At 37.8% G+C, this 103379-nt stretch overlaps 2 protein-coding genes and 1 long non-coding RNA gene across 3 annotated transcripts; 1 reads left to right on the top strand and 2 right to left on the bottom strand.

The window, feature by feature from the left end:
* Positions 1–7333: 7333 nt before the first annotated feature.
* cpxm2 (carboxypeptidase X (M14 family), member 2) lies at positions 7334–45121 on the bottom strand. Its single transcript, XM_028029683.1, has 14 exons — positions 44658–45121; positions 41344–41445; positions 36814–36923; positions 33563–33702; positions 26536–26620; positions 25473–25623; positions 24379–24467; positions 21648–21771; positions 21286–21482; positions 20093–20272; positions 18358–18655; positions 17923–18062; positions 9701–9800; positions 7334–8300 (listed from the first exon to the last, which is right to left on the bottom strand). Exons 1-14 carry the CDS (start codon positions 44935–44937, stop codon positions 8044–8046), a joined length of 2253 nt encoding a protein of 750 aa, XP_027885484.1. The 5' UTR covers positions 44938–45121; the 3' UTR covers positions 7334–8043.
* A 13123-nt stretch (positions 45122–58244) lies between these two features.
* On the bottom strand, positions 58245–99673 carry chst15 (carbohydrate sulfotransferase 15). The gene is made up of 8 exons (XM_028030031.1): positions 99400–99673; positions 76888–77466; positions 73459–73798; positions 67267–67410; positions 62459–62615; positions 61095–61251; positions 59191–59338; positions 58245–58734 (listed from the first exon to the last, which is right to left on the bottom strand). The coding sequence occupies exons 2-8, from the start codon at positions 77320–77322 to the stop codon at positions 58535–58537; spliced, it is 1581 nt and encodes a 526-aa protein (XP_027885832.1). The 5' UTR covers positions 77323–77466; positions 99400–99673; the 3' UTR covers positions 58245–58534.
* LOC114152215 (uncharacterized) lies at positions 87357–87689 on the top strand. Its single transcript, XR_003597079.1, has 2 exons — positions 87357–87542; positions 87618–87689. It is a non-coding gene; the product is annotated as an uncharacterized LOC114152215 (long non-coding RNA).
* Positions 99674–103379: the final 3706 nt, after the last annotated feature.

The following is a 103379-nucleotide window of genomic DNA, read 5'->3' as shown; positions in this document are numbered from 1 at the left end:
TGGGAAAATGTGGAAAAGCTTAAGGGATATCAATGGTTTTGCAGGACATGTAATTATTTAGTAACATTGCTTTTAGACCACTCTTGTATTTGGGATACATTTTTGTGAAAAAATACATTGGTAAAATAATGATGAACTAGTGCCAAAGTGACTGCTGTAAACTAGGGATTTAAGCACCACACATGCATTTAAGTTTCTAAATGCAGAAATTGTTTTAAGCCTAATATTGTAATTTATCACTGAAGCTCTTCATTACATTGCAAGACAGGTGATGCCTTAACTTCGGTAATGTGGTGATTTTTCCATTTATGTTAGAATATGTGTATTTTTCTTGTACTATATACATAGAGAGTGAATAACTGCCTTATTTATTTCAATCTATTTTGTTACATCTGCATCTATATTTCTCTGTACAAACATGCATTACTACTATCTTTATTGTAAAGGAGATAAATATAAAAAATTGTGGAAAGACTGAAATTTAGAACAGTATTTTTTGGCTCTTTTGATATACGTACTTGTAATTTATGTTGCCGTTTTACAGAATGTGCTTCTTCAATGGTAAATGAGAGTTTAGGTCTTGCACATTGGTGTAACATATTTCGTTTTGTTTGTTGGTGACTGACTTGACTACTTTGAGTGTTTAATTTATTTATTAAACATCAGTTGGAAGCTGCTAAATAGGATAAACGGAAAGCTATGTGATTTTACTTGGAAATAAGGGATTTTGATATTGTGTTTGTTATTCTGATAAAAAGAGAACACTGACTTATAGATTTTGGCCAAATTGTAGTAGATATTTTTTTTATTATGCTGCTCAGACTATATGCTTTTTATTGATCTTGATGAGAAACAATAAAAATTGAAAGATAATTTATGAAGCACACCAAATAAAACAAACAGTGTTTTTGTGTATTTTCTTTAAATCTACATTTATTAAAAGATAACCAAAAAAAAAAACAAACAACAAAAAACTATTTCACTGTTTTTTTCCCTGCATTTAGCTTTTCTTAGAACAGAGTTTAATACCTGAAGGAGGATGGAGGATGTAAACGCAAAGCAGTCATTCAGAGAAGTAACCCAACCCCTATAATTGTCTTACAGCTTAACATTCTTAACATTTTCTAAAGTCCTACATGACCAGAAAATAATGTGTGAGATCAGAAAAGCTTTGCTAAACCACTTGTTGACTCTAAAAGTACACTATGTCCGAAAAAGTGAAAAAAGTTCTATCTTGGTTGGCAAGTCATGATTTTACCTTTTTTTTATTATTATTTTCATTAATGGCTTCTGTGTTTGTTGATGAGAGTGTCGTTTGTTTAAACATCTTGCTAAGAGTATGCCTTACTGTTTTACTCAGTTTACCATTTAAAGTAAAGGCATTTTGAATCCTTCCACCTTCACTGTAGCCTGTCTTTGATCATTTTTATGACCTTTTTTTTAGTGAAACCAGAAAGACCTAAAGCATCAACAGTAAGAACTCTTATTGTACTATGACAAGGACTCAGCAAAGATTCCAGTCCTTATTTTCGTATGACAAAATCAAAACAGAAATAATTCACCAGACACAAAATCAACCTTCCATGACCTTAATTCCAAAATCCAAGCCTTGTGGAAAGGCAGCATATTAAGATGGAGAGAGCATAAAGAATCCCAAGAGTTTGAGCAAACAAAGCTTCAAGTTTGTGAGACGACTAACAGACAGATGTGTTTTTATCAAAACAAAATAAAGTTTGATGTAGTTGTTGTTTTCACTTGTAAAGGTTGAACTTGGATCATACATGTAATTTTGTACTACTGCAGGAAGATGCATTTCAGACTTCTTCACAAGTGGCAATGGTGAAGGACTCTGTAGCACATGTGGCATACATTTCTCTGGCAATCTAACTTTCTGGAAGGCGTTAGAATCAGCACTTCCAAATATATCTGCAGCCATCATTGTAAATCAGGCTTGGCGCCTTTTTCTTTTTCTGACCTTTTAACTTTCTGTACTTCTGAAAGGGTCACTGAGGTCGGATGAGCAGATGCTTTTCGTGAAACAGAGGAGATCAGGCTTTCTCTGACTATGCCAAAAAATTGATGCTTTCTCTTTACATGATTACTGACTCGTAACACCTTCAAAGCATTCTTATAAATTAATTAGTAATCAGGAGATAGTTTTGTGCTTTTAGTCAGGTCAGTTGGAAAATGGACACATCTAATACATTGTGTTTTTTGTAAAGTGTTTGTGTATGTAGAATTGGTTTGTCTTAATCTTAAAATTGCTCTAAGTATGAGGTTATTATACAGAAACATAATAAATAAAATATATCTGATTCTGATGTCTTTCGAAATACACCAGAATCGGGTCGGAAGAGCACAAATTGAAAGATTTGATAAGACTTATGTAACTTTTCTACACCTGCAGAGATTCCAGCTGCAATCAGTCCCAGTCACCGGGAGGCCACTTTTCTGTTCACACCGCAGCCTAGGTAGTAATGAAACAACATCAGCAGCTCGCTGAGAAAGCCCCGGCTTGAAATGGCTGAGGTTCTGTACACCGATTACCTCCCCAGATATCAATGATTATCCTCAGATGGGTGGTGCTGACCCTGACATATAGCTTAATCATGGTTGGCTTCAACACGCTTGGACAACTGACCCCCCTGGGAGACAAATAAACTACAATGCGAATTGAAAAGTGGACACCTCTTACTGTGAAAGGAAGCAATAGATTCACAGAAGCACTTAATGCATTGAAACAATCCTCACGAGCACCATTAACAGTCTAAAATAATTTACCGCTATGATGCAGGCACTATTTTTTGTAGTTTTTTTTATTCATTCTGATGTGTCATGTCATGAGATATATGCTAATTAAGTAAGTATATTTTCAACAATGCAATGTGAGCCAAAAATGGCAGTAACTGTACACCTTATCCCTTCCCCCAAGTAGAATCTTTTTTTCATTTTTTAGTTTATTTCAGGTACAGATACAGTTATTCACAAATTTAAAACATCTAAACTCCCAGGACTTACCCTGACCTACATAAAGAAGAACTCTGCAGGTGTTGCTTACTCTTACACTTTTCTCTCTTTCTCTCATTTTGCTTTTTGTTCCACGATGAGAAAAACAATATGGTTTCTAAATTCTTATCACTTAAAGCCAAATCCAGATACTCAAAAGAACTACATAAAAAGATATGAACATTCGATTATTTTATGCTGATATTAAAACAATTTTCTTAAGAAGTCTTACATGACTTTAGTATTTTTGTTTGGTTTGTGTTCAACAGTTTGGCTTTCCTTCCTCAAGCTTCTCATAGTACTCAAAGTATTGCTTCCAGTAAGAGAAGAACCATAAAAATGCAGCAAGATCTACAGTACAAGGGTTTATACCAATGAATATTGTTTTGTGTTTGTATTTTTTAACAGCTTTTTGACAATGTTTGACATTTTTATGCAACCAAAAGCCTAACTATTGACATGCATATTACCTTAGACCATATAAATATACAATATTTACTTTTAGTTTACACTGTCCTCATAGAAAAACTCACTCTTAGACAGTAGCCAGTAGAGAATGGAGCCAATAAAAATATATTAGAATGTCAAACATCCTTTCCACCATTTTCACATTTAACATAAAATTTGCTGAGATTTAATTGATGTGTCACTTTTTGAAATGAATATTTCTTTTTAGGTATTAATTAACCTTTGTGCACAATTATGAAAGTTACCATTAAAAACCATATAACAAGTGCTGGACTTTAGAAAATCTGAAACCTGATCTGATTTTTTTTTTCTAAAAGAATAAAAAACAAACAAAAAAACTAAATAAAACAAAACAAAGTAAAAACAAAAAACCATTATGATTACAATAGGCCTTCGCAGCGCTCTCGCTGCTCGGGCATAATTATCTCAATCTTTGTTAAAGCAGCTGTCCACTCTGACCCTGACATTTAAAAAGAGGAAGGTCAAGATGTATCTCAGCAGCTCTCCATGGCAACTCACCTTCCTGGTATCCAGGTCAGTGCTGGAAAATATCAAAGACTTGACCAACATCTAAAGAAACCCTTACTTCTCTGCACATCTGCCTAATATCAGAGCTGCAGACCACATTAGCTACACTGCACATTGTGCAAACTCTACAACCCCACCTCCCCCCGTCCCACCTCTACTGACACCAGCTTTACTCACAGCAATTGTCTGCAGCCCATATGGAAAAAGTCTGGACAGCAATTTGCCTAACAAGCTCTTATTACAGATGAGAATAGCTACTGTTTCAGCATATGTCTTGTTTTACACACATTCAGCACTGTAGCTTGCTTTTTTGGTGGATCTGTTATCACAGCAGGTTACTGTGAAATCTAAGGTGTTCAAGTTTTCCAAAATAAAAGCAGTCCAAATTTGACTATACAGAACATTCAATGTTTTTGAGAGACATTATATATTTACAAGGCAAATAATTCAGTTGCAGGTTTAGGAGGGTATTAGAAAACTAATAGAGCCAACCGCAACAGTATGCATACTGCTGATGTTGTGTAACTGAATTATTATTGAAAGGAGGAAGTTCACAATAACACCAGTGAATAGTTCCATCAGTCATTCTGTCAGACAAGTGGTACTTGTTTAAGGATGAAGTTAGCAGATGTTGTGCATAATGGAAAACTGAGCATTCCTTTCTGAATAAAGTTGGTAATCTAGGCAACGTTCAGAAGACCAGAGTACTTGGATTAAAAACCTACAAGAAAAAAGTAGAGAAAAATAGTAGTCTGTTCAGCTGAAATGAACATAAAAAGGCAAATACACAGATGATTATAAGGTCATGACTGATCAAAGAAGCTCAATTACTTTTGAGAAATGTAGCATATAAAACTGAGACCCCACAAAGTCCCACTATTATATAAAACAATGTCCTGAAGAAGTTACAAACAACCTAACCAGTTTGTAGGCAATTGGTGCAACACGGTTTGTTAGACAACATTCAAACATGAATTTCATGCTGGTCAACACTGAAAAGCTGGGATGTGCCTGTCACAGATTTTGTGACCGATTTTCCATCAACAACTGTGTTAAGTTCTGATCTATTGATTGTGGTTGTAGAACCAATAGATTCTACAACCAGAAGCAAGAACTAAAAAGAACAATATTTAAATTCTACTGTACTAATAAAATATTTATGAAGAAATGATTTTCTGAAATGATTTTCTGAAAAACAACCTAAAGTTGGGGAACTGTTTCTTTCTGTCACTGAAAATCTAGCTACAAACAGTAGTGAAATGCTCCAGGTCATTGGATAGAGCTATCGAAAAAAGAAAAAAAAAAATTAATAAATAAATATATATATATATATATATATATAGATATATATATATATATCACACATCTACTTTGCCCCTTTAGTACACATATTATAGCTGCTTCATTAAGGTAGATGTTAGTTAAACCTAAGATTACATTTTTGTCAGTTTTGTAATGAATAACATCAAAACCCTGGATGTTCTAAGGATGTTCCACTACTAGATGAATGTTTAATGGCTTAAAGTAGCAGGGACTGCTCTATCTCTCTGACTTACAAATGTTTCACACCCAGTCTTTGATGTTGAGCTGCAGAGAGCATTGTAATATTAACACTTTCTGACAAGTCTCACACAGTCCAGTGCTTTGAGATGATGACAGGTGTGTGAGACTTCGTTCAATAACTTTGGAGGAGATAAGAGAGACTGGAGTCTTCCTCTAATTACATGGTGGCCAAAGAGAAGGAAGCCAGAGTTGTCAGAATAAGCCAGTGATCCGTAAAAGCCCCGGCAGAGCTCTGATAATTAGAGTCCTTCCAGCCTGACGCTCCCAAGATGCAATCTCACTTCTGCAGAAATCATAAATGATCTTTAAAATTACCCACAGTCATTATAGCCGAGCTATAGACATGTAGCTGAGATTCTTTCCCATCAGAGATGTTCAGTCAAACAGGATATTTAAATAAAGTTTTAATTAATGCCAACTGTACAAATTATCTGCAGTGATAATGTCTTTTACGACAAATGTATTTACCTTAATTCAGTTGGTGGCCTTCTTTGTAATGAGGGCTGCTCAAATCCTACCCAGTGATTTGGGCATTTTAGTCATGAATGTCTTCTTTAAGCTATCGGTTGTTAGTTTAATCCAGCAACCTTTTCAATTCTCAATTCAGCTTACAGTGTAAGGAACTTAATGCTTAATGAACTTAATGCTTTCATACAGAATCTACCAATCTTAGTTTCTTTCTCATTCAATGGGTGTCTAAAAAATATTTTTTTATTCTTAACATTACATTTTCATATTTTACACTTAAAGTGAACAAAAACCGTAGGTATTTTGAAACAAACAAACAATACAATATTGACATATTCAATAAGTTAGAATTTGAGTTTTGATGAGGCTCAGTAGTCAAACTAAAATACTTTTAGAAAGCAACTTACTGGTAAGTCCAGAGTGTTTCACCATTTAACAACATGTTGAGTCAGACCAACATTTTACGTGTATCATGTTGTACTTTTGCTCCTGTCTTGGGAGTTGTCAACATGGATGAAGATGTCTGCCACAATGATTATTTACAAATATGTAATTTTCTTTATTGTAGCTCCCTTCAGCTGGATTCAGTGCTGATTTTAAAATAAAATTCAGTGTCCCAATTCTTCTTCAGTACAACTATTAGATGTATTTTTAAGGAATGCATTTTGGAAAAAAGCTATAATGAGAATAGCAACACCTCTTTATGTATAAATGAAGAAATGTATGAGGCATAAAGAACAATGAGTCATTAACTAGAGCTTCTTGTATTATCACTCTTTTTGTGTGATTTTAACGCAATTAAAAAACCCTGAAAATTAGTCATGTACTAAAGGTTCCAAGGCTTTGTTTGGAATATATATGCATTGAATATCTTAACATTTTCACTTGGCAAGCTACATTAGGGATATAAAAGATTTATTTATTTTCAATTTCATTTAATAAAGTGCAAGTCTACCAAAAAACATGCGCCTAAAAATAAAATGTGATACAATTATGGATAAAATAAATGATTTCCAGAGTAATTTCCAGTGCTAAAATCCACACAAAAGATCAGCAATTTTCAGTTATGCAAAGGTTTATTTAAAAAAAAAAACAACTAAAAAACAAAAAGTATTTTAGAAAAATACCAAAGTGCAGATGATAAAGCTTTTATGATGACTTACTACGGTGTTATATAAGTTAAGTAGTGGTGCATCGTAATAAATTAGAATTTTACTGATATCAACAAAAAATGTATTTGAGCTATTTCATTAAAAATATTTCGCTCATATTTTATATGGGTTCAATTCACACAAAGTGGTATATTCCAAATGTTTATTTTTGTTATTGTTGACTGTTGTGGCATACAGCCAAAGATACTTCCACATTACACAAAATAATAAAAGTATTTTTTGTATTATAAAAGGAAAAGATGTGGTAAAGAAAAAGTGCACAAGCAACTGACAAATTTTTTTGTAGTTAGCTGTAGGCAATAAATGTCAAAATCAACACAAAGTACAGCTTGAAATATAACTGCGTGTATTGGAGCTGCGCAATCCGGGTTTCAATTTGAAACTGAATCATGAGAGTAAACAAACTTTCTGATGATATTCTAATTTATTACACTGGACCTGCATGTACACAATGGCAATTTCAAACAGGCTTTGCATTGATCATTCATATTTCACTTTCACTTAAAAAAATAAGATCTGACACGACTTTAGCTTAACTTTTTAGTGTTTGTCATAATAAAGAGAATAAAAACGTTTAAACTGCTTCAAAACACAAAAAAATGACAGTACAGTGTGGATGTTAACCATAACTATAAAAATGATTTGTCTATTAAAAACACAAGGATCAAATTCTGCACACAATTAGATTCATTCATAATTTGAGCGACCAAATACAAATTCTTCTGACAACACTCTGAAAGAACCTAACAAATGTCCAAAACTGGGCATGGACTCCAATTCGGACTCATCAGAGCAGATGCTTTCTTTGAATTCCTCCCCAGGCTTCCTCATGTTGTCTTTATGTTCCCACGCGTCTCTCTCTGGGTCTTTGGGCCTGAAGCTGCCTCGCAGGCAACCTGATTGGCTGCTTGTTGTATTTTTCCATTATTTCTCTGATTCGGAACAAGTTACTCCGGCCAATGGTGAAGTCGCACCTGCTGGCCCCTATAGCGTAGCCAACCTCACACTTTTTAGTGGTGAGGCTGTAGCCCTCAGCTCTGGCTGTTACTCTGTACTCTCCAGGGTTCAACAGGCGCCAGTAATCACCATCAGCAGCTGTGAAGAAACCCAAACAAAAAGCAGATTCAACTTTTGTATTTTAGGTTTCACAAGTCAGTCTACAAGTTTAAATTTACTTCCTTCTTGGGTTTAAAGCCTTCTCAGAGAGAGAGAGGGCTATACAGAGGATTGAATAATATGGTGCTACCTTTTCTTACAAGCTACTGCAAACAGCTGGTGTTACACTTTTCCCTCACTTATACAAAAAAAAAAAATGTTTGGAAATATTTCATGTTGCAAAACAACATGGACATAGAAACTAGGAGTGAAGGCCATCACACTTATTGGAGAAATGTTACAAAACAACATAAATCACAAACAGTTTGTCAGTAAGCAACCAACAGAAGGCTGGTTTCCAGGACTGATTAATTAACCAATTGTTAGACACCCAGTATTACTCTAAAAACAGTATTACAAATGTTATAGGCACTCAGAAACTGCTTCTAATTACAGAAGGTGTTAATCATGTATATCTGCAAGCCCATGTGTCAATAACATGTTATTTTATCACTGTAATAATCCAGAACAACATTTTAGTTAAGTAAAACCTCCATCTTCAAAGCCAAACAGCCAAACATCTACATGAGTTGCTGAAGATCATAGCATTTCAGTGTGATGTCTGAAATGTGCAAAATCAAAGTCTGTATTGAATCAGTTGTAGCAAATTTATTCTACATGCCCATGGATCTAACATGGAAACATCTTTTACTGTCCATTGTTCAGATATAAAGCACATTCTGTAGGTCCAAAAAACATTGAATAAACAGGCACTAAACACAGTTTCATAAAACAAATGTGGAATTTGTAAAATGATTGATTATGATTTAAAGAAAAAAATGTCAACAGGAAAGATTCCCTTTCCTATTACAAAAATGGATTTTAATGTGATCGATAAAAAAAAAAAAACAGCACCAGGATTGATAGCAATGCAGATGAAAAAGCAGAGGCTTCACAATATAAACTCTAAAATCCTTGTGCATTTTGTTAGAGGACAGTAAAGTTTTCCTACAGGAAGCTGTGACCTACTCTGATTTGCTGGAATAATGATGCTTAATGTCCTTTTGAAAATTTGATTTCACGCTCGAGGTACGAAACCACTTTAGCTTTAAAGGGGGGATTTTTCCAGGCATCAGAAGAAATCACCATAAGGACGCCTAATCAATAGTTAAACTGAGAGTTGGAGGCCTTCACAACCTTGGCAAAGACCATAAGTTGAGTCAGACTCCAACCCACAATTCTGATTAAGAACATCATCTGCTTTCATTTATGGTATTTTATTCCTCTGCACACTAAAATATAATCAAGCAGGAGTAACCCCTTTCTGAGGATTTTTTTATGTTGATGTCAAGTAACAGAGAACATAGTTTTTTTTCCAAAAATATCCCAAAACAACAAACCTGTGCGAACATCGTGACCAATGCCTTCTACAGAGATGATGGCATTGGCTATTCCTCGTCCTTGTAGGTCCCTCACTACACCTTTGATCCCACGATGCACCTGTTTATGGAAAGCATCCTTATTATATTCTTTATATTTTATGATTCTGTGATCTTTAGTAAAAGAAGAACACAGCACTGTGCAGGGCTCAAAATGTACTTCCTCTGCTCGCAGCATCAATATTTAAACACAAACTGTGTCATGGCAGGATTGCAGATCCTCTGAAGATTGTGTTTCCAGAGAGAATAATACATAATGAGTAAGTTTCTTTACAACGTTCTTTGGGGTTTCTTTGGCTTCTAATGGAAATGTAATGCCTTTATGCCTAACTCACATCTTTAAAACTTCTATTTGATATAAAGCCTCTCCCTCTGCTTAGAGCTGAGTGAGGGGCTCCCCTCTCTCCGCCTAGCTTGAGTGAGTGACCCTGGGGCCTCTCCCTCTGCTTAGAGCTGAGTGAGGGGCTCCCCTCTCTCCGCCTAGCTTGAGTGAGTGACCCTGGGGCCTCTCCCTCTGCTTAGAGCTGAGTGAGGGGCTCCCCTCTCTCCGCCTAGCTTGAGTGAGTGACCCTGGGGCCTCTCCCTCTGCTTAGAGCTGAGTGAGGGGCTCCCCTCTCTCCGCCTAGCTTGAGTGAGTGACCCTGGGGCCTCTCCCTCTGCTTAGAGCTGAGTGAGGGGCTCCCCTCTCTCCGCCTAGCTTGAGTGAGTGACCCTGGGGCCTCTCCCTCTGCTTAGAGCTGAGTGAGGGGCTCCCCTCTCTCCGCCTAGCTTGAGTGAGTGACCCTGGGGCCTCTCCCTCTGCTTAGAGCTGAGTGAGGGGCTCCCCTCTCTCCGCCTAGCTTGAGTGAGTGACCCTGGGGCCTCTCCCTCTGCTTAGAGCTGAGTGAGGGGCTCCCCTCTCTCCGCCTAGCTTGAGTGAGTGACCCTGGGGCCTCTCCCTCTGCTTAGAGCTGAGTGAGGGGCTCCCCTCTCTCCGCCTAGCTTGAGTGAGTGACCCTGGGGCCTCTCCCTCTGCTTAGAGCTGAGTGAGGGGCTCCCCTCTCTCCGCCTAGCTTGAGTGAGTGACCCTGGGGCCTCTCCCTCTGCTTAGAGCTGAGTGAGGGGCTCCCCTCTCTCCGCCTAGCTTGAGTGAGTGACCCTGGGGCCTCTCCCTCTGCTTAGAGCTGAGTGAGGGGCTCCCCTCTCTCCGCCTAGCTTGAGTGAGTGACCCTGGGGCCTCTCCCTCTGCTTAGAGCTGAGTGAGGGGCTCCCCTCTCTCCGCCTAGCTTGAGTGAGTGACCCTGGGGCCTCTCCCTCTGCTTAGAGCTGAGTGAGGGGCTCCCCTCTCTCCGCCTAGCTTGAGTGAGTGACCCTGGGGCCTCTCCCTCTGCTTAGAGCTGAGTGAGGGGCTCCCCTCTCTCCGCCTAGCTTGAGTGAGTGACCCTGGGGCCTCTCCCTCTGCTTAGAGCTGAGTGAGGGGCTCCCCTCTCTCCGCCTAGCTTGAGTGAGTGACCCTGGGGCCTCTCCCTCTGCTTGGAGCTGAGTGAGGGGCTCCCCTCTCTCTGCCCGGCTTGAGTGAGTGACCCTGGGGCCTCTCCCTCTGCTTGGAGCTGAGTGAGGGGCTCCCCTCTCTCTGCCCGGCTTGAGTGAGTGACCCTGGGGCCTCTCCCTCTGCTTGGAGCTGAGTGAGGGGCTCCCCTCTCTCTGCCCGGCTTGAGTGAGTGACCCTGGGGCCTCTCCCTCTGCTTGGAGCTGAGTGAGGGGCTCCCCTCTCTCTGCCCGGCTTGAGTGAGTGACCCTGGGGCCTCTCCCTCTGCTTGGAGCTGAGTGAGGGGCTCCCCTCTCTCTGCCCGGCTTGAGTGAGTGACCCTGGGGCCTCTCCCTCTGCTTGGAGCTGAGTGAGGGGCTCCCCTCTCTCCGCCCAGCTTGAGTGAGTGACCCTGGGGCCTCTCCCTCTGCTTAGAGCTGAGTGAGGGGCTCCCCTCTCTCCGCCCAGCTTGAGTGAGTGACCCTGGGCACTTGTACAAGTTCGAATCGATCAGTTTTCAGTCGCTTGGTTGGCACAATGGATAGTGTCTGTGCTTTGGACACATGAATCCTGTGTTCGAGTCCAGCTTGTTACATTTTATAATAATTTTGTTAACAAAGTCTGCTTAGTGGTAGTTGTACAAATTTGTATCGATCAGTTTTCAGTTGCTTGGTTGGCACAATGGATAGTGTCTGTGCTTTGGACACATGAATCCTGTGTTCGATTCCAGCTTGTGACCTGTTATCATAATTTTGTAAGCAAAATCTACTTAGTGGTACTTGTAAAAGTTTGAATCGACACATGAATCCTGTGTTCGAGTCCAGCTTGTTACCTGTTATCATAATTTTGTTAACAAAGTCTGCTTAGTGGTACTTGTACAAGTTTGAATCTATCAGTTTTCAGTTGATTGGTTGGCACAATGGATAGTGTCTGTGCTTTGGACACATGAATCCTGTGTTTGATTCCAGCTTGTGACCTGTTATCATAATTTTGTAAGCAAAATCTACTTAGTGGTACTTGTACAAGTTTGAATCTATCAGTTTTCAGTTGATTGGTTGGCACAATGGATAGTTTCTGTGCTTTGGACACATGAATCCTGTGTTCGAGTCCAGCTTGTGACATTTTATCATAATTTTGTAAGCAAAATCTACTTAGTGGTAGTTGTACAAGTGTGAATCGATCAGTTTTCAGTTGCTTGGTTGGCACAATGGACAGTGACTGTGCTTTGGACACATGAATCCTGTGTTCGATTCCAGCTTGTGACCTGTTATCATAATTTTGTAAGCAAAATCTACTTAGTGGTACTTGTACAAGTTTGAATCGACCCATGAATCCTGTGTTCGAGTCCAGCTTGTTACCTGTTATCATAATTTTGTAAGCAAAATCCGCTTAGTGGCACTTGTACAAGTTCGAATCGATCAGTTTTCAGTCGCTTGGTTGGCACAATGGATGGTGTCTGTGCTTTGGACACATGAATCCTGTGTTCGAGTCCAGCTTGTGACATTTTATCATAATTTTGTAAGCAAAATCTGCTTAGTGGTACTTGTACAAGTTTGAATCGATCAGTTTTCAGTTGCTTGGTTGGCACAATGGATAGTGACTGTGCTTTGGACACATGAATCCTGTGTTCGATTCCAGCTTGTGACCTGTTATAATAATTTTGTAAGCAAAATCTACTTAGTGGTACTTGTACAAGTTTGAATCGATCAGTTTTCAGTTGCTTGGTTGGCACAATGGATAGTGTCTGTGCTTTGGACACATGAATCCTGTGTTCGATTCCAGCTTGTGACCTGTTATCATAATTTTGTAAGCAAAATCTACTTAGTGGTACTTGTACAAGTTTGAATCGACACATGAATCCTGTGTTCGAGTCCAGCTTGTTACCTGTTATCATAATTTTGTTAACAAAGTCTGCTTAGTGGTAGTTGTACAAATTTGAATCGATCAGTTTTCAGTTGCTTGGTTGGCACAATGGATAGTGTCTGTGCTTTGGACACATGAATCCTGTGTTCGAGTCCAGCTTGTGACATATTATCATAATTCTGTAAGCAAATTCTGCTTAGTGGTACTTGTACAAGTTTGAATCGATCAGTTTTCAGTTGCTTGGTTGGCACAATGGATAGTGACTGTGCTTTGGACACATGAATCCTGTGTTCGATTCCAGCTTGTGACCTGTTATCATAATTTTGTAAGCAAAATCTACTTAGTGGTACTTGTACAAGTTTGAATCTATCAGTTTTCAGTTGATTGGTTGGCACAATGGATAGTTTCTGTGCTTTGGACACATGAATCCTGTGTTCGAGTCCAGCTTGTGACATTTTATCATAATTTTGTAAGCAAAATCTGCTTAGTGGTACTTGCACAAGTTTGAATCGATCAGTTTTCAGTTGCTTGGTTGGCACAAGGGACAGTGACTGTGCTTTGGACACATGAATCCTGTGTTCGATTCCAGCTTGTGACCTGTTATAATAATTTTGTAAGCAAAATCTACTTAGTGGTACTTGTACAAGTTTGAATCGATCAGTTTTCAGTTGCTTGGTTGGCACAATGGATAGTTTCTGCGCTTTGGACACATGAATCCTGTGTTCGAGTCCAGCATGTGACCTGTTATCATCCTTTTGTAAGCAAAATCTGCTTACTGTATACTTGTACAAGTTTGAATGGATCAATTTTCAGTTTCTTGGTTGGCACAATGGATAGTGTCTGTGCTTTGGACACATGAATCCTGTGTTCGAGTCCAGCTCGTGACCTGTTATAATAATTTTGTAAGCAAAGTCTGCTTAGTGGTACTTGTACAAGTTTGAATCTATCAGTTTTCAGTTGATTGGTTGGCACAATGGACAGTGACTGTGCTTTGGACACATGAATCCTGTGTTCGATTCCAGCTCGTGACCTGTTATAATAATTTTGTAAGCAAAATCTACTTAGTGGTACTTGTACAAGTTTGAATCGACCCATGAATCCTGTGTTCGAGTCCAGCTTGTTACCTGTTATCATAATTTTGTAAGCAAAATCCGCTTAGTGGCACTTGTACAAGTTCGAATCGATCAGTTTTCAGTCGCTTGGTTGGCACAATGGATGGTGTCTGTGCTTTGGACACATGAATCCTGTGTTCGATTCCAGCTTGTGACCTGTTATCATAATTTTGTAAGCAAAATCTACTTAATGGTACTTGTACAAGTTTGAATCGACACATGAATCCTGTGTTCGAGTCCAGCTTGTTACCTGTTATCATAATTTTGTTAACAAAGTCTGCTTAGTGGTAGTTGTACAAATTTGAATCGATCAGTTTTCAGTTGCTTGGTTGGCACAATGGATAGTGTCTGTGCTTTGGACACATGAATCCTGTGTTCGAGTCCAGCTTGTGACATATTATCATAATTCTGTAAGCAAATTCTGCTTAGTGGTACTTGTACAAGTTTGAATCGATCAGTTTTCAGTTGCTTGGTTGGCACAATGGATAGTGACTGTGCTTTGGACACATGAATCCTGTGTTCGATTCCAGCTTGTGACCTGTTATCATAATTTTGTAAGCAAAATCTACTTAGTGGTACTTGTACAAGTTTGAATCGATCAGTTTTCAGTTGCTTGGTTGGCACAATGGATAGTTTCTGCGCTTTGGACACATGAATCCTGTGTTCGAGTCCAGCATGTGACCTGTTATCATCCTTTTGTAAGCAAAATCTGCTTACTGTATACTTGTACAAGTTTGAATGGATCAATTTTCAGTTTCTTGGTTGGCACAATGGATAGTGTCTGTGCTTTGGACACATGAATCCTGTGTTCGAGTCCAGCTCGTGACCTGTTATAATAATTTTGTAAGCAAAGTCTGCTTAGTGGTACTTGTACAAGTTTGAATCTATCAGTTTTCAGTTGATTGGTTGGCACAATGGACAGTGACTGTGCTTTGGACACATGAATCCTGTGTTCGATTCCAGCTCGTGACCTGTTATAATACTTTTGTAAGCAAAATCTACTTAGTGGTACTTGTACAAGTTTGAATCGACCCATGAATCCTGTGTTCGAGTCCAGCTTGTTACCTGTTATCATAATTTTGTAAGCAAAATCCGCTTAGTGGCACTTGTACAAGTTCGAATCGATCAGTTTTCAGTCGCTTGGTTGGCACAATGGATGGTGTCTGTGCTTTGGACACATGAATCCTGTGTTCGATTCCAGCTTGTGACCTGTTATCATAATTTTGTAAGCAAAATCTACTTAATGGTACTTGTACAAGTTTGAATCGACACATGAATCCTGTGTTCGAGTCCAGCTTGTTACCTGTTATCATAATTTTGTTAACAAAGTCTGCTTAGTGGTAGTTGTACAAATTTGAATCGATCAGTTTTCAGTTGCTTGGTTGGCACAATGGATAGTGTCTGTGCTTTGGACACATGAATCCTGTGTTCGAGTCCAGCTTGTGACATATTATCATAATTCTGTAAGCAAAATCTACTTAGTGGTACTTGTACAAGTTTGAATCGATCAGTTTTCAGTTGCTTGGTTGGCACAATGGATAGTGACTGTGCTTTGGACACATGAATCCTGTGTTCGATTCCAGCTTGTGACCTGTTATCATAATTTTGTAAGCAAAATCTACTTAGTGGTACTTGTACAAGTTTGAATCGACCCATGAATCCTGTGTTCGAGTCCAGCTTGTTACCTGTTATCATAATTTTGTAAGCAAAATCCGCTTAGTGGCACTTGTACAAGTTCGAATCGATCAGTTTTCAGTCGCTTGTTTGGCACAATGGATGGTGTCTGTGCTTTGGACACATGAATCCTGTGTTCGAGTCCAGCTTGTGACCTGCTATAATAATTTTGTAAGCAAAATCTACTTAGTGGTACTTGTACAAGTTTGAATCGATCAGTTTTCAGTTGCTTGGTTGGCACAATGGATAGTTTCTGCGCTTTGGACACATGAATCCTGTGTTCGAGTCCAGCATGTGACCTGTTATCATCCTTTTGTAAGCAAAATCTGCTTACTGTATACTTGTACAAGTTTGAATGGATCAATTTTCAGTTTCTTGGTTGGCACAATGGATAGTGTCTGTGCTTTGGACACATGAATCCTGTGTTCGAGTCCAGCTCGTGACCTGTTATAATACTTTTGTAAGCAAAGTCTGCTTAGCGGTAGTTGTACAAATTTGAACCGATCAGTTTTCAGTCGCTTGGTCGGCACAACGGATAGCGTCTGTGCCTTGGACACATGCACCATGGGTTCGAGACCAGGTCATGCCTTTTAGATCTTATGTGAAAAATGCTGTAGTATTTGTATACGTTTGAGCGACTCATTTGTTGGGTGCTCTGGTGGCACAGCGGTTTGAGACTGTGCATGTGGCCCCGGGTTCAAGCCCCGCGCCTGCAGAGAGAGAGAGAGAGAGAGAGAGAGAGAGAGAGAGAGAGAGAGAGAGAGAGAGAGAGAGAGAGAGAGAGAGAGAGAGAGAGAGAGAGAGAGAGGAGGAGAGAGAGAGAGAGAGAGAGAGAGAGAGAGAGGAGAGAGAGAGAGAGAGAGAGAGAGAGAGAGAGAGAGAGAGAGAGAGAGAGAGAGAGAGAGAGAGAGAGAGAGAGAGAGAGAGAGAGAGAGAGAGAGAGAGAGAGACTCTGTTTTGCCACCAGTGAGTGACCCTGGGGCCTCTCCCTCTGCTTGGAGCTGAGCGAGGGGCTCCCCTCTCTCCGCCCAGCTTGAGTGAGTGACTCTTTGAAAGAGAAACAACCTCATGTTTCTGTGCTTTTTGGAGAGTAAGGAACTTTCAAGGCAAAGTAAGTCAGTTTTGTTTAGTAAAACTTTCAGAAGACAATAGGATAAGGATTCAAGTGTTTGACAACAAGAACTTTTAGAGCCCCTTTACAAAAGTACTTTTCTCCTTAAACCTTTATTTGACTTTTGTGCATTTTTCTTGTTGTCGTTAAAAGGAAATCTAAAACTTTGAAAATAAAACAAAGCACTGTTCAGTTCATCATCTGAAAAGAGTAAAAGAAGTGTGGTGTTATTGTGAGGAGAAGTGAATATGCCTGTCCACATTAACTGACAATATGGCCAATGAGCGCTTTATTGAGACGTAGCCAAAAGTCCCATCGCATCTCTGGAAGGGCTGCAGAGATTTACGATTCAGGTGGGGCAATCTGTCAACAAGACAAGCATTAGTTGTGAGGTTGATGGTGGCAGTATCATGCTGTAGGGATGCTTTTCTTTAGTAGAGCTGATAGGAGAATGACTAAAGCTTTATGTAGGACAATACCGAAAAAGAGTATAGGCTGTTATAGGCTGCAAAGACTGGGGTAGATATTCAACTTCCAACTGGAAAATTATCCTAAACCATTGAATGCAATGGTTTACCATCACAGCAAGTCATGCTTTTGAATGGCCCAGTCAAAGTCCAAACCTAAATCTACTTGAGAAATGTTTAAATACTTAACTGTTGATAGATGCTCTCCAACCAATTTGACTGAGCTTGAGATATTTTACAGAGGAAGAAGCAAACTTTTCAGTTTTGTACAGTGAAGAAAGGAGGTTCAGTGAACACAAATGACAAAGTATTGCCACGGGAGGTTGAATAAAAGAATAAAAGCTTTTCAAATTGTATGAACACATTAGCAAGGCATTGTAATTAAGTAGTTCAATAAGAGGAATATGAGGAACAAACTGAATGTCAGAGAGGCTGAACTGACTCTGTACCTGCTCCATGAAAACAAGAAGAGACTCCCGATTGTTCTCCCACTCTTCAGGCAGCTCGCTTTCATGGGGGAATTTGTCACAACCCACATACATCGACAGCTCAAAGCAGTTGGTGTGCAGGTAGCTGAAATCATTCATACCTGCCAGCAAAGACAAACATACTGTATATCATACATCCGAATGTATCTGAATGCTCAGATACAGGGCGAAACTGTGAGGATAATTAATCAAGAAAAAAGAATTTGAGATGCTTTTCTGAGGGCTAGATGACACTTGAGGCTAAAATCTAAAAATAGGGTTACAGTACTGCAGATGCTCTCATGTGTGCTCCGCAAGAAATGGCTCAGAGGCTGCATGTGGAGCTGAAAAAAAAAAGACCCTTCACAGCACTGTTAGGATTAGTGACAAAACCCGCCGCTGGATATGGACACTAACTGCCGGCCGCAGTGTGCCAGGACGCCCCGTTGATGGTTCCATCCTCCTTGGCGAAGTCTTCTGTGTGACAGACCCGTCGGCTGGCATCAGTCATGAGGCGGTGGGTGGAAGCGTAAGAGAAGGCCAACCAGCGGAAGACGTGGTCATCAGGGGTGGGGGTCTGCTCTCTAGTCACCCCCTGGGAGCGAGTTCTGTCATATGGGAAGGTCACCACCAGCTCGCCTCCCTGGAGATTCCCACCCAGCACAAAGGGCATTTTCTCCATCCATGCTATCAGGGCTCGTGTCTCCAAGGCAACCTACAACGGGCGCACACAAGAGGCATGGATAATGTAATTAGCACAATCATCTAAGCAGTGTGAGTGCTAATTTAACTCCCTCATGCTAAAATAATCTGTGATCTCAATGGGGAGTGATGAAGCCATCAGAAAGGCTGTTTACACAATTCACACTGCATAAGCATGTCAAGAGTAATCATTCTAATAGGTAAATGTTTACACCGAACAAGCATTTGCATTCAACTCGGAGGAATTTCCCATGTTGTTGGGGCTCAAGTAATGAAACCAGCATTCCTATCTGCGGGCGCTGCCAGTCAGGGGGGGCAAACAAGGATAGGATTCACAGCTCTGTGTGCACAGATGGGAATCCCAGCACTGCAGCTGCAGCAGCTATTCTGGAGGCTCAGTGTGACTCATCCATGGCTCCCGCTAACGTCAAAACACTCGTGAGGGTGAGCTTTTAATAGCCCACTCGGTATATTTCAGCTCACGGCCTCTTCGTCATACACAGCAAACTCATCATCCGCTTCTCCCAAAATAGACAAGTGCTGATGGGCCCTCGTGACTGCTTTACCCTTTTCAAATGGCTGATAATCTCCACTGTGAGATGTGTTTGTTTTTCTGGAAGAAAAAAGTAGCAGGAAAAGAGCACAATAGCACCCTAGGGTGAACCCACCCTTTTGCCACCCATGTATACGTATGTGTGTTACATGCATACATTGTTTCAGATTATGTGGGTTGGAGAACAGGTTCTGATGGCTAAATTGCTAGTCGTAAGATGGCAGAGAAAGTACCAGAGTGAACTGCTCATTCCCCACCTGTTGCTGTGTCACTCAACACAAAACATTCATTCATTCTTTGTCCTTGCATACTTGTCTATGCAGGGGGGCATTGTGTTGCCTGGCTCCAGTGGTCACTGGCCGAGAGGCAGGGTATATACAGAGAGGTCATCAGTCCAACACACACATACACCTGATGACCGTGCACGCACTCACACTAATGCCTAGTTTAGAGAAACCAGTTAACCTCTTTGGACAGTTGCAGGAAACTGGAGTAACTGGAGAGAACCCACACATGCCCAGGGAGGACATGCAAACTCCAGAGACCATGCAAGGATTCAAACTCAGGACATTCTTGCTGCATGGCAACAGTACTTCTAACTTCAACACTGTGCAGCTCCAGAACACCAAACAGATGTACTAAATAAAACTCTTACCCCTTCTCCTCTTGTACTGAAAGACGAATTTGACTGTTTGGAAATATGTCTTATTTCAAAAATCACATGGAAACCAAAGAAACATCACTTATTATTCTTACTAAGGTCATTTTAAACATGCTGTTGATAAGCTACAAGTTGTATGCCAAGTACGTTTAGATAAAAGCAATTTTATGATTAGGTTTGCTTAAATTTTTTATTTAATATACAATACAGCACAACAGATGATCAGTACGACTTACCGAGGCATTGTTAGACAGGTACCACTCTGGGGTGGGGATGTGGTGGTTGAACATTTTGCGAGGAATCCACTTCTTTGCCTCAGCCTCCCAGAGAACTGAGTTGAGATCAGGAAAGTTGTGGTGGATATCTATGCCATCATTGGTCCATCGACCAAGAGACCAACCACTGAGCTCTGAACCCTGAGTCAAAGAGTAAACATGAAGAAGATGGTGACTGAAATGTGTGGCATAAGGGTCATGCAAAACAGGTGAAGCAGGAGTATATTAGTGAAAAATACAAGAACTGTACAGATCACAGTGGGGAAGGTATATTTTAGTTCCGCAGGGGTTGCTGTGATTATCTCAATAGGTTTTTACATAAAAGGTGTTGTCAGGGCAACATCCCCTGTTTTGGCAATGAAACAAGTTTATCATAAGGTTCTGAAAAGTCTTATGAATATGAAAAGTCTCAACCAATTTCACAGCTTTTTTTCCACATAAAGCAACAGAACAGCATCTTTAACAAAAGCTCAGTGTGGTTTTGCAATTTTTTAATAAGTGCATTGAACTGGAAAACATTTACAAAAACAAGTCACAACTCCTAATTTAAAACATCCTTAAATTCCTTTGACGAGAAATGCTAAGAAGTGACAAGCATCTAAAATAATATGCTTCGTTAGAGAAACCCCTCTTTGCAAGGTACTGTTTTATGCTTTAAATGAATACATTACACTCTGATCAGAAAATTGTACTATGTGATTTCCAAATATAGTATTATGTGTTATATATAGAAACTGTTCTGGATGAAACTGACATACACAAGAGAAAACACCAAAGACACAAAATAAGCTATGAGTACAAATTAGTTGAGTACAAGCTGTTAGCTTACTGCTTCCTCACATACTTCACTGAATGAAATTCACATCACCAAATCAACAAAAAACAATCTCTCTGCAGCTTTGACTTGTCCTTATTTAGTATTGTTGTTATGGTCTTTAACCTTGCCTTTCCACTAATATTACTAAAACATGTTTCTGTTTTAAATTATAGCAGAAACACAGGCCTGATAAAGTTCTTGTTCACTTCACATATTCCATTGCATCATTTAAACTTCTTCTCATGTACCAAACGTTTACTCACAACAGACCCAAACATGTTCTCACTACAGACCATTTAACGAAATGAGGTCACTAATTTGTGTTTTGCAGACGTACCGCTTCAAAGGCTTTCTCGTACCCATCAGGGTTGACGGATGGCAGCAGGTGGATTCTGGTCTCCTCCACCAGGTGACGTATCCGCTGGTTGCCTGATAGATACTCCAGACACATGAACTGCATGAGCAGGAGGAGGAGCTCTCGTCCAAGCACCTCATTTCCGTGCGCACCTGCCGTATAGCGAAACTCTGGTTCACCTGGCCATCAGGTGGAAAGGAAAAAAAGAGAAAAAAAGCAGTTGGACGTTGCCCACGACACATAATACGTGTACGCAAAATGATTTGTGATGTCTGTTATCTTTTTCTAGTTTTCTCTAAACACATTATTAATTTCAATCATATTTTAGCATTAAAAGCACTCACCAACTTTATGTTCACCAGGGTTGTCGGAGATCTCTATGGCATACAGTTTGAGGCCGTTTTGAGACTTTCCTATGTTATAGATCCGTGTGATGTTGGGGCACATCTCATTAACCACCTTCATTAGCTGTGAAGGGCAAATCATTAAGCATTAGACCCTGACAAAATATGAAAAAAAATCTATCCAAGGGCCTGACACTAATGAGAAAAACCATTCTGCTTGAACTTAGACAGTGCACTGGCAAAGAGCAGTTAATAAATCCAAGTTATTTATTTTTTTTATTGGAAATGACAAAAAACATAATGTGACAACAGTGCTTTACAAAGACTAAAAATAAAAGGTAAGGTAATAAAAATGCAATAAGTTATTACAGAAATAACTAAATAAAAGTTCCAATGTCCTGCAGAAATAAAAAAAGTATTTGAAAAAAACAAAGCAGATGTGTTGGGTTAGCAGTGCTTGCCAACAACTGATGGGGTCATCTAGGATATTTTGCTGTGGAATATCATCACTGTGTTCTGGATATTGAGCAGTTGTCATTTTATGACAGTCACAAGACTGTCCTACCGTCTGAGGCCTTTTCTGATTTGTTGCAAGACTTACTGCTACTGGAGGTCTTTCCTGCCCACAGCATCACCATTCACAAGAACTTAATAAAAATACTTACCGTACATAAAAGAATCACAAAAACATTTAATTTCACCTTGGGATAAATAAAGAATTTGAAAATAAATCAATTCTGAATAAACTGAGCAGCTCAAACTGACAAAGGTAGACTCTGACACACATTTGAGACCACCACCACCATTAAAAAGGCTTTTTCCAACTCTAAGATTTTGCGTGGGAATAGGGTGCAACAGTAATAACCCGGCAGGAATCAGACATCCGCCTGTTTCTGTTTAAGTACAAGCTACAGTTATCAGTGCAGCTCAGCCACCTGCTACAGGAAGTTAGAAAAATATCAGCTTAAAACTACTATTATCCAAAAAACCTATTGTGATGTTTGAAGGCATATCATTTATACAGAGACTACCTTTAGTTTTCAGAAAAGTGGTTCCTCTAAACCTGTGATTTTTGAGTCTGCAAGGAAAATACATAACAAATACAATGTTAACTGTACTATGGATGGTAAAATGATAGAAAAAACACAGTTAACTCTTATGTAATGCTTTAAAACATATTTATCTTGTGCGTTTTGGTCTTTCCATTTTTTTTAATACCAGCTTAAATAGTTGTACGTAAGCAAGACAAGCACCCCATTATCAAAATCTTCAAAGACAATATTTCCTAAGCTGTGTCACAGAGCTTATTTAGTTTCCTTGCAGCCAGCTCTGAAGATGCAGCCAAAGCAATTATAAAGACAGGCTCATACAGGCACAGATTAAAATAGCAACAATTATCATTTACCCACATGGATGTCAGTGGTCACACAAAGTACTGCTGCAGTAAAAAAGACCAACCAGTTGTTAGATGAAGCTGCTGCATCCATGGGCTCAGCTGCTGCTGTAGTGGTTAACCAGTCAGGTGTGACTGGGTTTTAATTAAGTGCAGGTAAAATCTTGACTTCACGGAGCAAGTAAATCGCTAAACAAATGTCAGGTTTTTCAATGGGATGAAGGATTACAAGACAAGAGTGAAAGTCTCATTCTAATAAAGCAGAGAATCCCCTGGATAAATATAAATGGACAGTATTATTTACCAGAATCAATACAAAGCATTCTTGCTTTATTAAACAGGAGTGTTTGTGTTTTTCTCCTCATACAGAAGTATAAAAACTGAGCATAATATTTTTTTTTAACTCTGCTTGTATATGCCACAGACCCCAATAGAAAACTAAGCTTCTTTTATGCACTGTGTGGATAATATGAATTGATAGAATATCTTCCACTTTGAAGAATATTAAGGAATTTATTTTTCCTTCTGCGTTATTCCCGCTGTTAGTGTGGTTGTGGACTAAGAAAATAACAACCATTAAGCAGTATAAGAAATAGATTTTATACTCTGTTACTCTCATGGTGTTTGTACATTATGTGAGACTTCAAAAATTCTATTACAAAACTATTAAGACTATAGTGGGGAGAGTCATGCTACTTGATTCCTGGGCAAAGAAAGAAAATGTCAAGGGTAAAAAAAGGACTTTCAAAAATAGTCCTTTCTTTTCTTTTTAAAGCCCAGCTTAGCCTGGACACAGAGAGGAACACATTAGCCGTAAAGGATAAAAACCAACAAAGCATAGAAACACAGTTCATTAATTCACTTAGATATTTCTGAAGCAGCATTTAGGGAGTTGAATCAGAAGAAAACATCACCTAATATCTAACAAATATTTCCTACAAGAAAGAAAAAAAGCAGCCCAGGATGTTTCTTCTCTCAACTGCATTACAGGAGATTATCATTCACAGCGCTTGTACTATCACAGCCACTCAGGCGTACCGTGCACACTGACAAATACAGCTGTCCTCCTTCTTGGTACAAACAGGCGTCTGCTTGTGACAACTATATGAATAAGTAATGACACAACCCTGAAGATGCTTTATGCATTTTTATGCAGCTCCAAGTGCTTAGTTCATTTGTTCTGCTGCATTCTTTGCTCTCGTGAAGGACACAGCTTGGCTTGCTTCGACTCATAGTTTCCATGAGGTGTTTTATTGCTCCGTGCTCTTGATCTCTGTTCTGAATGGGAAATAAGGTCTTGGCTCTTTTAACAAGGTAATGCCTGTTTACATGGCTTACCTGCCTCATCTCTTTGTAGCTGTGGTGCCTGAAGTCCAAATCGTCAGTCGTTATGACTTCATTGCGTCTATGATAGTAATTGTTAGGATCTGGAACAAGATTAAAAAAGTTAAAGGCATTCAGAGATCTAAAGAAGTCGATTCATTCTTCTTATTAGGGATGCTACATCAGCACAGGAGATGGAGAAACGTTAGGCTGCAGTAAAAGATTTGTGCGTTTTTGGTGTTTTTTCTGAGTGTTGGTATGATGGAGGCAGGTAGGGATTAGATGAACTGAGGTCTGATCTCTCATGGTGGCTTTGCCCTAGTCGGCACAAAAAGACAAAACACTCAGTTTACAAGTCTGTCTATATTTGGCCCCTCCACTATTAGATCACAATAAGTACAAGATCCTATAAACAAATAATATGATATTCTTCTTTAAGAAGACTGGACTCAGACTTGGAAATAAGTTGAGGAATGTCATCATCTGGGGGCAGCTTGAAGCAGCTTCTTCCTCTGCAATGAAAGGCGTCAGATAGCATTTGATCAGGATACCTCTTGGATCTCTCTCTTTGTAGATTTCCTGGCCACTAGAGGAGAACCCAGGGTAGCCCCAGAAAATCATGGAGGAACTATATTTTTCTATGGATGGATCATTTGAGCAGCTGTTAATATCAGTTTAACTCATGCCACTGCCTCAATAATGTTAGGATTTAAGATAAATCTCCAACCAGCATCTAGTCATATACTCAACTGAATTAACCTTTATATAGCACAATGTGTCACCTCTGTGTTATCATTGATACCATTAAAAAGACAGATATAGTCCATTTTGATTTTTCAAACTGAACGACCAACAAATTAGTCACCTTTATATTCTATAGAGATGTTTCCACACAGTCCTGACTCTGAAAGACCAAAATTAACCAGGGAAATTCTCTCCCATCATTTAAGAGTTATATATTAATAATTAATTATTTTCCAGAAATGGCATCCCAGTTTACAACAACACCAAACCTTCATCCAGACCAAACCCCAAATAAAAACACTTAATCATTCATTGATGGTGGCCGACTGTTTGAATTGTGCGTCTCCTTCATACAAACCCGTCACCTGGCAAAGGACAGCCAAGGATCTCTGCTCTCATACAGATGCTGCCACCGTAAAACCACGAGCGGGGGTTGACTCGAATGTACCGGGCGACCACAGGTAATGGAAAGATGTTCCGGACGGGGATTTCTTTTTCTCTGTTGGCGCTGAATATCTACTAAGGCAAACACAAGGTGAATAAACAGTCAAGCCGTGAAGGACACAGGATAATGCTCTTCATTCAACAACTTTAAATGAGCAAGATTAGCTCAACATGGGTCAGGGCTATTTATTTTCCTCATTACCTTTTTAACCAATTAAAAGAGCTTGGAATTAAAAGAGCTTTTCCAATTAAAAGAGCTTGGAAAAAGAATGAAACTTACAAAAGATTCCCTCCCTAGTTTTGGGTTGAATTCTTGAGCACACAATTATTGAACTTTAATACCCTGAGGACACGCACAGATGGAGCTCTTCTTGGTACATATAGTATTTTGAAAGGCCAATATAGTAGACTGGCATTTGGCACAAAGGAAATGTGGGTGGGCAAGGAAATGTGGGTGGGCAACGCTTGTAGTAGAGACGAAATTACTATTGGGGGTTTAATCACTGACACTGATTAAATCACGAACCACAGGAGTGCACAAAAAGAATCTAGTGACTAAGAGCTGTGATTATATTCAAAAAGCCCTGATTTGGTTAATCAGCAACAGAATTGGCGGAAAAGGTCTAAGTAAATCTCTGCAGGCAAGGTGATATTCCAGTCCATTCAATTATATCAAGTCTCTCATTACAGAGTGAACAAAACAAGGATGAGTTCCCATCTGCTGGAGAAACATTACTATTTACTATCACCTCACAGCTCATTAAGCTTGGAAATAAGCAGGCATTTACATCTTCCCCTGTAATTAGTTTCCAGCAAGAATTCATTTTTCTATTTGGGTCCAATCAGCCGGAGACATACAAAGCAAGACTCAATATTTAGCTGGTTAACAGGGAAAAACTACAGCATTAATGCAAAGGTTTGCAGTGTCCTTCAGTTTGTGGACATACAGAGGAATCATTCTTTTATGCTTTTATTGTTACTCACCAAGTCTGCTGAGTCGTTCTTAAGGGTTATCCAGGTGTGACTGTCATTGCTAATCATGACCTTGTAGGAAGTCACCCAATCGCTTCTGTTAATATTGTAGGAAAATGAGAGTATTAGAGAAAAATTGTTTCCAATTTGAATTCAATGCATTCAGAAAGTGGAGCTAACTGGAAAGTTGACACTCACAATGAAAGCTCACAATCATGTGTATGAATTATGCTGTGAAAATCGGTTTTCTTTTGAGATCTTTAAGAAAATAAAAATAAGCTGAACTCTCTTACCAAGTCTATAGTTTTGAATTCAAGAGAAAATAAAGAAATTACAACTTTATTTCTGAATCTAAGCACATGGTTTGGATATGGATGGATTGAAAATGATTGACAATACAATACTCAGAGCAAAGTCCTGCTTTTCAGTTGTGCAGATGTTTAATTCTACAGTCTGATTTATTATGAAGACAATCCCACCTGCTGTTTTTAATTTTGAATTGATTAGTTCAACGTAAAGAGTTCCCTTTTGGATAATATCAAAATACAAAGCTTTATTACCTGTCCTCATCGTTATCTCTGTCCTGTCTGCTGAGTTTCTTGGTCTTAATGATGCAGTTTGCTCCAAATGTTATATGATAAGCCTCTGAGGCCTTTACAGGACAGTAGTGTTTATGCAGTGGTTGGACTACAATCAGGTGGATTCTATTTACTCAGTGACTTTAATTCACTGCAAATTTCCTATTAGTAAAAAATAGACCATGGTATTGTAATTATTCTGGTCTGTGTCAAGATTTCTTTCTTAAAAATGACAGAGGAGAAAATAGATAACTTACTGTTAAAGATAATAAACGGAAGCATAAATCAGACAAACACCATAAGTATGCTCTTATGAATCATCTTATCCAAGGCGGTGCTCTTTCCAGAGTGTACAGTATGTAGGTTGACAGCTATTCTCATGCTTCTGGGAGAGCACATCCTCACTGAGCTCGTCCAGTAGGAATTCCCTTTTCTGTTAATTAAAGCGTTCGTACAGACAGAAAGCCCCTTAGCTGTCACCATAGACAGCTACATGCCCTAAAGAGCTAATTGCAGAAAAATTCAGTCCAAGGCTTTGATGTTTTGTCCACCTTAAGAAAAGTCTTCCCCTTCAAGGGAAATCCCAAATATAGCTTATTAAACAATACTCCTTTAGTCTCAAACTTCGCTAGAGTTTCAGGCTCCCTCGCAACTACAGAGCTTGAAATCAAGGGCGTCCAAAGTCAGTCCTCACATTTAGTTCTCTTCTTGTGTCACCACTTCCAGATCAAATGATAGCTAATGTGAAAAAGTCTCTAAAAAGTGATACTTTCAATGATACAAGTAAAACAACCTCTAATTCTACAAATTAGTTAAAAATCTATTAAACATTTAATTAAATGAAAAAGCATAAAATCTGGTATTAATAGCTTGCGTTATTAATACCAGATTTGTTCAAATAATATAAAAATATATATACTTGCTGTGCTACTTTCCAACATTAAATATTTTAACCAACACAGATCTCACTGATCAACCTGCTGCAAACCAATCACCTTGTGTAGCAGTGTTTGTTCCATCCCTGTCTAATGTTTAAGGCTAACAAATGAAATAAAATTATTATATGCCGCATCTGAGGGCAATGAAACAATCAAATTAAATGGAAAAAAAGTATACTTAGTTAAATTTACAAAATGTCAATTCTATTTAGATAATGTGTAAATCTATATTTAAAGGTTGTCTCATTACTGTGCCCCACATTTACTATGATATTTTATTGAGTTAATATGAAAAACTTGAGCAAAAATATAGCTTTACCAAACAATGTTAATATCTTAAGATGTCCCAAAGCTTATTAACCCCTTAACTGTCACCGTCCTTAAAACGCTTACATGTTATTCAACGGGTCCATGAGGACACCAGGGTCATCATGACAGTAAAAGGGTTAAAGAAAAATGTTGAATGTCTGATTAAATCTGATTTCTGATTTAAATGCTAAAACCTATTGATACCATGCTTTTTTTTACATTTGCTGGGTAAAAATCTACTTTTTATATAGTTTAAACTGTTTAGATAGCCCTCCATCAATACTGGTAATCTTGAGGATGATGTGCAAAATGCTTTAAAATACATGAATCTTCTATTCCAACCACATAGGAGAGCTCTGAAAAATTAATTTAAATTGTGCACATTGAATTGAGTCCATTCATTCAAAGGCATATATTGTAACTATTCTTAACACAGCTATGACCAGTATAAAATAAATGTAATTTAAGAGGAATGGAGCAACATGGCGGTTGTCATGAAATATTAGTCTTCAGTAAAAAGATTAAAGCTTCACTGTATTAAAAAAAAAGATAAAATAAAATAAATGTTAACAAAGCAGTAATTATTCCTATGTCTACAAAATTAGGGTCAGAACATGGCACTAACAATATCATCTTGTTTAAACTTGGCAAAAACATTCAAATAAAAACTGGTAAACTCTCCCAGGAAACATAGTAAATTTTTACTGGTTGTTTCAATAGGATAACAATAGTAAGCAAAAGAACTAAAAATATTGCAGAGACCACAAAATCTGCCTTTTTCCATGAGCATCTCGGTTCCCAGAGCAAAGACTAGATAGACCACTGGGTGATCATGAAAGATTGTTCAAAGAGAAATGATCAAAGCTTCTTCTCTTTGTATACTCCAACTCCTTTCTGTACTAAAAACAAAAGTTTTTAGTAGAAAACTTTTGTTTTCTACTACAATACTTCTGTTTTAGTAGAAAAGGAGATTGTAAAAAATATTACTATGAGAGATGCCAACAATTATGGTACACATCACTTCACAAAATTATTCATTTCCTAGCAAATATAACTTAAACTACATTGCCAGTAAGTGTGGAGGGTGCTTTGTGTTAGAGAAGTTTAACTACAGAAATGTTTTTTTTTCAAAGCTTTATAAAATAAATTATTAATTGAGTGAACTATGGAGTAATTTTCTTTGGAATTATTGCTAAGTATTAATGTATATATTTTTTGTTTTTAAGTAATTTATTCCTGTTGTACAATAAATCTAGCCTATGTCGCTTTCAGTGGTTCGCTCTTTCAACATGTGTAACTGCATGTTTTAATTTGAGAGTTAAATTTATTAAAAAAAATTATATGTGGCTTATTAAAACCTCACATGCAAGTGAAAGAATTATAAATTCACACTTCTCAAATTACTTGGTATGATCTCACCTATAAATAGTTCTCTTTAATGGATAATCAGTGATTTGTGAAGCAAAACCTAATGGCGTTATGAAGGTAGAAAGGATCGATTAATCAAATCTTGAAACTCATGAATCATTTATAAAGTAATCCTACTTTAAAATGACATCCAACTATATTGTGAGAGACACTGCTAAGGCAAGCAGAAGTTTTCCAACACTGTTTCTTTTAACAAGAAGGTCTTTCAGTCTGGTCCAAGAACAGTCCACGTTTTTTATTACTGAGTGAACAAATAAAAGTATACTACTTTTCTGGTTTGGAGGGCTTTAAAGGTCACCTCAGTAAGTCACTATATTCACAAGAAACTAATTTTATTTTTATTTCAAAAGTGAGACTCATATAAATTAATTTCACAAAGTGATGTACTTCAAATATTTATTTGTGTTCATTGTGAGGATTATGACTCAAATTAGAATTTTACACAAAACTAATAAGACAAACAAACAAATTAAAAAAAAAACAAAACAGAAATATTATATGGTATTCGACACAATCATGATGGAGACTTCTGACAAGATAGGAGTCCAGCAGACAGTGACTGACATCTTCCACAAGGAGTGTAAGACACAGAAGGTCAGTGCTTGCTTTTCCCATAGCTTATTATGGTAAACCATAATAACTGAAACTTGAGTGGAAGATAAAAAAGTATGGTGGAGTAAATTCGACCCTATAGAGATATCTTATCTGAGCTAAGGATAAAATTGTAAGTAATTTTCTTTAGCTCTAATACAAGTTTGTTTTCAGATAAATGTAAATGATCATTTTCATTGGGAAATCAAGGAGTAATAGTCTGGAGAGGAGGTGGAGAGACACAGGATACAAACTGCATAAGGTCCAATGTGAAGTTTTCAAAGTCAGTGTTGATTTGGGTTGCCATGCCATCTGCTGGTGTTGGTCTACTGTGTTTTCTGACGTCCACAGTCACAACAAAGCCATTTAACAGGGAATTCTAGAGATCCCTGTTAAATGGGTTTATAACCTTTCTAGAAATGTTGATTTCATTTTACTGCAGAACTTGGTGAAGGCTGACACTGCCAAACGTACCACTGTTTACTTTAACCACATTGGTTTTACGGAGCTTAATTGGCCAGTAAACTGGCCTGATAGAACGCCTACAGAGAATCTACAAAGAACTGTCCTGAATAAGATTAGAGACAACAGTGCCACCATTGGAGAAGAACTAAAGGCCACTATTAAAGCAACCTGGGCTTCCTTTAGGACCACTAGAGCTACAACCTGATTGCATTCATGCTACCAAAGCAGTGATACATGCAAAAAGATGCCTCAGCCAAGTTGTGAGTATGCACCGTACATTACATGGCATACTTTTAGTAGGCTTTGTAGGTAGACAAACATTGCATGTAACATTCTCATTTCTGAAAAAACAGGTTTTGGTGTTTTTCTAAGCCATAAATAAAATCTTAAAATATCTCCCGCTGCCTGTTATTAATTTATATAACTTTCACTTAGATTGAGTAAAATATATATTAACTTATGAATAATTATTCTTTTTCATGTAGGACATCTGTAGGTGTGTGTGAATTGAGAATGCTTGAAATTCCACACCTTTCCAGACAGAAAAGGAGCCCTGCTATCTGTAAAAGCGTATAATGCACAACATGCTGAGAAAAAAACTTAAGTTCAAAGACAAAAACCATCATAAGACCTAGAAAACCCCTCATCTGGACTACTTTAAAAGCTCACAAGAAAGTCTGACTTTTAAAGCAAATTAAAAATTATTATCTAGTATTTTTTTAATATTAAAGATGTTGTGTGAAACTTTAAAAAACCAGCAGGTGTCACTCTAGAAGAGAGCCCTTCACAGTGTTGTGTGATGTGCACCAGGTGCTGTCTCTGGCACCAGAAGGAAGTCTTGGACTGCAGCCTCAGTGACTTTAATAATGAATTTCCTGCAGTATTAGACAGCATTGAACACAGGCATTTTTATTAGTAAAAGAATTTTTATGTGAATATATTATTGTAAGAAGAGGAAGGGAAAACTGCCCGTACTTGGGTTTCTATAAATCCACAGGTTTATGATCTATAAACAGTGCCTATAAATAGAATTCACCCTCTAGGATTTCTTTTGCCTTTTTACTGCCTTTGCAAATGATGATCAAGAAAATGTGGCTTTTCAAACAAAAATTTACCACAAAACAATGTTGCTGTCAAGGTGCAAACTGACTCCCACAAAAATAATGACAATTGAATAAAACATTAAACATAAAATGAGTGCATCCTGCGATGGACTGGTGACCTGTCCAGCGTGGACTCCACCAACTGAATGCAACAAAAGTAAAGAAATCCTGGAGAACAATTTGTTTCCATCTGCAAGAGAATTACAGCTTCATGTTCCAACAAGTCAACAACACAAAGCATCCAGTTAAAACTACAAAGAAATTGTATGAAGGCAACAAGGTGGATGTTTTGGAGTGAAAAGAGACATTCACAGCCAATCCTCCTGCAATCTGACAGAGCTTGAACAGTTTTGCCAGGAGGAATGGAGTGAAACTGCAGTGTCCAGATGTGTAAGCATGACTGAGGCCTGTCCACACAGACTCTATGTTGTGATTGCTATCAATGGTGCATCTACTAAATATTGATTTGAATGTCTTAAATATCTATTCAATCACCTATTTTATGTTAAACATTTTAATTTAATTACTATTGGAGGAAATCAGTTTTTGCTTTGACAAGAAAGTTTTGTAAAAGCAATAAAAAAATGGGAATATTTATAGGCACGGTACAACGCAATATAGAAATAGTTAGCAACATACCCACAATTTGTAAATATAGCTAAATTATTTTAAAAAAATGTACAGAACAAAAAACTTCTATTGTCCCTCTAACTCTCGTGAAACTCTGAATGCTTCAGAATCTATTTTTTCAGCACTATTTTAATAATGTAATGACCTTTTGAGATTTATGAAAGAGCGAGTCTGCACCCAAATCAATCAAATCCGTAACTCCTTAATCCTACAGCGAGAAGATCAGAAATGGCTTGTGAAAAGGGCACACACAAGCGAAGGTTCCGCACCATGTGGGCAGGATTGAAACCCTTTGCCTTATTTATTTATGCTGTCAATTTTTCCACTAGGTTTAAAAGGAAACACAGTCATTTAGAGTTCTGCAGCAATAATTGCCAATTGTCTCCACCACTGGTGTTCATGCCTCAGTCACTGGGAAATTATGCTATGTAATTAGATATTTGGCGGCTCACCGTGTTTGGGTTTGTGTTAGACTTGTTATTGGCAAGCAGTAATTGCGATGACATTTGCTTGATTTGCCTTAGAGGGGTGGATAAACAAGTGAATAATCCTTTGTCTGTATTTAATGCAGGAAACTATGTTTTAGTTTATGTCTACTTAACAAATATGTATCACACTGCGTTGGTCTATCAGAAACAATGAGATTCATACAATCATTGAAATTACTATTGTATAACAAAATGTGAAAATGTTAAAGGGGTTTGAATACTTTTGAAAGGCACTGTCTCTATTTTTGAGACAATAAGCAAACATTTTTATTCATATTGCATTTTTTAGCCTGTTTCTGTGTCTTACTGTTTATTGTCACTTATAAAAAAAACAATCATTAAAATTCATTGCATTACATGTGCTGATTATTAAAATAAACCTAACACAGATAAACATCACCTTGCTCATAATTAATAAGCTTGTATCGTGATCTAACCACTAACAGTAACAACAAAGTTCATATTCTGACTGTGCAACAATTTGCAAATCTTTTTGCATGCCTACTCACGACCAGAGGGAGCTCCTGCCCTGCGTGACGACCCCCGTGAACCTTGTCAGTCTCCTAGCATCCACTTCTAACCACTGAAGTGGGTCATCTCTCCCTGCACACCAGGCCCCATCATACAAGTCATCTTCATAAAGGCCAGCCTGCAGATCATACAATCATACAAAAGCCATAACAATCAACATATCACTGTTAAATCAAATATACCATTTAGCTATGGTGCAACCTGAAGTTATGATATTTGCAAAACTCCAAGTCATTCTAGCTCATGATTGTCTAATTTTATGCACATTCTTTTCCTTCACAGGAGCACAAATTTTGATTATGAATTTAAAAAAATGAGTAGCATATAAAAAGTATTCAGTCTTATTGAGTTTCCCACAACCAATCAATCAAGTTTATTTATATAGCACATTTCACCAGCAAGGCAGTTGAAAGTGATTTACGTTGTGGATACAAATTAAAAAAAAACATAATAAAAGCATCATATAGTCAACAGTTATGAAAACTAATAACATACATCACATTTTGTCAAGAGCCATTGTCAAAATCCTCAATAGACATCAAATATGTTGGTCAGTGTTCCATTTATTATGGCTCAAAAGCAAATAGGTTGGTTTTTAGTATTGATATAAAGGAACTCAGTGTTCAGAAACAGAACAGAATGTCTGTACTGTCTCTGGTTCCTACTTATTTCTAAGTGGATTCAACGTTTTCCTCATGTATATGAAATCGATTCCAAACACTGACAAAGCAAAACCAGTCTTTCAAAAAAATGAAAATCTCTTATTTCACAATGGTGAATGCTTTCATTTAGGACTAATGCTCATTTGGCAATGATAGCAGCCTCAAAATGGTGGGTATCAGTGCCAAGTGTCATAAAACTCTATACTTTGGAAGTTTTTCCAATTTTTCTGGATGAAAACTCTTCAACTCTGGTCAGTAGACAACTGTCTTCAGGACACAACAGACACTTTCTGGGTTCATGTTTAGAAACTACCAAATGCTCCTTTTTACTTTCTAAAGCCATTTCTGTATTCTTCATTGTAAATTCCTGTTACTCTTGACACTATCACTATCATGAAAGACCAAATTGATTGAAGTAACTGAGGGACTCTTAGAGCTTGATTTTATCTAGTTATAATACCCTTTCACACTATTGTGTATCAGCTTTGCATTTTATATGGCTGATGCTCCAGGATCATCTCCCTGCTTTTCATCTTCAGTCACACTCATTCCTTCCTGTAAACATTCTATTAGCACACTTGATACAACACTCTGTGAACAGTTAGAGTCTTTCTCAATTACTTTTTTTAATATCATAACTTTGTGGAGGGTGTCGAGGACATGTCAATATGGCATTTTCACCATGATTGTGTGGACCCTTTTACACTATTGAAAAGCCAAGTTTTGTTTTGAAAAAAAAAAAAAAAAAAAAAGAGTTTTCTTTTGTGAAATTATGTAATAATTTTTCTGGGAAACTCAATTTTTGGTAATTACAAAAATTACCAGAAATATTACACTATGTGCTATGTTGTAATACATAAAGATCCATCTTTAGATGTGATAAGAAAGAAATACAAAGCACAGATTAAAATTGGACGCAGCACATGGCACAATGGATGAAAGCCTGGGGTTATTCTGTTTTTGACTTTGTTTTCATTCTTATATTCTGGCTGTGGATTCTGTTTGTTGGGATTGCCACAACATCAAGATGGATTCGTCCCTTCTATTCATCCATTCTGTAAAGGTTTATTAACAGTTTCCAAACTTTATTTTTCTTAGTCATATCTTGATATGAAAATATTTATTACCGCCCTGTTGGTGTCTGGAATCCAAACAAACTGTTGTAGCTACATAAGTGCAAATAAACCAAACAGACTGGAAACTGGCCAAACTCAAACTAATCCTTTCAACATCTGCTCAATATGTGTTTCTTCTGGCACAATCTCTGTCCTCCTTTAAACTGTTCACTTCAGCACACAAATGTTCACATCCAACAGACAACAAGTCCATTGTTTTTCTGAATTAAGACCATGTGTTTGTGTATTTCATCACTTGTGGAGCTGGATTTGGAGCGGTTCAACTTGGGAACCAAGAAGACTTCCTTTAAACAGCATCTCCTTGGTAGGTCTTGGGATATGCAGTATTATTTTGAGGGCAATAATATCATCTATTGTTAGCTTTTATAGCAGAAGTTATAAACTTTATGCTCAAAGATTCGACCCAATTAAAAAAACAAGATGTCTTTTTTCAATAGATTTTCTATTTTTCCATTCAGACTTCTGGAATTCTATATTTTAAATAGGAAATACTTTGTTATATAGTGTATATATATATATATATATATATATATATATATATATATATATATATATATATATATATATATATATCCAGCACATCCAGCCATGGACACAAAGACCCAGGGGTACACCATCCCCAGCAGAGGTCCCACAAAGCAGCCACCAGGAGGAGTGAGACGTCATTTACTCGGGCTCGGGCACCGACACCGATAACCATCTTTGTACTGGCAGACAGAGGCACAGGCCACTAACAGGGAGTGTAATGGCGAAAAATAGGCCCGTCAATAAAACCACACATGCACCTTAATTAAGCAAATTTACACACAGACTAGAATCATCACAGAATCCTTTAAAATCTCTCTGCCAGGTCCCTGTTTGATAGTATTTCTGCACGGACAACAGTTCTCCTGACTACCTGTCTCTGATTGGATGAATCCCTGATAAGTCTTTCTGACCTCAGATTCCAGCTGCGAACTTTGCTGTCACTACTTTTGTTATTGGATGACATATCATATAGACATATCAAAAGACTTCATTTACTGAAGTCTGATTTTGGTGTCTCAGATTTGAGGGTCGTAACTTAAGCAACATTTGACTGCCTTCTCCAATGCCTTGTGTTCACAAGTTGTTTCTGCAAGTTGTTTCTCAATTTCGGGCAGGTAACTTAATAAAACAAATGTGAGCTACACAGTTCAACAGTTGCAATATGATGATTTATCCCCTTCAAGAGTTTTACAAACTGAAATGAGATGGCATTTATGAGATATGTCTTTCCAAGACGATTAAACATGATGTTGAACTGAAGCCTTTCCTCAGCCATGTATACCTTTGAATTGCTGAAAGTTAAAAACATCAAGGAAATGTGAGACATCCTAGGTTGTCATGCAAGCCCCAACATATCCATTAAGCTTGGCTAAGATATAGCAGCACTTTACATTCTCATTTTACCTGAATGTTAAGACGACCTCTGTGTGCACCAAGACCGTAGCGTTTCGTAGACGAAGCGTGAAGCTGGAAGTCATCAATCTTCAGAGTCTCCAGTCCTATGGGAGGGCATTCTAGGCAAAGAGAAAAGACAAATTGGCCTGTGATGTTAATGCTATGTGTAATAATATGCATTACTCTATACACTTCATATCTGCATGTAGAGTGTACGACAGCCCCTGTCACCAGGAACCATGAAAGCTTATTTCAGCAGTAATGACTATTTTGCTCTTTTGCACTGTGAGCTGGAGATGTGGGGGGGAAAGCAGCAAGCAGCTGCACTCAGCACTCTGTCATCAGGAGGCTTCCCTCTAATGCTAATTTAGTGAAGGTTTCAGGCCAGTAGAAGAGTATTATTCACTCATTGCAGTGCTTTTTCGGATGCCAAAAATATCCAACCTTATACCACAAAAAAATGGGGTCTGCAGAAAGTGAAGCTTGTGATGGTAATTTGACAATTAAACTCTTGCATACTCCAAAACATATCAAGCATTCATGATGATTATCAATTTAACACTATGAATATTTGAGAACTTAATAATTTTGGATTGCACATTTATTAAAGTTCAACAAGCCACAACCTGAATTAAATTGTTGAGCTGACTAAATCCGCATTTTATGAGCATTTGCTTTTGGAGCTTTAGTTTGTGCTGAAACAGAATCAGTAATGCAGGCAACACTCATAGAAGAAAAACAGAGTTGAGTCGAAACATGCAAAAGCAAAAACTTTGATACATTTTAAAACAATTTTGAGACAGACCAACACAAAGTTGTGCATAATTACAAAATGAAAGAAAAATGATACATAATGACAAATGTTTTTCCTAAAGAAAATCTGAAAAGTGCGACATGTACATGATTAGTCTCTGTGACTCTGTGAACCCTAAAGTGCAGTGTAATCAATTGACAATGGAGCTAATTCATAATCAGAGTCCTCAGAGACCACCTCATATTTTAGATGCGTCTCTATTCCAGAACACCAAATTCAAATGATCGCATACTATCAAAAACCGAAAAGCCTATCAATCATCACTTATTCAAGTCAGGTGTGTGGCAGAATGGAAATATCTTAAACATGCAGGGAAGTGATACCTGAGGACTCAAATTGAGAAACAGTGGTTTAGATCAAAATATATTCATGTGTTAAAATAGCTCAGTAAAAGTCCAAGACTTTCAAACACTTGGGAAAAACTGCTGTTTACGATTGCTCTTTATCTAGTCTGTGTTTTAGCTACCATTTATGAAAGTAAGAGGAAAAGATTTGGTGTCCTATACACCAAATCAAAACTAGTAGAGACATGCCCCCAAAAACTGCAATTACTTTAAAGATGGGCTGGATACAAATTCAAGCCACACTTCTCAGATTTTTATTTGTAAAAAGTTTGCAAATTGTGCGTCATTATCCTCAAACTTCACAATTTTGCTTTACTTTGTGTAGGAATATCACATAATATCTACCAAAAATCCTTTATGTCTGTCGTCAATGACAATTCTTAAAATAAATTCATGGGAGTATGAATACTTTTGCAAGGCTCTATAACTTCCCTCAGCCCTGAAAATGCCATGGGGTACCCTCCACAAAAATTACATAATGCTGCCAAGGAGAGAGATATCTGGACCTCAGAAAAGAGGTAGACAAGTCATGCCCAGATCATCAGAGGATGGACATTGTTGTAATGTAACTCTGCTACATTACAACAATGCAATAAAACTCTATACAATCACACTCCATCATGCAGCCATCTTTAAAGATATCCTAGCTAAGGTCAGCATGAATGAGTAGCAGACACCGATATAGTTTGTTTCCAAAATTTGTCTGGCAAGTTTTTATTATGGAAAAACGTCTGCAAAACATATTTTCTGAAGAAATTAAAATTGCCCATGCCTGAAAAGGTTTTCCTTTCATGCCGGAGGGAGTTGCAGTTTGTTTGAGCAAACTCCAGCATTTAAGTGACTGCAGAAACTGAGATGGTGCTGACTAAATGCAGCTCTTTGTGTAGGAATCTCTCATCTCTTTACACTACAGTGGATGTTAACCAATAGGGCCAAATGGGCAAATCAAAGCTGACGTGTGAAATCTCTGCGGGTCGGCAGCTCTTTTGCGTTAGATCAAGCCAGAGCACAGAAATGGAACATCAGAGGAAGAATTTCCGATTCAACGCTGGTCTGTTTGTACATGCAGCACATGCCGCACATGTCGCTGTCACACGGCCAGGACTCCCTTCACAAATGAGCTCCCTGTGGTAAGACATGAGGAGGATTTGGACTTGCTTTTTTACAGATTTTATTCATTCAAGTTTGGAATAAACTACTGGAATGATTTATATTAGAAAAAGGAAACAGCTGTGCAAGGACAAGCTATGAAAATTCTATGAGGAAGAGACAGCATGTAATGTAAAAGAAAAACAAACAAAAAAAAAAAACACCACAATTATTTAGGGAAAGGTTAGTTCCTCGTTTAAAACTGGAGTAAAGTTTAACTAATAAACCAAAAGAATAAGTAGGGAAACTTATACAACCTAATTTTTAAATTTTTGTCCATGAACACTATAGAATTGCCAATCAACATGTTTCACAAAGCCTTAGCCCTGATGGAAGGCCAAAGCAACAAAGGTAGCTCTACAGATACACTCACACAAAGCAGATGTGTTTCTGCTATGCTGCAAAGCCGTAAATCATTATCAACATCTGTGCACAATTCAGGGAGACCCACACAGGAATAAAGCATCTGGCTTCAACAATAACGTGTAATATGAATCATATTTTAGAAAAACTGACATTTATCTCTTCCTATAAGGCTCTTGGGATGTCACTCCACTTGGAGGTTATTCGGGCTATTGAGATCAAGTTATTTTCTCAACATCTGGAGGCTTTTTTATGTTTTGTGTGTATTGATTATGTATTGTATGTTGTTTATTAAGTGGAAGCTTTAAGCTACCTCTAAACAAAGAGTTCTTGACAGATTTGAAAGTTGTGGATTTCTGAGAACAGTAGAAGACACCAGAAAAAAAGCCTTACATGCAAAATGTATTATATTTTTATATAGTTTTATATATACAAAATGTATTATATGAAACTAATTGGAAAGCTACTTGGAGTCATAGAACCAATGTTCCGATCCTGAAAGCAAGGCTATTCACACCCCTTAAACGTTTTCACATTTTATTCTGCCACCACCAAAGATTTTACATATTTTAAGGGATTTTATGTAGCACAAAGATTAGAAATGGAAATGGAAGAAAAAGTATCCATTGTTTTTGAAATGTTATACAAATGAAAATCTAAAAAGTGTGGTGTGTCATTTCTGATAATTCTTTGCAACATAGATCTAATTAAGATTATAAGAATATACATATATTTTAAAATATTGCCTCATATTTTCAACTGGATTTAGCTCTGAACTTTGGCTAGGTAATCTTAACACATGTATATGTCTTGAATGCTTTAAACTAAACCAGTATGTTAAATTGTTTAGCTTAAACCATTGAAATTAATTATTTAGTTTAAATGGTTTCATGATTGTTGACTTGCTGGAAAGTGAACCAGTGCCACATCTTTTCAAGCCAATAAAAGGTTTTCCTCCAGGATTGTCTTTTATTTAGAATATCCCATAGCCCTATAAACTGAGAATATGTTCAGCATGATGCTACCACCATCACACCTCAGCCGTACGTAGCATTTTGAATGTAGACTAAAAAGTTCAGTGAGTTTTCTTTCGCAAGGTCTTAATTCTTGTAATGGAAGCATAAGTCAAGACAGTCAGATGCCAAGTCAAGATGTCCTGTCATCAGAATAAGAACATCAAGTTGTCTCCTGTTAGGAGGTTCATCTTGTATATATAACATTTAATAGTTACATATTAAGTGTACTTACTTTTAATATGTAACTATATATTGAATGTAGTAACATATAACTATAACTAGTTAAATGTAATTAGTTATAATTTACAAAGTGATATTTAACATAGTCACTTTGTAATTATATTAAATGTAGTTACAAAGTGGAAGGTGCATTTAGAATTTTACATGAACCTCATAAAAGGATAGGAATTAATCCTATTACATAGTCCTTAATCCTATTAATCCTCATACTAGGAAAGCTATAAGTATTTAGCACCTGTGCTTTTCACTCTTAGTAAAGAAAGTTCAATTAACATCCAAGAAAAGCTACCGAGGTATCTGGTCTCAGTGTAGCAAATTTATTGCAACTACATACAACACCTTACAGCCAAAGAGGACATTAGTGCCTCTGTGGTTGAAATTCATGTTGTAGAGCATCATTTACATAACCAGAACCTTCCTCAAAGTAAAAGTAGTTTTTCCCAGAACATTACAGCTTTCCAAAATATTTGTAATCTCTGAGAGAAGTACTGTTATCCCATCCTAACAGTTCCTGTGGAGATGGAAATAGATTTCTGGCTCTTTGGAGGAAAGATAGATTTTATGAGATCGATAAATTCCCTCAACAAGCAAGTAGCTCTGGTTTTTCACTCACCCTCTGTCATCGAGTTGAACTCTGCGACTCCTTCTGAGATGATGTTTGATTCTTTCAGGGTGCTCTTCTTATTCTTCATTATCTTTCTGTTGGGTGTTTTCACTGAGAAAATGACACAAAAAAATTAAAATAGTACACTTGCCAACTTTTTCTATCTTTTATTATATCACACAAACTTGTATGAATCATCTTCTAGGGTTTTGTGAGAAGTGTGAGACTCTTTTCTTCGTCACCCCGTGTGAATTGCATGTGATAAACAAGTCAGCTTCCGTGTTCGGGGATAAGCAGCTCGGTCGTTTCCGGTCTATTGAAAATGGCATTTTACACCAGGTGCTTGCAGGGCTTGCCCAAAGTAACAATTAATGATCGATTTGAAACCCCAACAAGTATGCTAGAGAAAGGTTTTAAGATGTACGCCTCGTTATACATTTACATATACGAAGGTGAGTTTTACTCTCTTTAAACTTTGTGGCTAACATTAACTTTAGCTTATGCTAGTAGCCACTATTCTCGGACGTTTTTCTTATAAAAAATGTGCATTTAACTTATTCTAATGGACAATGTTTTTACCTTATTTTGCATTTATTTTTGAGTACATTATGTGTGTTTTTTTTTTCGTTAGTGTCAAACGGAGACCAAGTAACGGGGGAGATTACGGATCGGGCTTTTTGCTTCCGAAGCATGAGGAAACACAACAAGCCCCAACAGTAGGGCAGCTCTGGTGTCAAGAGTTTTAGTTCAGCTGACTGTTCAGGTTCAAAGTTGTTGCTTTTAGAAAAATATGGCCGTGTTTCTTAAGGTGTATTATTTCGTTTTATTACTTTTGCATGCTTCTTGTTAAGAACTCAAATAGTGTTTACAGCAGTGTGTACAGGCGGATCAGTTGCTCGGTTGTCTGACTGTAGTCCAGTCACTCGTTTCCATACACTGGCTATTTCAGGCTGAATGCAGAAGTGATTGCATGGAAATAACACAGGGACAGCTCCTTTATTTACCATCTGCCTTCCCCCTGTAGTTTTAGGCTGAAGAAGTTGATCCGGAGTGAAGTGAAGGCTGCAAACTTTGCTGTGCGGCGAATGACTGGTAGCGACCAATATTTACAAGTCACCGTCTTCTTAATTCAGGTTCGCTTGAAAATCCATGAAAACTTAAAAGCCCATTATATTTGGAAGACAACAATGTTCACAGTATTGCTTTATTTGCGTCTGAAATACGACCTTGTCTTTTCTAGCTGTCATGGTAACTCAAAGCGGAAACAAGAAAACCCCATTTCGCTCTTGCGGATTTGACGTCTGCGCCGTCAGAGCCCATTGTGATAAAAGAATGCAAAATCTTATGGGTAAATCAATATAAACCTCATACATTTAGATTGACAGAAAATTTACATTTGTCCACAGAAATATTCATAACGTATGCCAACATTGTTGCACTTTTGATAGATTTTGTCACATTAAAACCACTAACTGTATTCCATTTTATCAAAATTTTGTGTGATGGTCCAAACATAAAAGTAAGCATAACTTTGGTGCAAAAATACAACTATGCATGATTTTTAAAATGTTGTACCCATAAAAATCTGGAAACTATGGAAAGCCTTTGTATTGAGTTCCTCAATTGGAACCATAAACAAAAACAATGACGCAACACTGCAGGATGGAGTGACCGTAGCTTAAATACTCATATTTTTAAACTCAGAAAATCAAGTTCTAGTTGAACCAAAATCGTCAGAAGCAAAATCACATAATCTACAAAGTTACTTTGTAAGTTCTGCCATTACTTTAAGCACTTCAATGCCTACCAGTGACACAGGAGTAGTAAATTTCACTCCTAGATTCCGTTCAACTTAACCCTCTCATGCATGAATTATGATCCTTTGTGTCAGAATTTTTTTCCATTTTTTAAAATTCTTTTCTTAAGGCATATAAAAGGTAGGAAAATTTTTTTGTAAAAATAATTTATTTTGTATTTTTTATTTTTATGTGATCAATTGTAATTTTGTCCAAATACAAAGTTGTTATTTGAAAAATACATCAGTAGTATTGTTCCTTAAGGGTTATCTGATGTCACAATATTTATTTTACTTGCAAGAGTCGTCTACAGTAGAAGGAGGGACCGGGTCGGTTCTCATGCTTTTTTGTCTGTCTGCCATATTGTATTTAACAAAAATAATTTCTTGCATTTGCAGCTGATGGCCAGTAGTTGATGGTATATTTTATGATGCATTAGTGTCCACTTCAGTGGTCTGTGTGCATTTATAACATAAAAATCCACAGGAAGCACAAGAAAATGGCTTTTAGATAGCTGTCCACTGTAGTGACCACTATGCATGAAAGGGTTAAGAGCTAATTTTCTGATCAAATAAACACTCACTAGTTTGAGATAGTAGACATTGCATTGTTCAAGTGAATCTAGTAGTAAAGACTAGAATTATATTTACAAAACAGTTTGAACATTAAAAATATGTTAGTCTAATCTAATTTGATGCAGAGCTTTTAATTTAGAGGTAATGAAAACACTTCATCTTTAATTGATGAAAGGTACATCAATCCAACAAGTGGACTATTGACAACCTCTGAGATTAGCCAACTTACACATATAGAGGTTATTTTATGTTGCTGACAGTTAATAGAGTAGCATGTCAACACTATAGTTATTTGTTGTAATAACACCAAAGGAAACATTGTTTTGTCAAAAAAGAGGGGAGCAGCAAGTTTTGCTTTCATCCTCAGTCCCACCTGCAGACAGTTTCCCTGCTGAAACATGTAAAGTCACATGCCTGCTACATGAGGTCAGCATGACTTCATTCAAACACTATATGCTTGTAAACAACAGATACCATCACACCCCTCACTGTCCGCCAATCACCTGGCAGTTATTTTTTTTTCTTATGCTGACATTTGTGGAGCACATTTCTGCTGTGTGAATATTACTTCTGCTTCAGCACCTTCTGCCTAGCATATAATTTATGACCCTGCTGGAAACAGAAACATTACTTGAACCTACACACATTTAGAGTGACAGGATTATAAAGGAGGTCATTGATTTCTAAAGATAATGTAAATTCACATGTCACTCTGACTTTATTATCTGTAGTTAATTTCACAGGAATATATCTAAGTTTTCATTTGTTTATTTTGTTCTTTTTGCTTTTAAACTACCAATAGAAAACATTGGATTTTTTTACAGGAATTTGGAATATGAAATGGTAATCCACTGTCATCTAGTGGCAACACTGTCTCATAGAAGTTTGCTGAGAAAGTTTCACCAGAACCTAAGTTTTCCATGTAGCACTATTTGAAGTTGTGTGCTTTTACCTGGTTTTGTAGAATCAGGGATTTTATCTGTCTTCTTGTCATTTCCCATCTCTCCCTTAGGCATTTTCCGTGCTGGCTTCTGTTTTGGTTCTCCTTGTGCGTTGGCTGTCGAGGAAATTGACTTCTCCGGCATTCTAACCTGATTGTACCGTTCCCTTGTGAGCATCTCCTGCATGTAGTTATCCTCATCCTCTTCAACAGAGGCAAGGCTGAGGTCTGCAAACCCTACAAAGAGCAGCAGAGCCAGAGGGGTCAGAAGGCTGAGGAGTTGCCCTGTCATTGCCCGAGGAGGGGGATTATCTCCGTTTGAAAGTCAAGATCTAGTCTCCAGCTGAGCCTCCTGGTGCTGCCGGTTCTGCGTCCCATCAAGTGCTCGTCTTTCGCTACCCCTCCCCTCCAAAGCAAAGAGTTCAGAAAGTTGTCAGAGCGCTCCAAGTCTGTAATGAAGGCAGCGGAGCCAGAGGGTCCATGGACGCCTCAGTCTGGGAAAAATACAGTGAGGGAGGGAGAGACAAAGACAGCAGCTGATGAGGGAGCAGGCAGGAAGGAGGCAGTGAGACAGGTGATTCACACAGAAACATTGTTTTTTTTTTTCTCCATTTCAAACCCACCCAGCTTGTAGACACATAACATTAGTAATGTAATTGTATTAGTCTGGGTAAAAGTGAAATGGGGACAGAAACATGGCACTATCTTCTTCTCCTCCCAGCTTTTTTTGCACATGAGCTGCTTTAACAAAAAGAAAAGCTTATTTTTTACACCAGGACAAATAATTCAGTCTTTTGAGTACCTCACTTTGTTTTTATTCTAACAAACAGTAGCGACCAAAAGTCATGCTTTGAGGTTAGTATCAATTCAAAAGCTCATATTCACCACAAGGCATCTTATAAGAAAAACAGGTCAAATTGATATCAAACTATACTGAATTTCATTAAGTCCAATATATTCCAAACATACAGTTCTATTCAGATCCAATTCACTCCAAATTAAGATGCAGTTTCAGTTTATATTTTTACGCCACAATGTAAAAATGTATTTATTTACAAAGCCCATCCGACTTCATCACTTTGCAGGAATCCTTGAGCATGATCAAGCAAGTAGCAACTACAGACAGGAACCACTCCCTTTTCATCAGATGAAACTTATGACACAACCATATTAGTGGCAACCTGCCATGACCTGCTGGAGTGCAGAGAACAGGAAGGAGACAGGTCCTCACAGAACTACTAAGCCAGGGCTGATTTATATGGAAATGAAAAACAGAGAGCTCACAATGTAAATGAGACCAAAGAGAGACACAGCTAAACATCCAAACACTGAGGCAGGGTGACTTTCTGTGAGAAAGAAACTCAAGAAGAATATGGAATCTTAATGGCAGCAACGGCTCCATCCAGGAGAAAAACACAACCACAGCTTTTATTTTCCAGTCAGAAGTGCTCTTGTAAAGTTACAGTTAGCTTAATTTTGAGAAGAGATCTTAATGAAGTATGCATTTATTTTATTCTGAAATGATATATGTCATTTAATACAGCATTCCTCTGGAAAAAGACTCATTTGGACATTATCACAAAGCTGCAGATAAACAGATTATTGTGAATCAACAGAATCCATCAATTCTGTTGGCAAATAAACACATTCACATACATACAGGCTTCCTTTTAATCTTCACACATGTTAAGATTAACATGACAACAGACAAAGAATTCAAGTCAAGTCTCAACTATTTGGAGGACAAATCTAAGTTAAGTCTGAAGTTTTATAATTTTTGCAACTTAAGTGAGGCCTGAGTTACTATATTTGGAAGAGTCATGACAATGTAAAAAAACATTAATAACAGAAACATCACTATCAAGGACTCCAATGAGGAGAAAAGCAACTAAGCACTGAGACAGTGTTGCCCGCTAGAGAAAAACAAAGTAAAGCCAGCAATACGTCTATGAATGACTGTCTGTGAAAGAGACACAGTTAAACTAAGACGCACTAAGCCAATGATACTTTGCAGAAGAATAAATATAGAGTACACACAGTTGTTGACAATAGTAGTTCATCATACACCCCTCCCTCGCAGCCCCCCCCCCCCCCCCACACACACACACACTCACACTAAATAAAGACGCTATTATAGAAGCAATGAACACTCAGCACATTTTATAGGAAAGGTCAGGAATTACAGAAAGTTAATGGCAGCAAGCGCTCCATCAATGACTGTCTAGGAAAGAGACACAGCTGGACACAAAATCACTGAGTTAGGAGTATCTGTCATGGTAAAAAAAAAGAGTGAGGAGTAGCAGGATTGGTATCCATTGCAATACAACAACTAAACTTCTGAAAAACACTAATGAAGAACTTGTTGCTTTCGAGCACGCTGCTCTGCTTTTTGCAGTGCTTTGCCTGTTTCAGTCAACACATCTGAGGGCTGAGCAACACTTTGCACATTAACAAGCACTTGAAATTTTCCCAAACAAACTGTCTGTGGAGCCAGACATGTTTTTACACAGGGATGGCGCTCAGCCTCGTGTGTCACTGATCATTACATCAGCATTGTGTATTGCTCAGGAAGCTTTTACCTCCCAATTAATTATTCTCTACCTCAGTCTGACTCAAATAGAGCAGCTGGTGAAGCTTTGCTTTCATTGGAATAAAACCCGTAAAGTAAGCCTTAAGCTGTCACATGACCAAAGCAAGATTTCATTGACTTTTATTTATTTAGTAACATTATAAAGACACAAATCTTGTTTATTACTAAACTCAATGTTTGTTATTCATCTTATTCTAGTGCCTTTTTGACAATACTGTGCAAAAGCATATAAGATCTTAATTTAAAGCTTTTGAAATTTTGCCAGGCAAACATGAAAATCCCTTAAGCAAATTGGTTGCATGAATACCACTTTAGATGATAACTGAAAAAAAGATGCTCAGAAAGGCCTGGAAAGATGGATGGAAACCCAACTTATACCTGAAACTGAGAGCGCGTCTGAACAGAAGCAAAAAGGGGGGCTTAGTCGGCAGTCGAGTTACAGAGGAACAGGATCAGGAGTGGGTGGAAAGCTCAAGGCTGCCAGCCTCTGTGTACTGCTGGCACAATGCTTTGCCAGCCACGCAGGCGCTCAGCATTCGCCCACTTCACATTGAGGCTACACCCATCCTCAGCTGTCTGACGTGGGGAGGGAACGGAAGGAGGGATGAGAAAAAGGCTGCCAGGAGGACTATAAGACTTTACAGCATGAAGAGGCCTGGGAGACATACAAAATCCTTCTTCTCTGCACAGCTTCAACTCAGCCATTTGACATGCTAAATGATGTGGCACATGGCAGCAAATACAAGTTTGCAGAAAAATCCACAAGCCATTGATGTATAGCTGTGCAATTGTAGGGCAGAAAATGTGCATGATTGTTTGTCTTTGTCTCTGTGGTTTTATTAAAGTTAAGTAAATCATCTTTCCATGATTTTGAACCAAGTCAACAACTTTACAAACAGAGCCACTGAAAATTAATAGAGAAGTTGAAAGTTGTCCGCTTAGTACGTTCTGGTCTAAAAGTTACCATCCATCTTGATTTATGTTTTGTCTCTGAGCCTCATTGAATAAAAGCCTCCTCAGTTGTTTTTATTTGGGTGGGGGGGATTGCACAGCCTCTTGGATTTCCATTTGCAGTCCATGTTTTCCTGGCTGCTATAAATATTATTGCCTTGAGTCTGTCTTCTCATCTGCCATGAAATCTACTGATAAATGTTTTTTTCCTCTCTTTTACTTCTTAAAAGTATTTAAACTTTGAATTTGTGTGTGATACATTTAATTCAGCAACACATCTTGAAAGTATTTTCTTGCTGTTCTTATTATGCATCAACTATTTGGTGTCAAGACACAAAAAAGATTTCAAAAAGACCTGGATTTAGAAATTGTTCATCAGATTGGTTATACACAGATTAAAATTCTTTTTAAGATGCCACAGAAAATGTCAGTTACCAAAGTTTTCTCTATGGAACTCGGTTTAACACAGCATTACTCCCTTTCAAACCTGTTGTTGCACTCTATAAGTAAGCTGGCTAACGGAAGGCTACAATGCTTTGCTTACAGGGGCAAATATGGCTGTTTACAAATGTCTATGCTTATCAAGTAACTAAAAAGATATGGTGTAACAACTGACAGAGCACCGCTCATCACTTCTATTTAGGTAACATTGCTTTAAAACTTCAGTTAGCAAGCTACAAGTGGCATGCATTTTTAGCTAGGCGAAGGCTAGCAAACCAGATAGCCTCACTATTTACTAACAGAGCTAACATCAATTTGTTAAATTTGGGTCACTTCATAAAAAGCATGGACTTCAAAAAGGCTAAATATTTTGTTCAATGAGTGCTTAAAAACTACTGTTAAGTTTAGCAGATGTTTCTGTTAACCTTGTAACTTATCCTGTTCCTATTTTAATTTGGTCATCTGATTTATATTGTTTATTTACTTGCTGTTTTACCTGTAACACCTTTTCCTGTTTTTATGTTGTCTCATCAGTTTAGTCATGTTTGGTTTACATATTAGTTACCATCTTCTTTTGTTCACAGGTGTTTTGTCATTTCCCAGCGCAGTTCGTGCGCTCCCACAGCTGTTCAGGTAATCAACCTCACCTGTTCCTTAGTAAACACCATCCCTATGTAATCTATAGTCCTCTTTTTTCTTTCTTCTTCCTGTTCTCTGCTGTGTTCATACTGCTTTGCTACCTGCAAGTTAATTTTGAGTTATACATGATGTGACCCATGTTACTTTTTTAAATCAAAGTAATTTGATTATCCATTTATCCATTTTGGCTTAAAATGTGTGTGTTATCACTCTAACACTGTGAATAATTTTACTCATACCATAGAATAGCAATTTTATACCATTCTCTGCTGGGATGGCACTGTATTGCAACACCTGATTCAGGTGACACATAAATAATGATAATATGCCAACAAATAAATTAGTCATTAGTTTAAGGGGTTCTCATGTAACAGAGGGTTGTTGGTAAAATAGATGACATTTTGCAGCACTTTTGTAGACAAACTAAACTAAAAGCTCTTTACACTTGAATGACACTGATGCACTGATCAATAAGAAACTTGCCCAAAGGCACATGTGGCAGAAGGAACCTGAAAAAATGAACCCACAACTTTTGCAAGGATCCAGGCTTTCTTTCAAGTTTGTAAAGTGAACTTGATGAATATTTCTCAGAGGAGTAGTAAAGTTTTATTTTTATGTAGACTTTGCATGCCTTTTCACATATTTTATTTCCACTTGGAAGCAAAGTGTAAAGAAAATAGCTTTGGAAGTCCATCATAGGACATAATATTTCAGCGTAGGACCAATGGAGCGTAACTAACGCGATGGATCACAGTCCCCCAAGCCAACAATAATCTTAAACTTCATCCAAAACTTGAAAGGGTGCTGCTTTCAACTGGTACCAGAGATATACTGGTAAACCTGACGACTACATACTATACCCCCTCTTGGAAACCTAAGGAACCGTAAGTCAATCCGGAAACAATGTTCTTTTGGAACTATAAAATAAGATTGAGTTATGCATCATTCTTGAAATTAGAGTAACTCAGTTTTGGACAAGTATACATTTTGCAACCATCAAAAGCAGGTTTTTCTGAAAAGGTTAGAGGACAGAATGTCCCCAGTCATTTAACCAAGTGATATGGATTATGTCATGGTCCTGCTTTACTTGTTTTAAGCTAGAATTCGTGCTGCACATTAACAGGAAATCATAAGCTCCTAAATTATATCCATAAATTCCATCACTCTTCTCTAACAATCCCGTGTGATTTGTTAGGTTATAAAATACTACTCCTGGCACTGCTCAGTTCATCATTCAATTATTAAAATAATATGGAACTACAAAACTATCAAAACAACATACTCAGAGGCTGGCCAGAGACAGTTACTCAGAGGAGCATCCATGAGACATCCTAAAGAGTTAAAGTTTTTTGGCGTAGATGAAATACATTAACTCGGGTGGAAAAACTACAAACATGAACACACCATCTCATCTGTGAGCCATTATGGTGGCAATACTATGCTACGGAATGCCCTTCTCTACCAAAGACAGGCAAACTGGTCTGAGTTACTAGAAAGGTGGATACAGAGTAATCCTAGAAGAAAAACTATTGGAGGTTGTGAAATGCATGAAACTAGCATTCATGCAATAACCATCACTGATTTATTCTTTATGTTTGTTTTTGTCTGATTTATGGTGATTCTCAGCTTTGTGCTAGTTCTACTTACAAAAAATATTTTAAATTGTGGATGCTTTCATTAATATTGGTGAAAACCTGCTTTTCTTTCATGTCAGTATTACTGGAAATATGGCTTTCACAGAATATATTAAAGAAACATAAGACATGACCAACATCTTTAAAAGCAGAGCAGGATTTCACAAACATATTCTTTGAACCAAGCAGAATGTCATCATTAAAATACCTTGTCTAGTCTCAGAGAGTCAGACCAACCAGCTCCTTATCAGGCTGTGAAGCAGAGCAGCCCAAGGCATGACTGTGTTGACAATACCCATCTCTCTAAGCAGAGAACGCCGAAGGTAGAAGAGTGACGGCTCCTGCCTCCACACATAATCTCTCCTAGGAAGAAATCCCTGGCTGTATTCCCATTAATTGGATGCTAGTACTTACAATGACAGTGTTGTGGCAAGCTGCAAATGCCTCCCTGCTGCTACTTTGTCACCTTGTAATTGATGAAAAGGCAAGGGTGACTAAAAGAATCTGAGAAGGGAAAAGATTAATGTACAGTAATACATTGCTGGTAAGGATCACACTGGATCCTTTAAAAGACTATTTTTTTAGCAACACTGTATTACTTATCCCATCGGAAGGTAAGCAAAAGTAAGCGACCGTGCTTTACGAAGGTTTTCTTGCAGCAAACGTCTCAGATTTTCTCGTATTACAACCAGATGCATAACGTTTTGCAAGACAATATTACACATCATGTAGAAATATGAAGTATATAACTAAAACTTAATTCTGTATCCACTTAATCAGACAAAATGCATACTTCACTTCTCTGTGATCCAAAACTAAGCACACATAATGATTGTAGGACTCTGAAGTCTCTCTCTTTAAAAATATCTGTTTCTCATGCTATTGACACCAGGAAGAATATAACAATCTGTATTTGCAGGTTTAATCTCTGCAAATAATTTGTATTTTTTTAAAAAAGTACAAACTGTTGTATGGACTTTGAAAAACTGACTGAATTGAGCTGTGAACATGTTTGATTGCTGTATGATCACGGAAGATTATAACTAGTGGTGGACTTCTCGTGTCCATGGAAACTGTGTGAAAGACGATAATGGTCAATTTAAAACACCACCACACATGACGAACGGAAAGCTTTGAGATATGAATCCTGAGTCTGTTTATGTGTTTGTAGTGACTTAAGAGTTATATCAATATTCACTTGTCATATGTTTTTATAATAGAAGAGCTAGATCGGACATTTGTCTAAGGCATTAGAAGACAGGTAATTTTCATGATTGTTTTTTCTTTCTTGATTTGAAAAAGCTCAGTTGATTTTCTGTGAAATCATAGTGTTTTTGATATCTACAATGAGATATTAGAACAAAAAATAATATCAGTATAACAAAATGCACTCTTTATTTTGCATTGTGAATCAAAAATAGCAAATAACATTTCAAAGAAATGTTTCTTTGAGCTTATTTCAAAGTCTGGTTTGGAAAACTATGAATTTTTTTATTTCTAACTTCAAAATAATTTTGCTGGTAGTGGGAGTTCTAAGTTTTTTCCACTGTTCTTCTCTTTTGAGTAGTTTCTGTTTTAATCAAACGTCAAATTGATGGAACAGCTCATTTCTTTGTGCTTTTAGTGCTACTTAATTCATTTTTCATATGAATTAAGATATATTAAATTATTTCTGAGTACTAACGGCAGCTAAAGTACAGCCAGTTGTAATAGTTTCAAAACTGTTTTCGAACCACGGGTTTAAGTTATACCTTTCCATCAGATGGTTTCCTGTAAGTCTCAGAGAATCTGTGTTCATGAACTGGCCTGTCTGAAGTGTCCCAAGGTTCTGTTCTGTCTTGTTCTGTGGCAGCTCTTTTGACAAAAATGTATCAACAGTTGACGGCGGTGAAATGGTTGGGAGGATGACGATTTTCCTGGCACAGTTTGTTGCCCCAAATAGACACTCTGAACAACATTCAGTTCTTTAAACACTCAGATGTTTAAATCAGCAAATCAGCTGATGACCATGTCTATTTATTTATGATTGTGGTGTACCCTTCTTCAGATAGCTACATTCAGCAGGATAATGCATGATGCCACAGAGGTCGTATCATCTCAAGCTGGTTTCTTGAACCACAATTACAGTTCACTGTAATCAAGTGGAAAAAAACTCTTGGGACATGCATGGATGTAGGATATGCATCATTGATTTGGAGCTGACAAATCTATGGGATGCTATGAATAAGAACCAATATCTCTGAAAATTGTCTAGGACACCTTGGTAAATCTAAACAACAAGAAGCAATCAAAATGGTTCTGCAGGCAAAAGGGGATCCACTTGCAAGGTGTACCCAACAAAATGGCCAGTGAGTGCAGTAGTGCAAGACGAACCTGCTTTCTGATCTTCTGCTGCCGATTATGTCCTTCAGATCACTCACAAGGTCTTGGACTGAACACAAATTGTAGAAATTGTGAATCTATTATGGTGGGAGGGGCTCCAGCTGCAAACACCAAAACACAGCAATATTCAAAAGTGAAAGAGAGCAGGATTCTGATTGAAGACGACCGTGAGCACAGTGTCAAAATGTTAGGCAAGGTAAGAAAAAAATCAAAATAAACTTTTCTCTTGTCTCAAGGAATGCAGTTGTAGATGTAGGACCTTATTAAATTATAAAGGGAAACAAAATATTTTTTGTTCCTGAAAGGACATCTGTCAATTTAAGTGCTTCGAGGAGAAGGTCCGCCTAGGCGGAGTTGTAACCACATTAGAATTCTGTTCTTGTTCTGAAATGCTTGGTTCAACTCTGATGGGGGAGCAATGACCCTGGGTGCATTCAACTCAGCTAGACCAAGACACAGCAGCACTCAAAAGAGACTACTGAGAAGAAAATAAAGAAAAAAAAGACATCTGGTTTAAATAATGATCACTAGTCATTTTCAGAAACCTCCAGACACCTAAAAAAAAGCTAAATTACCCAAAAGGACAAATAAACAAACATCTGAACGAGGATAAAGCTTTGTAAACTATAGCTTTGTAAGCCTTTTAAAGAAACGCACAAGAAATCTTAGCCTCTGCCAGAGACCATTTCTGTTCCTACTGCACGTGTCCAAAACAGATAAAACAGCACAGCACTGTATATCACAAACAGATGTTTAGGCCCCAGCCTCTCCAACAAATATTTGGGAAAAGAACAGAAAAGGACATGCCTGGCTCTTCTGCTTTATATCTGCAGCTTATTCTGCCATTCAAGAAAAGAATATAATGCAATTGCTTACATGATGTTTTTTTTTATTACTGCAAAATCATGCAAGCAGAGAGATTTTTATTTATTTATTTTTTTGTTGTCTTTTTCATTCTTGGATTCCTCGTCGTCTCCATCATCAGTGATCATTACTGGGCGTCACTGAGCCTTTTTAAATACAACTGGCAGACCATCAGAGCATGCAGTGAGCATGATGGATGCACGACCTTGTTTATTCAGAACTTTTCTTTTTATTGCAAGACATTCTCCATAAACAGAACTGGGTAAAGATGGGAGTCAAATCAGGACTTTCTCCTTTTTTCTTGTTTATGTTGGTATAAGTGTTTTGTTTTCTTTCAGTTTTCACTTTAAGGTGACCGTAACAGTTTTTTTAAGTACTAAAAAGCAAAAATATGTGGGACATGAATCATCAGAACAACATTATGAAAATTTCTAATTAGACAGAGTACTAAATGATGAGGGCAGAGGTGATGGAGGGAAAGGAATATGGAGCCGCCTCAGCTTAAAGAGTTGTTTGGATGTTTGTCCCAGCTGATATGAAATGGCCCTTGAAACATTTTTTTCTCCAGTAATATCCAACATCCTGTTATAAATCCCACAAATATGACCTGAAATGGCCTGCCTCCGTGTTGGAGGGTCAGGGGATCCATCGTCATGCCTTTGGCATCTAGATTACTTCGTTTTCAAGTCAACGGAACCTAAAGGATAATGGAACTGGAAGCATACAGTAAAGGCTTCTTTTTTCCATTTTGTCAGTAAATCCAGTTTAAAGGCAAAGCCTAAATCCCATTTCATGCTGCCAGTAGCACCAAGACTCTCGACCTGGAAGTTATGACTTTGTATGTGGATTAACTGAATGAACAATATTTATTGTGTATGGCAGAATATTAGGACTGTGCTAAGAAAATGTTAAAAATAAAATTATGAGAGCAAAGTCTTTTTATTCTCGTAATACTATGACTGTTCTCGTAATATTATGATTTTATTATTGTACACATTTATTCTGATAATATTATAAATTTTATCTTGTAATTTTATGTTTTTGGCCCTAATACTCTCATAACTGTACCTTACAAATGAACAAATAAGATATGAACATGGCCTAATTTACCTAAAGTGACATGTCGAGCAAGCAGTGCATTAATTGGTCAAGCAATCAAGAGGTCCATGAGTTACAGACAACTACTAATCACATTTTCATGAAATCTGGTCTTTATGGAGTGGGAATGTATTTTCCATAATCTTGCTCTAAGCTGTGTAGTGAACCCTGAGAACACGTGCTTAGGTGCACTAAAAGGAATGTTAGATTTTTTAGCTAAAAGACTATATGCCTTTTTAACACCATGCAGTCATGCACTCACAAATCTGGATTTTGTGGACAAGTGGTAAAAATAAGGTAACTTTGAGAGAATTTAAAAAATGCAATGAGCCCATAATGTATAATTGTCTTTTGAAATGCATACGTTATCAGATGCCCCATTGCTTATGCAGTGGGGCAGAGATAAAATTAAATTTGCCCCCAGAAAGGATTAGCTAAGATGATATTCAATGTATTTTTTTGCTGATCTTTTCCTAGCTATAAAACACTATTGTTGCTACATTTAAATGATTTCCGGTGTTTGCCTTAACTAGTTGTGTTAATGGTTATCTGCTGTCACAGTTGTGCATACTGAACTCCTTTGCTCTTCTTTTCCACTTGGCCTGTGTTGGACTGAATTTTAGTTATCCTTTTGTGGAGGTAAGGCCAAATATTAAGTATTTGTTACCATAATAAATTAGTTCCACATGAGATGGTTGATTGAGAGAACATTCAGAATCTGAAAAGACAATCATTTTCTATGGTAACATGTTATATTTTTATTGTGCTGTGTCCAAAATTCAGCACAGAAGTTATAAAAAGCATTGGAAAAGCCAGATGTAAAACTAAATGTGCATTTGAAAGGAGCTCTCCAACATTTTCTTTGGATTGTAATCATCCAGGTCCCCATCAGTCACTGTAGACTGATACAGCACAGACCAAACTGCAGAAAGTTTTACTAATAATGGTAAATTCCAAGGAAATTAAAGTTGGTTGGAGGCATTCATTGGCACTGAACCTATGAACCAGATCTTTGAAAAGTAAAATATTCAAATGTCATTCAATCAGTTCTTTTCTCCTCAGATGGCTTTGATTTAAGAGAGAAAGAATATCTCCCTGGGATGTATAACTATTCAACAGGAGTACTGCATTACCTGTTTTATTGCAGCATGGACATTAAACTGATCTCATGACGTTCAAAAGCTTCAAGTTAATTTTTTACAGTTGAAACAGGGAGAATCTGAAAAGTGCCAAACGAACAGATTACTGACATCTGACTTTCTTTCAAGGGATTAAAAATGAGGTATTTTGGATATGTTTTTAGTTTCTTAAAGGAAATGTCTGCCCTCTGGTGGATAGAGTCATACTTCAAGTACTATTTAATGTTTTTAATTTAGAGTATAATACATATTCATGTTGAAGTCATGCTAAATATTTATATGTAATCACAATAATAATACATTTTATTTATAATGGCCTTTTATGTCAAATTGAGATTGCCATAATCTTGCCATAAGTGGTCAGCTTCTTGCCTGCTGACCACCACCAGCAGGCAAGAAGTGTCTTGGCTAAAGACACAAATGATAAGGATGGACAGAGGGGGAATTGAACCGGCCAGTTCCACTCTTCTTCATAGGGAGGAGTTTTATGTTATTTTTTGTTCTTTTATGATTATTTGAACTATAGATTGATTATGCAACAAACAACTTTGAGTTTTAAAAACTGGAATTTAATTCATAATTTGAATCTAGCCCTGCACCTATTACAGTTTTTATGACAGCTAATCTGACAAAAAGTTTGACTTTCAGACGCTATGTTTAACATCTGAATAGACACGAAATATAGCAATATAGCCACTAGTGTTGCCACTGGCAATAGTGTTAACCGCTCTTGCGCAGATGTAATTTGGTGTGCAGATATGTCAGTCACCTTGTCACGTATATACATTAATAGAACTGTTTAATATATTTTTAAAAGATTTTGTTGGCTCTAGTGCCTTTAGCATTTGTCAGACATAAAAGTGAGTAATGAGAGTGGGGGAAGACATGTGGCAAAGAACATTGGGCTGGGACTCGAACCCGCGACAACTGCAACATGGACTCAGTCCTACAGCTATAGGTTGCACTTTGTCCCTGCGCCACCGCCATGCCCCTTTATCAGGTCTTTAAACAAGTTGCAAATGCTTTTGTGCATGAAAACACTGTTTTCTACATTTTCATTTGCTTTTTTCATGTTGATCAAAATGTGTTACATCAATCTCTTGAATAGTCTGAACCTCCACAACATTTAAGCACAAGTTTGTCTCACAAGTCTTTATGTGAAAAATGGTTGAACAAGTTGTCAAAATATGTTTCTAAACGTTTCCATTGGACATTTTTCTAAATCTGTCCTGATTTGGTAAATCGCTCCCAGGAGAATCCATTGTAAGTACCGTAAATGTCTGAAGCATTAAATCAACCAATGGTCAACCAGTTTTCTGAAATAACTTAAACCATCAACTGGCAAGTTTATAGTGTATATAGCCACAGCACAGCATGATGTTACACTTTTCTTGATTTTTAGTTTCTGTTTAAGAAACAGAAACTTGTGTTTTCAGATGAGTTCTGTTTAAGTTTTTTTAAGTTAAGATTCTTGATTCAGCAGGTTTGCTGTGGTAGCTAGTGTACTTAAACCGAACAATCAAAATGTTGAATATATGTTTTATTTTGTTTAAATTGCCCTTAGGTATGTCAAGGGCTAGCAACCTCTCCAAGATGCACTCTGGCTTAGATAAGTCGAAATAGAGAGTGAATATAAGTATTTATTAGAAGTCTCAGACTCTGAGCTGTTCTTTTATTGTAGTGGCATGTAGGTTACAGAAGAGGGTGCTGTTGTCTTAGTAATCAGCTGTGCTTGGCTGTTCTCATCAGTGTTCACACAAAACAAAGACAGGAATACCAAACTGAGACTTGTATAGATTTTTAGTTGTGTCTTAATGTTGTTTGTATTGATCAAACCAATAAAGACAAAAAAGATGAGACCTTATGTTCCATACTTGAAATTCACAATTTAATTTTATATGTCTGGACATAAAACACAGAAGCAAAGATCTCCCAGCATCACTTACAGTCTATCATTCTTCCTCTCTCGCACACAATCACACAAAAACGCCACAGTTGCTTGTGCTGTTATTTTCTATCTTTGATTCATCTCTGCTCTTATAACTTAAAAATAATTTACATTAAAATACTTTGATTTTTCTATGGGCACTTAAAAGAGATAAAGCCAAAAATGGGGTTCTGCATTCTTCCTTCTTGTTGAAAGAAGTTCGTTCAGAGTTCGGAATTATTTTCCCAGCGGAAGGACTCTTTTTGCAGCACTTTTGCCAGTTTCTCATTAAATGGTTTGTAGAAGTCCTGCAGAATTTCTTTAGTTATAGGCAGCATGGGTCCCAGGTTCTTGTCAGCTGGTCTCCTGGTGTTTGATGCTGGACTTTTTGTGATTTGTGATTCTATTTCTTTTGACAGTGGCCCTGTAAAACACACAAATAACTCTGTCACTTCACTTCTTCCTGCACCCAGTAATAAAGGAATGACACTTGACAGTAAGAAATGATCTCTCATAGAAAAAATCTAATTGAACACACAATGCTCCTTGCAAAAGTATTAAAACCTTTTAATGTTGGTACCATTTTGTAAGGTTACAACCCAATATTTCATTTGAATTTAATATAATAGACAAACACAGAATAACTCATAAAAAATTTCAATTAGGCAAAAAAGGAAACATTGTTTTAAATTATTAACCAAATAAGTCAATACCACCTTTCACTATAACTACCAGTTTTTGAGGGTATGTCTCTCCCATGATGGTTTTACCCCTTTTTTTCTTTTTCCTTTTTTTGCAAGGCAGTAAGTACTTCCGGACAGTGAGTGCCTGTGAACATAAATTTTAAGAAGACTGTCCAAAATCATTAAGTCCTACTTACCAAGATTAAGAAAATCAAAGACTTTATGCATTGTGTCTTTCCTGTCGAAGGCATGGTCTTCCAGTCTCAGGACCAGAATCTGTTGTCTGCTGAAGACAGTCAGCCAGTCAATTAGGTATACAACGTAAAGGCCAACTTGCAGTCTCACCTGTTGGGAACAAAACAAGAGAAGCAACCTTAGATCATCTAGTTCTGTTTAAGATATTGCTTTCTTTGAAGAGGAACATAGAAACAGGAACATAAAAATATTTTCAAAGCTTTCTTTGCTCCTCCATGTGAATCCAGTGTATGATCATGGGAGTAAGTGCACATATTTATTTTGGGGAGTTGTGAGAAATAATGTTTTATATGGGTTGTAATTTTACAAACAGAAACAAAACATTGGCAAAAAACTCAAAAATCCACTCCCACAGGTTGCCTGTTATTATTATTGCTTGATCAGTAGTAACTAATAAATGTTAGAATATTTTTTAAAAATAATGATATTTTGAATGTTTGTTCTCACATAATGATATAGTCCTTTAAAAATTATTTTAGGATAATTTTGTTCCTGTGTTTTTTTAACTTACTAAGCAATTTAAAGTAGATTTTAGTGATTCGATGAATAAAATTATTTATTATGGAACATACAGTATCTACAACTCCTAATAATTTTATTCACAGCTTTTAGGTAAAGTGTTGGATAATTTTTTACCATTGATTCAAGATATAATACTCTAATGTTTTTTGTAGCCTATTCCTTGCTGAAACATGTCTACAATTTAATAATATTGCTTTTTCTTTTCTGCAAACTATGGCTTGAAAGATGGTACTATGAATAAGGGCCTATTCAGGTCTCCTATAATTGATGTAGGGTATGCTACAAAGGAAACTAAATGTTAACATCCAATCAAAAGGTGATTCAAAAATTGTAGTCAAAGGGTGCACACAATTGTGCAATCTGGTTGTTTTGTTTATAGCATTATTTTGTTTTATTTTTGATCCTCACACAAATTTGTTTACTAGTCTTTATATGAGAAATGTTGAGCAATATGTGAAAAAATGTCAGGTTGATTACAACATTTTACCAGGCTGTTTACATTTTTGGAGTCACTGGACACAGAAATCACATTGTGGTTCTTTTACAGAGCTAAAACTTTTACAAAGGAAAGTTAAAGAATTTATCTTCAGATTGATTTTGAAGAGACCAACTTACTTTTTCATATAGTCTGTGAGAATGCTTGATGTATGAACCCCATTTTAGATTAGCATGACCAAGTCACTGATTATGTCTAAAACCAGTAATTTGATTTCCTAAAACTTCCTACTCACTTTAGTTTTAGGCTACTTTAGGTGTCTTGCTGACATTTATCCTTTTATTAATCTGACACTACAGTGCAAATAGCTGTAGTTCTTTTCAACATGCATTAATAACTCTGAAATCAATGGACAGACTTTGAGAACAGCTGCAGAGAGCAGGCATTGCCCTCACAGGGTCACCAAGCTTGTTGGAGGCAGCTGGAGAGCAGGACCTCTAAATACCAGACAGTTTCTGTATGGAGCCAAAAAAAGGACTGACGAGACTCCTTCTCCTCCTCCTCTAACTCAGTCAGCTCCAGAGTACTGTGGGAAAAGCTGGCCAGGATCCTAATACAAGGGCTCTGAACTGACTGACTCTAAAGATTTAGTCTGATGGTCTTAAGGAGGTTCATAGCTTTGCCGAACTAAGTTTTGTTGCAGCCAGAGAGGCTGCGCTTTCTTTTATGAAAGTCCTTTAACATGTGCTAATGAAGTGTGGATTGCCCTCCTTCTTTCCTTCTTCAAGCCTTTGCTACTTGTCTTTTCCCACCATCTTATTAACTGGTGACTAAATTTCACTTTAAAGGAGGCCTGCCAGACAAAAGGAGGAAGGAGGGACCACTCACTGGCATTGCATTGTTGACAGTGGTGTTGTACACACAGGAGCGCATTGTGTATTCCATAAGGCACCCCTCGAATAGCTGCAGGGACTCTGACACCTTCTCATGGAAATCCTCCGCAGACTTATTGGCAATTCCAAAGTACAGGTAGTCAGAGTAAAGCCTAGAAGAAAACAGAGAAGCACTGTTAACATTTCCTTTTCAGGTTTGTAAAATTCCCAGCTAAAGGCAAATGGATTTCGATTGAATGTATTTTATTTATATGCATTAAAGAGTACTCTTTCTTTTTGCTCCACATTCTTAGAAGGCTGCAGACAATGCAAAAGTGTGAGGATCCTAGCAAGAAAAGCCTCCAGAGTATCTTTCTATAATAAAAAGCTATTTTGTTAAAAACTGAACTGGTGACCAGAATCAAGTATTTTTCAAAAACTCAAAAATCATGTTCTTCCCAGTTAGTGAACTCACCATGATAAACACCCAATTTATTCTAGCATGTTGTTCACTTAGGTGTTTTGTTTAAAACTGGAGGCTGCATATAGCAACATAAAAACATTGATATGTGAAACATTCCAAGACAGGCATGCTGAGATTCATTAAAACTTTATAGGTTTTGTCAATACATTCTGACACAACCGGCCCTTCGAGGACATTCATGATCTTCATAAGACCCAAAGTAAAAATGAGTTTGACACGACATCCCTGCTTGAAACAGGTAATTTTTAAGTAGCAACAGAAATCCTAATTTAATGTCACTTGTTCATTGATTTACTTTTTCATTTATTTTATTATGTATGTATTGTAATGCTACTACAAACATTTTAAAAGGTAAAGTGAATACTGCTTTTTTTTTTTGCAGGGTCATGGGGAATAGTGCCTTTATGCAGCGGCCATTAGGAGAGAGGCGGGGCACACCCAGGACAGGTCATAATGACAATAATCATACTGATCATTATTGTTTTTAGTAGTAATAGCAATCGTGTTTCTCTTCTTTACTTCATAATGAACACAAACAGTATTATTAATCTAATCAACGATATGCAATTATTTAACACAAGTGTGGACAACAAACATGATCTTCTTTAGTGTGAAGAAATAAGTCAAGAAGACCAAGTTTAAAATGAGTGTCAGGCACTCAGGAGGAAGCTCTGCACAGGTTTAATAAACGTGTCACAAAACAACTTATATGACAGGCAGCCTCAGTAAAAGCCCAACACATCCTTCATAACAGCCAGAGCTCTTGTTTCCCATAAAGTGGTGAAGCGTCTCTGTGTCAGCAGGGTAAACAGCTGTGATAGGGACTTGTTTTAGAGCTGCATCATTACAGGCATTTCAGAGCCAATTGAGGGCAGTGTGATAGAAATTCTTCCAACCTTTCCACTGGATCCCTGAGCATAATGATGAACCGAGCCTCTGGCTGTAGGGCATGGATAAAGTCCTGGATGAGAAACGGTGGCTCTCCCTCTGTGGTGTTGTCATAGAAATACACCCAGGCGTTGTTATCCCACATGGTGGAGGCACTCGCTTCTCCTGCAAGAATACACCAAATGTGGTCGAAATGAAGAACGAGCGTAATCAGAGTATTAAAAATCGGTGCTGCGCTTTAAAGCAAAACACATATGGAAACACGTTTCTGCTACTTTTATTATAGTTTCAGAGACTCACAGCTCATGTTTACGTTTCTGGGGATTTTCTTTTAAGAAATAATTCCAAACTTGCTGTGGCTTGCTCCACCCTTTAGGTCTCTGTGCTGCATATGGTTGTTTTTGTCATGAAACTAAACCAACCACATGTTTTAAAGGGGTTCAAGCAGGCCATATTAAATGCAGATGTCAGTTAGGTTACAGTGAATATAGCCTTTATGTTCCTTCATTTCTGCTTCAAAGGTTATTTGGATGTAAAGCTGAGGATACATGAAACATAAATATCACTAATTAGGTTTCTCTACTTCACAATTTTAAATTGGAAGAAAAGAAAAATATTTGTAACATATCTGTTTAGATCAGAGCTCAGCCTCAGCAGAAAATATGTAACAGTTACATACTACATGTCCATGTTTTCAAAGAGTCTTGTGCATGAATGCATTCAGATGAGTATGCTAATCACTGATGGAAGTTTTCTTTTCTTTATTGTTTTGATGGTTGAGGAGTTATAATTCATGTAAATTAAGAGACATTCACAACAAGCCTTGCATTTCAAAGCCAATTGAAGGCAGTGTGACAGGTACTCTCATTTACAACCAGAGATGTGCTGAGAATTTGAATTGGGAGCAGAACTGGACCGTTTTCAACATAATCTGGCCTGTTTGGTGATCAGAAACTAAGAAATTCAAACGTTTCCAATCAGTGAAAGGACCATATTAAGCAGTATGTATCTGTTGTGAATGTGTTTGTGTCCTTTTCAGATTTTTACTGTGAAAAAAAAAAATCAGAACCATGACTCCTTGCCCTTATAGTTCACAGTACTTTGTCTGTAACAAAAGATCCAAATTAAATACATTGAACTTTGTGGTCATGTGACAGAACATAAAATAGTTCAAGGCATGTCAATGCTTTTTTTCCCTCAGAAATCAAGGACTGTATGTAAAACACTAACGTTGATCAAGTTCCATATACTGTACAGTGAGTAAAATAAGTATGGGTAATTGCAAACAAAGGCTACTGTACCAAATATTAACATTTATTTTCACAAGTGTTCAAATACTTATTTGCAGCAGTAACACACAAATGAGTTATTTAAAAAAACCATACATTGTGATTTCCGGATTTTTCCTTTTTTTTAAGAGTATGTCTCTCACAGTGGACATGGACCTAAGATGAAAATTTCAGACCCCTCCATGACTTCTAAGTGGGAGAACTTGCAAAGTCGCAGGGTGTTCAAATACTTGTTTTCCTCACTGTACTCATTTAAATTAAACCTGCAAATAGCAAACACTAAAAATTCTCTTTGCTCTAGCATTATGTTCGTATGAGCACACAAGCAAGCATGTAGGCATCATAATTGCATCTTTGGTGGTAAAGAGAAACTGCAGCGTGACTGCTGTCAACACAATGACACTTGTGGTACTCATATCAAGTCAAACGACATCCTTTCTCAAACAATTTGAGCCTAGCAACTTTATCAGGCGAGAAATATATTCAGTATTCATTAGGCTGTCTGTGCCTTCATTATGCCGTTATCTGCTAAGTGAAGCCTTATCTCTCTCTCTCCTTCAGAAAAGAGACTTATTTTCTATGCTGACAACGGTGAATGTGAAACTGGATCGGTTCTAATGCCGTTATGTCTGAAATGATACAAACTGTAATCTTGTCTATTTAAAGGACCCCGTGTCAGCTAAAGAGGATTTATTTTGCTCTGGGTAAACAAGTGAAGGAGCCAGACCGTCGTTCCTGTGGTTCCCCAACCTGACCATCGGCGGAGGAGAATCGAAGAGCAAAGATCCTGGCCGGAGGCCTGCACCTTGCTGGGCTCTCCCGGAGCATTGAGTGAATACCGAGTGGGCTTTTGGCACACTCCCCCACCACGTTACAAGGATTACTTATTTAAAGAGGGAAACAAAACAGCACAGCACGCTAGGCTCAACTCAGTGCAGTGTGAAAAGGCTATTGTCGAAACGTTAAATCAGTTTTCCTTTCCAGCTGAGTCGTTTCTTTGACACAGTGTTTGGACGATGGGTAAAGGCAGGAACAGATAGGAGCAGTGAAGCTGGTAACAGGATATGCTGATAGAGGAAGGCGGTTTGTAGGCTTCTCCACCCTGCTGTGGATATTAAAAAAAAAAGATTTCTTTATAAAGCACTCCAGTGAAGTGGCTAACTGAGGCAGAAGGACGTCTAGCATTAGAAAGATGTTAGAGGGTCTCTTTAGAGCTGAGTCACCGGCTCTCTTTTAAAAAGAAAAAAAAAATTACACTCCTTTGCTGAAGTGGCTCCCGCAGAGCAGCCTCACTACCTGCAGCCTCTGAAATATAAGATTACAAGTGAAGTTGCAGGACACTGACAAATGCCAAAAACGCTCCTGGGTGCAGCTTGACTGGCGGTGCAGGATACTGCTGGGGCACTTTCGCACACATATCAGAGCGCTGCTACATGACCTGAGTAACTAATATGAAGAAAGCGAGGGAGGGGAGCTGGCGGCGACACAAAGCGATGTTCTGACAAGGAAAAAAACAGGAAGGCAGAAGATTAAGGTTGGCAGGAAATGTTTGTGGTACTAAAACTTCCTGCAGATCTGATTAGCAGTGTCTCAGGCATCGTGTGGCGTGCTGTCATTTGTATCTTGTACCCTCAGTTCTCTGCTGGCAAATCATTCTTAAGATGCTCATCGTGCAATAGATTGATGAGTAGACCGAAAGTAATAAGCAGCTTCCTGGCACTTGATTCGCAGAGTTTATAGCGTATGTTTAGTTTACTTAAGCACAGTGAGAAGCAGGATGTTCGTATCTGGTTTACGCTTCATTAGAGATCAAGATTTGAAGTTTAATGCAAATTGGTTGGCTTTTTATGTCACATAAAGAGCACAGAGATATCTTGCTGTAGACAACGATGGGCTTATAAAGATCAACTATTAACAAACCTCTCCAAACTGAATAAATGTATTTTGATGATCAGCATCCAACATGCTTTAATTATACTCCAGGCACACTGACTCTTGATTGCATTTGTTTATGCAAATTAATAAAAGAACAAAACATTTTGCTATTTAAATTAGCGAGATGTGTCTTTCTTTTCTCATTGTCCTTTTGTATAAAAAATCTCTTTGTGTCAAGGTCGAGAGTGGAAACAAAAGCAAGTTTCGGCAGTTTTGACAAGCTTTCATATGTTGTAAGATCTGAAACTATAAAGATGCAACTAGAAACTAACTGATGACTGTCAATCTGCCGCGATTGGTGACCGGCACGTTGAAAATCAAAAAATGTTTCCTTTTACCGACCAAAGTCCAGAGGGTAGATGAATCAAAGTTGTCTATTATAATTTCAGTGAGGTATTTACAAATAAATCAGAAGTAGCAGAAAATAAGTTATTTAAAAGAGAACTGAGTCTTGGACTACAAGAGAGTGAAAGAGCAAGACTTTTTCTGAAGATAACAGGAATGCTAAATGTAGTACAGCAAATTTGTTCCTTTTGACTTCTATCATAGAAAAGACTTGATTTAGAAATTTTGGCAACAGTTTATGAAGCTCAGTCAAAGTAAGAATCTACCATTCTTAGGGAGTATAAAGAATAAGGACTGTATTTTTATTGATAAATAGACAGTTTAAAATGTGATCAGGTAATTTCTGTTTTGAAAATAGTAAAACCCTCTTTTGAGTTCCTTCATCTTCTTGTACCACAGTTCTTAAAGAGAAATCAGAAACAGGTCATAGCTTTACAGACATTGGAACATGGAATTTGATTGGAGTAAATCTAGATAAATGCAATATTTTGGAGTTAAGTTGTCACATCCAGCGTCAACCTTGGTATGAAGATGTGAAAACCCTCTTTTTTTATTGCAGTGTGAGTCCAGAGATTGATACTAGAAAATAGCAACTAAGAAAGGGCACACTTGTTTTTTGGGGGGCTGGCAGTACTGGAGGATGCAATGCATCATGTTATGCCACTTTTAACCCACACAGCTAAATACAAGGGCTCTTTTAAATTTTAAGACATAAAGAAGGTAGCTTTTCTGACATTTCTAGTGTTAGTTAACCTGACAAACAAATACATTTTAAAAAAACCTGTTTGAATTCAACCTTGTCAAACATATTACAATTAGGGATCAGTACAAAAAATACTTTTTAATAACCCACTGGATTTGCTTTCAGAGCACAGAAGACTTTTCATTCAAATCTTTTGTCTATCCTAATGAGAATTGTGCTTCACATTGTTGAATATCCCATCATCCTTTTAATGTTTGTTTTTGCCCCGAATGGAGTGTGACAACATAACCTTCTTTTTTCAATGTACCCTCGCTATTACTTTTTTGTCAATGACCAGTTTATGTTTTTCTACTCAACCTTACTTTATGGTGAAATAAGTCTAAAAGCATCAGTTTTTTATGTCCCTGGTTCTGTTCTATTATTTTCAAGTTTTGCAAAAAACTACACTGAGAAACTATTTTCAAAACATTTTACAGTTTAAGAATTTGGCTACCAATTATGATGTATGTATTGGCTTCTAAAGTTAACACATGATGTAACTTACCCATGATAACGTTTGGGTGGCTGGGTGATCCGCTGGTGTTTGCAATTAGCTCACCCTGGATTTGGTAAGCAGCCTGATCAAACAGGTCAAGATAGTCCTCCACTGGGTACCGATCATGCAAACCCTCACTGAGACGAATGATACCTGTAAAAAAAAAAAACATCAAGAAGGATTTATCTCAGTTTTTCTTGGCAGATGCAAATTTGTTTGCCATTTTATTCAGGATTCAAACTTGCGGAGACACAGGAATGCTGACAAAAAGCTGAGAGTATTTAGCTTTACTTGCTATGCTTTTGCTATGTTTCCCAAAGAACCTATGTTGAGTATGTGTGCCACTACCCTTTCACAAAAATGTGTTACTACTCATCACGATATAAGAAAAAATAGGTTACTATACTACCTAGCAGGATGACCATATATCAGACATATTAAGAGATACAGGAGCATGATTTTAAAGCAGTGTACTTAGTAAGACAAACATCCAAAGTTACTGAAGTGCTGAAGCTCCAAGGCGGAGCTTTGGGTAAAAAGGAGGTGCATTGTTTAATTAAGGCATGTTTGCTCAGTGCTGGTAATGGGAAGTGAACTACATCAGAAGGGACCTCGATAACTCTGGACTTGATAAGAATGTAATGAACCCCTTTTATTAGTTCTCGCAGTTCTAGTTGGTATTAATTTCTGCTGTGAGGACCAGTGCTTGGTTGCAACATAAGATGTGCTATTTATTCTTATCTCATATTCGTGATCAACTCTGAGCATTCTCAAATCTGACCTCAGTTTAGATTTTTCTTCTCCGTTTGTTAATGTTTCCAGTTAAAGGCCAGTGTCCAATTTATGCTTTTAAAGCAAAATGTGTTTTCCATCTGAGCTGCGGCTGGGCACAGAATAATTATAGTGATTAAAATTTACTATGCCATTGTAGTTGCTCGGTAAATGACTTTCCAGCATGTATGCAGGATTAGAAAAATGAGGTAAGTCAAACAGATGTTTCTTTTAATGACATGTTAGTCCTAAAGTCTCCAACAGCAAGTCAGTATCAATATTCATTTAGAAAATTCACATTTAAATCAGGTGCAACAGCTCTGATATGGATCTGCCATCCGTTTTCTTTTAGAATTTAAATTAAATGTCAAGCACTTGCGTTGTATTTCATGACTTCTGCTGAATAAAGAAGACACATTTGCTTAAGATTCAGGCTGCTCGTCTAAGAAAGCTATGTGGCACATATCACATCAGTTCACCATTTCTATGTATCAGTCTAGCAGTGCCCCAAGGGGGAACAAAATAAATAAATACAAAACAAGGCCATTTGAATTCAGAGTGTTCTCAGAGGATGCCTGAGGAGAAAAGTGCTGATTACCAGCACCTGCCCTAGAGTACATGTCTGGAAGGGATAAAGAGTAGGTGACAGAGAGCATGAACGCAAAAGGGAACGAAGTGGGACATTAACCTATCGCAGAAATACAGCTGCACCACTGCGAGCTCCAGAAAAACAACCATAAATAACTAATTTGAAGATAATCATCAATTCCAAACTAAACACATCATATTAAAGTAAGCACTGCTTGCAGAATAAACAATCTGGCAATTAGGTTCTTGGAATGTCAGAGGGATTAAGCTCAGAATCTGGATCAACTTCAAAGGAACTGCTTTGGCTGTAACAGGCAGTCATCTTTTGATATGTGTGATTACAATTTGGGAATGTTCTTTAAAGAAACAACTAGTACTGTTGGTTAGATGCTAATAAGAATAACACCAAAAAAACAGAGTGACAATGGAATCAATGCGATTCATATGCAGAGAAAATAAATTGTGCGTGTTAATTATAGCTGGAAGATAAAAATGACCTGGGTCCACTGTAAGAAGCAATCTTGGCAGCATAGTACTCACACTCACACTGTGAAAGAATAGCTGCTGATCTTCAGTGAAAATTGACTGCATGTTTTGTATAACCAACTTAATCTTAAGCCATTATCTAATCTTTGTTTGATTTTGCAATCAGAGGTGACTATAAAAGAGCACTTAACTGAGAGGGAGATCAGTGCCCTTCAGCTTCACTGCCCTCTTTTCATTTTCCTATAAGAAACATTCTTTAAAAATGCAAACATTATTAGCCCACACACACTGACTCACTCCACTAAAGTCTGTCTCCGGAGCTCCTGAAGCTTTCCATTATTCATAAGCTATAATGAGTGTTTCAGTTGGAATGGAATGAAAAATATACATGCATTAAGTATAGTATGATGTCTTGCCTCTTTTATTACACAAAAGATCTTTGCGACCTTAGAAATAATCAGGTCAAGGTCTTATCATAAATCACATCTAAAAAAATGTTTAGATGAGTGCAGAAAAGGAACTCAATTTTAAAACAATCAAAACTCAAAAATAACCCAAAATGTCCTTCTAAGGCAGCGGTTCCCAAAGATTTTCTGGGCCTCCCTATAGATTACAATAAAATCCCCCCCAAAAAGAAAAAGACAATCAACTGGGCACACACATCGTTCAACCAGACATAAACCTATGTACATATTTTGTTTTCAAACTCCATTGAAGTTTATTTCACACTTCAGGTTGCAACAAAACTACAAACCATCATTACAGTGAAACAATTTTGTGAAGCTGCTACCCCCGCGACCCGACCTCGGATAAGCGGAAGAAGATGGATGGATGGATGGATGCTTTTTTTTGTTTTGTTTTTTAATTTATCCATACCGCTTCTCGCGACCCGCCTTTATCCCTCCAATGGCACCGCGCATCCTCTAGGGGGCGTGCCCCACAGTTTGGGAACCACTGTTCTAAAGTAAACGTAGTGTCACTGCTAAGCAGTGTCCCATTATTGATTTCAATTTCTACACAGGTTTTAAAAAAAAGATTATGATTTTAAAATCTGCTACAATATTATTGCTTAATTATACCACTCCTGCAGTTTAAACTCCTTTTAGTAAAACAAATGGATATAAGTTTAAAGAACCATATTAAAAGTATTTTTCTAGTGCAAAAAAGTGCAAAAGATTTTTTTTAAAAAACCACTTTGCTGCATCTTGACTTTAAAGGGGCAGTATTATGTGTTTTCCAGTCACATAGTACAGTATACTAAAGTAACGATGTCTCTCGTCTCTCCAAGGGTTTTGTACAGCTGAATGACTGCTATGGGAGATTAAAGGATGCTCAATGCTTGAGATATTATTCCACAAAAAACTTTAAAAGTCTTAATATCTCTATCCCTGATCTTCCTAATGCTGTTTGTTCCTCAGTGTTCAGTTTATATTGAGATAAAAACATAAAGGTGAAACCTGAGAAACTAAGAATTTTCTTCTACTTCTTTTTTGAAAGCATGTCACAAAAAATCTCAATACACCGACGTTTGTGGTTGCTAAGCATAGAACAACGGACTGGTGTTGACCAGGCCAGTGCGGTACGGGATGGATTTATGGACCACTTTTGTAATGGAAAAAAACGGAATAGCGTACCAAAGTGGACAAACCAGTGTCAGTGGAAACGAGGCAATAAATGGCTAATGCGTAGTCACTACCTGATCTTGTTTGGCTTTGTAGATGCAGTAGGGGGTTTTGAGAAAACCATGCATTTAGCCTGAAAATGTGCGCTATAGTCTTTCCTCTACAACTCTACGGGGTGAACAGAAGTGTGTGAGCAGCGGATGATTGAAAGTGCTAAGTTCTGATTGTTTTTTTTTCTGACTGGGAGAAGTGTGTTTCTCCAAGTTTTTTAAGCTCACAGGGAGAAGGCGGTGGAGATTAATATTTTTCACAAATTATCAATCTCTTCTTATACTGTCAGGACATAGTGACAATTTTAGCAAATATGTAAAAAGTATATTTTTATAAAGTTTACCTACTGTAGCTTTAAATCTCTTCTATGATGGTGCAGTATTGCTTTTAACATCACAGATGCCTTTGCAGCAGAATAAAAACAGAACACGATGGCACCACACTTTCCGACAACAGAACTGACATGCGACCAGATGTCTGCTGTGAGGCAGCTCTTACTCCTCGACGCTCTGTGTTTGTCTCTTTGTTAGAGTGAATGACGTGTTTGCCACCTGTTCAAACTCAGCAGATTGCCAAGTCAGAGCAGTGGCATCAGTAGGTTACTCATGTTTCAGAATTCTGACAAAAACAAGCCAATTATTGACTCATAATGTTTAACTTTCAACAACTTAAATGAGGAAATATTTCCATTAAATCTCACTCTGACATGTTCCGTGTAAGATATATTTATGTAACAGTGGTATTATTAAATAAATAATTTGATGTCTAATTAGAAAATGCATTATTGCACAATTAGCTGTTTAAATAAGACAGAAATACACATGGGGATGGAAATTAGAATGAACTAAAGATGCAAAATAAGCAACCACTAAATGCTGAGATAAGAAATGTGTTGAAGAGGCAGGATGTAAGAAATGAGTGCAACAGTGAGTGCTGAAGTAGTGCAAATGCAGGGTCAGTTGGTTGTGTGGCTTCAAAGCATGCCAAGGCTTCACACTGAATATGTTTTTGACATATTCAGATGTCATGGTTTCAACGACAGTCACCTATCTATGTTCAAGGGAAATGTAGCATAAGTCTAGATTAATCTAAATTCATCTAAAGTCTTCAGGGTGAAGCTTTAACTTCACTCTGAAGTTAAAGTATATAAATATGTATATATACACACATTATATATACATATATACTGTATATATATATCATGGAGGGTGAGTGATACCACAAAGTGATACAGGCGTAAATAATGGAGGGAGGAGAGAGATGCACGTTTTCTAGCTGGAAACACATGAGTTTGTGTCAGCTAAAGATGAAAATGTCTAGGTTCGTTGTTTCCTCTATGCTGGTGAATTACTGCTATTGTACCACCCTTAAAAATAGGGGAGACAGAATAACCAGTGTGATTTTCTGTACTTTGCTCACGCAGCAGTTTAATGCAATGAGGAGAGAGCACAAATGTCCCCCGGTGGAGGATAAAGCCACTACCAGTCTTTCCCAAAACAGGCTTACTAGCTGAGTGCATATATAGAGGTCACAATTTCCTTGAATGAAATGACACAAACATAAATACAACGTGAAAAATAACTTTTCAACAATTGGTTTTCTGTATTTCTATTATTTTTAGGCTTTTTTGAACTAATATATATTAATATTCATTGATGTATATTGTCAATGAACGTTGATATAAGATTTAAAATTGTTACTGTTAATTTTAAATCATTTGTTTTTATTGTCAACTCTTGTAGTATGAAACAATTTAGAACGATTTTGTATACTGCACTGCAAAACTGATAGAGCAAGTTTCACAAGGTGTTCTTTTGAGATTTGTTTTAGTGTGCTTTCATTTACTTCATAAAATCAGTTTACAGGTGTTGCAAAAGTAGAAAGCTGCATCTAAAATGCAAGAGGTGCTCCATCAAACTACAAAAGCTGGACTTCTGTGCAAAACCAGTGAGCAGGGGAGAGTTGAAGAAGTTGGTCGGACAGGATGTAGTGGCAGAAATACTGCCCATAAACACAGTTAACTCTCGCATGTTGTCATTTTTATTTTGAGGCAGCGGCGCCTGTTGTTGGCAGCTTCTGAAAATAATTAACAAACTTGTAACATAACTTAGTCACTTTAAATCAAGTAATCGGAAAAGCAACTAAGTTAGGTTTTCAAGGAGTAATCAGAAATCATAAATCAAGTTACTTTTTCGAGGTATACATGTCACTACTGTGTGGAAGTAACTATAACTTTTGCAGTACACAAATATGTGTGTATTCTTGAAAGAAAGCCAAAATTCCCAGCTGCAGATTGCCACAAGCCATTTAGAGGACATTACATGCATTTTAAAGAAGGTGCTCTGATTAAGTGACAATAAATTTGTGTTAACAGGGCCTCTCCATCCAATCTGACTGATTTTGAGCTATGTAAACAAGAAGGAGAAAAATTCTCCAGATGTGAAAGGTAATTCTATAACGTATTAGATCACAAATGAAGATCATCTTTAAGTATCCAATTATGTACTACTTTGTGCAACTTTTGGATATTAAAAAAAAATGTTGAGATCTCTCTTCCTCTCCTGAGGCATGGGTCTGTTGATGTGAAAGAGCTATAAAGATATGTACATCGCACCTCCAAAGATTTGATCAGATCACACCAGTAGAGCTGCTACTGGTGTTTGCCACAGGAAGCTTTACTCACCAAACCTCTTCCGGGTCCACCAGTGTGGCTCTTTGAAAGTGGTGAACTTTACATCTGGGTGTAACCGCAATCTGTCGTACAGGTCTGTTGTGCCACACTTTGGTTGACCAATAATGTAAAAATAGGGGAGGCACCGCATGCGGTAGAGTGTCCTGTTGCGATGTAACAGATGGTGATGGAAAGTGCTCCTCAGGTGCTGGAAAACTGTCCGGAAGCGCCTGGAATAGCGTCCGTACAAATTTGTCTTATATGGATCTGTGGTAATATTCCCAGTGAATTCCTCATACCAGCAGGGGTTCTTGATACCAGGCAGGAAGTTGGGTGGGATGACAGAAAACATCTGAAAAGGCAAACGGGGAAAAAAAAATACGTCAAGTCATCCTACTTTAAAAAACGATCTCAAACAAGATTTCTGTTACACTGCACAGCAGAGGACTAACACATTCTAACACTCTAAAGGAAGAGGTTTCTTAAACATTTTTAGTATGCTGGATGCTCTCTGGAGAAAGAAGAGATCGTAACAGGTTAGTTCACAATACTACAGCTACTAGAAAAGCACAGATTTTAAAATGCATTTACAATCTCTGATGCAAATCCATCCCTTTTCTATATTCGCCTAATGCTTGCAAGGACCCAACCAGCTGGTGCCTATCTGCGGCAGTGAGCAAGGGAATCAAGGTACAACCTGGACCACCGTGTCATTTTAAAGTGGCCAATTACCATGAGTACCATGTACTCTAGTTTCCTTTTTGGAAACTAGAGTACATAGGGAAGAATCTGCACATGCATGGCGACAACATCACAGAGTAACACATAAAGGCAGATGGCTTTGATTTAAATCCAGGAAATTCTTGCTTAAAGCAATTCTGCAAAATTAGTGCTCATCCACCGTACAGTCTCTGAATGCAACTATGGATGAAAATGGTTTTATCTGCTGACATGCGTGAAGAAGAACTACCAATTGTATAACTCATTAATTGATTTTATGAAGTAAATGAAAGCACACTAAAACAAATCTCAAAAGAAACAGTGATTTCTTTCTAAGAGTGATTGGTTTGTCTAACCATTCCTCGATGCTTTTCGTCCCCACACTGAAACTCTTCAACCTGCAAAATTTTACATTTAGTCAGAAAAACTTACCTATTGAGTAAAACTTTTATAATTATCAAATCATTTAACTCAAAGTAATAAGGATTATGGTGATTTTGCTTGGTGCTCAAACTTTTCTATTCACTTGTATGAACACAGCTGCCTGAAACCAAAACAAGTCATAATAAATTTCAAATTAAATCAGCTACACCAACCATGAACCAAACGAAGTGCAGCAGATACTGAGTGTAGCAGAAAGCTATTTTAAGTACAAATTAGAAAGCCCATAACAAGTAAACAATCCTATAAAGAAACCTATATTTTTTACTGAGTCTGGTCAGCTGCTCATTCAGGTTGCTATACAACAGAGCGCTTCAGCATGTTTTCTATTTAAAAGTGCAAAAACAGCAGCAATAGGTTGTTTTCCAAAATACCTTGTAATTTCCATGTAAATCGTCATGTTGTTCTGTCAGAAATTATGTGAAACGTCTTTAAAATTGTTCCCACCATGTTCGTTTTTTTACTATTCTAAGATACAGTTCATTTTGGAGTAAAGCTAAAACATTGGGAGTAAAAGAGAGGTAGCACATTTGAAACAACCCCTTTCACTGGGATTTCTAAACCTTTTTTGTTGTTGCTAAAAAATATCAATGAACCATGCAATTAGGACTTACTCAGCAGCTTGAGGGACACAGCTATATTAAGGATAATTAATGCAGAAACCATCCACTGATGGGCTTATTGATCATCCGATGACCACACTCTCTTATTCATTAAACTTTTCAATTTTTAAAAAAAGTGCTTCGTCACAAAAGCCTCAGCACAGTCCAATATAATTAAAACTAACAATTACTTGAATCAGGCTGTGATTTGAATTGCACAACAATGAGGATGTTCAGGTTGCTAAAATACCATGGGACTTTGAATACAATAGAATAGAATAGAAGTACTTTATTCAACCCAGCAGGGAAATTACTTCGCAGTTACAGCATAGAGACAAGTCACAATAACAACTACCACTGAGTAGTAGAAAATGCTGTTAATATAAAAAGCAACTTAAGAGCAGTCCTTGCAAAGATTAAAAAAAAAAATGCAGATATGTATATGTAAATATATGTACAGCAAGTGTGCCATAGTGCAGTTGTGCAAAATCGGACTGATTAGTGCAGAACAATGATTTAGCTTTTATTGTACAGTGAGATGGCATGTGGCAGGAAGGATTTCCTGTATCTGTCCCTACGACAGCGGAGCTGGAGCAGTCTATGTGAGAAGGTGCTCCGCTGTCTGTCCACTATGTGGTGGAGAGGGTGCTGTTTATTGTCCATAATAGACAGAACCTTCTTCAGTGTCCTCCTCTCCACCACAGTTTCCAGGGACTCCAGCTTTAGTCCCAGTACAGAGCCAGCTTTCCTGATGATTTTGTCTAGTCTATTAGAGTCGCTGGCTCTGATGCTGCTTCCCCAACACACAGAAGCAAAGAAGATGGCACTGGCAACAACACTGTGATAAAAGGTCTCCAACATCTTGCTGCACACTTTGAAGGATCAAAGTGTGCAGCAAGACGTTTGTGCATCCCCTTGTGAGAGAATAACAGAATCATTAGAGACCTGTGAGACATTAAGTGTTAATCAGGATTTTCAGAACAAGTATATCTTTTATGTAAATCGAAGTAGATACTGTGGAAGTGTAGCTGTTCTCCAGATGTTTTTACAACTATAAACTTATTTTGATCATTTAGGATAAATCAATCACAACCTTTGTGTATTCCCGTACATTAAAGCTGGACTTGTTTTGCTCATAAGTTTTCTACAAGTTTATTCTAAATTCAGGCTTTATGTAGATGAAATTATACCAAAACATAACTACTTTTCAACCTCAATTAGGTATCGAGAGACACCTTCTTGTACTTATTAACTTTCACTTTTCACGGTTTGACTACTGCAAACTACATCACTTAATCTCACACTATGCTTTGCAGACTCTTTCACTCACCAGGAGTTGGTTAAATATGAAAATGAAAGCTAACCGTCGCATTTGCTGTCTAAATAATTAGGGTTAGTATTTCCACTTGGAGGTATTCATAGACCAATGAAATTTTATTCCTAAATGATCAGTTAATCCTTAGTGTGAAATAAAATAAACCAATCTACCAAGTCTTGACACAACAGAACATTGTAAATTCCACCTATTGACATCCATTATACATAAACTTTATTTAATATAACTAGCTATTTACGTTTTGGAATAATCCTTTCAGCATGCCTGTCAGTGGAGAATTTTTGGTCAAATTAAACTTAGAACAGAAATACAGTATCCAGCAAATGGTTTATCTTTACTCACATGTGGATCGCTCCTCATCAGTGCTTTACGGTCAGGACATTGTCTTTGGGTCCGAAACTCCACCTTGGATTTGATGGATTTCACCACCAGTTTTATATGTGCATAGTCCCCCACTGAAGAGAGGTTAAAGGCAAAGGGTCCAGGACTGACCAAGCTGTTGAGGTGGTAAGGGGACGGCGTAAGGAGAAGGCCCTTCTTGTCCCCTGTCAAAACATATGATGCCATTATGAGAAACATGATGGCTAGGACGAACAGGAAGCCGTACAGGCGGATCTTGCATCCAACAGTGCTTGAGCGTCTCGTTAGATCGCGTTTCACTTCGAGAACCGCAAACAAGTTCATAGGCGTGTTGTCCACCTGCAGGAGCAGCGGCCTCTTGCGGTAATCATCCACAGTGGAGCCAAGCAGGCTGTACTTGTAGTCCATCTGTGTCATGGTGTCCAGAGCAACTATGCCCAGTGTTAGAGCTCAACGACATAAGCAGCAGCCGTTCTTATGCCACAGTTTGGAATGGGAAAATGTCCATAAACTGATATCCATGGTGGTTGGTGGAGATTCGCCCATCTCCTCTACGTACACCTGCAAAATAAAAATAGAAGAAGCTTAACTGAGAGACAAAACCAAATGACATAGCAAAAATTATTACACTAAGTGCAGAAACGGAATTACAAGATTCCCATTTAAAAGGAAATTGAGTTACTCTAAATAATGGTTGAGTGTGCAATATAGTGTCACTCTCAGTGTTCAGTACAAAAACTAAGAGATGTGAGTTTGAAACAAAACAATTGACTTCCTCTTGGTACTGCACAGCACAGCCTCACGGCTCTACCCACCCATCCTCTCTGAGCATCAAAGTCACAATATGGAGGCAGTGATAAGGACAAACTTCTTATGGATAAATTCAAACTGTGAACTACAAGGCTGCATGTTGGACTCTCACAGCGAGGGACAAAAATATCACAGATATGCAGCCTGACCTGCAGAAGGGATTTATATTATCAGAAAATAGTTTCTTCTCTATGAACTCACAGAGAAGAACTGCCACACAGAGATAAAAAAGGAGGGCCAGAGTTGAAAGGATGAAAGTATTGAGAATTTTGATAATAATGTTCTTGCGGTACCACATGACCATTTATCCTTGAGCCTTTGATTTGTGTCTGAAGCTGAGGTCACATGGCTTGGTGTAAATAGAATATAGCATGACGATAAAAAGCACATGTCTAGCACATGTTTCAAAAGCTACAACAGCCCTGCTTCCTCTGGCGATGTTTCATGCACTTGCAGCTGCATGTACTGTATATCTCCATGTTGCTGATGTACGACACACCTACAGCCTACTCCGGCATGCTTATATCATCAGAGACAAGCAGAGTGGAAGTGAGTCATCAATCCTTCTCACAGCTGCTGATATTGTCTGCTGCCCCCCACCACTACCCAGCTCTCACACCTTCAGCACAGATCTGTAGTGCTTGTGGCACAGCTGATAACAGAACAGAACTGGAGATTTCAGCCTCTTTATTCAAGCGGTGTCATTTACCCCCAGCTGAGCCGTCGGCTCCACCCTGCAGAACCAGTCCCTCTGGGAGAGAGGTGTAGACATACGAGCTTGGCTCTGTAAAAACCAATGCTGTGGTACGACAGCATGCTCAAACGGTAAACCGCCTGCACTTTTGTCGTGCTTTATCAAACCTAGAGAACACCAAAGCGCTCCACACTACATTCAGTCATTCACATGTCGTTGATAGCAAGATACATTATAGACACAAGGACAAAACATGGACTTGAACCGACAACCCGCCGGTTACAGGATGAACCCCTATCATTGTCTCCACTGTCGCTCCATAATGCCTAGACCATGACATACTGACTCCCAAATCATGATTTATGGAGGTACAAGACCTTCTAAACTAAGACAATATGGACACTTTTTTTTAAAACTTTAAATCTTTACATCTGTTTATGCACATTTCAAGCCTGGCCATAGAGATGGGTGTAGCAATGACATTTGATTATTAAAAAAAAGGGCAAGCAAGCAACCTACTACAGCAGAAACATCATGATCACAGGCTGTAGGGTTCATTCTAAGTACTGGTGTTCTATGCTTTTGCTCATTTGAATTGAATTTGTTTCCTTGCTTTTCTACAGAAAACCTGTTTTTATGTGGTGAGGCTCTAACGGTTGCTGGTTTATAGAGATGAGTTCTCGAGAAACCAGCAACAGTTTCTAGAGGTTTCTTCAGTAGATATCTGCTACCAAATATATCTCATAACTGCAGGTGCAGATATGAGATATCAGCTACTGAAGTGACAACACTAAAAGCTTGTAAGATGAGCTAATATTTTTATTGGTAAATTCAGATAAGGTAGGCAAATTCAGGAAAAGAAGATCTCTACTGGTTAAAGATAAGGTAAACATGCATACCAATCACATTCCAGGCTACGCAGGTTATACATCAAAGCAATGTCCAACACAGGGTCTGAAATAGTCAAAACCTGTTGGCTAAAGAAAGATGTTAAACATTTAAAAAGCTCCTCTAGAACAAAATTTTCATCAAGTTTTTTAATCTACTGTTGAATACTTGTCAATTTCAATAAGTAGAAATAATTCATTTCCCATCAAAAGGGATTGTAAATTGCACTGAAAGCTTGACCATGCATTAAAATGTAATGAGCAGGAAATTAAGGACTGGTTGTGAATTTCCAGTTTTCAAATAGTCGTGACTTTATGATTTTATAAATTATGTAATGTCTACCAGTACAATGCATTTATTGTGTCTTCTTGGTTTATTAGCCTGTAAAGCTGGGGAGTAGAAGTTATTGAGAAATGACAAAATGCTCCAAAATTAGAAATCCTATAGCCACTATTGTTTTAGCTCTTAGTACTTAAAAATGCTGGAGTGAGTGGGATTCCTTTCCTCTTCAATTTCTACGAGGGAAGTAATAGGTAAGTGAAGGTAAAACACAGAAAGACAGCAAGGAAAGTCAAAAATACCAGACAGATGGAGGGAAGACAGAAAGAAAACAGAGGGGTGAGCTGTGTCATTGATGAGAGAATATCATTCTCAGGGGAAGACGCATCTAAATCCATCAGTCTGCTAACTCCGGCAGCAGGCCACTGGAAGGTTGACAGATCTGCCATATTCATACAGCAAATATGTCGCAACTGTCTATCAAACCTGATAAAATGGTTTAACGCAATCATAAACATGCCCAGGGGCCTGCGAACACAAAAAGAAGAAAAGGTTGGATATGTGACCTTTTCAGCTGACAAATCTTCTGACCTATAACCATGTTAGTGTAGAGTTACGCATTTCATAAGCAGATACCTAATTTATTTCTGGTCAGATAACTGCCAACATGGTTGTTAAACAATCATTGTATTTGTGAGTTACTGAAACTTATCAGTTCTTAATTGTGTCTTTTCTTTTCAGGTGGTTGAAGCGTGGATCATTAAGGACAGAAAAAAAGTGCAGATTTGAATTTTTGTTATATAGTTTGTTGACTGCGTTATATGAAATTATTATGTTGATTGCAATGCGCTTTCACACGAAAACCAAAAAATATTGCTGTGCTTCGAGTTATATTTAAATATGTTTTGATGAGCCCCACTGTGTTGTTAACATCATGCAAATTGTAATTAGGAAAAGTTGTCATAATTTGAAGGTAACATTTGACATAACATTTTGAAAACAGTGAGGTAACATTGCAACTCAAATTACTGACTGCAGATAAATAATAAGAGTATAATAGCAAGTAATAACAGACACTGACATAAATTGTCAAGAATATTTTTTTTATACATGTAAGGAGATAGGAAGAAAATAAAATCTTATTTATGAGATTTGTAAGTGAAGAGCAGAATAATTTGACTTCAAAGATGAAAAGAATTAGTGTGTACTGATAATAAGTATGATTAACTACAAATACACAGACAACACAGAGTGGTAATGGGATGTTTCCTGCGCTGATGGCTTCCTCCCTATGAAAATGGAACTGGCCACGGCCTAAACAAATAATCAGAGACAGACCTCTCTACAATGTCTGTCCTGCCATTCAGCAACAGAACAATCAAACACACAATCAGGCAGATTTGTTTAGATCTGTCATCTACTCTAATCCAACTCCCCAACCCCATTTACAGAAAAAAACAGCCACTTTCTCAACCCATCAGTTTCTGCGAATTGCTTTGTTTTTGTACCATTCTCTTTTTGCTCAATAATTATTTCCTTTGTGTGTCATTGTCCATTTAAGATGCTTGTGTGAAGAGCTGCATTGCCGACCAAACAAAATATTTTTTATGTATCTTCTGACGAATACCAGTCAATTGTTATCAACCATTAAATCACTCGCTGAAGCAAATGAAATTTTAGACAAACTTTATTACAGCTTTTGTCAAGCCGTAAAAATGAAATGCAGCGTGTTGTTGATTGTGTGGATTGAAACAGGAATAAAAATAGATTTATACTGAAATATGTGCATATTGGTTTGTTGTTCTCAGTATTGCCAAGGGCTGTCTATCGTAAATGTTCTCAGACAGTGACAGGAGTACTTCTCAAGCCTTTAATTTCTCAAAGCACAGCAGGGAAATAATTTCACCTGCAGAAAAGTCTGTGTGGCGTAGAGCCCAAGAGAAATAGGTCAAGTTAAAATTCAAGTATACAAGATTCAGTGGGTTCCAAAATCAATGCTATATATCATAGGTGTCAAACTCTGGCCCGCGGGCCAAATTTGGCCCGCAGTGTAATTATATTTCGCCCGCGAGGCAATTTCAAATTAATATTAGAACCGGCCCGCCGGTATTATACGATGGCAACGCTGTGACGCCGCATGCACCGCTTATACTACAAATCCCATAATGCTCTGCTGTTTTTTTGGCACGTCAATCAGGACAGAGGCAGACACGCATCCTCCTCTGTGTCAGTAGCACTTATGGTAGCGGACATGGATGTATTAGGAAGGTGGTGATCAGTCTTCTTGCGCACTCCTTGGGTTGAAAGCCCCGGCGCACCCCGCATCCCCGTGCCTCTCCCCAAAACCACACTGCGACCTCAAACTACAGCTGTCACTGTGTTACCCTACCAAAAAATGGCAAAAGGAAAGACAGAAAATAGAACTTTTCTGGACAGGTGGGAGACAGAATATCTGTTTACATACTGTATGTATGTGAGCAACTTTTCTTCCCAATGAAGATGACGAAAACGTCTCACAGGAGGCGTCTGACTGATGAACATCTTTGTTCGGTAATGAAGGTTTCCTCAGCTCAAACCCTGAGCCCCCACATTGATGAACTGGCATCCAAGAGAAGATGCCAGGTATCTGGCTTGGCCGCATCAGAGCAGATCAGTGTGTCGCAAAATGAGCAATAAATAAGTTTTCTATGCACCTTTTCTTGTTACTCCATGGCCTGAATGGTTTATTCATAGTTTATTTAATGATTTATTCATAGTTGTTATGTTATTTTATTTTAAAATTTACTAGTCTGTGTACGAAGCTAATTTTGACATTTACCTCAGAAAGGAGGCATTCAATTTTTATTTAAATTTTATTTAATATGCCATTTATATGTTTTATTATTATTTTTAGCAACTCAATTTTGCACGCCTGCAGTTTTAAGTTATATAAGCCTTGCTTGTTCAATATTTATTGTTAAATCAAAACTTGTTTGGGTCCATATTAAAAGATTCATTTGTTCAACCATGACCCGCGGCTTTGTTCAATTTAAAATTTTGGCCCACTGTGTATTTGAGTTTGACACCCCTGCTATTTATATACTAGCCATTCCAATGTACTGTAATCATATAGTCAGACTCAAATTAAATCATTTTAATTTTTACAAAGCTCTTAATGTAGTCCAGCAGATTACATCAAACCGTTGATTTCGCAGCAATCCACAATTCTGATCAAGCACATGGTGATAGTGGAAAGAAATTTCCTTTTTAATCCTTTTAAACATTTACCTGGTTCAGCAGGAGCAGCCATCTGCATAGACTAAGGTTTGAGAGTGACACAGAAAAAAAACACCACAAAGACACTGCTTCAGGATTAGTCTTGCAACTTAATTGCATTGAGACAGGAGCACAAAGAGACACAACTCTAATTCACAAAGTCCATTCATGGAAAATGAAGACAAAGCGAGTGCACATAGTTAGTTCCATCACCAGGTTTGTAGGCTTTATAAGGAAATGTCTCTTTGACAAAAACATTTTTGTCATAAACCACTCGTCTTTGAGTGAGTCAACACATCACAAGTAAAGTCGGTGGCACCCTGCACAGCTTTCAGTTTTCAAAAAAGCAAGAATGTGAACCATCTGCAAAAGATAAGGGAAGAGACTATTCATCACAGAAGCACTGAACCAGCACAACACAATGAGTACACAAGGTTACTGTAATATGACATTAAATTATTTTTTTACTGGAAAATCCCTTTGTGGTTGTTCCATTTTCAGAGGAAATCGCAAGTTGACTCATTTTTGCAAGTTACTGCAGTCTGCAGTAGTACTTGTGGGTTTCTTCATGAGGACCTAAGGCAGGAGATTTTCTTAAATGTCAGTTCGTCTTTTGTTATTGGGTGCTGTTTACATTGCGCATCAATCAAAATCACACTTAGATGTAGAGACTACGTCATGTACTGGGAGGTTGAGTTTTTGGGGGGGGTTTTTTGACAGAGTGAGTATTCACAAAAGCCAAATCAAATCTGATCTTTGTTTTCACAGAAAGTCAAAGTTACTGATTTAAAACATCACTGGCAATTTAGTCTTGTCTTTTGTTATATCACATAAGTGAAAGATTAAGAAGAAAGATAGAGCTACCTGTTTTGGGTGACGTTAGTAGAAAAACAAACAGTTCCAAGGTTACATGGACATGAAAGTAGCAGAAAAGTCTGAGAGGGAGGATGGGAAAGGAAAAACTTGAGATTTTATGAGAAACATACAATCAATGGATTCCCCCAGGACAGCTGTCTTGGAAAAACTGTCAAACACTTCTCCAAGATGTTTCATCTATCTGTTGATATTCAGGGGATTATCTTGTCTACCAAACAAGCCACTGGGGACCAATTACAAGTGCTCCAAAGAAAACAAGCAAAACCTGAACGATAGTAGCTTCAGCTAATGACTCGGGAGCTGAATATTTGTACTCAGCTCCCGTTATGGCTTCTTTTCCAACAAAATAGCTGACTAAAAACTTCCAAGTAAGTTGAGTGTGTACTTTTAGTGTCCGCTCCCTCTTGCTCATCCACTTTGGACTGCCATGACCTCTTTAACATTTTCGCAAGAAGGGAAGCATGGTGCTGGTTCTCAGCCACCAAAGACACAGAAAATACTGTCAGGGCAAGAATGCGGTGGAGAGCGGTCAGAAAGAGGAACAAAAAGGCAGGAGGGGAAAAGAGGGAGGGCGCTACTGTGTCCGCAGGAAAAGAAATGCTTTTCCAACAGGCTGCTTTCAGTAATTAAAGTTCAGCACGAGGCCAGCAGAAGAAAGGCTCAGCCGTGAAACAGTTTATATTCATGATTGGTTAAACAGAGCTGGAGATAAACATGTACAAAGAGAAATAACACAATATTCACTTCACACCAGGCAATTTTATTTTGCAAGGTGCATCCAAAAACAAAGCAGAACTCTTATGTTTAAATCATGAGCAACTCCTTATGGACATGTGCAGTTAGTCTAATTATTTATTTGGATTTTTCAGGCTTATTATTTTAGTGTAAATTAAATCAGCTGTAACCAGATCAAAAGGGATTTCTGGCTACCTTCATAATAAGATTAGTTGAACAGCTAAAAACAAAAAGCTTTACCAACATAGAAACACCAACAAAAAGATAGTGGCAACCTAACAAAAGCTTTCCTGTTGACTCACTTCACATAAGTTCCCATCAGGTTTTATACAGGGGGTTGCAAATGTTTTCAAACACACTATGGCATGTCACAACCAGATTGTTTTCAGTATTTTGCTGGGATTCGATTTGATGGCTCAACACGATAACAGTTCATAATTATGAAGCAGAAGAAAAAGGATACACAATTTTTTGAACAATTATTCAAATAAAAATATGCAGCTTAGGCTTACTTAAATAAATTCTTTGTGGAACCACCATTTAGTGGAATTTCAGCTGCAATTCTTTGGCGTACAAATCTTCCACACATACTGACATATTTTGTCCCCATCAACCTTTGTAAAATACCTCAAGCTCAGTCAGACTAAAAGTAGAGCATCCATGAAAAGTAATTTTAAGTGTTGCAATAAAGGCTAAGTTAGATTAAGGTCTGGAGTTTCACCTGCCATGTATTCAATAAGCAACAATCTAAATCATTTCATAATAACTGTGGTTTGATCTTTGAAGTTGTTGTCTTATGCAGGTATTTTCCAAGTCTGGCCAACTTCCCATTTTCTGCTGGAATAAAAACGTTCCCACCGCATGACGCTGCCTCCGCTGCTTCACTGTGTAAATGTCATGTTCAGGGTGATGAAGAGTGTCAGGTTTCTGGCAGTTTCTTTTTAAGGGAAACTAATTTAATGACTTAATTAATTCAATGAGTTGTAACTGGAGATGCACAAGTGAATCTGCAAATCATCAGATCAGCCCTGATTAGTTTTCACAATTCTGTGCGAACATATGCTCTGAGACATGAAAAGAGATTTTCTTGTAGCTCTTCAGCTTCGGTTGCACTCAAAACTACCACCTTTATTATTTAGAGATCATGGAAGTAAAAAAAATAAATAAATCAAAACTAGTTCAAATCGATGTCATCTGTTCAGACCTCAAAGATATCAGGAACACCCTGATTGGTGCATCTGTAGTTATGACCATTAATCAAGTAGCATTCATTAAATTAGGGAAATCAATTGGAAAAGGCATCATTGCTTCACGTAAATGAAGCAAGAAGAAATAGGGCAGTGAAAGAGAACATTAATTGCCTGCATAACTCGACAGGAAAAGAGAGCATCTGGAAAGGAGGCTGCACTGGGCTATATATGTACAATACACCACAAAGAAGCCAGTGTTTTATAGTGAGAAGATGCTCTGACCTGTCAAATGTACTACTTATACCCTCTGCAGTCCCTCAGGCTCTTCAGCATTAATTCAATCATGTAAATCACCACCACAGAAAAAAAACAGGCGATAAAAATTAATTGTGAGCAAGAAATTACCGTAGCGAAAGTCATCCATCACTCTTATCCAGATAACACGTGCAACTGGCTAAAATATATTAGACTATAACCCCCAAAAAGTAAAGAAGGACACCAGCAAAACCCATACATGTGGAGATCAGAAGATCTGCCCTTAGCTTAACCAAAACCATAAGGGGTCAAATTATAACACAGAGGGGTGGTGGGTAAGGTGGCCTATGCTTCTCAATTCATTACTGCTGCTTAGCTGAGATCGCAGGCAGAGTCCCAGTTCAGCACTTTTCTCCTTCTTATATTTTATTCATCGTCTTAATTTCACCAGCGGTCTCCCCCTGAGGTGGATAAGTGCTTATGACAGTGTTGTTAAAAAGTGCGAGAAAACAATGGCCACCATTTAAATTATTGATTTTGGTAATGGGCTACAGTGTGAAAGGCTTAGCACAGAAGACATTGCATTCTATAAGAATAAACTGAAAGACTAGAACATTTCTGAAGAAATTTAAATGGGGCCTGCCAAAGTGTGCCTGTCGGTTGGAACCCAGCGTTCTGATGCTACAAATTAGCATCAATGCCAAAGAAAGCTACAATGCACTCAATAGCATGTGGAGAGTCACAAGCATGTTGAGTAACATGGACTTATGCCATTCAGTATGTTGAAATTAGTGTACAAGTTAAAATGAGCCAAATTGCTAACATTAGCCAAAATGCTGTCAGTAGCATGTGGGGCATCACTAGCATGTTGTCTTAAATTGGCTTACTCCATTTAGTATACTAAGGGTGGCTAATAAATAAGAAAACTAGCTAAAAGCTTTTTTTAGGGAAAAGGCTAATGCTAGTGGGGGGCAGTGAAATGCTAAGGTTTGTGCTAATGTTAAGTCACTGTCAAGCACAGCAGGGCAGTGCAATAACCTGAGAGAAAAAGATAGTAAATATTAGTTAGTATTAGTTAATTACACAAAAGATGTATTCTGTTTTTTTCAGGGGGCAACAATTTTATATTGTATCCAGAAAAGTGCCACAACATTTTTACTTCAAGGTGAGAGCTCAACAAATGCAGTGTGCATCTATGTGTATGAAGGCACAAGTGAAGGTAGTCTCTGTGTCATGATCCATGTTCTGTCCTGTCCATGCTGTGCGTTAACACTCATTCAGTTCACCTGCCGCGCCTGCTGATTGCTTGCCTGTTCCACCTGGTCCCTGCCCTACTTAAACTCCTCTCAGCCTCTGCCTCCTTGCCAGATTATCGACAGCCACGAGCCAGTAGTGATCCAGCGTTTCCTTATAAGCCTTCAGCGTTTCTTCGACCCTTTTCTGCCCACGGATTGACTCCTTCTGCCAAGCCCTCCTCGGATACCTTCTGTTCTGGATTTCTGGACCCTGACCCAAGCTTCGCCCCACGACCATCGACTATTGCCTGCCCCTCAAGCTAAGTTTGCTCCCTCCGATCTCCTGTGTATGACCTCTGCCTGGATAACCGTCTTAGTCTCTTCCTGGATTCTCTGCTCCACCCGTCCATTGCACTACAGGTCAGTTAAGCCGAACATTTCAAAGTTACCCCTCCCCTATCAGTGCATCACCAGCCTTCTCTCCTCTCTTCTCAGTGCTGTGTTGGATGACCACATCCTGAGCCGCACCAATAGCTGAAAATTTAATTAAACCTTTTTCCTTTGCAACTCTTGTGTGTGGTTGAATTTCCGGGTCCCCACCCAGTGCCCTTACACTCTGTAGGTATGCTATATATTTCTCTCTTTGCTTTAAAGGTTCATAGTCTAACCTTCAAAATATTTATAATATAAGATTTTTTTTCCCACTCCAGTGCTACTGTTACTGAGTGGGAATGTTCAGGCAAATTTGCCTCTACAGCACTGATGGTCAGAGAAATTAAGCTGTAGCATAATGTAGTCTGTCACATATAAGCTTTATAGCCATCATACAGGCAGTAACTGAAACAACAGCACATATGTTTACCTTGATTTATGAATGTGAAAACTTTGTCAGAGGACATATTTTAAACAGAAGGACAATTCTGTAAAAGAGTGCTAGTGTTTTTGTACTGCTTTGATGGTGGCCACAGTTATAAACATAGTCTAAATGGTGATTGAGGTCATAACTTACACAATTGTTTCAACCGTATTTTAAAGCAGAAGGATAAACACACGAAGAACTACTTTTTGTTGGAGCTGTGAAATAAGTTCACGCAAAGCTGTCAGCACTATTTGCCTGCAACAAGAAGAGCATGGATTTTAATTTCAGACTCAGGTCTTACTTCTTGGACTTTGCATGTTCTAATTGGGTTTTGTCTGGGTACTCGAGTTGAAGAATGGGGTTGAAGATTGGGGTAGCATTTTTCAATTTAGGAGATTCCACATCTCCAAAGAAAATTTATGTATTACACAAAAACAATGTTTTCTTAATCAAATTATGCATTTGTAAGGTTTTCACAACCATCCATGAAGCGTCTTCCACCCTCCCCCATTTTAGCACAGTGAACTAAAAGTGGCTTTTTAAAACTACACCTCTCCTTTTTTATGGTTATGAAAAGAACAATTAAAGGTGGTGGTGCAGACCTGTTTCTTGTTTCATCTCTAAATCCTCCTGTGTCTAAATCCTATGCAGTAGACTTTCACACCTTGTCAACACTCTTGTCCAACCGGGCTGAACCTCCTGCCAGATAGGAAAATGTGCATAGACCAAGCATTAGCTCCGGACTGCCAAGAAAATGTGTGAATTAGACAAACGTAGGCCATAACAGTGTCAGCTGTCTTCCTATTTCTCCACCCGGGAGCAGGTCTGATGAATACAGTTTTAGGAAGGCTACACAGAGGGCCTCCCAGCGGATCCATAATATTAACTTGGCCTTCGGATTCGCAATTCATAGGATTTTGAGCTTTATCTTCCTTCTGGTGCATTATACAAGTCTTCCCGATAATGAAGCTTTAGACAAATTCCCCAGGCTGAACAGACAGGCAGATCGGTTAATTCTGAAAATTAAAGGTGAGCAAAAAATGTTTTTTTAGCTCACATTTCTAATTTCCAAGGTTGCCAATATGAAATGAAATGAAATGAAATGAAATTTATTTGAACATGATACAAATATAAAAATAAAATAGTGCACAGTAACAAGAAGTGCATAAAAAAGAAGAGGAAATACAGATTTTTTGTTTCAGTTAACATATCATGCTCAAAATGGGGTAGGAAGAAGTGAGAACTTATAAACTCCTACCCCCTAAACACTTGAAACTTTAGAGTCCTACTGTCATTAAAAAAATCAAAATCAAAATGGCAGTCAGAAGTAACAGTTACTAATATTTACCCATACATTTTCCCATTTTATGCTGGTTTGTCTTTCTAAACCCTTACACCAAGTTGTTATCTGCAATATGTTCCACCTCTAGCAGGTGGATTACTTACATTCTAATTTAAGTTGCAGGTAAATCAAAATAATACATTTGTCCTCTTCTGTTCCCTCTAGGAAGTGGATTACAGGACATAAAAACTACCTGCTTGGCCAAATCCTGATAAATGGAGGAAGGTTGAGAGATTTTCCACAATAACACATCCATCTCACAAAGCGTAACAATTTCTCTGCTAGGCCAGTGGCTCATATTGGTAGCAGCTGCCTGAACAGATATGAAACACTGGCTTCAAATTAACCAGGCAGGGATAATCCCACAAAGTGATAGACCCGGGATTGGAAATAACATTCATACAAACTCGTCGTGACCCCAGCCAGGCCTTTTAGTGACCTGGCTGGGGTTGCTGCCTTTTAGTGCTTGCTGCTTGTAAAAATGTAAACATGAGCTGGACAGGTGTCACGTGTCCGGCTCATCTGACACCTGAGCTGGACATTTGCTTGAAACAGAAGGAAAGTCTGACCTCTGATCTTAGTCGCTCCTGCAGCCAAGTAAACAACTGCTTCAGGCCGGCTGCTGTTTACACTCCCAAAAACATGTGAAGCTGCACGACTTGTAGGGTGATTAAATAAAAAAAAAGCGGCTGACCCGGTCAGTTGGGAGAACAATGAGCTGTCATTCTGTGAGGTTTGTGGGTTATGCAAAAAAGCACATATAGCTGCAATAAACAAATGTGCTAGTGAATGATTGCTTATTTAAAAAGAGAAGCTATAGGTAATTGGAATATGAACACAAATCTCTGTGGAGTTGTGGATTGTTTAGGCTCCCGCAGATTGGTGCTATGGCCCATTAGCGTGACATGTGGAAAGGAGATGCAGAAAAACCACACATAAACATAACCATTTATGGGTGAGCTACCTCTCCTCTTTTGAATTCTTCTAAACACAGACACATGAACTGTCATTTAGTTTTAGTGCTGATTTACATTACAGTTTGTTTTTTTTTTCTTCAAATCATTGGTCAGTTCTGGTTAAAAGTCAGACCAGAAAAAAATATTACGATGTTTTGATATTGATTCACTTAGAATAATTTTTTTTACATATCATCTTCAAAACAACAACAAAGTGCTTATGGTGTATATGTTGTATATGTTCCTACTCATTGTAAATAAGTAGGTATATATAAGTAACCTCATTGTAAGAAAAAAGAGAAATATAAACAAGGACACAATGTTTCACACAGAGCCCAAACATCTTTTATGAAGGTTTTGAAGTGGCCTAGTCAATGTTTATACTTAAATCTGGCTGAGATACTGTGGCCAGATTTGACTGAAATACAAGGGGAGGAGCACAGCAGTATACACTGTTCTTATTTGATATATAAATATCAGTGCCATTATCTGAGTTGTATTTATTTGATATATAAATACCACTGACATCTGAGATGCTCATGTTAGCTTTTCATGAGTGGCTAGTGAGCAGCCATAGTGGGGCATGCCTCAATTTGTCCTTTGCCTAAAGGGACAACCCGGCAACATCTACATTGTAATGTGAAGTGTTAATGGTTACCAAAAAACCCAATTCACGGCAGAATCGAGACACTATTTTAAATGTTTAGCCAGAAAAATAGTCCATGTGTAAAATGAAATTCTTATCAATATTTTAGATTGAACAAACCCAGATATCTTACTAAAAGATGAAACTGGTGAAATGATGAAGTTTGAATGATTAAAATTAAAAAGATCTTATGCTAGAATTTCTCCCAGTTAGCCCAGACTGGCTTCTTAAAAGCAATACGTATAAGAATGAGCCAATGTTTTGAACACCTCCCCAAAATAAAGCTCCCTTCAAAAAAACTGTAAATCCAGTTTTTGCAAAGGACTCAAATCTCAATAAGTTAGCTTCAGCTTATAATAGGCTTTTTTTTTTTCTTTTTTTTTTAACAACACTGTCAGTATTGATAGTTGGGATGAATTTTCACACAGCATGAAACAAGATTTTTATATGGCTACATCCTTACTGTGAAAATCTCAGCCAATCCAAATGTTCAATGCTATAAATCAAACTACAAACAGACGGGGCCTGTGCTAAGATGCCAAGTTGCATACACGAGGCACAACTGGGCACAGATGGTAAGAGAAGAAAAAACAGTTTGGTTTTGCATGCATCATTAGCATAAGCAATGACCCCAAACCTTGGCACTGTGGAGTGTGAGATTTACACCTCTTACTCAGCACCTCAAAGGCCAAGCAGTGCATGCAAATTCCATAATATTGTTTACTGATTTTTCTAGTTTTATCTCAAATGTTCCAGGTTGTGTTGTTATGTTGTAAGATATAATTCTTGCTTACTTGGCTTTAAAATGCTACTCATCTTCATCAAAATGTATTCTCTATGCTGGAATCAATCTGTGGTTATAGATAATGGATGCTTTGCATTTTCAATACATGAAACCAAGGCTTCAGTAAAAATCTGGGTTGGAAAATTCATTTCAAGTGCTTTAATAGGGAAAAAAATTTGATAAATATGTAAGTTGCCACCTAAATAAAAAACTGGTAGCAAGTCACTCACCCGATAAAACTGATGAATGTTTGTCATTGTGGTAGCTTAATCACTGGAAGCTCATCAGTCTCAGTGACAAACAGCCCAGTCTGTTACTTTGTACAGACAACACGTTCTAGAGTGGTCGCTCATCCACAGCAACATAAATCCCGAGCAGTGATCCAGCACTCTCACCAGACATAAATAATGTTAACTTCACTGGAGGATCCATCCATCACTGGATGCTCGGCACGCATCACTTCCTTCAAAGTCCAACTCCTACTCGTCATGCAGAAACTGAGAGCAGTCAGATATTGTCTCCAGCTTTCATTCAGTCTAAAACCAGAACCTGCTGTCACTTGGCTGAAAAAAAAAAAAAAAAGAGTGAAAATGTATGCAGTAAAACGGCGACTGATGACAGGTGGGAAGCTATAGATGGCATCTTTAAGAGATCTTTAAGAGCTTACAGACACAGAAGCAAACATGACTAAGAGCTGGAATGCCATTGATGTATGCAATCTGTTATGGTTCATTAAGAACACAAACTCTTCACTTAAATTGAAATCAATGAATCGTGCGCAAATAAAAAAAATTCTTCATTGTTTCATCCAAATTTTATTCTTATTGAACTATCAAGTCTGTAAAGGCTTTGGAAAATAATTAAAATTATTCTTCCTGACTTTTGAAAGCCTCGTGCCATGTCTCCAAACTGCTTCTTTTTATAAAGAATGTTTCCAAAACATCCAGTAATTCCTTTTTACAAATGAAAAAGCCCACATTCCTGTTTGATAGTGTGGCTGTCATTCATCCATTTAAACCCACTTTGTCCTCCTCAAGGTTGCAAGGGGACAGGAGCCTCTGCTAACTGCCAAAGGACAAAAGGCATGATAGAGCCTGGGCAGATGGCCAATCCATCACAAGGACACACAAGACAAACAAGCAGTCAATTTAGCATCACCAATTACATTGACATGCATCATTTTAGACTGTAAAACAGGTCAATAAAAAAATCCAACAATGCCTCACAAAAGGATTCATCCCCTTTGACTCTTTCACAATTTTTCAGTCTGTTTTAGAGACAAATCCCCAAAATCTACAGCTCTAATTGCAGCGTAAAAAAAGTTTTGATTCGCAAAGACTTTGACAGCCTTAGACAATTTATTTCTAATTTTTTTTCCACTTTATAATATGCACTACTACTGTCTGTTTGTTTGTTACATAAATTCACGATAACAGGTTTAACAAAATGTGGAAAGTTCAATTGGTCCAAAAACCTTTGCAAGTTGCAATAAAGATGGTTGACATTTACAAATGATGGCCTCTGTCTCAGTGTTAACCACTTACAATCAAATAAAGCAGTGGCTGTTTGACATAGTGGCATTGATTTTCAAAGCCTTCCAAAATACAGACCACAACCTCTTGAATTTACTCACTGTAAATGCTGGAAGACATTTTTGTTACTTGTTGTTTTCCTGTGCTTTGTGATTGTCGCAAACATAGCGAAGCATAACTGCTTCAGCAAAAAAGTCGTTTTCTCTCTCCACTGTGACTGAGAGTAAGCTAAAGTTAGCAGCTTCATGTGCAAACCACAGTGTAACATCCTGGCATTTTGAGCAGCGCTGAGTGGCTGCTTGTGCTTGCAGTCATCCACCCGCAATGTGTCAAACACACCGTCAGACCAAAGATTGCATACGATTGTGAGCTATTTCAAATTTTGGGTTTATTTGCAAGATTATCCCAATTTTTGCATCAAAACTCAAAAACGCAAGAATTATTGTCAGTTGATGCAGCTACTCACTGAAAATTATTGGATGTTAATTAATTGGGAAAAATAATTGACTTTATTTGTCAGTCACCAATCAGGGTTGGATGGACTCTGATGGTCAATTATATTGTTCACAAGTTTCTGACATTACAATTTGGCCTATTTCTCTAACCCACTCTTCAACATTGGAAAGGCAAGAAAACATTTCATATAAAGTAAGTTATATGCATAGATCTTTTTAATTAAGGAAATAGCAACAAGAATATAGCTACTATTCTAAATGTGCAAATGTCTACTTTTGGAGCTGAATGAAAGTTTTGACCAACTGATGACTTTTTTTTTTAAGTCTTGTTTTCAGCGGTGCTGTCTCAGGAGAATATTTCTTTTGACCAGATAACATGCAAGTAATAACTGAGCTACTTGAAATGTATAGGTGCTCCATTAGTTTATGAACATCTTCATATAGTCAAACCAATAAACTGTGATCTACCTAAATTAAGACCAGTTCAATCAACTTCATTGAGAAGTTGTTTAACAGTCCACTGTAATTTTGATGAGTGCTACAACTATTCCCACTGCAGTTACCTACAGTAGTCCAGTCTTTATATACGATTGTTGATAATATAAAGAAAACAACAATATGAAATTACAGTACTTCTCTAATCCTTCTCCAATCTCTACTTGTGACTTGATCACAGTGGAGCAGCTCAACATTGTAGAAACACATCACTGCAGTTTGACCAGGCAGAGCATGTTAGAAATCTAAGGAAACGTCTCCATGTGGTTTGAAGATGAGGGGACAGTCATGCACGACCTGTTGAGCACCACCACATGCACCACAGATTCTAGGCATGGTGGAGCAGAGACAGAAATAAAATCACTCCTACTGGTGAGGTCAGATGCTCCATTTAAGAAACAGAGCGTGCCACTTCAAGATCTCAGGACAGAAAAAAGATATGCTGAAGAAAAATAAATAAAAGAGGTGCCAGAATTATCAAACCAGGGCAAGGACCTGGAAGTCTCTGGTTGCAGACTTTTGGAGACTCAGAATCTTGGTCGCCGGAAATGATGTTAAATTTCCCAGACAGGCCTGTTATCTCACAAAAGACGAAGAAATGTGGGGTAAACAGAGCCTGGCAGCACGGTGTTTATTACAGCTTCTAATCTGTAGCTGATTTTGATAAATCAGCACACCAACGGGGCATCTATTTCAAGATTTATGGCATGCTCCTGGAGGAAAATTAAAGCACATTAAAGCATAAGCGTAAACAAGAACAGCAGTGTGTTAAATCTATGTGACATTAAATGCAGGATTGCACGGTAATTCAAGTGCAAGTTGTCTATTATCGTACCAGCTGCTTATGGTTCAATTAGCATTTTTTACTAAGAAAAATATTTAGTCCTCCCTCTAAACTTGTGCAATTCGAGTCTGCAGCTCTATGTTAGTTCAAAGTCAAAGAATCCCTGCTGTGGTCTAACCTGATATGAGTATTGCTCTTTTAACATGCTTAATACCAAATTATTTTAAGCTTTATTGATAAAACAACATCAAAGATTTTTTTTAAAAATATGATTAAATTCTCTTAAATTGTGAGGTGCAACACAGTTTTCATATTGTAACCAGATTTTAGAGTAAAACTACATAAGCTCATGGTGGACAGATGGATGAATTGCTTACTTTTCATAATAGTTTATGGGGAAAAAATATAGCTTTGCCTTCCATATTTTACATCCGGGTTCTAGTCATGGTAAATGGCCTGCACTTTTATAGCACTGATCCAGTCCACTCCAAAATGCTTTACACTACATTCAGTCATTCACCCATTCCCACACTCTGATGGTGGAAAGCTACTACACTGTCTGACAGGAGCTGCAATGCACTGGTGCCACAAATCGAAAACCCACTGGTTACAGGATGATCTGCTACCACTGTCGCCACTTTCACCCCAAGTCTGGAAGTTATGTAAATCAAATTCCGTATTTTTTCTGACTCCACAGAAACTCTGTAAATCCCCACAGCTTTTTCTTTTTTTAACTAAATAACCTTCCCATGAGACATCTCTTGTGAATATTTTAACAACGAAGACATTCATTATGTCTGTGTTTCAGTAATTCCTACCAAACAACCTGTTTACCCCTAAAATCACAAGTCCGAAAAAAAAACAAACATCAGATTTATATGTGACTGAAAACTCAAAACTGACACAGGAGGTGTGCAATGCTGTGTGTTTGATGTGACTGAATGCTTCATCAACCACTTATGAAGAATACTACATCTAAATCAACGCTGAGAAAAAGGTTCTGCAGCTCTGCTTTTGTATTAGCAGAAAATTTCATCAAACATACTCATGCGCTCCACAAAAATCAGCTCGTGGGAGAGATGAAACGAACGGGAGCAGAACCCGAGCTGTGCCAGCTGGAGACCACGCACTGTACACCAGTCTAAATCATCCTAATCACCCATCCCACTCTTTGTGTAATAATACATTTCAAGGAGGAAGAAAATTCCCTTCACATTTAGAATGCCAACTGTGTGTCTCAGCTCCCCACACAGTCTTTATCAACTTGCAGGAAGTTGCACACAACGACGACGTCGCGCACGCAAGCAAATCTCTTGTTGCATCATGTAAAAGAGCATTATTATGCAGCAGCCGATGTGGCCTGTAAATGCTGGCCTGACTTGAATTGATTTGGAGCAAATTTTAATCAGAGGGATATGTGCAGTTTGTCCAGTTAAGTCCATCTTATGAAAACGAAAACAATGAAGCACAACTGCAAACTTAACAAGGAATGCCCATCCACCCGTGCAATAACAAATGTCTTCGTTATTGCTTTTCAGAATTTAATCAGAAAAGCATGCAAGAGGTTCTTGAAAGCTCTGAGGGAGTAAGCAGAGCTGTAGCTCAGGTGGAAGAATCTGTTGACACAACTACTCCTCACTTACTCTACAAATCTGGCCTTTGTGAAAATGTGTAGACATTCACCACAAGCCATGTAGTTGTAGCCGCAGTAAACCTATGGAGGAAGGTGTAACTGCAGTGAATGGTTGTTCCCCAAGGTATTGTTTCATGGATGCTAAGCACAATTTTCCCCCTTTTAAATTTTATTTGTAAAAAATTATAAAATACCCTGAATTATTTTACTTTCACTTCATAGTTTTGTGCTAATGTGTTTTGGGTTTATCAAATAAAATCACAATAAAATATAGAAGTGACATATATATATATATATTTTTTTTCAGAAAACATCTATTGACATTTTGGCTGTATGCTGAGTATGGTGCACAGGTACATTACTGTCTGCATGGAGGCTTCATGTTTCTTAATTATCTATAAGTTTCGGCGCCTGTCTTTTACTTCCTGTCAGTTTCAGACGAACAAAACTGGTGTGCAATGATTAATATTGCCGTTAAAGATTCACAGTTAAAGATTCCTGAAAACCTGTTTAAAAAAAAGATGCACTTAGGTTGAAATGACCACAGGTAAACTGTCACTATTGGTATGTTGTAATGTATGGTAATGAGTTCAAATTCAGTGACAACTGTAGTACAAGCTAAAAATAAAAATATGTTGCTGCTAAAGCTGCTGTCAGTACATTTACACAGAAGTTACAATGTGCTTCAGCATCCCAGTTATTCCCACCCAATTCTGCTGTGCTCGTTTCACTTTTACCTTTCTGTTTGAAGCTACACTCAGCAAAAAAATAAATAAATAAGGTGACACACGGGTGATTAATTGAAAGCTCAAGTGCAGCAAATTAAAAATCTTTTAGGCACTGAGATTGGAGTCAAATATATTAACTTGAAAATTATGCAACCACTAGAACATATAGATCTCTCTTCATTGGCATATATAGGTTAAAAAAAATCCAGAAAAAATAAATGTATTTGAATGATTTCAATTTAGATTATTTTTTTCATCTCTATTAACCTAATTGCTAAAACAATTTTATTAGCTTGTATAAATACTTCATTATACTTCATTTCCTGTTAGTCTGGAGTGTGAACATGATGTTATGAAATCCTTTTGTTCATTTGTAATATCTATGCAAACTATGTTTTTAACTACAAGATGCAGAGCAAATATCAGGAAAATCATCATGATGAATTTTCCTTTAGGTTAATCAGATTCACTTTAATTGATTTTAGTTGTGAACTCAAAAAAACTGAATGCTGAAACTGAATCAAAGTGTCAGTTTAAAGGTGTAACACTTATGCAGCCAGGTTTGGTTTTCATTTGAATTGCAAAGGACATAAAGTATGTCACAATGAACATAGAAAAATGTAATGGCATGTACTGTATTTTACCAAAATTTGATGTTTTCATACAGATAGAATGAAATATATGGAATATTTCCAAAAATGACGGTTGAGTTGGGTCAGGTATGTGGTTAGGATGCTTCCTGGACACACTCCCGGTGAGGTGCGCTGGGTGTGTCCCACTAGAACGAGTACGAAATCCAAAGTGAGACCAAAGACACTGTGGACAGGCTGTGGAGTTCCCCTGGCCTGGAACTCTTTGGGATTCCCCCAGAAGAGCTGGCCCAAGCCCCCCCCCCACCTTCGCAAACCAATTCTGGATTAAGTGATAGATAATGGTTGGACGGAAATACAAAATATTTTTACAAAAAAACTGAAAATTAAATGATTGCTGGAGATCTTTGATGATAAAATGTCCTCATTCAAGTCTGCTCTGATCCTTCTCACAAGCTGCTTTTTCTTGGTAAATTTTCTAAAATCCATACAACTTTCTTGTCCGTTCTTTGATTTATACAAATTTCTTTGAAAAAAAATCAATATTATTTCCCATCAAAATAGCAAATTTAAAACATCTGGATACAGGAAGCAAAGAGGAAACAAAGTCAAGTTCCTTTTTTTAGTACAAATTTAGACAGTAAATCCGGTTTTGACTTATGCCATTTGTTTGTGAAGGCTTATTTTCTTTTTCAGAGGGGATTTTTATTTTGATAAAGCAGCAATTTACAGCAAATAGCAGAAGTAACAAAAAAATGAACATGGGAGGTTCTACAAGTGACAAGCTGTAGGCAGAGTGCGTTTGATTTATTTTATAGGGAAGTCTGGTTGATAGCTTTAAAATCTGATGGAAATGATTCCAGACATCCTCACATGTGTTTCTAGCAGCAAGTGGTCTGGTGGGAGTCTTTGCTCGGACAAAGGCAACAGAGGACCACTTCGTGCCTCTTCAGGTTTCCAATGCTCTCATTGGTCAGCAGAAAACCCTTTTGTTTCTCTCATAAATGACAGCTAAATCTTCTTTTATATATATTAAAAAATTTTATAAATCGCCTCTGAATAATTTATTCTGGACAGTTCCAGCATAATTGATTGATCAGATTTAAATTGTCTTTTCTTTTCTTTCTTTTTTTTTTTTTTTACACAATAACAGTATTCCACTTTAATTCGCAGCCAAACGAGACAAGTTTGATTAGAATACATAGTGAGCCATTCATTATGTGCGCAGGCATCAGGCGCCTGATCGCTGAAAGGGCTCCGTTATATTAGGTGATGTCTCCGCTTGTAGGAACAAACAGAGACACATACTGAGAGTCAAATCAGTTCCCCCAAAAAACTTTTCCATCTCTGCACCAGCTCCCTTCACAGACGCATGCAATCAGGGGGTCGAAGAGCAAAATGCAAAGATTTGGCTTTTGAAAAATAAAAGGCAAGCGGTGATACAATAGTAACAATACGAGGAATTAAACCTACCATGAGTTTTCTTGCTGGAAGCCGGCAGCAGCGCTCACACGATCAGCCGGATGAAACAACTTCTCATCGCCTGATTGTGTATTTCCATGCCGATCGCTGCCCGCGTATTTAATAACCTTTATAAATCCGTGCCATTATTATTTCCCTTCCCCTCTGATGGTTGCCACAGAAGAACAAGTTGCGGACTCTGATATGTGACTGTCTCTGTCTCCGGAGCGCTCGGTATGAGCGGAGGAAGGAGCTCTCTCTCTCTCTCTTTCTGTCTTTCTGTTTCTGTTTGCTGGTGCTGAGGGACAGGAGAGGACATCCCCCACGACCGACTATAGCAATCACAGAAATATCACGGAAATAATAGAAAAAAAATACAATAAAATGCGCAGTTTTAAGCATACAATTTCCTAAAAGGACCTACACTGTAGTCATCCCCTACACAGTGTGGGGATCACTACAGGTCCTTCAGCAGCTACCCTGATGAACTTGAAGCCCAACTGGAGCTCAAGATCTGAATATTAACATAGCTGTTTCTAGAACCTCTTCTGCACTTGATGTTCAGGTATTTATTGGAGCCACGTCTCCAGTGCGCCCTGAATGCCACACAGTTGCCTTCACCTCCCAGGCTCTTTCTAGGCACCAGCCCCACTGCAAGGACAGACAGGTATATAAAGTGGACGAAGGGGATTAGGATTATTTTTTCGATGACCCTACCAGATCTAAAACAGAAAATGTTTTGTCTGCTTTAATGCCAGCAAGTTAGGGTAAAAATAAAAAAAATATAACTTCCTTTTTTTATATTTACTGTCAGTGGTTTTACTTTAACAGTCTGGCGTTGTTAAGCATTCTCTAAACACACAAAAACAAACTTGTTGGCACATGAAGTTTCAAGAGAACAACGCCTCTGAAAAAAATGTTACTGTCTCGGTTTGTGGACGAAGAAGATGACCCACGTGATTTTATGTAACAGGGAATAAAAAAAGGAAAAATGATTTTCAAAGGTGGGGGGAACATTTATATTTATCCTTCCCAAACCACATTTTGCAGCAATTACAGCTACAAGTCTTTTGGGGCATGTCTTTAATGGTTTTGTACATCTAGAGATCAGAGTTCTTCTTTGGAAAACAGCTCAAGGTTAGTCAGGTTGACTGAATACCATCTGTGAACACCAGTCATCAAGTCTTGCCTCAGATTCTCAGTTAAATTTGGGCCCGAACTCTGACTGGACCATTCTAGCACAATGTACTTTGATCTATACCTTTCTATTGAAGCCATTGCTATATTTAAAAGGTTGTCCAGATGGAAAATGAACCTCCACCACAGTCTCAAAAGCTTTGTAACTGGGTTTCCTCTAGGATTACTATTTATTAAATTCCATTAATCCTTCCATACCCTCCCAAGCTTCCCTCTGCCTGCTGTAGAAAAGCAGCCACACAGCATGATGCTGACCCCAGCATGTTTCACACTGAGGATGATGTGCTCAATGTGATCTTTATGTGTGTCATCTTGCACAGTCATCTGCTTACTTGTGTAAAGCAGATAACTTGATGAAAATCCCAATGAAATGTTAAAATGGCAAAATGATATAAGTGCATGAACTCTTCAAATACGAGGTCCAGCAGATGGAAGGGAAGTGATTCATTTTGAGACGTTTGGACAAATCAGACCTGTACACAAATCATTGCTTAACTTCAGTGACTGTGCCGCATGTGGCCAGCATCAAGGTGAGTCACAAAAAATTACCTCTTGGTTAGGAAATATGTGGTCTCGCTGTGGGTTTCAGACATGCTTCTCAGCTTTTTCTGCCGAGTCTGCACTCACCGAGTTTATCGCTGCGATATTGATGTGGTCATGGCAGCTCATACGTCTACAAAACCAATAATCTCAAGTATGCCCAACATCCTTATATTTACTGAAATAAACAACAAACTGAAGCGGTTTTATGGATTTTAGGGAATTTAATCTCCTCACAATATGAAGTTTAGTGTGCTGGATCACACTAAAGGACTGAAATTAATCAGATCGAAAGAGAACAGCTTCATCAGGAGGTGAGTGTGTAATTGTAGGTCATCTCTTAATCAACTCATCCAGGGCATATATTTAAATCACTGTCTGCACTTTGTGCCACATCTGCAGACAATTATGCTCCAAAGCTGCAGCCATCCTCAGCCTCATTTTTCATTAAAAGGCACATAGATATACTGAAAAGTAAGATGATATGAAAAGAATTTAGAAAATCTTTGCCAGAAGCTCACGAGTCTCTGGCTTTAGTCTTTTTTTCCACAGAGGTTTTTCATTCTTAAAATTGACTTCCAAACAACAAGTGATGTTTGCTTTTTTTTTGCAATTATTGTTTTTTTGCAGGGGTGTGTGTGTGTGCGTGTGTGTGTGTCAGCTGTTTCTCGTCCAGTGATCACTGTCACAGCTTAAATACTCTTCAGTTTTGACAGCCCCTTACCAAATCTATTATCTTGTCCATTTAACCAGCCAGCAATGTATTGTTTCATGCATTGCTTCTTTAATGCCTCATGTTCAGTTAATTTGAATGATCCTGAATACGTCTTGCATTGACCAAATATTGATATTAACAATAAATGACTAGTAATTCCTGTATTGTTCGGACCTATTAACATACAGAGCAGTTGTGGTGTCGTTTCTTTCTTCGATAGTATGAACTAAAAGCTCAATTAATGTAGAAATTTCTTACATGCTTTCCATGAGTTTCAACTCCAAAGACTTTGTGTTCTAGCAGTGAACCATTTTCATGATGTTAGCGATTGTGCTTAATTTTGGAAACAAATAACCTATAAGGAAACAGTACATTTAGAGGGAGAGTCCTTGCTATTAGACAGTTTTTCTTTGACTCTACTGTACATTTTAACCGTCCACACTTGTTTACAAAAATTAAAACATCAGTAAGGTCTCAGTTAATTCAGTTTCATTAAAGAGTATCAAAAACAAAAAGATTTATATTCAAATGCACTGCCCTATTCATTTGCATAACAAAAAATAAAACAAGAAAGCAGCAGGTCACTCTCCCTCATATTTCCACTTCTCTTTTCTCGAGTGAAATACATTTTCTTGGTTTTCTTTGCCTTTTTTATTTTATTTAGCCTAATAGCCAGAGATTAAAATGTTCCAAATAATCCAGCAAGATGGTCAACTGAGATAAGAAATACATTTAGCATGTGGGTGTTGATGAATGAGGTTTGGAAAAATGTCTGATAGACTTGTGGAGATATTTTGCTAAGAAAGAGTGGGTACTGACCTCATGCTTGAATGAATCATACATTCCATTGAATACAGACTTTTTCCTGTATGTTTTTTCTTGAACCTTTGGTGAAATGTTTGGATTTCTGAACTTTGGGCTGATGTGTTTGTTGCTAAGCATGGTTTAACTTCCTGGAACTCTGGCAGCTGCTACTATCTGGTACTTCCCAGCTTGTATATTACTCATCTTCTTAATTTTGTGATGAGCATGTCTGAGCACTTATTACAGACTTGTTAATATGTTGTATTTGTTCAAGTTCCGGTTAAAAGACTTAAAATTCTTGGACTGCAGTAAATGAGATTATGGCTATGTTAGGATGTTATTGTGAAAGATCAACACAGTGATACATAATTGTGCCCGTCTCTCTTCACCTCTGCTAAACCATTGGGGTACCTTTCTACAAGCCTTACACATCTAGAGATTGAAACCTTTGCCTATTCTTCTTTGCAAAACTGTTCAAGCGCAGTCAGACTTTGATGAAGAGCAGATGTGAATATCAGTTTTTGAGTCGAGCCACAGATTTTTAATTGGGTTTAGGTATGGACTTTCTAACATATCTGTATTTTTCTGAACTACCCAATGGTAGCTCTATCTGTACGTTCCAAGTTGATGTCCTACTGATTGAAGCCTGTGTACAGAAGTTATACGTTTTGTACACAGGACGTGCAGTATATGTACAGAACAGCATTGTTGTTCAATGCTGTGGGGGTGCATTTTC

Source organism: Xiphophorus couchianus, chromosome 10, assembly GCF_001444195.1.
Source record: "Xiphophorus couchianus chromosome 10, X_couchianus-1.0, whole genome shotgun sequence".
Taxonomy (NCBI): Eukaryota; Metazoa; Chordata; class Actinopteri; order Cyprinodontiformes; family Poeciliidae; genus Xiphophorus; species Xiphophorus couchianus.
The sequence above is the reverse complement of the archived record's forward strand: the minus strand, read 5'-3'. Positions and strand labels throughout refer to the sequence as shown.

Coding starts and splice junctions, on each gene's coding strand:
- cpxm2 (XM_028029683.1), bottom strand. CDS start 44,937: ATGACAGGGCAACTCCTCAGCCTTCTGACCCCTCTGGCTCTGCTGCTC. Junction 41,446..44,657: donor CCCTGATTCTACAAAACCAG/GTAAAAGCACAC, acceptor TCATTTTCTCAG/TGAAAACACCCAACAGAAAG. Junction 21,772..24,378: donor GCTACAAAGAGATGAGGCAG/GTAAGCCATGTA, acceptor TGCCCTTCACAG/CTAATGAAGGTGGTTAATGA.
- chst15 (XM_028030031.1), bottom strand. CDS start 77,322: ATGACACAGATGGACTACAAGTACAGCCTGCTTGGCTCCACTGTGGAT. Junction 61,252..62,458: donor CTCAGGGATCCAGTGGAAAG/GTTGGAAGAATT, acceptor GTTTTCTTCTAG/GCTTTACTCTGACTACCTGT. Junction 58,735..59,190: donor CTTTGATTTTCTTAATCTTG/GTAAGTAGGACT, acceptor TGTGTTTTACAG/GGCCACTGTCAAAAGAAATA.